This window comes from Colletotrichum chrysophilum, assembly GCF_026319265.1.
Source record: "Colletotrichum chrysophilum strain AFK26 chromosome Unknown scaffold_15, whole genome shotgun sequence".
In the NCBI taxonomy this organism is placed as follows: Eukaryota; Fungi; Ascomycota; class Sordariomycetes; order Glomerellales; family Glomerellaceae; genus Colletotrichum; species Colletotrichum chrysophilum.
This window is the reverse complement of record NW_026517302.1, coordinates 823-122,718: the sequence shown is the minus strand read 5'-3', so window position 1 is coordinate 122,718 and position 121,896 is coordinate 823. Positions and strand designations below refer to the sequence as shown.

The 121,896-nt window shown below is 53.9% G+C and overlaps 31 protein-coding genes across 31 annotated transcripts; 14 read left to right on the top strand and 17 right to left on the bottom strand.

Moving 5' to 3' along the window:
- Positions 1–9,241: 9,241 nt before the first annotated feature.
- On the top strand, positions 9,242–10,749 carry HAL4 (Pkinase-domain-containing protein; the record flags this gene model as incomplete). Its single annotated transcript, XM_053175775.1, has 2 exons — positions 9,242–10,567; positions 10,618–10,749. The coding sequence occupies 2 exons, from the start codon at positions 9,242–9,244 to the stop codon at positions 10,747–10,749; spliced, it is 1,458 nt and encodes a 485-aa protein (XP_053040204.1).
- A 4,153-nt stretch (positions 10,750–14,902) lies between these two features.
- On the bottom strand, positions 14,903–16,234 carry COL26b_002868 (uncharacterized protein; the record flags this gene model as incomplete). Its single annotated transcript, XM_053175774.1, has 2 exons — positions 14,903–15,974; positions 16,032–16,234. 2 exons carry the CDS (start codon positions 16,232–16,234, stop codon positions 14,903–14,905), a joined length of 1,275 nt encoding a protein of 424 aa, XP_053040203.1.
- Positions 16,235–25,457: 9,223 nt separating this feature from the next.
- RPC19 (RNA polymerase subunit AC19) lies at positions 25,458–26,039 on the top strand (the record flags this gene model as incomplete). Its single annotated transcript, XM_053175773.1, has 4 exons — positions 25,458–25,595; positions 25,655–25,746; positions 25,800–25,876; positions 25,930–26,039. The coding sequence occupies 4 exons, from the start codon at positions 25,458–25,460 to the stop codon at positions 26,037–26,039; spliced, it is 417 nt and encodes a 138-aa protein (XP_053040202.1).
- A 184-nt stretch (positions 26,040–26,223) lies between these two features.
- On the bottom strand, positions 26,224–26,959 carry COL26b_002866 (uncharacterized protein; the record flags this gene model as incomplete). Its single annotated transcript, XM_053175772.1, has 5 exons — positions 26,224–26,235; positions 26,327–26,437; positions 26,524–26,670; positions 26,795–26,856; positions 26,917–26,959. 5 exons carry the CDS (start codon positions 26,957–26,959, stop codon positions 26,224–26,226), a joined length of 375 nt encoding a protein of 124 aa, XP_053040201.1.
- Positions 26,960–27,349: 390 nt separating this feature from the next.
- COL26b_002865 (uncharacterized protein) lies at positions 27,350–27,848 on the top strand (the record flags this gene model as incomplete). The annotated part of the gene is made up of 2 exons (XM_053175771.1): positions 27,350–27,652; positions 27,705–27,848. The coding sequence occupies 2 exons, from the start codon at positions 27,350–27,352 to the stop codon at positions 27,846–27,848; spliced, it is 447 nt and encodes a 148-aa protein (XP_053040200.1).
- A 235-nt stretch (positions 27,849–28,083) lies between these two features.
- COL26b_002864 (uncharacterized protein) lies at positions 28,084–28,939 on the bottom strand (the record flags this gene model as incomplete). The annotated part of the gene is made up of 2 exons (XM_053175770.1): positions 28,084–28,536; positions 28,589–28,939. 2 exons carry the CDS (start codon positions 28,937–28,939, stop codon positions 28,084–28,086), a joined length of 804 nt encoding a protein of 267 aa, XP_053040199.1.
- A 1,272-nt stretch (positions 28,940–30,211) lies between these two features.
- On the top strand, positions 30,212–33,278 carry COL26b_002863 (uncharacterized protein; the record flags this gene model as incomplete). Its single annotated transcript, XM_053175769.1, has 4 exons — positions 30,212–30,249; positions 30,379–30,489; positions 30,543–31,411; positions 31,459–33,278. 4 exons carry the CDS (start codon positions 30,212–30,214, stop codon positions 33,276–33,278), a joined length of 2,838 nt encoding a protein of 945 aa, XP_053040198.1.
- A 533-nt stretch (positions 33,279–33,811) lies between these two features.
- COL26b_002862 (uncharacterized protein) lies at positions 33,812–35,075 on the bottom strand (the record flags this gene model as incomplete). The annotated part of the gene is made up of 3 exons (XM_053175768.1): positions 33,812–33,845; positions 33,921–34,875; positions 35,027–35,075. The coding sequence occupies 3 exons, from the start codon at positions 35,073–35,075 to the stop codon at positions 33,812–33,814; spliced, it is 1,038 nt and encodes a 345-aa protein (XP_053040197.1).
- Positions 35,076–36,004: 929 nt separating this feature from the next.
- Positions 36,005–37,114, bottom strand: RPL2 (60S ribosomal protein L2; the record flags this gene model as incomplete). Its single annotated transcript, XM_053175767.1, has 4 exons — positions 36,005–36,228; positions 36,315–36,783; positions 36,866–36,937; positions 37,103–37,114. 4 exons carry the CDS (start codon positions 37,112–37,114, stop codon positions 36,005–36,007), a joined length of 777 nt encoding a protein of 258 aa, XP_053040196.1.
- Positions 37,115–39,286: 2,172 nt separating this feature from the next.
- Positions 39,287–41,305, top strand: COL26b_002860 (uncharacterized protein; the record flags this gene model as incomplete). Its single annotated transcript, XM_053175766.1, has 5 exons — positions 39,287–39,529; positions 39,614–39,783; positions 39,841–39,970; positions 40,042–40,413; positions 40,472–41,305. 5 exons carry the CDS (start codon positions 39,287–39,289, stop codon positions 41,303–41,305), a joined length of 1,749 nt encoding a protein of 582 aa, XP_053040195.1.
- Positions 41,306–41,599: 294 nt separating this feature from the next.
- On the bottom strand, positions 41,600–42,161 carry COL26b_002859 (uncharacterized protein; the record flags this gene model as incomplete). Its single annotated transcript, XM_053175765.1, has 2 exons — positions 41,600–41,788; positions 41,841–42,161. 2 exons carry the CDS (start codon positions 42,159–42,161, stop codon positions 41,600–41,602), a joined length of 510 nt encoding a protein of 169 aa, XP_053040194.1.
- Positions 42,162–43,036: 875 nt separating this feature from the next.
- SU2 (Eukaryotic peptide chain release factor subunit 1) lies at positions 43,037–44,617 on the top strand (the record flags this gene model as incomplete). Its single annotated transcript, XM_053175764.1, has 5 exons — positions 43,037–43,072; positions 43,181–43,265; positions 43,324–43,373; positions 43,431–44,562; positions 44,613–44,617. 5 exons carry the CDS (start codon positions 43,037–43,039, stop codon positions 44,615–44,617), a joined length of 1,308 nt encoding a protein of 435 aa, XP_053040193.1.
- Positions 44,618–46,558: 1,941 nt separating this feature from the next.
- COL26b_002857 (uncharacterized protein) lies at positions 46,559–47,736 on the bottom strand (the record flags this gene model as incomplete). The annotated part of the gene is made up of 2 exons (XM_053175763.1): positions 46,559–47,565; positions 47,598–47,736. 2 exons carry the CDS (start codon positions 47,734–47,736, stop codon positions 46,559–46,561), a joined length of 1,146 nt encoding a protein of 381 aa, XP_053040192.1.
- Positions 47,737–49,608: 1,872 nt separating this feature from the next.
- On the bottom strand, positions 49,609–50,036 carry COL26b_002856 (uncharacterized protein; the record flags this gene model as incomplete). The annotated part of the gene is made up of 3 exons (XM_053175762.1): positions 49,609–49,822; positions 49,882–49,929; positions 50,011–50,036. 3 exons carry the CDS (start codon positions 50,034–50,036, stop codon positions 49,609–49,611), a joined length of 288 nt encoding a protein of 95 aa, XP_053040191.1.
- A 650-nt stretch (positions 50,037–50,686) lies between these two features.
- COL26b_002855 (uncharacterized protein) lies at positions 50,687–51,664 on the top strand (the record flags this gene model as incomplete). Its single annotated transcript, XM_053175761.1, has 4 exons — positions 50,687–50,866; positions 50,898–51,124; positions 51,191–51,309; positions 51,363–51,664. 4 exons carry the CDS (start codon positions 50,687–50,689, stop codon positions 51,662–51,664), a joined length of 828 nt encoding a protein of 275 aa, XP_053040190.1.
- Positions 51,665–53,976: 2,312 nt separating this feature from the next.
- On the bottom strand, positions 53,977–55,682 carry COL26b_002854 (uncharacterized protein; the record flags this gene model as incomplete). Its single annotated transcript, XM_053175760.1, has 5 exons — positions 53,977–54,355; positions 54,412–54,550; positions 54,602–55,267; positions 55,326–55,488; positions 55,545–55,682. The coding sequence occupies 5 exons, from the start codon at positions 55,680–55,682 to the stop codon at positions 53,977–53,979; spliced, it is 1,485 nt and encodes a 494-aa protein (XP_053040189.1).
- A 456-nt stretch (positions 55,683–56,138) lies between these two features.
- COL26b_002853 (uncharacterized protein) lies at positions 56,139–58,540 on the top strand (the record flags this gene model as incomplete). The annotated part of the gene is made up of 2 exons (XM_053175759.1): positions 56,139–56,186; positions 56,390–58,540. The coding sequence occupies 2 exons, from the start codon at positions 56,139–56,141 to the stop codon at positions 58,538–58,540; spliced, it is 2,199 nt and encodes a 732-aa protein (XP_053040188.1).
- A 238-nt stretch (positions 58,541–58,778) lies between these two features.
- On the bottom strand, positions 58,779–59,669 carry COL26b_002852 (uncharacterized protein; the record flags this gene model as incomplete). The annotated part of the gene is made up of 1 exon (XM_053175758.1): positions 58,779–59,669. The coding sequence occupies one exon, from the start codon at positions 59,667–59,669 to the stop codon at positions 58,779–58,781; it is 891 nt and encodes a 296-aa protein (XP_053040187.1).
- A 1,574-nt stretch (positions 59,670–61,243) lies between these two features.
- Positions 61,244–61,648, bottom strand: COL26b_002851 (uncharacterized protein; the record flags this gene model as incomplete). Its single annotated transcript, XM_053175757.1, is given in 3 exon segments — positions 61,244–61,249; positions 61,266–61,558; positions 61,609–61,648. 3 exon segments carry the CDS (start codon positions 61,646–61,648, stop codon positions 61,244–61,246), a joined length of 339 nt encoding a protein of 112 aa, XP_053040186.1.
- Positions 61,649–64,911: 3,263 nt separating this feature from the next.
- Positions 64,912–66,486, bottom strand: COL26b_002850 (uncharacterized protein; the record flags this gene model as incomplete). The annotated part of the gene is made up of 2 exons (XM_053175756.1): positions 64,912–66,369; positions 66,448–66,486. The coding sequence occupies 2 exons, from the start codon at positions 66,484–66,486 to the stop codon at positions 64,912–64,914; spliced, it is 1,497 nt and encodes a 498-aa protein (XP_053040185.1).
- A 688-nt stretch (positions 66,487–67,174) lies between these two features.
- Positions 67,175–68,597, top strand: COL26b_002849 (uncharacterized protein; the record flags this gene model as incomplete). Its single annotated transcript, XM_053175755.1, has 2 exons — positions 67,175–67,731; positions 67,784–68,597. The coding sequence occupies 2 exons, from the start codon at positions 67,175–67,177 to the stop codon at positions 68,595–68,597; spliced, it is 1,371 nt and encodes a 456-aa protein (XP_053040184.1).
- Positions 68,598–69,878: 1,281 nt separating this feature from the next.
- On the top strand, positions 69,879–70,832 carry COL26b_002848 (uncharacterized protein; the record flags this gene model as incomplete). The annotated part of the gene is made up of 3 exons (XM_053175754.1): positions 69,879–70,256; positions 70,337–70,473; positions 70,553–70,832. The coding sequence occupies 3 exons, from the start codon at positions 69,879–69,881 to the stop codon at positions 70,830–70,832; spliced, it is 795 nt and encodes a 264-aa protein (XP_053040183.1).
- Positions 70,833–71,556: 724 nt separating this feature from the next.
- Positions 71,557–72,823, bottom strand: COL26b_002847 (uncharacterized protein; the record flags this gene model as incomplete). The annotated part of the gene is made up of 2 exons (XM_053175753.1): positions 71,557–72,247; positions 72,315–72,823. 2 exons carry the CDS (start codon positions 72,821–72,823, stop codon positions 71,557–71,559), a joined length of 1,200 nt encoding a protein of 399 aa, XP_053040182.1.
- Positions 72,824–81,779: 8,956 nt separating this feature from the next.
- COL26b_002846 (uncharacterized protein) lies at positions 81,780–83,572 on the bottom strand (the record flags this gene model as incomplete). Its single annotated transcript, XM_053175752.1, has 4 exons — positions 81,780–82,079; positions 82,137–83,183; positions 83,242–83,316; positions 83,378–83,572. The coding sequence occupies 4 exons, from the start codon at positions 83,570–83,572 to the stop codon at positions 81,780–81,782; spliced, it is 1,617 nt and encodes a 538-aa protein (XP_053040181.1).
- Positions 83,573–85,136: 1,564 nt separating this feature from the next.
- COL26b_002845 (uncharacterized protein) lies at positions 85,137–88,343 on the bottom strand (the record flags this gene model as incomplete). The annotated part of the gene is made up of 1 exon (XM_053175751.1): positions 85,137–88,343. The coding sequence occupies one exon, from the start codon at positions 88,341–88,343 to the stop codon at positions 85,137–85,139; it is 3,207 nt and encodes a 1,068-aa protein (XP_053040180.1).
- Positions 88,344–89,059: 716 nt separating this feature from the next.
- Positions 89,060–90,115, bottom strand: COL26b_002844 (uncharacterized protein; the record flags this gene model as incomplete). The annotated part of the gene is made up of 1 exon (XM_053175750.1): positions 89,060–90,115. The coding sequence occupies one exon, from the start codon at positions 90,113–90,115 to the stop codon at positions 89,060–89,062; it is 1,056 nt and encodes a 351-aa protein (XP_053040179.1).
- Positions 90,116–90,415: 300 nt separating this feature from the next.
- Positions 90,416–91,510, bottom strand: CBR1 (NADH-cytochrome b5 reductase; the record flags this gene model as incomplete). Its single annotated transcript, XM_053175749.1, has 4 exons — positions 90,416–90,565; positions 90,619–91,162; positions 91,216–91,297; positions 91,357–91,510. The coding sequence occupies 4 exons, from the start codon at positions 91,508–91,510 to the stop codon at positions 90,416–90,418; spliced, it is 930 nt and encodes a 309-aa protein (XP_053040178.1).
- A 10,013-nt stretch (positions 91,511–101,523) lies between these two features.
- COL26b_002842 (uncharacterized protein) lies at positions 101,524–105,457 on the top strand (the record flags this gene model as incomplete). Its single annotated transcript, XM_053175748.1, has 5 exons — positions 101,524–102,695; positions 102,754–103,223; positions 103,272–103,556; positions 103,606–103,913; positions 103,967–105,457. The coding sequence occupies 5 exons, from the start codon at positions 101,524–101,526 to the stop codon at positions 105,455–105,457; spliced, it is 3,726 nt and encodes a 1,241-aa protein (XP_053040177.1).
- Positions 105,458–107,388: 1,931 nt separating this feature from the next.
- Positions 107,389–112,011, top strand: PAN1 (actin organization and endocytosis protein; the record flags this gene model as incomplete). Its single annotated transcript, XM_053175747.1, has 3 exons — positions 107,389–108,239; positions 108,297–110,801; positions 110,850–112,011. 3 exons carry the CDS (start codon positions 107,389–107,391, stop codon positions 112,009–112,011), a joined length of 4,518 nt encoding a protein of 1,505 aa, XP_053040176.1.
- Positions 112,012–112,892: 881 nt separating this feature from the next.
- Positions 112,893–114,115, top strand: COL26b_002840 (uncharacterized protein; the record flags this gene model as incomplete). Its single annotated transcript, XM_053175746.1, has 3 exons — positions 112,893–112,911; positions 113,125–113,281; positions 113,341–114,115. The coding sequence occupies 3 exons, from the start codon at positions 112,893–112,895 to the stop codon at positions 114,113–114,115; spliced, it is 951 nt and encodes a 316-aa protein (XP_053040175.1).
- Positions 114,116–114,799: 684 nt separating this feature from the next.
- On the top strand, positions 114,800–115,821 carry COL26b_002839 (uncharacterized protein; the record flags this gene model as incomplete). Its single annotated transcript, XM_053175745.1, has 3 exons — positions 114,800–115,136; positions 115,193–115,509; positions 115,756–115,821. The coding sequence occupies 3 exons, from the start codon at positions 114,800–114,802 to the stop codon at positions 115,819–115,821; spliced, it is 720 nt and encodes a 239-aa protein (XP_053040174.1).
- Positions 115,822–121,896: the final 6,075 nt, after the last annotated feature.

Sequence of the window (121,896 nt, the reverse complement as noted above, 5' to 3'; positions counted from 1 at the left end):
GCCAAGACGAACGCACACCTCTTGGACAACCCGACTGAGGCGGTGACATTGCGCTATAAGCCGTCCTCGTAGAGATATGATATGTATTGAATGCCTCCGTGCAATTAGTTTGGTAACGATAGACGGCAATAGCTCGGTTGTACTGTTTGTTGGTAGCTTTTGACCACGCATGCAAGGCGGGCTTCACAAATCGATCAGATATCCTCAGCAAACGTTAGAACCAGACGTCCGCGGATAGGATATGCGTGTATACGCCAATGAATATTATGCCACCAACAAGAAGAGTGAACAGCAGATAGGGGAGGAACGGTTGAAAAATGACGAGCATCGCCCATTTGAGCCATCACCAAGTCCAGTTTCATTGTCGAAGTCTGGCACTTAAGAATCACAACGGCAGGGCCTGCATCAATACATCGCAAGATGGCAAGACTCGGACCACGACCACAAGCGTGCTCGATGCCAGCAAAGATCGAAGTCAAACACATGGCCAAATTGCTTCAACGTTGACGGTCCAAGCAGACTTCGATATCAAAGTCTCGAAACGACGCAGTAGGGCCTTGGCAGCCCCAAAGTCGCCTCCAAAGACAGCATTCAAAGGAGCTATTGCCCACCACGAGCGCCTCACCCGTCGTAGTGCAGAATCGACTTGGCATCCCGTCTTGGCACGAACGCTTACAATCTCCAAGAACTCGTTGGAGAACTCTCTTCCGCACCGTTGAAGACACACATTGACCATCCTCACACTCGCTTGCACGCGGGTCAGACGTGGCACTCTAGCTCTGTAACGTTGAAGACAACCTCTTCACCCGAAAGATAACGACATAGCTGATAAGTGAGATAAAAGCTCAGGTTAACCCAAGACAGCTTGTGCCGACCAAGCTTTGGCCGAGCCGGAGAGCAAGGCCGTCTCCCGTTCGGTGACTGGCCTGTGAGAAGTGATAGGCTGTCGGCCACCTGGGACGGCCGAGGGAAGAATGCCAGTCAGCACGACGGAGGCAGACTCTCTGAGACAGGTCTGCATGATGGTTCTAGGCACGCATGCGAGTAGGCGCGCCAAGCAACAGCAGCGGCCGAGATCTCCTTTTACCAAGAAACCGTACGACGATTGTCGACGCGTCAAATATAGATGGCGGCGAAAGGACTATCGATATCGAACCAAAACGCACACGTCCAGAGCCGCCCGCAGCTTCACCGCTCGTTTATCCCGGTCAGGTCTGGGACCCTTTCGGCGGCGAGCGGCGAGCCCTAGACGAGCGACCATCCTGCCAAACGTCTGGACCGGGGAAAGAGCACGAGAGGATACGGAGCTGTACATAATCGCAGTAGGGCTGACTAGTGAGTTCCGATGAACACATCAGGTACCCGTGGGGTGCTGCGGGCACTAGGTAGGGGTCGACGCTGGCTACCGTATGTCCATGCATCGCGAAGTTGCACCAAACGTTGCAAATGGTCAGCGGCAGCCACGTGTGGAGAGCCGTTTGAGCCAATCCGCAGACGCAATAGACTATGCTGCACAGCAGTTTCCCAACGGAAAAAAATTACAGAGTGACTGGGGGCTCACGGGCGGCTTTTTGGTCAAGCCAAAGAAATTCAAGGTCGATATCTAGCCGTCGGCCAGGCATGTGCTTGCTAGGGTTCGGTTGGTTGTTCCGTGGGCAGCCGCAGACGGGAAGGGTGTAACTGACACTGGCGTACCCAGCACGCCAGATTGCTGGGAAGCGAACGAGCCACTGAGCTGCGAGCTTGTTTGCACGAGGGCCACCGAGACGGATGGCTTTTTTTGATATCGCATCACCGCCAATTTGTCCATCAACCACGGCGGGATGAACAAAGCATCTGCCCTAGGTGGTGCTGGCGTTTGTGACGTCGAAACATCCGGGATCCCTCGCTCGCACAGGAGGGACATCGGCATGAATAGGGATGGTTTCAATAGGGCCACATCCTACCCGAAGTCTGCATGTTCGCTCTCGCGTCAGTGGAGCGGCTTGAGCGGATGGACGATAATGCAAACCAACGAACGGGATGGGAGAGCAGACGAAGAGGAAACGGCGGCGAACAGGGCGGCGTCGCGTAATAGAATGAGCAATGACAAAAAACGAAAAGCTCTTGGCACCAATACGGGCGCATCCTGTGCACAACCTCTGGCACCCCGCGCACCTAGGCCCGAGATGGAGCGAGTTGCGGCCGGAGGACCTTCGGTTGAAGGTGGAATTCCATGTATTTCGGACGCTTCCCCCGGTTTTCAGTTCTCCGAGTGGACAGGGGCACCGGCAGGGCCAAGCATCTCTCAGGGTTGCGGCGCACCTGCCATTTGCAGGGCAGGCAATGGAATTACTGCTTGCGGACTTTCGGACAGACGGTGAGGGGCACCGTGTTCCATTGGCGTGAGGTTGGAGTTGTGAAGCCATGCCAAGCCCAGCCAGCCTGGAGCCGGACAGGAGGAGGAGCGGTTGGAGGCAGCGAGGTCCGCAATTAGGAGGCCGCCAGCTGCAGCTATCCCATGCTTTCTTGCCATTGTCCTGCAGACAGGTGCAGATACCCCAACCCAACCTCACACTTAGGGCCATCAGCGGCGGCGGCACCAGCAGCAGGAGGGTGTGCCGCAGGAAGCTCTGACCTCTTGGGGCCGTTTGACAGCTCGCAACTAGGCACAGCAGCTGTAGCTAGGAGGCGCACAAGAGAGCTCCCCGGCGCCAATCTGCTGATGCTCATCAGCAGGTGATCTGAGCCGGACGACACATGGGAGATGGGAGATGGGCATCAGAGGTGTGCGGAGCCCCAGTCGAAATTGAGAGTTGCGGAGCGAGCGAATAGGGAGCCTGGTCAGTTGCGCCAGACTCAAGAGGCACGCACACACACACATAATGTAGCGGGCGCCGCCGCATCGGAAAAAGCGTGTCGTGTCGACGAGTCGAGTTGATTTGCGTCAAGGAAAGAGGGGTTGAAAGACATGGATGGGAAATGCCTCATAGCGGAAAGCAACTGCAAGAGTGGAGTGGCATAGGCGTGTGTTTCTGATCTGGTGGCAGGATCATGTCTGTTGAGTCTGATGGACGTCGGCTCGCTCTGCAAGTTGCAGTCCACAACTGAGGCCAGGATATGTGAGGGGAAAGTACCGCCCTAGCGAAAACAAGCTGGACTATCGGCAGCAAACTGATGTGGCCGTACCGGCAATCTGGGACGGATGCTGGCATGTTCGTCTTGTGTTCCCATTGTCTCTGTCGGCCGCATGCCCGGCTAATACAGAGCGCGCGGGCGGGGCACCACTGCATGCAACTGAGGGATGGGATGGATGAACGACAGCCTGGTGGTGTAATCAATGAGTACTGCTTCGCCAAAGTACTTTGCTTCGCTGGACAACGAACATAGTGCATCCATGGCAGAAGGGCGTTGAGCTCGCAGCGAGTCTAGCGTCTGGCCAGAGGCTTCTTTGTCCGTGGCTGTTGCAGTCGAGTCATTATATTACTGCGGTGCAGCCTCCCGTGTTAGTCTGCATATGGCAGGGCCGGAATTGTTGACTTGGGGGGGTCGGCTCAGATGTCTCAAGTCCCCCGACGCAAGGCGGGAGCGATCGAGACACAGAGGCAGACGTCGGATGGGTGACGAGGTGTCTAACTTGGTTGGCGAGGCGCGGGTGGTGATGCCGTTGCGGAAGCCGGCGAGACGGCGCAAGTGGACAACTCGACAGCGGCGACAAGCACGGAGTCGTGATGTGCGAAACGGAAGACGATGAGCTCATTGCTGAGATGATGGCAGAGAAAGCAGGGAGCGGATGCCAAGAAACGTTGCACAAGTACATGGGGGCTCCATGGTTGCGTTGTCGGGCAGTTGAGACAATCCCGAATTTCTCCTAGTGTCGAGAGTCACACGACCTGGGATGAGGAGGTGATTACTGAAGCTGAGTGATGGATGGATGGGAGAGGATCTGAAATGCGGTGCAGGGCAGGGGCAAGGGCAGAAGGAAAAAGACGAGGTGCGTGGGATTGGACGATGAAGAAGCGTGTCTGTGCTGTGCTGTGTGCTGCGTGCAGCAGGAGGGGACAAGAGGGGACCTGACCTGAAGAGAATGGAAGCCCTCGCTCGACTCCATACAAAGACACAGCGCCTGCAGTCGAGTCGATAATTCGGAGGTTGCGCTGAGTGCGAGGCGGAAGAGCTGCTGCTGCTGCTGCTGGCACGGAATTGATCAAGATCCATCCAACCAGTGACAGATGGAAAGAAAGGCACAAGAAAGAAAAGAGGAGACTGACTCTGGTGACGGGGCCGATGAAGAATGGAGACAAGGAAGTCTCAAGGCTTGACCTGTGATTCGGTACCGCAAGCCGGCTTGGTATTTTGGACAGCAGGTGCGACCCCAACAGCGACAGCGGCAGCGGCAGCGACAGCGACGGCGAGGGCAGCTGCAAGTATTCGACGGGCAGCTGCAAACGTCATCGCCTTGCGCAAACACTGTGCGGGGGAAGGTGCGGCTAATACAGCTTGACAGTACGGCGCTTGCCGCGATACTGGGCGCCTGCAGGAAAGAAGACATCCCTCTCAGTCACAATTTGACCTCCAGATGCAGTTGCCAGTTCAGTTGGGGGTTTTTTTTGGAGGCAGGCACGACTGGGGAGGTACCTGCCCACTGCCCTACAAAGTTGCGACCCAGTTCTTTCCGTCCCAGAACTGGACCCGTACCCAGAACCCACGCCAGACCCAGACCCAGACCCCGCCAGACTCGGTAGGACTTTACCTTCCTTGACATGCAATTCTCTCCGGTTTTCGTTTGCTGGCCCGAGGTCATTCGCCTCTCTACCCTTTTTTTTTCCCTCGCGCTTTTTTTCGTTGACCAAATTTTTCAACCTCGCACAAAACCCCGATGGCCCGAAATGAGCCCGGGAGTCTTGAGGGGCGCGAGAGGGATAAAAAAATCACCAGAGACTGGCAGAGATCGCCCACAAATCCCAGCCCTCGGTGGCCAGTGGTTGGCAGCACCGCGAAACACACACGGAAACGCGAGAGAGAGCTGAAGGTGTTGTCTCTCTCATCTGGGCTGTACTCTGTCAGAAGCTACCTGCCACACCTGCCTGTCCAGCTGCCACAAGCCAAAAGCAAACGGCCGCACGCTCGCTGTTGGCTGTTGGCTGCTGTATGCTGTGCCACGCTATGAGGTCGTCCAAGACTTTTCCAAGCCCTGAAAAGACACACAGTCCGCAGGCAGGTCCTTGTGCACCTTGCGCGGCCTGCAGACCCTGTTCTTGGCTTTTTCTCAAACCAAAAGACTTTCCGCTGAAGGGCGACGATGGTGGACTGTGAACTGTGGGTGCCACGGCACGGCGCACCAGTAACCACGCACCAGCGACCAGCGGCATACCGGGCTGCCCCTCCATCGTTGATCGTTGGCCCGGCTCGCATCTGAAATCTCGCGCCTGGATGCAGCCAGCCAGCCCACTGCCGTTCGCGAAGCCGCTTTTCTCTTTGCAGATTCAGGCTTGGCTGTCCGATTCGATGCCGCAGCCCACTCTTTCTTGAGCACCAGCCCTGCCTGTCTGCTTTACCACCAGGTATTCGTCCATGTCATCGATCAAACCGCACGCCATCCTCCGACCATCCTGGCGAGAACAAGAAGCTTGATGTCCTTTGACACATGCCCCGATACCCCGGACACCTCATCACCGCTAATCATTGCTGTACCAGCCATTCTCTGCCGCGATTTGCCTGCCAGGTGCACTCAGGGCAGCGCGGGACAGGCCCGGGCAAGCACGGCAAAACCGCAAACCCCAACCTTTGACGCTGTCGACCTGTGATGCCAAGTGGCACGCACGCTACGTTCCTTCACTACAACGGGAAAATGATGGGCTGCATGTACGTGCTGGCTGGCTGACTTGCCTGCCGTTCCCGGGGCTTCCCCGAAACAGGCTCAAGGTGAGGAGGGCAAGAGGAATGATGGATGCAATTCTACGTAATGACACGACTACCATCGCCACATGCCGACGACATCCGCTGCTGCCACAGCCTTTCATTCTGGCAGGTTTTGAGCTGACCTTGCTCAGCGCGCCCAGCGGATGCTGCTGCTTATGTCATGGACGGAAGACTCGCTACCTCCACCAGAAAGCCTGTCGCAGGCCGCGGGCTCACCTCAACAATGGGCCGCGGGCATCACCGTGAACAAGTCTACGTAAGTTGCCCTGCGTTTTGAGTACTCAGGACGCGGAGTAAACACATTGAGACCGAGCCACCGACTCCATCGTGTGTGTCAGAGTGGTCGGCCGGAGGTATTGATTACATGGCGAGTACGGAAGACTGACAATCTCGAGAGTAATAATTCATCAAACCTAGGCAAAGACGGATACCTCTGTTAGGTAAGAGGTCGTGCAGGCCGGCGTGTACCTGGCCTGCCCCAGACCGAAATGCGCAACCCGTCTCCATCCAATGCCTTTCCGGCTCCCGACTCGCCAGTCGGCGGACTTTGTTGTCATTGAGGTGAGGGACCTGCGACTCCATCACCCCGTCTCTGTGCCTCGACTAGTCAGTCTGCGCTGGTGCGCTGCGCGTCTTGCAGGTCGTTTTCCTCTTGCCGCCTTTTTTCGTCCGTCATCCACGGGTGGCCCGAATGCATGTATCATGTATCGTTGAGCTATACGAAAAGCTGTCCAATATCCAGCGACCTCGCCCAACCGGCCATTCATTCTTCTTACCCTAACCTAACCTAACCTAACCTTATTGTTCTTGTCCCTCCCACGCTGGTCCACTCGTCTCAGGCCTGTAGCAGCAGCTACGTTATTGCTGCTGCATCTGGTGCCTGCTTCCCGCTCAGTATCCGCCCAGCGGCTGGGGGGTGACTGTGGTTCTGGGACTGGATGTTGCGTTGCGTTGCGATTGATGGCGGGCAGAGGGAAAAACAAACATTGAGTTTTGTCCATGTATCCGTACATGTCGAATACCTTTGGCAAGTTAAATTACACTGCCTCTATTCGGTTGACTCTGGCTCGTTTCCACCTTTGTCCGCGGCGGTACCTAATCACAGCTTTTTTCTCCTTTCAGATAGTCCCATCAGTCTTGGCTTTCTGCCCTTTCCCGCACCCCTGATCACTGCCTCGAATCCTTCAATCAGACTCCCCCATTCGTACGGAGGCTCCCCGACGAAGCGGGAAACGAATACGCCACGCTCGATAAAGAGGTAGCGACGGTCACAATACCAGCGACAGTACTTTGGCAGATTTTTCTATTGTACTTGTAGCATCCTTCCTCCAGCCACCACCGTGGTGGAAAATACCTCTACTGTCTCTTACACGCGGGTGCGGCATCTCGCAACGACCGCTTACAAGCGCATTTGGATGCCATCTCCCCACACCGAGGGCCGGCAAGGAGTGCGGCACCAATCAGCCGCCTTGTCTTTTCGTCAGTGACTACCCGGTATCCTTCCCAACCTCTGAGAACTCCCACAACCACGTCGTCATCCGCAACACACAACCTCTGGGGCACTTCACACAGGTCCCGTTTTCTTGCCTCGGGACATCGCACCCTGCAGATTCCGCGCCTCTTTGCCCTCGCAGCGTTCACTGGTCTGCTACCAACGCCTTCGCCGACCTTCCAGGAACTACAGAACACTAACTTGGTATATGACGAACAAACGGAACGAACCAAGGACCGACCAACGGCAACAATAGTCACACCGACCACACTTCTTCCACAGGCCCGTCTGCGGACTTCACTTCATCCATCCAACAAACCTGCCACCTCTCGTGGGGTTGCTGACATATCGAATCTCTGGCGGTGACCAAGCCTTTTCAGCCCTCCTCCCTGGAACACCTTATTGTTCCTGCCCCAGGTCTATCCCCTGGAAAGGTCACCTTTACCACATCAAGAGACCCGGACTACACCTTACGCTTCGCTTACACCGCCCGCCCGCGGCCTTTTTTCTCTCTTACCTCTTAGCAAAAGCGCAAAAGCTCCAAAAGCGGACACCACCATACCACGAGCAAAAGGGTCGCCATCGAGGGACACCAACCACAACAGGAGCTACCGCCCATCAGCTGGGAGCAATAGTGCGCGCACCACCAGGGCACCTCAGGTACCTGTGCCAGTACAGTCACCTCAGTCGACCTGTCCCAGGCCGGTGGAGGCAGCAGACCACACCTCACCTCTCCAGTTGCGCTGTGCAGTACGGATACACTGCGTTTCTCAACTGTACCGAGCCCCAGCCTGCAGGGCAATCCAATCTTCCTTTCGTTGCCCCACCACGCCCACTCGTCGGCCCTACCTACTTTACCTCAAAAGACGCTACACATCCTGTGCTACTTACACCACAGGCCACCCGCCGCCGTCGCAACCTGCCCGCCTGCTGATTTAATTTTTTTCTCGAATTTGTTTTTTTTATTTTTTATTTCTCGCTGTCGCAGTCGTCGACGCTCCCACCACCCTTGGGGCCTGCCCGCACCGCTGCACGCTGCACGCTGCCCACTACCACCACAACAGGACCACGCCAGACCGCTACTGGACCGCCCGCCGACGCTTCTGGGCCAGGCTCGCTCACTCTCCGACCGCTTCTCGACCCTTTTTTTTCCCTCTCTGCACCACTCCCCTCTCCATCTCCGTCTCCCTCCTGTCCTGCACTCGACCTCCCCCTACATAATAGCTTAATCCCTACACCCCGTCCCAACTCCTTCGTCTTATTACTTCTTCTCCCGACCTTCTTCCCTCAAACTCTGTACTCGACGGCAACCCCAATTCCCTCTGCCGGGACCAAATTAGAAAAAAGGGGGTTGAAACAGGTCTGCTATTTTGTCCGCCCTGCGAGTCACGTCTCTTTGGGCCCGAGCCCTCCCACTGCGCCGAGGCGTTCTTGACGCCACAGCGTGCCCTTGTCAGACCTGAGCCTCGAGTCTCGACGGCCCTCCCGAGTCGACTCGAGTCGCAAGACAGAAAGACTGTTGTCCCCTCCACCCCCCGCCAGCCAGTCTTCACCCTCCCGCATAACCCGCCAACGCTGCCTCTGCAACACCGCGCAGACCTGCGACCCGCGGTTTCTGCTGCTGCACCTACCCGCGGCTGACACCAACCGTCCGTCACCGATAGCCGGAACCAAAAAAGAGACAACAGAAAAAAAAAGACGGAGAGGCGAAAAACGACAAGTCGGTCGCATTCGCGTATATACCGGCTTCGTCCTCCCTTCGCGCCCACTTCAAACCTCGCTCGCCAACCTTCAACCACACCCCTGCTGCTGTTGCGCATGCCGCTCATGCCCTCAGCTTCTCCAGCAATGGCAAGCCCAACAACCGCTTCGGCGGCCAGCTCCAAACCTTCGTCCGTTAAGTCGGACGGCAAAAAATCGCCGCGTTTGACCCCGCAGAATGGCCAGCCCATTACCAACGGCAATTCTTCCCACGAGGCCCTGCCGAAACCTGCCGAAAAATCCTCCATGAAAGACAAACTTACGCGCATGTTCTCTACGAAAGACGTCACCAGAAACGCTATTGAGGTCCCTCATCGCCCGCGCGGTTCCAGCTTTAATGAGAGCACAAAACCCCAACCCCCCAGCAGGAAAGCATCAACAACCACCGCAGAAAGAGTTCCCGAAAAGCCCGCTTTCAAACCCGTCAAAACGCCCGCCAAAGATCTCCACCGATTCATGGTCAACCCAGAAGCGCAGGGTGGCCACGAGCACCACCTCAAGTCAAGTCGCAGGCAAGAGAAGCTCTCCGACATGTGGCGCACCCTCATCGGCAAGAAGCAGGACCAACCTGCTGAGAATGACCTCTCTCTTGTTTCAAACTGGGTAGATACCCTCAAGGCGGAGAAGGAAGACATGGCTGGTGATAAAAAGAACGGTCCGAATGCGACGACGACGCTGGTGGAGAAGTACGGAAAGTGCCAGGAGGTTGTAGGCCGTGGTGCCTTTGGAATCGTCAGGATATCCCACAAGAAGATTGAGAACGGCACAGAAAAGTTGTTCGCCGTCAAAGAGTTCCGTCGCCGGCCCGAGGAGACAGAAAAGAAGTACAGCAAGAGGCTGACTGCTGAATTCTGCATTTCCTCGTCGCTCCGACACCCCAACGTCATCCACACCCTCGACCTGCTCAAGGACGCCAAGGGAGACTACTGCGAGGTAATGGAGTTCTGTGCGGGCGGTGACCTGTACACCCTTGTCCTCTCGGCCGGCAAGCTGGAGGTGCAAGAGGCGGACTGCTACTTCAAGCAGATGATGCGTGGCGTCGAATACCTGCACGAGATGGGTGTCGCCCACCGCGATCTCAAGCCCGAGAACCTGCTGCTCACCACCCGTGGCGGCCTCAAGATCACGGATTTTGGCAATGGAGAATGCTTCCGCATGGCCTGGGAGACAGATCCCCACATGGTCTCTGGTCTCTGTGGCTCCGCCCCCTACATCGCTCCCGAAGAGTACACCGACAAGGAATTCGATGCCCGCGCCGTCGACGTCTGGGCCTGCGGTGTCATTTACATGGCGATGCGTACCGGCCGCCACCTCTGGCGCGTCGCTCGTAAGGACGAGGATGAGTTCTATGCTAGATACTTGGAGGGTCGTCGTGATGAGGAGGGGTACGGTCCCATTGAGTCTTTGCATAGAGTGAGTTTTATTTCCCTTTCGGTTTTTTGTCCCATCTAATGGTTCTCCAGGCGCGCTGCAGGAATGTGATCTACTCCATCCTGGATCCTAATCCGACCCGCCGCATCACGGCCTCACAGGTCCTCAAGTCCGAATGGGGCCGCGAGATCAAGCTGTGCAAGGCTGGTGAGGAAGGTCTCTGATCTACACTATTCGATTAAGTACTTCAATGTTTGGAGCCTTTCAACAACGCGGCGGAAAAACGGAAACGACCGGAAGACCAAACTGGTCCCACGATAGAGGATGCATCCGCACGAACAGGATGCACGACCGGCGGCCCTTTGAATTATCTATCAGCCTGCTTCGATTCACCCATTACACTTGTTTACCTGACGATTTACGACACCCCATGCGACCTCGTTATCGCGAGCATCGGCGTTTGGCGTTTTCCTCATCCTGCTTACGACACAACCTTCTGTTCAAACGTACATATGACACCCACACCCGTCTTCGGAACGGGCGATCGCAGAGCTATGCTACAGAGCCGGGTCTACACTCTTCTTGGGTCGACTGGGCCTAGCAGTCCCCAACCCCTACGGAATGAAGCCATAATGAGCGACGGGATTTGAGACGCACTGAAGGTGGGAACCGGCGGGCTTCGTGGATGGGGCAAGCCGGAGGGCCAGGGAGGGATGGATGAGATGGAAGGAACTGGGCAGGACGGACGCAGCGGCTTCTGCGTCTTTCCTCGGGCACTTTGGGGAGACTGCATGCTATGAGTGAGTTGTCGCTGGGCTCGCGCGCGGCAGGCGACTCTCTGGATATGACCTTGCGGTCTCCCCTTGACCTAATCCACTCGCCTTACTTCTGTAGTGAGTGGTTGTATTCTGAGCCAAAAGACCCAAAGAACAAAAATTTAATGAACAAGCAAAGAGGGGCGCGGCATGTGGGTGATCATTCTGTGACTGCTCGGTGTGTGTGCTCACCGAACTCTTTGCCATCAAATTTGCTACGGTCTTTGCGGTATGGCAGGCAAGTACCACTGGTCACAGCACAAGCTCGGGGGCGGTAACAGCACAGGTTGCTCCTCACAGGCATACAGAGGCAAGTATCGTCATCCGCTCACGTACGGGCTCCTAAATGAGCCGAGCGCCAGGGCAGAAAGGTTCTCTACGCGCGCCCACCTCTTCGTCCTGGAGGCATGACGCAGCGAAACCTTTTTCCTTATTTTCCGCCCTGGCATCTGACAGATGACGATTCCACGGGTGTGGAGGATAGACAATACGTCCACGGGAAGCAAGGTTTGACATTTCTGCCCTCTCCGGGCACCCGACGCGTCGTCCGGGAGGCAAGTCAAGACTTTGCTCGGGAGTCAGAAGTGCAATGCGGGACCCGCGCGACCTCCGTCCGTTGTCTGGCCGCACCGAGGCTTCCGGTTTGGTAGAGTCACCGCCTCGGCTTGGCAAACGGGCTCAGTCACCTCCATCTTCGTTCACTTGAGGCGGCGCCGTCTTGGCTGTCCATGTTGTTGAACTCTCTGGCCAGATCGTCTGAGAGGGAGAGTGTTCAGTTCACACAAGACAAGAAAGGCGCAGCAGGTTTCCGCCACGAGAGAACAGTGCCCTCTGCTTGGCACGTCTGGCGAAGACGAAGTTGTGTGTGGCATTTGCTAAGCTTGGCATCGCCTGACTGAGGGTTTTTCTTCATGCCCCAACATTGTCCTAGACATATGCACACACGCACACAGGCAGCTGTCCACGAGGACTGGGGTGCGTGTGCCTTGTTCGAAGGGTGGCGGCGGTCTGGATCCGAGTAGGTGTTATTCTCTGTTTCTCCCCGCAGCCACGATGGTGGTTGCCGCCATGAGGCGCGATTTTGGTGTCGGCCAGCACAGAACAGCACACCCACCAGAAATGCGCAGAATTCACACCGCCTCTCGTCGGTCGTCGCCAGCTCACCGAAGAGATCCTTCTAATCCCAGGAGGGGGGGGGACTGACTACACGAGATCCGGCAGCCTGGTAGACGGCGCGGCAACGCGGCACGCGGCACTAAACCTCTAGCACACCACACCTTGGATCGATCTCGGCCAGCGTCATCGACGGTGGCCGTTCCAGATGCACATATTGTCTCTGATTCCTTGCATTGCAGTAGAGGGGGAAAAACAAACGCTACTTGTCGAGTGCCCAACGTGGCGCAGCCTACCCCCTCCTACTTATCCCAAAGGTCACGAAAGCTTGCCCTTCCTTTGCTGTCGTGTCGTGGCTCCCTCTCTCTGCTCTACTTTAGTGCTGCAAAAGCCTAAAAGTCTTTGGGGATGCGATCCAACAGTGAAAGAAAGTCTAAAAAGATGCGCCAAAACACGCCGAGTGACCAGACCGAAACAGAACCGCAAGCCGATCGGCCCAGCCCAGCCAGCGTGCGTCCTGAAGAATGGAAACATGCCCTCCTCCCCCACTAACCCGCACACAGCCACACAGAAGACACGACAAAGGCAAGGGGAAGGGTGAACAAACACAACGAAAGCCGCCTGCACCTCCCGCATCCGCATCCGGGACCGGGGCTTCGGGGACGGAGACCTTAGGCCTCCGCCTTTCTGTCTGAAATACGTTCTAGTACAGCCCCAGAACAAAGGGAGGGGGATAGCCCCCGCGGGGTCCGAGACATACACCATCGGGGCGGAGGCGGGGTCCTACACCCCCGGCCGCCGCAGTCTGCGGTGCCGCATGGCCGCAGGGGTAAGGCATCATGGGGGCTTGCTTTTGCATATTCCCCCGGTGCGGGCCGAAGGGGAAAAAAGAAATGTGTGCGGGAAGGGGCCCGCGTGCATGGTGCCGAGCCGGCCTGGTCTCCGGTCTTTCGGGCCCGCTTGGTTACACCGGTGCGGCGGCCCGGTCGGTCGATGCCGGTGGTGGTCGACTGTCGCCGTCTTGGCTTACCTGCTCTGAGCTGTCCGGCTTGCATTGTGTCTTGCCTTGATGTAGTTTCGAACTGTTTGTAGTTGTAGTCGAAAGGTAAGTATGCCGCCGCCATGGACAAGTGACCGTATTATCGTCGTCGGCGACTTGGGCACACTCCCACCTGACGATATCTAGGCACCTTCGCAACATCCTTGGCTAGCATATCGGTAGACGTGTCTGTTCTCATGTTCAATATCCGATGAAGTCGGCACAGGTCGTTCTGAGCTGGCCCCCAAGATGGGCCCCCCACCTCGCCCGACGAAGCCACCCCCAACGATGATGATATGTTGCATGCCCCTCCCACATACGATCCCGCGTTGATACACTCTAGTTGATACCGGATGGTGGGCGTAACAGATGTGATGGCACCCTCGCTGGGCATCCAAATCTATTTCTTGCTGGGAATGGCGGGAACATCACGATAGCTTTTGCCTGAAGCCTCCAGGCTTAGGGTATCACAGAGTTATTTGCGTCCTTGTGCATCAGATGCATGAATGTGGGCAATGTCCGGCAACATCAGACAACAGTCCTCGTCGTTGTGTCTCCTCACTCACAATTTCACGTCAAGACGTAAATTTCACTGTGTGCAACAGATCAAAAACATAAACTGAACGGTAAGCCCAAAGGCTCTGTATATGCGTGCCAATTCTTCACTACCATTGCTCCGATATACATTGCCTAAGCCGGTAGAAACGCCGAGGTTGGCGGGCCGCAAAACGAAACAGACACACCGACACAATCGGCCCGCCTTCTTCCTCCTCCTCTCAGACGACCCCAAGATAATACATACAGAGACGGCTTCTCTCTCTCTGTTCGTGAATCTCGTGCCAGCCCGGTCATTTTCCCGTAAAATAAAAACACCCAGAAGGAAAACATGGACAAAGCAAATAAACGCCTCAAGGCGCGCCTCTTTGAATATCAGTGCGAGAATCGAACCCCTCCCAAGACGTGAACCTTCCCCTGTAGAATGGAATCATCCCTGAGCCGGTAAGCGCCAACCAACCAACCCCACCCCCACTTGCGCCCGCCGGCCGCGTGCAGCAAAAATCGTCCATCGCTTCCTCAGGCGAGGAACTGGAAGTCGTAATGATCGGTTTCGTTCGTTTTGTTGTGGAGAGACGTGTGCCGCGATGGTCTCTCGAGTAGTTACACAGACATTATATCCCTGACCCAAATCCCCCGCCGGCCGGAATTTTTTTCCTCTGATCCTGGTGTAAGGCGAGCAGCGAATAGCAACAATCAACGTGAAAAAGACTGCTCCGAACCAATGCAACGTTGTCGAAATCGAGTCGACGAAGGCGCGGGGCCGGGTCCCGCTGGTAAATAGTGGCCAAGGAGCATGCGCGTCAGGCTGCCCACTCCTTGGCTGAAGAGAATCGAATGTTCAAACACAAGCCTTTAGGAGTGGAACAGATCCCAGGCCCTCTCGCATATCCGCAGGAACTCCTCCCGCTTCTGCTTCTGGGTCTCAGGGCTGTCGCGGCCGGCACCGAAGGGGCCTCTCCTCTGAGCGGCGGGGCCGTGGCCCAGAGGGGGGCTGCCATCCTCGTACTCAGCGCGAGTACGGCGACGGCTGGCGCTGCGGCTGGGGTCTGCGGCTCTGCCGCCAGGGGCAGGGGACGGAGGAGTAGGGGGCTGGTGAGCACCGCCGTAGTGCACAATCTTGGGCAGCAGCTCGGGGCGGCCTCCGGCAATGTCGTGTTGCGCCTCCTCGGCGGACTTGTACTCTCTCGGGCGACCAGAAGTCGGGGGGTGCTGCATCTGCTGGGGTGGGTGCCCGGGCGAAGCCATGGGGCGCGCGCTCTGCTGCGGGTACAGGGAGTTGGGAGCGTTCTCGGGGTGGCCAGAAACCTGTCCGAAGACGTCGCTGATGGGAGGCAGACGGTTCTGCGTCTGGTTCGCGGGGACGTGGTGAATGTGGGAGGTGTTGGAAAGGGTGTTGGGCTGGTTCGCAATGTGGCGAGTCAGAGGAGCCGGGTGCTGGCGTCCGGTGAAGGAGTGTCCCAAGGGCGCAGACTGAATGACGCGCTCGTTGGCGAACGACTCGGCAGAGGGCGGCAGGATGGAAAGTTGTGCCTTGTTCCTGCGGGACAATCCCGGGGTCTTGGCGGCGAATTGCGACACGGGGTCCTTGCCAGCGGTATCGGGGCCGTCGCCCTTGGCCGACTGCTGCATCCTTTGCTCAATGATCATGCGCTGCTGATCTCTCACGCTCATACTTCGCTGGAGCTGCTCCTTCATAATCGGGTCCTGAGTAACGAAACCGGGCGAGAGGCAGGCCAAGCCGACCTCTTGGATGCCCAGGTTGTCCCGAGCGGTCATGGGCCTCGCAGTTTGAGGGGTGTTGGAGCCCGGGTGCGCGCCCTTGTTGGAGAGATCCAACTTACGGGGCCTGTGTCGAGTGTTCGGCAGGTCCGGGGAGTTGGGTTCCTTCTTAACGACGATCTTCGGCGGGCCGCCACCTCGAGAGCTGTGAAGAAATCCCGTTAGCTGGTTTCTACGACTCGCATGTAGAAAGATTACTCACGCGCTGGGAGGAGAAGACTTGGGAGCCTGGGCGGCGCCCCTGGGGCTGCCGCTACCTGAGCGATGCGCGGCAGCGTTCGGAGTGCCCTGAGGGGCGAGAGTCCTTTGAGCGGCAGGCGAAGAAGCTCCATGCTGGGCAGAGGGCGCAGGAGCGAGATCTGAAGGGAACGACGGTCTGTCGTGAGGGGCCGGAGAGGGAGCCATTGCAACTGCTGTGCTCATAGTTGCTGCGGGGTGTGAAGGTGGATGGTAGGAAATAGGGGGAAGAATCCGTTCGATGCGGAATGCTACTGTAGCACCCGTGTCACCGTTTGCCGTAGAGAGTGCAGTAGATGCCTCGCTCCGGTGAATGGATGCCCGAGGAAGCTTTGGAGTCGCTTCTCGTATTTGGGTGATTGCGAGAGGCCGCGATCGTGTACGCAGTGGGTTCTAATTGGCAATGTCGTCAAAGGTCGGGCGATTGAGATGCGCGATTCTCCCTTGCTCGCCGGTCCAGTTTTAATGGGTCGGGGTTCAGGAATCGTCGCGGCGACGAGTCTGGTGTGCTGGGATGCGCGACTGTTTAGGAGGCCGAGGGTTGGTGCCAAGGACAAGAAGGACTCGGTCTGGCGATGCTTGGTCGGCTGGGCCTTTGAATCGGAATCGGGGTGGGAGGGAATAAGAGGAGGGCCTTTGTCCCCTTTTCTTTTTCTCTCTCTCTGCGCGGATTGGTCGCTGCGATGGCACCAAAGCTCAAAGGCCGAAAGGCTGCGCTTGGAGGCTTGACGAAAGTGGCCGAGAGCGGGCTGGGATGAATTTAGGGTGCAAAAGTGGGTGCACTGGCGACGGTGGTGGTGTCGCTGCTGGTCGCCGTAAATTGTCGAAGCGCGGGCGCGTGGTTGGTCTGCTGATATCGTTCGTGGAACAAGCCGAGCAATTTAGAAGAAAAGACAGCAGCAAAGAATAAAAAAGCTGCTGCTGCTGCGTAGTAGAAGGTTCGGGACTGGTATGTACAGTGCCGATGGATGCCAAAATTACGAGTGCCTGGAGCAGGTGGTCGGCATGAATTGACTGATTGACAAACAGAGTACGGTCGAGAGAGTCGGCTTGTGTCAGGTGGTGTCAAGAGCAAGGGAGCGCGCTTCAGGCTCAATTCCTTCTCCTTTTTTTGGTGCTCTGTCAGAGAGGCGCTTGCTGGGTTTTTTTGGGGTGCGTTAGGGACGATCCAACTGAGTCGGTCGGTCGGGGGTATGTAGTATAATCCGTATTAATTAGGTCGCGCGTAAGAGAGACGGTTGACTGTATTCTTTTCTGGACTTTCTTTTCCGTTCGAGTCGCCAGGGACAAATTTCAGTGAAAGGAGAAGTTGTTTTGTTTGGAAATAGCGAGAGACTTCGTCTGCGACGTCGGGGTAAGAAAAGGTCAGGCGCGAGAGGTTTTGGGAGATGCCAGGAAGGGGGGTTAGGAGAGAAGAGAATGGTTAAGAAGGTTGAAAGGAAGCGCTGGACGAGACGAGGGTTACAAGAATGAGGAGGATGAGGGGAGGGGGGTGTTTAAAGGTGATGGAAGGGGGGGAGAAGGGGACCGGGGGGGAAGGATAGGTGTGTGGTGTGTGTGTGTGTGGTAAGGTAGAAGGGACGGACGCGGTGACAATTCAGTGACAAGTGAGTGTAAGGTATCGAGAGGCTGCGACACGATGGACGAGGATGTGTATGAGGGACCAGGGCAGCTGGGATGACCAGGGCCCTAGATTTTAGGACTGGGACTGGGGCTCTGGACCGGGACTGGGACTGGGACTGGAACCGGGCCTGGGACGTCGGATGGGCAAGGATAGACAGGAGGAGGCAGACAAGAGCATCAGGAGGAGCAGCATGAACATGGGGGAGATGGCGGGAGAGCGGGAGAGGGGTCCTTAGCTGACCTGACCTTTACGGATACAGGAAAGAGTTAACAGGTAGAAATCTGTACCTACTGCAGCAGAGTAGGTAGAGTGAATGCCAGATTTCTTATGAAAGGGGGACACGGGAGTGACACAATTATGGCCCAGCCGGCACACTTGACCCTTTTTGCGCAGGAAGAAACCACAGAACACCACAGGGTCTTCCCGGTGTGGATGCTGCAGCAGCGTACCTAGCCAAGATGCGATTGACTGGTTTGAATTCCATCCATGGCTGATTTAACGAAGGGGAGGGGTGGCGCATGCAACGTTTGAGGGGTGCAGAGAGGGAAATGCTGTCTTTTTTTGCAGTGCAGCTCTCAGTCATCCATCCATCGTTTACTACGCAGTACCATTCTTGCAGAGAAGACATCGTCACATCACTTTGAGCAGTACCTAAGGTAGGCAGACATACCACATCACCCCAGGCCACTGACAGAGGACAGAGGACAGAGGACAGAGGACAGAAGACGGAGCTCGTGAAGCAGCACGGCGTATCAGGCGCACCAGAAATAAGTGGCAGCCCACCTCAGGCGTCGGGTCAGAGGCCCCCGGTGCAGTTCGAGGTTGGTTGGTTCGCAGCGTGTAGCAGCAGTGGAGGTGCTACGGCGATAGCCTGCTTCATCCTCGCCTGTCAGTCCTTCAGACTGATGAGAAGACCATCAATCAGCACCAGGGGTGCGCTGCTGTATGGGCGAGCGGGGGCGCCGCTTAACCTCCGTAGGCTGTTTTACATTGATGTTACTTGCCAGAGCACCAAACCCTTCACTTCCCAGTCTTCGGATCGCCGGGCCCCTGTCTCTCTGTCTCTTGTCTCTGTCGCTGCCTCTGGTCTCTGGTCTCTGTCTCCGACTCCCACACAGCCCACACTTCCCCTTTGGGAAGCCCAACGACGGGATGACAGCAGTTGCCCTCGCACTAAACAGGTAGGTGCTCCAGGCAAGTGCTCCAGCAAGCTTTGCTTGCTTTCCATGCTTTCTATGCTTTCTATGCTGTCCATGCTGCTGGCTGACCCGTCGTCGAAACTTGAAGCTGCACCGCCATGATAGTGTGAGGTACTTACCATAGTACACACCTAGTTGAGGAGGAACCTCCTAATATCACACCAAGATGGGTGATATGTCCCTCCGGCCTCTTCTCCCCAATGCATCATGTATATGCTTCCATCTATGCTTCCTTCCCCTTGGCCTTGGGCAAGCAATCAAGGCACCTCTGCTTGCGTCATGCCCAATACAGACAGACTCAGGTTACCTGGTAATACATTACCGACTTGCAGCGTTGGTGCCCAGAGGCAGAGGCGGTGGTGCCTTGGGCCGTCCCACGGGTTGCAGCAAGAAAAGCACACTACTGTTTCTGATTGGGTTCGACAACCCCCATGCTGCCAGCCAAAGATGCGACACACGAGCCACCGCTCGCCCACTTGCCCAGTCCCGTCACCCTCCTTTTTCCCACCAGATTGTCAGGATTGACACAGATTGGCACCATGGATTGGCCATCCACAACACCGGACGACAATTCTCCTTGCTACAGACAAGACAACCTGGCTCTGCCTCTGCTCTGTCTATGCTCTGGAGAGAGGAAAGAGGTTGTGAGGCACAACCAACACCTCTGCCACCCATGTGCGTCCCTTCGTCCCGTGATTACCGCACTCTATCAAAGACAAGACTCAGGAACAAGCACTTCTTGCAACGCTCCTTCATCGTCATATCTAGATGCCGACAACCAACTTGGAGCAAGGGATTGCCGAGCACGCCACACACTCTTGATCCGATTAAGGTACGGATAACGGCGAGCGAAAAGACCAGACGGAAACACCAACGGCGGGGCTCATAAACTCTCGACTTTGTCTACGACAAACCCAACCCCTCAACCCCTCATCGTATCTATCCTGTATCTGCCTGATATGCGTCAAAGTACACTGCAGATACTCGCCGCCCATTTCGACTGCATGCTTCGGCAGAGTTGCCGCGGATTACGAATACAGAGGCATCCAAATGCCATCTTGCGGGTTGCGGGATTCTCATGGTGCGGCTGCAACCCTGTGGCATCGCGAGACGTGGCTTGGCCCGTCGTCGTCGTCGCCCTCGCCCTCGTCGTCCGAGTTGCGGATTGACTGACACCAGCTGAGAGCCAGGCAGTCCGCCCATCCTTCGCTGCGCAATAGCCCGCATTGCTTGCTTACAACAGTCGTATAAACAACGACCAGATACGCACTCGGTCCATCGCGATCCCATCTCTGCGACCCTCACTGACGTTCCTTACGTACTGCACGCGCACTTGCACTACGTAGCTCCCCTCAGCTCGACTAAACTTCTCACCAAGCCCTGGACGCTTGCTGGGATGCGGTGCCCCTCGTTCACATTGCTGCTCACCTTGTCTGAGAGCGCCCCCCGGCACTAACACGACTGAACAACCCGCACCTTGGAGCTGCCAGACCGGGCATGCCCTGCCAGCGGGGCAGACAGAACCGGGACTCGGTTGTTTCAACCTTTGCAGCATGGAAACGTCCATCGCTTTCACCGCCGTCCCATGCGGTACAGCGCAGAGGAGAGTTGAGATGGTTCCCGTTCTCGCTACGCCGAACAAACTGTGGGTTAAGAGCCAAGGTACCACATCAGGCGCTGGACGAAGCGAGCTCCACGAGGATATTGTCGTCATGCCGCTGTCGCCGAGGATAAAGCACCAAAGAAGGACTGGACGATATCGAGAAGCTCTCAACCTGCCACCGGACCCTGAGCACAGCCATACTAGAGCAGCCATAATGTACATTCAATTCAATCCAATACGGCCTGGCCGGATGGCCTGTGCCTGTGGCAGTGGCGGTGGATCACCGCCCAGCCCAGCGCGTCTAACACCCGACCTACGTTAACAAGTGGTGGTATTGGCACGCCTGCGCCTGCGCTGCGTGCGTCTGTCTGTCTGCGCTTGGTTCATGTGCCTGTGCCTGAGCAGTTCCATTCTCCTCCTAATAGTCCGTCTGCTATTAATTCCCTCCTTTCGCCTTCGCCGCGCGCCGCCATCATCGACGGAGACAGCCTGCGGGCCACATCAGGCCAGCTCGACGCTACCACGCTCCCAAGCTCCCAAGCTCGTGCAGCCTAGCGCAGTCCGGGCGCCAGTCCCCTTTTCTTTCTATCCCATCCGGCAGATTGAAGCAACCCAATGCAGCATCCAAAGGAATAAAAAAGTCAAAATGATTGGGGGCGACGGCGCCCGCGAGATGGAGGGCGATGGGAATGCTCCGTCTTGATTGGTGGCTCTACAACAAAGAGCCTATAGCACACATACGGGCAACGGCTGGATCGCATTCACCTGCATCCCTCATACATGGTTCCTTAGGCATGGAAGGTGTAGGTACTCGGAGGCCCCTGTGCGAATTTCCACGCCGGGCCAACACCATGGAAAACAAACGCATCTTGGCTCACCGTCGGAACCACGAACCGAATACTCAAAGAAGAGACAAAAGAACCACAGTGGAAGGGGCTCTCGATCCCCGATTAACGACGGATAAATGGCTTTCTGTTTCTCTGAATCCTTACGCCCCATGGGCTGAGGCGAGAAGCGAGTGAATCGATCCATTGCCAACCCGATAGCAGAGCCTTCAATTTCCCTCGACAGGTTCGGAATATTTTCACCAAACTTCAAACATTACTCTCACCGGCGAAATATAGTGTCTCCCCACCTTTTCCTCCTCCAGCATGCCCCCTCCACGTCCGCCCTCGACGACCCCCTGATCACATCTGACGGACCCAACAACTCCACATGGATGAATCTGCACAAGATAGATTACCCAATCGGCCGTCGACTTCCACCAGCGACTTGGTTCGTCTCTCTCCGTGCCGTGTCGCGGCTCAACAATGGGACTGAGAAGGAGCACTCTGTACGGATAGGAGCTCCAAGACATCGGTCAGCACGCCAACGCCGCTGTGTGTTCCCACACCTGTCGAGTTGTCCTTCCTCGATGCTGATTGCTTCTCTTTGCCGCGCTACGAAGATGCTTTTCCTTCTCGACGGTCCAACAATACGAAGCCAAACCATCCTGTGCCGCCATCGTATTCAATATCCCGTGCTCAGCACTGTCTTACCTCTCTCTCTCTCTCTCTCGCGTGGATTACCGACCGTGACAGCCGTCGCTGGCGATCGGTAGCCACTCATAGGGCGAGTGGCCACTGCTGAAACCCGCCCCTCATTCGATTGAATTGGCCTGACCTGACCTGACCTGAGCCGCCTGAAGGCTGGGCCTGACGAGATTAGTGCTGGGCCGGCTCACCTGTCGCTGGCATCCTCCGCACTTTACCACACTTGCTACGTTCAATTGCTCGCGGCTCTTCTGGGGCACGCAGGCAAGAACCAGACAGGCTCAGGAACAGGAATGGGCACAGGCACAGGCACAGAGGGGACAGGGGGGGAGGGGGGCACCTTCATCCATGACAGAGACGTCCCTGAAGATCCCGGCCTTATCCCACGACCGTTAAGCCGCAACCCCATGTCCCACCAGCCATGTCCCTCACAAGTCCATAAGAGGCTGAGTTGATTGAGGTGTGGCACTTTGTTCCGCACGAGCCAGCGGCGGCAGCACAGCAGCATGAACTTGATGAGCGAACCCAGGTCTCCAAGAGCAGATACGAGTCGGAGAGTTGCGACCTTCTCCACGCCTGTGTCGTCGTCACTCGTGCCGGAGCCACCTCCTGCGCCCATCGTCGACTGTCAAATTTCCCTTCATCCAATGCGTCCATGCTGGCTGTTGCCCATAGACACACACACACGCACATGCACACACGACAGCTTTGCAACTGTTCTGACAGAGGCTGGCATTTCATTAATCCATTGGCCTTCAGATGTCTTTCACCCGCAACGCTAGCTGCACCCGCACCCCTCTCGACGTCGACGCACACCACTCCACCCCCCAAAATCCCCACCACGGTTCCAGGTTCGTCGTCGACGTTACATCCCCTAAAAATTCTCTTCATCCTTTTCGGGACAACAGCCTTTTGCCCACTTGCAGCAAGTTTTCTGGGTACAGCACGCTAGGTACGGAGCATCTGCCCTGCCCGACCATGCTCTCTCCGCCCTACAACTTTCCACCATGCTACTACCTGCGTGAATAGGTACAGAGCTTCCCCCCCTCCCCAAAACCCTGTGCTGATGATGACTGTTCACGAGTTGCAGCCGCTGCACCTGCACAGACAGTTCGGTCCAAGGTTCTTAGTAGTTCGTAGGACACCCCTCTCTGCTTCTTCTCTGCTGCTGTTGCTGCTTCCCTTCCTCGGTTCGCTTTTGCCGCACCCCGTCTAATGGGCATAGCTCTCTCCATCCCATCTCTACCAAGAGCCCACAGACGACGCCCGTTGGCTCCTTCGTGAATCACCTGCAAACCATCCGTCAGTCTGCCCATGCGACTGGATAACTGTGGCCCTCCACTGGCTGAAAGTCCCCCCTCCCCTCCCCCAGGCCAGGGTTGCAGGTACGTACTCTTTCCCTCTCACACACACCACCCTCTGCTGGCCCGAACCCACTGGCTGGGCTTCGGTTTGAGGACGAAGGAAACGAGCCAATCATCTACGTCAAAACGTTTCGACTTGAAACAAGAGCGGCGCTCGGCGGCCAATCAGACCCTGTTTTCGACGTGACAGCGCAAGACGATCACGACAAGAAGTGTGAACATTTGTCCAAGTTGCGCTGCGTGGTTGGAAGCCACTGGATCCAGCTGTACAGAGGAAATCCGAACGTTGGCCGTCTGACGAGGAGGGGGAGGGGAGCAGACCGGGACAGGCGGGCGGGCGTTCTGTCTTCTCGGCTCGCCTGGGGTTAACTACCTACCGCGGAGCTCTCGTGTTGCTGTCCGGATCGTGAAAAAACAGCCATGTTGTTGCTATACCACACCGTTGTTTGTTTTGTTTCCTCTTTTGAAGGGGTTGGTTCACAGAAGGGGGGGGGTAGGGGAGGGGGTGATGGTTTCGGTCTGTGATCCAAGTATGATGTGCGGTATGATGCGTGTTATCCCATCTTCGCTTCCCGCGCCGCCTTTAAAGGCCTGGCTGTCTGGGCACGTCAACAAAAATAACGAAACCCACGAGGTTGAGAGCATGGTCCGTGGACGACGGGCCATGGCCCTGACAAGCACTTGGAGCCTGGAGCATTGTCTCACCGAACCAGTGGCCCGTAACCTGGCTGTCGGGAGACGGGCCCGGAGGAGGAGGGGTTAGAAGGGGGCCTTGCTACGGCTCTTTTTCTTCACGGCTGTCAGAATATCCGGCCGAGGACGACACGGTCTGTTACCGTCTGTTTTGTTTCTGATATCCTCGCTTGGCCACAGGATGAGGGATTTGAGAGTGGCTGGCGCATCGCGGGAATGGTCAGATGGCTTGTGAGATTCGACGACGACCCCGGTCTTACAAATCAGGTTTCTCGTCTGTTCTTTGACGTTTCTGCCTCGGAAGACGCAGAAAAGAAGGATTCTTCGAGCTTGGACCCGTCGCGGACGTTGGACGGTGACTCAACTCTCCCAGCATTGTCTACAACATGTCAAGGCGATGTAGCAACTGCAGTCACACGCGCAACAGTGTACTCCGCTCCGAACCTGCAGACGCGATAGGTTACCGACAGATGCAAGGTGATGGGAGAGATATGCTTGGCCCGTCACTTTGTAAGGACTTCTTTTCGGGCGCCACCTTCTCGGGAACAAGCAAAGAGCGCTATTGTTCTCGAAGATGACATATACCCTTCCAAGTCGCATTCTGGGCTTTGCTGCGAGTGCTTGCGGGTTCCGTCCAGTCAGATTCGTCCGCGCCTGTTGGTGTGCGGTGGTGCTGGTTGCGTTCCATTTCTTCATTGCTACGTTGGCTGTTTGCTTCTTTGCCTAGCTGCCGTCCCGCGGCCGCCCTTGCTGGCTGACATGTGGTTGTGCGCTTGTCGTCGTCAACTGCATGTTGCCGCGCGCCACCGTCTTTATTGATTTTCTCGGTGGGTGGGAGGTGTAGCAATGTGCATGGGCATGGGTATGGGCAAACCAACGGCGATTTTGGGACAAGCAGTCAGCGATATGTACGCTCGGCATTGGGCGACGACATTTGCCGCGCCGTTGGTTCATCTTTTGCGAGTGCGACAGAGACAGCCTCCGATGGTGTGTTGCATGTGCCGAGAAACATCTCCGCAACGTCTTCTTTATTGAATGCCTCAGTTGTGGCGCTTGGGCGACGGTGATGCTGGGCAGAGAGTTTCCCGATGTCACGCCGCCATTGCCCGAGCCTACAGTAGGAAGTGATTATGTAAGAATTTAACCCCTGCAGCTGGCACCAGCTGTAAAGGCTCAGTGCCTGCCATTGAGCTTATCAAATCGGCGCCGGGGCCGTTATCAGAAAATTTCGAGACTCGATGCAAGTCACGATCGAGTAACGACATAGTCGCGACGACCACGGATTGAAAAGCCCCACGCCCACAATTTTGACATCACGAATACCCGTGTCTCAGATTTTAAAGGACGTTCGACCTTGACGTGAAATTTCGCAAAAAATGCCCAGCAGAACAGAATCCGAGGACGTCGCCATGGACGAGGCGCCCCCCTCTCACCAGCCCGAGGAGAACGAGGCCTCTGAGGAGTCGCCTGAGCAGGAGGAGGAAGAGGAGGAGGAGCCCCAGCGCGTCAAGATTGTACGGTTCCTCTCTCGATGAGAAGAAATGAGAGTTGTTTATGCTGACGGTTGGTATAGCTCCCTGGTTCAACAGACAGCGCTGCCTCATTCGAGTTCATCGATGAGGGTCACACGCTCGGCAACGCGCTGAGATACATCATCATGAAGAAGTGAGCCAACCTTTCGGAGTTCTAATTGCCGCTCATCACTAACATACGAAAAGCCCCGACGTCGAGTTCTGTGCCTACGCCATCCCTCACCCCTCCGAGGCCAAGATGAACCTCAGAATTCAGACCTATGGTATGCTCTCTCGCCCCTTCAACACTACTGAAGCCAACTGACGTGTGCTGCAGACGGAACCGCCGTCGCCGCCCTCCAAAAGGGCCTCAAGGACCTGCAGGCCCTGAGTGACACTGTCGCGGAGGAGTTCATCCGCTCTAAGGAAGAGTTTGGACGTTCTTAGCTTTGCGAGACGGGACGAGATGTTTGCATGTCAAAACAGGCGTTTTAGGGGGTTTCCGTAAAAATCCAAGGTCATAGACAAAACGTTAATGAGCAATTGAAATGTTTTTTTTTCTTTCCCCGAGGGTCGGACTTTTGGATTGGTTTTTTATGTACACGAGCTCTAAGCCTCTCTTTCTTACCGCTCAGTTACGACCCTGGAGGAGATTGCATGTGGTCAGTACGGAATTGCGCAGCAGCTGTGTATATATATCTGATCCCAAGTGGGATGTCGCTTGGGAGACTCACCTCCAAGAACCCAGTCATGAAGTTGTTGGGCAACCGCTTGTCTCCTCTAAAGTTCTCCTCCTTGAAGTAGGACATGATGTGCGTGGTCTGCTTCCAGAAGTTCATCGTCTCCTGTTTGTCGTGTTGTCAGCCGTTGTTCCTCCCATCTCCCTCTCTGGCCCGGCTCGCCTCGACACAACGACGGAGGGGGCGCATACCTGGTATTCGGCGTGGCTCTTGAAGATCAGGACGTCGACGACGGGGAGCTTCTTGGCGAACCTGTGGCGCTCAAACTCCTCGCGTATCCGGGTGCGAAGGACGGAGACGGGAAGGGGGACGTTGTACATCGTCTGGATCTCGGGCGCCTGTTTCCAATCCCTCGCGGTTAGCCTCTCGTCACCTTCTCCCATGACCCCTCCATCCACCACTCAATCGGACAACCGACGGCCGGCTGTCTCGGATCGTCAGGAAACAGAGCGAAAAACATACAGCGCGAATCCATTCTCTGTAGGAAGCGAGGACCCGTCTCTTTGCGTCGTTCCAGTTGGCCGCTGTATGTCCGTCCTTGTCAGCAGCATTCTTCCGATGCGTCAATCGGGCTCAGGACGTACACTGCCGGGTCGTCTTGGCGAATTGGGTCGGTGTGATGGCCATGGTGGGCGCGCGCGGGGTGCTGGGTGAGGGATTCGGGTTCGTGATGGAGGCTTGCCCGCGGTCCGGCTATCTTGCACTGGCGGTTGGTCTTGCGGGAAGCACGCACAGCTCCAACGTTGGGAGCCGCCCAATCACGTGTGGGACTTAGTCAGCCCGGAGCTGTTGTCTGGCACGGCGGCGACGGCAGTGGGCTGATAAGGTAAGATAAGCTCGTTCCTACTTTGGCCCCACTATCGAATTAAACCTCCCGACTTCACTGTTCGTCATACTCCCGCGTCGCTGCACGTTGATCCTATCTCCCTCCGAAGGTCTCAGAGAACCGTAGAATACCGCGACGCGATCGACTTCGACACCGACCACATTATCTAGACGACACAGCCGCCGGACAAGATGCCTCCCATGCGTCACTCGTCGAAGCGCAAGCCGCCCCCAGAAGGCTTCAGCGACATTGAAGACCAGCTCCTCATCTTCCAAAACAAGATGAAGGACGCGCAGAACAAGCCGCCGCCGACGGGCCCGAAGCACCAGGCGCAGTGGGAGATCTTCCAGATTGCACACACGCGAAGCCGCTACGTGTACGATATGTACTACGAAAAGGAGGCCATTAGCAAGCAGCTGTACGAGTGGCTGCTCAAGAACGGGTACGCAGACGCGATGCTCATTGCCAAGTGGAAGAAGCAGGGCTACGAGAAGGTGAGTCGCAGTTCGGAGCTCCGTCGGGGTCCTGCTAACGTGTTGTCCTTAGCTTTGCTGCCTGCGCTGCGTCCAGACCAAGGAGACCAACTTCAACTCGACGTGCGTATGCAGAGTTCCCAAGGCCCAACTCAAGGGGGACCAGGAGGTGCAGTGCGTCAACTGCGGATGCCACGGCTGCGCTTCGAGTGATTAGAGAAGGGTTCGACACGTCTCATACTTGAAGAGGCCCCGTTCAGCATGGCGACACACATTCACATCATCGCGGGAGACAGGCGTTCGGCGTCATAGGAGGGTTGGTCCTGACCACGAGTACGAGACTCGGGGTCTCTTTATTTTGCTGCAAAGAGGTAGTGATCCTTTCAATTGACCGTTTTGGTATCATGATGGCCTGAACGCTAATCAAAGTAGTGCTATGCTTCGTGACGTGTTCATCGTTTTGCAAAACCTGCCCGTCCGCCGCCTCGCCCAAACCGTACGCTGTTCGGTACGAATTGCAGCGCCGACATGGCTCCTGCGAGGTCCTCCATCTCAGTGTCTGGACGTTCCGTCGGGTCTGGCAGTGGTGCTGCTGGCTGTGATGCTGCGGACGGGGTCTTGCCCTCATCTTCTGCCGGCGGCTTACGCCCTTCCTCCTTTTGCTTGCCGCCGCCCTGCGTCTCTAGGATGCTTGACTTCCGCTTCGACTCTTTCGTGTTGACGGCGCTGGATGACTTGCGTCGGTGATGGCCGCCTTCAACGAGTAGTGACCGCCGTCCGTCGATGCCCTCCTTGGTCACCGCAAAGAAGAAATTTTTTGGATACATGTGCTTGTCGATGAGATGCATTCGTCGCTTCTGCGGCGTCATGCACTTTCTCTCGCAGCCCTCAACGAAGCATGAATACTGGGATTTGTCAGCGGTCTCCTTGCAGCCCAGGGGGTAATAGTTGACTCACCGTGTGCTCTCCTCTCTCGCGTCGCACTGCAGCAAAAGAGTCATGACACTCCTCATGGTGAATGTTGAGTAGATGCTCCGACGGCAGATTTCTACCGCACTCTAAGCACCGGTTCGTGTGCGTCTTGACATAATGCGCCTCATAGTCGTCATAAGACTTGAAGGATACAGCCTCGCGGTGAGGCGGCAGGACACACTTCATGGCAAATTCCTGAAAAGTACCCTCGGCAGGCTCCAGCTCTGTGATCTTTGTTGCGCGGTCATCTGCATCAAGGGACCTAGGGGTGGTGCTCTTGTCGGTTGCGGAATCGGCGGCGGAGGGCTCCTCTTGGTCCTCTCGTGAGCGTTTCATCTTGAGTGCGGCGAGCAATGGGGAATTGTTTACTTGCAAGGCCGCCACAGAATCCCCCCTCCACACCAGGCTTGTACAATCTCTTGTGTGCTGAAATTAGAATTCGGGAGGAGCGGGCAGGAGCATGAGTGAGGCTCAGGCCCGGGTGTAGTCAGAAACCCAACTGAAAATGGCAACCTGCGCTACCTGAGGTATGGCGTAGCTGTGCAACAGTGTTTGGTGAGAGAGACACGGCAGACAATAGCTATGGACTCGGGTATGGAATGTTTTGGGCGGTGGAAGATCAAAGACCGGGGCAGCGGCGGTGGTAGTGGTGGTAGTGGTGGTGGTGGTGGTGGGGCACTGACGGTCAAAGACAACAAGCAGATCAGGTCAGTCAACAGCCAGGACTCATCATTCATCAATCCCATCCCATGTCGGGCAAAAGCATGGCAAGGCAAGGAAGGGCCATTGGCCACTGGGCGGGTTGCCAGGCCCAGGCTCAGACTCGGGCTTCCTTACCTTAACAAAGAGGCGGCAGCCATTGGTGCGCAACAGAGGCTGTGCAGATGTATCTCAGTTAAGGATGGCCTGGGCTCCCTTGGATGAGGATTGAGAGTTGGTAGGCCTTCAGCACGCAGAGGGACCCTGTGCACGGGCCACGTGCAGCTGTTGAGGGGCTCCATCCAAAATAACTGATCCCCAAGGTGGAAACACACTTTACCATAATATACCTTGAGGTTGTTCGCGTCCCTGTGTCTTCATTGAGACCCGACATCGCCGTCTCTTTTTTTCTTCCTCTTCCTGTGCCTTCCTCTATCTGATTGCACACGACCACCACCACTGTGTGTCCCAGTCCGAGTGCCTCTCCCCTCTTCCCTCTCTGAATGTTTGCTACTGAGTGGCACATCGCTCGTCGCTCCTTCCCTCCGAAACCTCCACCCAATGTTTTCTTACCCGACTTCTTCACCCAAAGAACGTGCCGCCACAAGCCCTCGATCCGACTCCCCGAGCCTGTCGTTGTTGTTGTTGTTGTTGTTGTTGTTGTTGTCGCCTCCTGCCTCTGCCTTGCCCTCGACTCTGCAAAGCGCCTGCCACCTCCCAAGTTATGGATCGCGCGCGCACTCAGGGATCGGTTTCGAGAGCGTGTGAGCACAGCACCTAGCTACGGGCTCCTTCTTTTTTGGCCTTGTCTTTGATTTTTGGATTCCCGGGGTTCCTCTACTCCAAACACCACAACACCATCGCAACAATACCCCTCTAGGCACAGGGCCTGATCCTGTGCTTTCCACCATGGCAGACCACACTGAGACAGCAAAGGATTGCTGGCAGTAAGTCTATCCATCCCCTTGTCCTCTTCCCCTCCATTGTTCCTGGGAGGGGGCGGACGTCTTGGGGCGCATCTGCCGGAGGCCCCGCGATCCTTCCCCTGCCTTCCAATGATGACTGACGATAATTAGCTATGCGCAAAAAGTCCGCAAGCAATTGCAGAAGGAGCTGGAGAAGCTCAAGAACGACTCCGAGGGAAACGAGCTTAAGCGATTCGAGGCTCTCGAAAACGTCATTGCCAGGTACGCACGGAGCCGTCTCTGCGATTGGAGAGGGTCTGCTAATTCGAACCCAGTCTCCGGCTCGCCTGCATCCAAACCATTTTTCATTCGTTCGAGTATGGAACCACCGAAAAGGTCGACAACAGCCTGTGGCAGGCGCACAGCCTCGTCAACTCCGAGTATCGCAAGGCCTCCCTCCGCCTGAAGGGCTCGCAGCACAATGTGCTCAAGCGCAAACTCGACAAGATGTACATGGCCTTTCTCAAGACGGCGCAAGGCTTCTACATTGCCTACATCCAGCGTCTGGCCGCCGTCTTCCCCGTGCCCGAGCTTCTGCGCATTGCCAAGGGCATCAAGGCCGAGAACCTCGTCGAGCAGAACCCGATCGCGAACGTCACGCCTGTCGTGCGCCAATGCATCCTCAAGTTCTGCCATGCGGCGCTCATCCACCTCGGCGACCTTTCCAGATACCGCACGCAGAATCGCCCCAAAGTCCCTTATGAGGCGGCTTTGGTCTACTATTCGCTCGCTCACGACATCATACCAACCTCGGGCTTCGCCCACCACCAGATGGGCATCATCTACCTGGATGAAAAGAAGCACCTGGACATCATATACCACTTCTACCGCGCCCTGGCTATCGAGGAGCCTCATCCCATGGCGACACAAAATCTCGAGGCCGAACTCAAGACCGTTCAGCAGCCGTCAACCCCAGCTCGTCGCGCTGGCCCCCCGGACCCGCAAGAGGCTTTCGTGCTCTGGTTCGTCCGTCTGCACTCCCATCTCTACAAGGGGGAGCCGTTCCCGCAGCACCAAGAGCTCGAAGATGAGGTGATCTCCCGACTGGAGATGGCCATCAAGGCGCCAAACACGCGGGAGATGCTGCGGAAGATGGTTCTACTTAATGTTGCGGCCTTTCATCATTCTAACAGAAAAATGACCAGTATGTTGTCCGTCTACTCTCGAGAACGGTTTGCTGACTTCGCCTAGATAAGTGGACTATCGCTGCCTCGCGATCCTCGCACTTCATCCTGCGTCTGAACGCCCGCTTCTTCTCGACGTTTTGCCGCCTTCTCAAGAAGGAGGTGGAAGACATCACTGAACGACAAGCAAAGGGCGAACAGACTTCCGCAGACGGTGCCAGCAAGGAGGCGGATAAGATCACGCCCCTGCTCGAAAATACCCTGCCCTTTGTTCGCCTCTACGCAGCTTGGCTCGTGGCCTGCCGCGTTGAGATTCTCAACGCCCAAGACCCTCTCGAGCCTTTCGTCAAGAACATGTACAAGGACTTCGCAAAGGCCCTGACTGTTCTGTGCGAGATGTATGGCAATGAAGATCTCAAACTGACGCCATATCTGCTTCCCGAGGACCAGGAATCCGTAGGACTACTTCCCCTCTACGGCTTGCAGCTGCCAGAGACCTGCCGCATTCACTACGAAGAGGGTACCCGAACGGTCAAGCCGCAGGCTATTCATTACGACGGCCAGCAACTCGATGCTCTTCACGAGGTATTCGCCAGAGTGTTGAACACGATCAAGTGCGGATTCTTCCTGGCCAATGACGACACCAACTTTCCCTTCTCATACGGCACGTCAACTAAGGGTCTTACGTTTACTTTCGAGGAGGACTACGTTGCCAACCCGACAGCCCAACCGCCCGCAAGACCAGCTGTCGAGGATAGCGCGCCTGCGCGGCCCCTGTCTGCTCCCAAGGAAGCGGCACGAACAAAGCATGTCCAAAAGGCGCCGTCCAAATCGGCACCAAAAATGCCGCCACCTAAGCCTACCCCGTCACGGACGCAACAACAGCAGCCCACGCCTGGCCGCAACAGCAACAAGACCCAGGGCCAGTCCGACTACGATTTCAGTTCCGATACCGATATGCTGAACATGGTCAACGACTTCCTGATGCCTCCTAGCGCCACCCATGCTTCCCCTGTCCAGAGTCCCGAAGACACCTCGTACGGAATGAACTCGGCAATGGCAAACGAGGTATTCGGTGTGCCCCCGACTAACAGTCCCCCCGCACTCGGATCCGCCACCGGGAAAACGTTCCCCAGCCTGCCATGGAACATGATTTACACACCAACACCACACACCAAGAATTCTGAGCTGACACCGCCAGACCGTGCTGCGCGAGACGCGGCTGCGAGGAGGTCCTTCGATGCCGGCGCATCTCCGAGAAATGTCCAGATCTCTAGCACAGGTCTCCTCGATGACCCCTTCGCGGATGGGCCAGACGGGCAGTACTTGCCACTGCAGCACCAGCAGCAACAGCAGCAACAACGACGCTACCCAGGTACACCTGACTTGAATGCTCACCAAGACCGTCTGTTGCAGGCCTTTGGCAAGCAGCCGACAGACACAAGATCTATGAGCCGTGATTTCTCGGGAGGCTACGGGCTTTGGAACAGTGCATACCCAGAGGTCAGCCCGAATGCACTCCAGCCGCGAGCGTCATCCGCTCATGTACGCTCACTGAGCGGAGCTCGGCCTCAGTATGCCCCTCAAAGCCCCAACGTGCCCCAGGCCGGAGAGAACTTTCCCTTGTCGTCAGACACTCAGTTCTCCAACAATAGCGGCATTTTTCAGAGCACTCCGTGCAACGGGATCGCGTATACTGCAACGACCGCATTTGGACGTGGTCCCATCGCCCACATGACGGAGGATCCCACTCACTACAAGAACCTGGTCAGACAAAACGGTGGTGCTGCTACTGACGGCTACACTGCGGGCTACAATGACATGATCCTACAGTCCGCTATGGCCGACGAGATGAGGCGCGCCTCTGGCCAGAACCTGCGTCGCTGAGGGGCACTGAGGGATATGACTTGCTACTGAAAACACACACCCAAACAAGCCCAGCCCACGACCGCTTTGCTGGTCGCGCGGCTGGCAGATGAGAACATCATCTTTGCTATTGCGATGTGAGCTTGATGTGAAGCCGCTCCGAGTGACGTGCAAGCTGACCATGCGCACAGGGAAGGACAACTCAAGGTGCCAGCCAATCGCCGGATAATCTTTGCTCTCACGAATTGCTTTTTGTCGGGCGGGTTTCACATGACAGGACGGGAGAGACTAGTCATGGGTTGTTCACCAGGCTGTTCTTGTGCAGCCAAATCGTTCCTTCATATTGTTTACTATTTCATGACCCAGGGCTCGGATCGTGGAAGATGTCAGGCCCAGATTGCGAGTTGATGCAAGTGCTATTGCCACTCATTTGATGCTCCCCCCGGGAGCCAACGCCGTTGTTGAAACCTTTTCCCTTTGACCCCCTCAACGCCAGACTGTCGAAATGGACGGATATGCTCTAGGCATTAGATGCAGGCTGCCATGCCTACAGTTTAAGCAGAGTAGGTCTGCTTGGGGAAGGGGTAGCTAGAAAACATTGTTAGCAAATGATCGAAAATATCACAAAAGGCGTGCCCATGTGAAAAAGAAGTGATGACTTACGAAGGACCAAGCTCCTGGATGCTGAGCTTAGCCAGCCACTGGCCCATGTCGATGGACTCGTCGAGAGACTTGCCGTCGACGATACCAGCCATGAGACCACCGGCGAAGGCGTCACCGGCACCGTTGGTGTCGTTGATCTGCTCCTTGGCAATAGGCTTGACGGGGTACTCCTTGACGGTGTCCTCGCCCTGGACGGCAACGAGGGTGGGCTCGGTGCCCTGGGTGACGATAGCGACGCGCTTGCGCTTCTCGTTCTTCTTGGGCAGGTTGGCGAGGGCCTTGGCGATCTCCTTGAGGTCGGTGGTGCCAAGGTTGTGAGCCTCAGCGTAGGCGGCGGCCTCGGTCTCGTTGCCGATGACGTAGTCCCAGTAGGGGGCGCTGGCGTCGAGGGGGTCCTTGAAGAACTGGCAGATGAAGGGGGCGGACAAGCTCACAGCGAAGATCTTGTTGTTCTTGGCGGCCTCCTCGGCGAGCTTCTGGATGGCCGGGGGGCAGACGGTGAAGTGGTAGCCACCAATGTAGTAGGCCTGGGCGCCCTCAACGAGGGCCCAGACGTCGGGGCGGGTGAGGTGCTCGAGGTCGTAGTGGTTGGCAGCGCCGAGGTCGGTGCACATGGAGCGGTCGTGGCCGGTGATGACAACGCCGCAGCGGCCGGTGGCGATCTTGGGGTCGACGCGGTACTCGACGCGCAGGCCGGCGGTCTTCACGGCATCGTGGAGGATGGCGGCGTACTTGTCGTCGCCGACACCGCCGAGGTAGACGACGGAGTTGGGGGGCAGGATGTACTGGGCACCGCGGGCGGTGTTCTGGGCGGCGCCACCGGCGATGAGCTTGGCGTCGTAGTTGTTGAGGAGGTCCTCGTAGATGCCGAGGTGCTTCTCTTCGGCGAGGATGGCGTCGTTGGCCTTGAGGCCGTACTTTTCGAGGAGGGCCTCGTTGCCAACTGCTTGGATATCTAGTGGTGGGGTGTTAGCCTTTTTTTTTCGGTCCGGTCCGTTTGGGGGGAGCTCGGTGTTAAGGGAGGAGGGGTAAGTTGGGTGTTGGTGAGGAGGGGCAGTTGCGCGGTTGCCCCTCGTTTTGAGAGATAGAAGCGTTGTAAATCTTACCAAGCAGAGGGTTCTCGAGGCAGAGAAGACGGAATTCCTTGGAGGCCATTTTGTTCAATTGAGGTATTCTGGGGTGTACGGAGGAGGTGTGGAAGAGACGGTGGGAGAAGGGGGAGCTCTTTTCAGAGATTTTGATTTTGGTGCTCCGGCGGCAAGTGCTGTAGCAGGTGATGGTGGGGTCAACAGCGTTGGACCTGTCGGAGGAGGTGGGGTGGTGGGAGAAACGTGCTTGAGGGCGGGCAGCTGAGCTCGCCGAAGGGAGGACGGTGGCAGGGATGGTGGGGCGAGTCGAAAAGGTTCTTGTCGCTGTTGCATCGATTGAGATTGCCGCGAGTCTGAGCTGGGGCACCAGCAGCCAGTGCTTGGTTAGACACCTGGCCGAGGCGGTGACGGACGACATTCTTTGGGTTGATTGGTCTGATCGGACGGATGTCAATTGATGGAGTTTGGTGATGGAATCTGGGGAACACCGGATTCACTGGTTTGGTGACACGGGTGGTGGTCGGTTTTTGTGCCCGGTCCCCCTAGAGTCAGATCATGCCACTTACGAGCTGATGATGAGAGCGGGAGCAGTCACGAGATGGCGCGGTTTCCTGTTCTGTAATATTTCAGATTGACGAACCCATGTTACCAGGGCATCTTGGTCTGTTGAAGAAAACCAGAAAGCTACGTAAAGGCAGCCGGCCTCTCCTCTCTTGACAAGTCCATAACCCCGTTTCGATTTTGATCAGCTCGTACGCACAAACTCCGGCCTCTCTCTTTTTTGGTCATCTTCACTCATCACATTCTTGGTCCCGCGAAGTACACGTGCCTCCCTCTTGACGGGGGGAATCATGGCGTGTTCATTCAATGCTCAAAATGCCTTTTTGTACTTGCCGACGAGCTACCAGGTGAACTGCCCTCGCGAGTACCCTCAAAAGATGCCAGCCGCGTAACACCAACCCAATGGAACCCTGAAATCCAGCCAGACTATGACATTTATTCCTTGGTCTTCTGGGTACCACGGAGGAGACCAGTACGTCTGGCAGCAATAAGACCGGCCTTCTGTCCCTGGGCGGCGTAGCGAGAGATGGTAGAGGCCTTTCCGATATGCTGGTGGTTACCACCACCGTGGGGATGGTCGACGGGGTTCATGGCAACACCACGAGTCTTGGGCCAGCTGTTGCGCTTGACAGCGAATTTGTGCTTGGCGCGGGAAGCCTCTGTAGGAGTTTGTTAGCGATTCCGTTCCCTCTCCCATACTGTTTCCCAAACTTCAAATTTCCAATGACCACGGGCAAAAACGTACTCAGGAGGGGCTTGTCGGTACGGCCACCACCGGCAACAATACCGATCATGCCACGGGCAGCAGAGTGGACGACCTTCTTGGCGCCGGAGGGGAGCTTGATGCGGGTCTTGCCCTCATCGGGGTTGTGGCCGACAACGGTGATGTAGTTGCCGGAGGTGCGGCCGAGAGTGCCACGGTCACCGATCTTGGTCTCGACGTTGGAGACGACGGTACCCTCAGGCATGGAGCCGAGGGGGAGGACGTTGCCGACGGTCAGCGCGGCCTTCTTGCCGGCGTAGATGAACTGGCCGGTGTACATGCCCTCGTTGGCGATGAAGGTCTCGGTGTGCTGCTTGAACTTGTAGGGGTCCCGGAAGACGACCTGGGCGAGAGGAGCACCACGACCGGGGTCGTGGATGATGTCCTTCACGACACCGCGGACGTAGCCGTGACGCTCGGCATAGTCGAGGTTACGGAACTGGGCGGGGGCCTATTTTTGCGAATCGTTAGGATTCTGAAAATTGTCGTGCGCTGCGGGCGCAATTATTCGGGAGCGGGAATTCGATGCTCACCTTGTTCAGGCGGGTGTTGGCCGTGAAGATGCTTCCACGGCCCTTCCTCTGGTTGCGGATCTGGAGGCGAGACTGTCAGCGATCATGGTTCCTCCCATCATGTTGTTCTTCCATCATCGAAAAAAGTTCGCGGGTTTCGGATCGACGAAATTCGGAAATGTGGCAGCGACAGCGAGCCGCAAGTCGAGAACCGTCTGTTCGCAATGATGGATGATCGTCAATAGAGTAATTACTTACAACGCGACCCATTTTGGCAGTCCTCTGGCGGTCGGAGGGCTAGGTGTTGTCGACGGTGGTGATGGTTGGGAATTTTTGCAACGAACTCCAGTGACAAGGTAATTTTGGGAAGCAGCTCTGGTGGGCGGAATTCGGGGCTCTCGCTAGAGCACGTGCCTGGTCACCTGATCTTCTGCAGAGGAAAAAAAAATCGAGCGGTGCCAAGTGAGAAGTGGAAGGAGCTCGGACGGCAAGAATCCAGGCTCCACGGTGAGTCGGCGCGCGGACCCACTCTGACATCCACCCCGCTTGCTGTTGGCCAGCCTTGACCCGTCGAACGGAACGCCTGCACCGCGTCACGATCTCCACACTTTTACCCTCACCTCCCGAACGTCCTCTTGACGGCCTCATTGGCCTACGTCCACGACACGGTCGACGGCGATGTGCACGACAGTCCCTTGCTCAGCTAATGTCGCGAATATGATGGTCATCAAAACACTCGGTGTTTAGTGCATCAACTCATGAGTGGTTTCTCTCTGCTCCTCTCATCCGTTTCGCTCCATTTGTGGCTGCAGTTGCTAAATGTCTTGTCAAGGTTGACGAAATCGACTTGGATTCGGCGTGTGTTCTGGGCGGGTACCGTCTAGAGACGCCTCGTGGATTTTGGGTGAGGTTACGCCCCAGGGTCAAGGGCGGCAAATGGTGTGGTCCAGCGATCAACGTCATCGGCATCACCCCTGAACAAGAGCATTTCACGCGTACCGGTATCGCGTCCATGTCTGGCCGGGCTTCATTTCGCATGCTCCAGGCCTTTTTCTGCGCGAATTGCTGTCAGAATCGTTGAGTACGGGATCAGCATGTACGGTTGCGAGCGATCGCCGTCGTGTCCGGCTGCCTCTAGTGAGGCGCCATTGGACAACCACTCGGGCTTCATCAACACCGCGGAATGAACGCCAGGAGCATGTTTCTGACAGCGGCCTCGCGGTCCCGCCGGTCCACGGGTGCCTCCAGCGTCATCAGCTGTCGGCAATACTGATAGACTCAAATGGGTGCTAGCGGACGACCGCGGACGCAGGGCTGCTTTTCGCAACATTTGCACTGCATTTGCATCGCGATAGCTTCAATTTTTTCGAGATTGGCGAGGTAGGCTCCCAGATGCAAAGTTGCGTGGGTGTACTGTCTGGGTGAACCGGTTTCGCTGCACGGTCATGTGACATGTGATCCAGACAGTGGACAGCGGGTACGGGGATTCCGCTGGAATGCACCATGGATCGCAGCAACCATCAATACTCGGCACCAAGTATCAGGCATCTTCTCATCGTGCGCGAATGGTTTAGGAGATGGTTGAAAAGACACGTGCAAAGTTGTTGTTATCATTTTGGCTCGGAGCCTCTACCGCAAGGTGTGGGGGCCGAACCCAAGGGTGAAGTCGACATCAGCGGAAAGTCGAGCAATCACCCACGGCGGGAATGTCATCAGTTTTGGCCGTTCGAGATGTGCAGGACACAATGGTTGGCAGCCCGCGTACTCTGCACATAGCGACTGCGTGCATCCAGACGGCAGGGGTATCACAACTAGCCGCCACTCCACTTGTGCACCACAGAGATTCATTTCCGGCCCAAGCAAGAGAGCACTATTCTACACTCGAGGAGGATGATATCGGATTTCACGGCCACGAAGAAATCGTAGGCAGGCGCGGTGTTGGGAAGAAGGTTTGTCTGGCCTAGGATGCTTACAGTGACCGTTGAGGTGGGGTACGGCCGAACTGACGTGGGTGCTCCAAGATCTTGAGGGCAAGGCCATTGAAGCATAATCCACCAGGTGCGCAAACAGGGCGAAGTGGACGGACGGCAACGGGCAGGTAGCATGAGGAAGAAAGCAGCAGATGGAGAAAAAAGCTCGCAGCCGTAACGAACTGTTGAGTCTTTGATACCTCACTGGTCTGCGTAACGGAGAAAGAACGTAGGTAGGCATATTAGAATTCAAATGACTCGGGCCTATCAGAGAGAGAACCAGGCCCGAAGAAGATGCGGCTCAAGCGTGACTTAATTAGACCGATGGTGGGCGTTCGAAACTTCCTCGCTCGACATACACCGTCGCGCCCCTACACCTCCACCCACCTTTAGTTCAACCACCACGACACCCACCCCCATCAATCTCCCAGAACCACACACAACAGCCATCACCAAAGAAAAAAAGTGCAAGATGGCCGACGACGATTCTTCCGACCTGTCGTCGTTGTCGTCGCTGTCGCCAGTGCCCTCCGACATCGAGTCTGACGCCGCTCCCGAGCCGGAGCCCAAGAAGGATGGCATCCTGAAGTTCTTCCCCAAGCTCGCCAAAGGCAAGAAGGCTTCTGTGGCCAAGAAGGAAGCTTCACCGCCCCCGCGCAAGAGGTCGCCCTCTCCGCCGCACGAGAACGCATTCGAGGACAATCAAGACATCGCAGTACGTCTGTTGTCGCGTCGAGTCGCGCAAAAAACGCGGTTATTCGCGTCCCCCACGTCATAGGGCCTGCTAACAAGCCTTCAGTTCCTCGTCATGTTCCGAAGCCGATTCAACGATGCCTTCCCCAAGTCCCTGGCCAACTTTGGCCCCCAAGAGCTCGAGCGCGACATCATTGATAACCCTCCTGGCGAACGAGTCGAGGCGTTCCTCTGTGGACTCCTGTTCTTGCTCCTCAACCGCAAACAGGATGTCAAGTACGTCAATGCGCCAGCTCCGACATGGTTCATACGGGTTGCTAATTGAATTGCTAGGGCTGGTCAATACTCGAAGGCTCTGGACGATGCCCTTTCCGCACACAAGGCGCAGTGGCCGCGGGAGTGGGAGGGCGTCAACCCGCTGTCGGGGGGCAACACTTTCCACACCCTCGCACCCACCCAGAGAGTACGTGCAGAAGCCCCAAATCCTCGATGCATGTCTTTCAACCCCTCGCAGCACGCTAACTAAGTCTCTAGCTCTCTCTACTCCGAGCGTTGGCCCTGTGGTCTCTCTCCGCGTCCGAGACCGTCAAGACGATCATCAACAAGTCCTACAAGGGAAACCGCCACGAAGACGACCTGAACCAACCACTCTCTGTCCAACCGTGGGGCTCTGATAGTGACAAGAGGCGCTACTTTTTGATTGAGGGTTTAGACGACACTGCATTCCGTGTGTACCGTGAGAGCAACCCCGCCGGCTTTAATCGCACGTGGTGGTCGGTCGCCGGGTCAATCGATGAGATCAAGGCCCTCGCTGAGAAGCTGGAGACCAAGGACGGCGGACCCAAGGCCAGGAAGCTTGCTGAGAAGATGATGGCTGCAATCCCTCGGTTCGAGGCCACTGAGGAGGTGAGTTTGACTACCTCGACACCCGGATGTCTCAGCGTGCATGTGCTAATTTTTGCAGAAACGCCGTCGCAGAGAGTATCGCCAGGCCCAGAAGGCTCGTTTCAAACGCCCAGAGCCGGGCTACTCATCCTATGAGGGCCGTACAAGAGGCAAGCGTATCAAGTACAACTACTCCGACGACGAAGACTTCCTTACGGATTCCTCATACAGGCGCTCTGCGCGCAACACGGGAACCACAACACCAGCAGAACCCGCCGGGCCCGTCACCACTGCCAGCGGTCGTCAGATCAAAGCCCCGACTCGCCTCAATGCAAGCAGTGCCGCTGGTAGCGTCAACGGTGACTCTGGAGATTCTCGGCAGCAATCGCCTGCTCTTGGAGCCGGTGGCAGGCCACGCAGAGCTGCCGCAGTCAACCACGGCACCAATGGATGGTCGTCGAGAGGCACCCGCGGCCGGGGACGTGTTTCGACTGACGAGGACGAGGACGATGCTAGTGAGCCTGACCTTGGTGATGACGAAGAGGACCACGTCCCGGATGAGAGCGAGGACGAAGAAGACGACATGGACGGAGACGAACAGATGCTCGATGACGACGATGTTATTGAAGAACCGAAGAAGAGCTTGATCGTCAAGCTATCAGTAAAGAAGTCGCCGACCTCGGCAAAGACGGCCATGATTACTCCTGGGCCGGAGGATGAGGCCGCCAGCAATGGCCAGATGGATGAGATTATTGCGAAGCCCAGGGAGAAGACGCCGGAGCCTGTCATCAATGTTGCCACCAACAAGCAACCCTTGAGCCCTGCGGCACCGAAGACTTCTCTGGCTTTTAGAGGAAGCCCAGACAAGCCGCAATCTCTGCCGCAGGCCGTCGACGTCGGCCACCGAGAGTAGGCCTCTCCTGGGACCGATCTTCACGACTTTGGAGGCGTTTAGGGAAAACATACCAGATGGCGTACGGTTCATTGAACGGCACAACGGAATGAATGGGCGATTTTTTGTACGAGCAAATGCTCTGCCATAGACAGTACTACGGCCAGTACTGAGGTTATTTGACGCATTCTTTGATGCGACGGTACCCAAACGGTACCCGGTTTGCAGAGGGGTCTCTGCTTTAGTTTAGTTTAGTTGTACAGATACCATATCATTCGTGTCCTCTTTTTCATCCTAGTGTCCCCATGCGTCTATTCACAACTCCTTCCTCAGCCTCCATGTGTCTCGTTTTGGGGGCGGCAGCTTCCAGTTGTTCACGCCGTACCACCACCTGCGTACCCTCGCGCCGATGGAGCCGCCGTGGACCTGTGCGTTCTTGTTCCAATGGTGCCAGCCGATCAAGAACAAGTTGTAGACGACTCCTTGCGCCAAAGGCATCATGACCTGTGCTGTGTCAGTCCTGGAGCTGACTCGCAGACATCTGCAAGCCACCAACCTGGTCTCTCACTGTAATCCACGCTACCCTTCCCCAGGTATCCGCCTTGGAGATGCTGTGCAGGTAGCTCTGCTCGAATCGGAGGTCGGGCATGGGCGGAAGCTTTGCTGACCGCGGCTTGGGGTCCAGCACACTGTAGGGGATGTCGTCGTCGAGCTCGTCATCGTCGAGGTCATCGTGCGACGAGACGGGTTCTAATGTCACCGGCTCCTTCTCCGAAGCGGCTGTGGTGGGGTTGAGATCGTGATCTGGGGACGGGGCACGGTTAATGTGCGCTGTCTGTATCGTCTCGGCGATCTGAATGGGCACGTTGGCGGCCATTGTGGGCTGTGCGGCGTTTGTCTGGGGCGGTGTTGATGATGGCGATGGCCCGGCTGTGAGCTCGGAGTAGCTACTCTTAGGTGGTGACGGAACTGTAGGAGGTCGCGATAGAGTTGGTCCGTTAGTTGCATGGCTAGCGTGAATGCATCAGGACGATGAGTAGTATCCGTTTAGATGCATGGGCTCTTCGCCAGCTGAGGTCATGGCCTTTTCCCAACCTTCCACTTAAGGTAGCGGCAGAGATCGAGTGGGGCTGGATGGGCAACTACAGGTACGAAGGGAGTAACAGGTGCACACATGGCTTTGTCTCAAACCTCTGCAGTCTGCGCCTGTGCCTCTGTGGTGTTTGCTGACTCTATCCATGGGGACAAGCTGTGCCCGTTGACTCATTTCTCGCGACATCCGATGAAATGCGAAACTCAGCTGGGCAAATCCGAAGATTTTATCTTGCGTACCTTACCTTGCCTGACCAAACTTCGGTTTGTTTGAGTGAACCATGGGGGCGGCTCCAGCAATGACGACGGTACGTGCGGGCTGCGGGAGAACCTGGAAGGGTGCAGCAGCCCAGCTGGTGCGCTGTAACTGGACGTCCCCAGTGGCTGAATGGCTAGGCACCCAGTACCACTATGACTCGCTTGCGGTTTAGCGCCCTAGGACGGGATTGGGTGTGTCCCCAGTCAGGCCCAATCCTTGTGCGGTGACAGCACAAAAAATCGACCTACATACGTGGAGCATCAAGTTTTCTTTCCTCGCAACACCGCATCGCATCGCACGCATCGGGAGAACCGCGCGACGACGACGACAAACCCCTCACCGTCACGCGACCGCGTACCCTTCATTTTGTTTTCGAGTTCGTTAATTTCCCCGACCTCAAGATGGCGGACGCTCAGAAGGACGAGGCCGAGAAGAACGTGAGTAGTCATTTTGCACAATTTAACGGAGCCCCTCCTTTTGCCCCGCGTTCCAAGACTGTGTGCAGTGTGCAGGCCAGGCTGACTGATGCGTTTGTTGCCATACAGATCGAGATATGGAAGGTGAAGAAGCTCATCAAGCGCCTCGAGGCCGCTCGTGGTAACGGCACATCCATGATCTCCCTCATCATCCGTACGTCCTTCCGCCGTGATGCCGCCGCCGCGACCCCATTTGACTGACCCCACCACAGCTCCCAAGGATCAGATCTCGCGTGCCGCCAAGATGTTGGCTGAAGAATACGTACGTCTCGTCCCTCTCATGCCGAGTGCGAACGACTGCTGACACTATCGCGCCCAGGGTACTGCCTCAAACATCAAGTCCAGAGTCAACAGACAGTCCGTCCTTTCGGCCATTACCTCCACCCAGCAGCGTCTCAAGCTGTACAACAAGGTCCCCCCCAACGGCCTGGTCGTCTACTGTGGTGAAATTTTGACCTCGGAAGGCAAGGAAAGGAAGGTCAACATCGATTTCGAGCCCTTCAAGCCCATCAACACCTCCCTCTACCTGTGTGACAACAAGTTCCACACCGAGGCCTTGGCCGAGCTGCTCGAGTCTGACCAGAGATTCGGTTTCATCATCATGGACGGTAACGGAGCCCTATTCGGTACTCTTTCCGGAAACACCAGAGACATTGTCCACAAGTTCTCGGTCGATCTCCCCAAGAAGCACGGCCGTGGTGGTCAGTCCGCCCTGCGTTTCGCCCGTCTCCGTGAGGAAAAGCGCCACAACTATGTCCGCAAGGTTGCCGAGTTGGCCGTCCAGAACTTCATCACCAACGACAAGGTCAACGTCGCCGGTCTGATTCTGGCTGGTTCTGCCGATTTCAAGAACGACCTTAACGCCTCCGACATGTTCGACGGCCGTCTGGCTTCCAAGGTTATCAAGGTTGTTGACGTCTCCTACGGCGGTGAGAACGGCTTCAACCAGGCTATCGAGCTGTCCTCCGAGACCCTCGGTAACGTCAAGTTCATCCAGGAAAAGAAGCTTATTGGAAAGTACTTTGAGGAGATCAGCCAGGACACTGGCCGCGTCTGCTACGGTATTGAAGATACCCTGAAGGCTCTGGAGCTCGGCGCCGTCGAGACCCTGATTGTTTTCGAGAACCTGGAGATCACCCGCTGGAAGCTCAAGGATAGCCAAAACGCCGAGCACATTCTGCACACCACCAAGCAGCAGGAGGCCTCCGGCCGTGATGCCTTCTTGGACAAGGAGACCGGCCAGGAGATGGAAGTTGTCTCCCAGGAGTCTTTCCTTGAGTGGATTGCGGAGCACTACAAGGATTTCGGTACCAACCTCGAGTTCGTCTCGGACCGTTCCACGGAAGGAAACCAGTTCGTCAAGGGATTCGGTGGTATCGGTGGTATCCTCCGATACAAGGTGAACTTTGAGCAGTTGGCTGATATCGACGACGATGATGAATACTATGACGGTATGCTCCTCGAGATGATACCTCGCACAACAGTGGCTGACGTTTTACAGATTGACCTTCCGAATCCCTCGAGATTGAGGGATCGACTCAAGCATCGTCTCTAACGCATAACAGCGAAGAGGAGTCCGCGCGCGCGGCGCCGCAGCCCGCCAACGCGCCGGCCCGCGCGCCCGTGGCCGCTCATCGGCTCTTCGCGGAAAGAAGCCCGACGAGCCCGGCTACCCTCACGCACCAAGTGGCGCGCCCGAGCCCGCTTCGGTCTGTTATGAAGGCCTCTTGAGTTGAGAACTAGTCTACAGGTACGTTGATGAATGATACATAGGTGGGGGGTGTGACTGACAACTCGCAGATACTCCTCTAGTAGGTAGAGGACAATTCAAAGCGGTCGGGAGGCGGCCGCTTGTTTGCGACTAGATAGAATGAAGTCAATATATTGCGTAGTCACTCCTTGAACATTGTGCCTTAAATTTGAAAAGTGAAATATAGGAAGCGGTTGCTTGTTCCCATGTGGGGCGAATTACTCCAGCCGAACCTTGAATGACGAACCGTCTTGTAAATGGGCACGGTGATCATGCCCGGTCTGAATGGTTCCTATTGGTTTCTATTTTGCGAGCCTCGCTGTACATTGAACCCTACTTGAGCCATCTTCAGCAGCTCTGTGATGAGGGCACTGTCAGATATGCAATTATCACATATACGCTGAATACTTGCATAACCACGTCAATTTCCTGGCTTCCTTAATCTACCTTGTGTAAGTCTCATCAACAGCCAATATGAGGCCGTTCATCCACCGGCTTCATGCCTTCAATCGAAACATCTCAACACATCATGCCACCCCTTCATTGGAAGCGGGCATCGCTCAAATCCTGCACAAGAGCAAAGACGTACCAGACCACCTCTCCCCGACCTCTTCACATTTGCTAAACCTCCTGTTCTCTGACATATTCGCTGCGTCCTCAAAAACATCTCCCCGGGAGTACCCTCATGATGCGAAGTCCGCGTCATTCCTCCCGCAGGGCCACCACCTCGCTTATTTCCCACTCCAGTCCCCGCCCTCGGGGCTGATGCCAGACGGCACAGACCCAGACCACTGCCCCGGCGCGCCCTTCACCCGCCGTCTCTGGGCAGGGGGCGAGGTCAGGTTTCGCGAAAGCTGGGAGGACGAGCTGCGTCTGGATGGCAGACGCGTCGCCTGTGTCGAGAGCGTGGAGGACGTCCGGCCTGAGAAGGGCCGGGTGTGGGTTGAGCTGTGGCGGCGGTACGGCGCTGCTGCTGCGGCGGGTAAGGGCCCTGCGATTGAGGAAAGAAGGACTCTTGCCTTTTTGCCCGATGTAGATATGCCGTCCTCTCCCAGGAGAGGTTTGAAACGTACGTTTGGGCGTCAGTGATGGAAGTGAGTGGGATGTTAACCAGAGACAGCGCCGCATCAGCCGACATATTCTCTCACCATCACGCCTTCGCAGAACCTCCTGACGAACTTTAGCGCGTTGACGTATAACGCTCACGCGATCCATCTTGATCCGGCGTGGGCTAGGCAGGAGGGCCATCCGGCGACACTGGTCCATGGACCGTTGACCCTGGCTCTCGTGCTTGCCTTTTTTAACCAGAAAGGCCAGCGGGTAAGATGGTATGGGTATCGAAACCTGGCACCACTTTATTGCGGCCGGGAGATGACAGTTTGTTTGAGGAGGAAGGAGGACGGTGAAGAGAAGAAGTGGGATGTTTGGATTCAGGATGCTGAAGGAGGAATGGCCGTGAAGGGCACAGCTACGACTATTCATGGCTAAACAGCTGTTCGAATTGGGGCTGATTAGGTCAGTCAGCTACGCCTTAGTCCAGGTCTTTGAACGATCCAGGCGGAACAATTCCATTCAATGAGGAGCTCTTTTGCTGTCATTGGTAAACAGAAGTATAACACACAACCACGAACAGAAGAAAACGTTCCCGACAGAATACTCTAAACAAGCCACTGCATGTTCACCAGTTCAGGAACCATTCAGCCGCCAGCGACCGTCTCCTCCTCCCAGGCGGGAAAAGCAGGAGCGTCCCCTCCAGAACACTTGTACACGACATCCTGGCTCTGCTGGGTGTTGAATCCAAGAATGACATCCCCCGTGCTGTTCTTGACCTCCAGTCTGAGACCTCCAGGCCCGTTTCTGTTGTCCCAGTAGACACGCAAAGGAATGTATGCCGACTCAGTGAACACGAAAGTGTCGACGAGCCTGGACTGCCCCGGCTCCGCATAGAGTCCATACACGTCGCTGTTGCCAGCGGCGAACGAACCCGACTTGGCATTGTTGCCGAACCACAGAAGCAGGTCATCGTCCGGCTCGTTGGCGAAGACGGTGTAGACTCCGGGCGTGACGTTGATATAGCCACGGTGCTGGACGATGCCGCACGTCGAGGTTGTTCCTGCCGGGCCCTGGGTTCCGTAGAGTCTCAGAGGGCTGAAGGCTTCATCCCAGTCGTGGGAGAACCCGATGCTTGGGGTCACGCCGGTGAGAACCGGGGTTCTGCCCCCTATGAGGCGGTTGAGGTCAAAATTGCGCGGTCTGTTGCTCCGGACTCTGATGTAGTTCTGGCACAGATCCGAGTTAAAGTCAATGGAGTAAAGAGCATACTCGAGGCCCGGGGTGCACGTGGGTGTGCTGGCGCTGGAAGAGGTGGTCGTGGTCGAGCTGAAAGTCGGGCTCGGCGGCTCCGGAGTAGAGGAAACCGGGCTGTCCGAGATGGTCGAGCTGGGAGACGCAGACGAGGTCGACGAAGGCCCAGGCCTCACGACTGTGATCGTGGTTGCCTTGACGCCTTCGAAGCACTGGCAAGCGGACCAGTACGCGGTAACGTCGGGGCACGACGAGGCGTAAGCAGGCTTCGTGCCTGTGATCACAGGAGCGGAAGCCTGGCGGGGACCATGGACATTGCTCTTGGCGGCAGAAGGCGCGGCGCCAGCCCTAATGTACAGAGTAAGCAAGTGCTCGTGAAGCTTAGGCTGGGGGTCACGGACTCTGTCACAGTGGTGGTGACGAAAGCCGCACAGAGCGACGATCTTGAGGACAAAGACGGGTCCTTTCGAGCAGTACCAACGACTTGGCGGCCGCAGTTGTTGTTACAGATCGATGCCGCTGTCAATGAGGGGAGCGCCAGGGCGATCTGGAGAAGAACATTGTGCTTCATCTTGAGATGAGAAGAATGGTAGTGGTAAGAGTCTGAAGATGTTGGATGATGAAGAGACTTGTTGTAAAGCGATCGATGACCAGACTATTTATACCTTATTTCCAGCTTCATTCAACTACATGCGTGGCTCATCACGATACTATTTCGCGACGCTCACCAGTTGACCAAACATCGTTAACGCTTGTCGAACTAATTTCCACCCACCAGCTGGGGTCGAACATGGCGACATGGAACCGGAGATCCCGGTGTGGTATTTTGTAGAGATCTGGATGTAAGGTTACCCCATATATCGACATTTCCGAGACAGATTCTGGGGAGTTTACGCTCAAGTTCACCCCTGCGCAAGCCACCCAAACCGCCGCTCTGGAGCTTCCTCCCTTGCTGAACGCCATCGCATGCCGATGACCAAACACGGCCCAGACGACTGGGTGGGTGTCAATTCAGCTTCGAAGCGAGGTGATGTTTTTGGTTGGCTAGTGTCCGAACATGTGGTAGACAAGAAGTAATGCTGAACGAATTGACTCTGTCGGAGGTGCCAGAGACTCAGTGGCTGCAAGGAGGAATGGAAGGAAGGCTGAGTTGCAGTCAACCGCGTTTTCTCACTACAACAGGACGATTCGCGAAATCCAAAAGAATGAATACGACGTGGGTGAGATCTATCGCTTGCTTGTAGCGTCCTAGGTTTGGCCAACTGAAATCTCCCTTGACTGCTGGGATTATGTCCACGAACAGGCGATTCTGTTCTGTCGGGGTACCACCACTTAGATCATCGAGGATTTGACAGCCTTCATCTGGGGTTCATCCATTTTCCCTGCCCAGAAGCAAAATTAGTCGACATGAAGGATGTGGAAATATTACGAGATGTCACTTCGTCGTGATGACCTTGCTAAGTATGTTTCCCTCTATTCGCCATCCTTTGGGATCTGATACTGGTTGCCAAATGCGCATATGGACTTTCAGCACATAACAACTTTATTTGCTATAGTCAAACCTCTATGTATATGTCACAGCTTTCCGTTGTTTCCCTGCCTTCTAAACAGCTCCCTTAACTCGCGACCATAATCGTTTCCATTGGGGAGTCTCTGTATCGTGTGGATGTGATACTTCGCAGGCTCTTCATTGGTAAGAAACACGCCAGAGTGATGATCGAACTCGAACAACGCCACAGGGCTCTGGATTCGATAGTAAAAGGGGTCAGCTGGGCCGAAGTGGCCGATCCAGGCGAAATAAGTCTCCGATAGGTATGCTCGTATGTGCTCCAGCCTGTGCTTGAGCGGTTCAGGCGGCAGGAGTACCAAAAAGTCAGAGACAATCGACATGAGCAACTCTTGCTGCTCCGTTGTCATTTCGGTGACTAGCACGCCCTCGTATGCAATGATCCTGTTGTCGTGAAAAGCGCCAGCCAAATGTCTCTAGTCAATCAAGTCAGCAGAAGGCCAGATGTTCAGCGTCAATGAGCATGGTTACCTGATCAGCTGGGTGCCATCGATCTTCCGACATGGCTGGATCATGCATTTTGGAGTACACTTGGGCTTTCTGCTGTATCTCTGGGGACAGAGACTGCATAAGGCGCAATCCAAGCTGGCTCTCATTCGCACAGAGAGTCAAGCCCTTGTCGGGGCCGTCGTCAATGATCTGGGAACATGTCAGCCGACTCAACTTCAATAATCCATTCTGAGAACTGACGCTTGGCTCGGCGCCAATGAAAACAGGACCTATCGCCATCTGTTCTCCAGCGATAAACACATTGAGAGCGAGGTGGTGGCCGTACAACATGAACGCCCATGGCGCCGTCTCAGAAGGCTCGCCGAATATTGTGAAGCTTGGTACGGACAGTCAGTCAGACTTTTCTGAAAAAGACGATGGACTCGCTCACAAGTAGCTGTGCTCATTCAATATGGCTTCCTTGCCACAAATCTCCCCAAGAAACTTGTTGGTCTTCATAGCACCCTGAACTTTGGCGAAGCCGCTTTCACTCAAAGATTGCTTGAGAATTTTCATGACGGCGTCGACCTTGACCTTGTCAATGTGTTCGAGCCGCAGACCGCACTTGAATATGACTATTTCTGGATTGATCCACTTTCTCCTGTTATCTTCAGTTTGAGCATGACTCTCGAGATCTGAATCAAGACTTGCCCAACTCACCACTCTTCAGAATCCAGGTCTCTCACTGCGGCCTCCTTCTCACCAGGGCTGAGGAGTCGTATGAAATCATGAGCTGCTTTCACCTTAAGACAGGTCAGTATATGAAATCTTTCGTCACTGGTGACGAACCATTTGCTTCGTGGGTGCTCCCTCATTCTGGAGTTTGTACAGTCCATCCCTTTTCTGACCATCGGTCGTGATTCCATGGAATGGAGTGTCGAGGTTTGAAGAACGGCTGCCCCATATCGCCTTGAATCTCTCGTTCTTCACGATGGCCTCCGAGTACTTGTAAGGGTCGCTGGTGTCGATGCCGTCGAACCGAGCCCAATCTGAGACACATTGTTAGTCCGATCTGCTCGCAAATCTCGCACATCTCCCGACTTTCCTTTTGGGGGCACAAATCGATGATAGTCGAACGCGCGGGTCTCTTCCTCAGACTGAGCCATCTTGAATGAGAAACAAAACAGCTTTCCGAGAATCCCGCATCGAAGGGGCCTTTGAGGGGTAGATGTGACAAGCCGATGTTGCAACAGAAAGTAACGCACACACGTAGTCAGCGAACCGGATTCGTCCCATCAACCCCAACTCCCCGAACCCCGTCTCCTTGGAAATAGGAGTTAATTGCGAAGTCGCTCCCTTTTTTATACAAATCCGGTCAAGCTCCCCGCTCGGAGCTCCGACAAAGACACTCGTCCATATCTCAGTTGAAAGTCATTTTTCTAGAAGAAACACACGCAATTATGTCGTCGTTTTGCACCGCTGTTTCTCTCCCACATACACCTTCATCGAAAGGTCCGCCTACAGCATGGCCGTCACAGAGTCCAATGGAGCAGGCGCAAAGTACGCGAACGTCAACCTGACCCCTGACGCTACGCCTTATGACTCTGTTCTCTTTCAAGATATTGTGCGACAGCTCGAAGAAGTCGAAAATGGCCAGATTCGCGAAGTTGCGCCCGCAATAGTTGCGAGTACTGCTCTGTCCTCAGTGAACAACGACCTAGACTAACCATCACCAGGGCTCTATGCTTTGCGCTCAGCATCGAGGGGACTCGCTGCCGAAGCTCTTTCGCGATGTTACTACAGACAAGGACGACGAAGAAGTCAAAGCTTTGTTCGCAACCTTCAGAACTGCCCTCACCCTGATCTGGCCATTCATCGGCTTGCCTCAGTGTGTCCCAGCCAGCTTGGGCTTGGTTGGGGAGATGCGAGAACGTGACATCTTCATGACCGACCAGATGGACAGGTAAGACCTGAATGCACTTCATGTGGCCAAGCGATGGTAAAACTAACAAGAGCCGATTCGGTTCAGACCTTTTCTGTCCGAGGCCAACTGGCATCAAAAGGGGCTGGAGACTAGGAAGACCATTTACCGCACCGCGGCGAATTCAGAAGTCATGAATATGATGGGTGGTTTTTTCCCTGAGCTGAGTGAGTATCCCTACTCGACCAGGCTGTGACCGCACACTCACACTTCCAACCAGCATACATGACCCACGCGGTCGTCTTTGGGTTCGTGATCGGGGGCTCTGAGAAGACGCAAGGCCTCCCGCTCTGCGAGACCATCATTGCTGGTGCAGTGGCCGCGCTGGGGGCTACGAGGCAGACAAAGACTCACTTCAAAGGTGCCATGGGCTTGGGCATCTCGGCGGCGGCGGTTCAGGCCGTCTGGCAGGCCGCAGAACAGGTGGCAGAATGGAATGGCGGCAAACTTCCCGCGCAGATTGACGTTGCGGCATTGGCGGATGAGGTTGGGATGAGGCTCGAGAGCCGAGGCAGAATGTAGACAACCTGTGCAGACAGAGGCTTCTCGAAGAGCACTTCCTCCCCACAGAGGTAGCACTTGAAAGCTTGAGATACTCGGTGCCCCGAGACGAGAGCGTATGGTGGAGATGCCATTAAACGAGTTTAGTTGACGCCATTTGCTAAATTTCTGAGGGTTGGCGCCGCGGACAAGTCATTAGGTTCTAAGGTCTCGCGTTTTGAACCGGTTCGTGTTTCTGCCAGACATCAGATGGCACGTGTAATTTAACAGACAAGGGCATATTTATGGCCATCCAGAAACGATTCAGGACTTCATATTCCTCAATCAATCAGGGACTGACAGGTCGGTACTGGGAATGGTGGAGTTTCCCGTCTTAATGTTGACCCCTTTTGTCTTTCGCTTGGGCAGAGGCTGAAATGCGATACTAGAGCCGCATTGAGAGAACTTGGTTTGTGTTGCATGCCTGGAGTAGTAGCTGCTTCCTGGAGCATTTAACATGTTTCCCCTTCCTCCTCCCCTTCCTCCTCCCCTCCCCTCTCGAACCGGCTCCTGCCTTACCTACAACACACTCCCCAAGCAGTACATCCTTCCTTCCACAAGGCCTGGATATGGTATTTAAGGAGAAATGTTGGGGAAATCTTCAACACAGTACGAGTCGTCCCAATGATGTAAAACAGGGGATCTTGAGTGGGCTGCTGCTCACAGAGGGCTGAGGGTTACAAATGGTCGACTGAGGGACACATTCACATGACTCTTTGAAATATAAGCGGGGGTTATTTTTTGCTCCTTTGAAAACCAGACTGGCAAGAATAAAATCGCGCGCCTCGCCACATAATTTGTGTGTACTTGGTTTTGGGATGCATCATTTGGCCGCTGAGGCAAAACAAGTTGAAGTATTCGCATCAGGTGATAATTGAACACTGTCGTTCGCGATTTGCCCATTTTCTTGGTCGAACCAACTAGACCAACGATTCTCGCACGGTGGGAGTCTCTACTCATGGACGTTGTGGAAGGTCGAGGCAAGAGTTGGTCCTGCCCTGTGAGGGTCTTGTCGGGTTCGGGACGATCCTCCGGGGAAGGCCTGCTCAAGTAAGGTAGGTAGGTTCTCGTGGGTAAGCGCCTTCTACTCTCTCCCTAGCCACCTCCTCTTGAGATTCTTCCACGTTTGAGCCGCAAAGATCTATTGATGGAATAGGCACTGCTATCAAGCCTAACCAATAGTGACGAACTACGTCTGGAGGGATTTCAACAGAGAAGGGCTTTTTTCTCCATGGGATAACCCTGATAACAGATCAGGAGAACTCAGATATGCAATCCGAGGAGTCTTACAATTCTTCCCTCGAGGGAGAAACAGCTCCGTGATTGTCTTCTCATAACTGTTCCCGCATGCTTTTCATCACTGCCCCCGTAGGTCTAAACCCACCGTGGAACAGACGTGGAGCGACGGAGCTTGCTTTATAGTACAAGCAGGGACCTTCCGAGGCATCCCTCAAGCAGGGTCAGCAGCATCACCTGCACACCTGCCTCCCGTCGCAGGCAGAGTTGACCGTGCCTTTAGATTGTCAAAACGTGTCGAAAGATTCCAACACAGTCTCAATGGTGATCCATCCATTGTAACCCCTGAGCCAGTAGCTATGCTACAATGTGCTAAGACCATAGTAAATTGAGGGAGGAAGAGATTCCTCAAGGGGCGGGCGGAGTTCTTCGTTTTATACATTTCGAACCTCCCCCTCTTTTTGCAAGCTTTCCTACCTTGAGTGATACTCATGCTAAGGGTACCAAAACTTTCGCCGCATTTACCTCTATGGCTACTTGAATTTTTCAACGTGACTTCCACGTGCATTTGGGTGCGTAACAGGTTTTCCGGGTACATACATGGGGAGGCCCCAACTGAGACCTTAAAAATAGCCGCACACCAGAGCTCGAGAGCCGCATCAAGCAACCGCCTTCGATCAAGAGAGCACGGGATATGGTTGTGTCACTGGACTTCAATCTATTTCGAGGTGCAGAAGGAACTCAGTCGGCTGTAATGGTGAGTTTGAAAGCTTAAAGAGGTCAACACGGAGTGGTGTGCCATGCTAGCAACACAAGAGGCAACAAGGTCAAAACGACCTTTGCCTCGTATTCATCGAACTCTAGCACAAAAATTGCCAGAAGAAACACCTTCTTTAGTCCAGATGAGCATCTCCACAGACACATTCGGCAATGCGCGACAAATCACCATGCAGCCTGGCCGTTTACGTCTCGAGTGGAAGAATGTCAGAACGATAAGGCAAAGTCGCATAGAGATATTACGTTTAATTATCATTATTCTAAAGGAGTATTGTCTAAGCTCAATTCTTAACCTCGCTAAACTCACGCGCAGTCCTGCTGCTGCGCGCCAGGCGGTCACCGTATCTGATGAAGATGAAGGGAATCACGCCCATGGCCAGCGCGATAAAACCCAATACCGAAGGCGCCCAGTGCACCCCGAGATTGGTGTACATGCTGTTGGCTGCCAGGGGCAGTGTGATGGCTCCGATGGATCGCGTCATGCTGGCGGCTGCATGTGCCGACGCAGAGTACTGGCGGAAGACGTCCGTCAAATAGTTGATCATGCCCATGAAAAGGAGTTGGAATCCGCAGCCAAAGAAGATGCCGCTCAGCATTGGGATGATTGGAGACGTTGACGGCCATACGGTCCAACCGAGCCAGAAGAGGGAGATGACCATTCTGAGAGCCGAGTCAGCTATTTGGCCGAGAGGCTTACAATGACTCAAGGTACTTACAGGGGAGAGGCAAAGCATGCGAGAGGCAGTCTGCGATAGATTTCGTTCTTCGTCCACTCCGCGCCAGCCTTGCTCTGACGATCATGGTACCAAGTGAAGGCACCGAAGAAAAAAAGCGAGATGATTACACCAACGGCCTCTGTGTTGAAATTGTCAGATGAGTTGGATGGGGGAGTACGGTTGAACTTACGAGGAATGAAGGCCAAACCGGCCATCGCGGGAGAAAGCCCATAGAACCCTTGGAAAATGACGGGATATGCTTGGAACATAAGGTAAAAGACAGAGTATGCCAACGCAAGGTATGCAGAGGTGCAAAACAGGATCGGCTCGGTCACAAGGAGCGTCACTGGGCGAAGGAAAATCTTTTGGACGTCAAACGGCTTCAGCTCAAGTTGCTGCCTGTTCTCGTCATCTACACCTTGCTTCTTGATCGTCTTCTTGACGGCCTTGTTGTGGAGAACCGGCGCATATGTTTCCGGCAGGGTGAGAACTAGAGGCAAACCCAGCGCAGCGATCATTCCAGCAATCCAAAACGGCCAACGCCACGACATTGGTGATGAGAACCCCGAGATGATGGGTCCAATCAGGGGTCCAATGGTCGTCACACTCATGTAGAGAGCCATGGCGTTGCCTCGGACGGAGGCGTCATCAAAGATGTCGGCATAGAGCCCGCCGAGGACACTTGTGGGTGCAGCGGCGTTGATGCCGCAGAGCAAGCGGAAGACCAGAAGCGCTGCGTAGTTGGGAGCCCCTGAGCAAGCGAGCATGAAGATGAGGTAGCCGAGGAACGTTCCAATGAGGACTGGACGGCGACCGATATATTCGCTGAGAGGAGCGAAGACAAGAGGACCAATGACTATTGGGAAATGTCAGAATTGAGACGCATTACAGAGTGCCGCCTAAGCATAGCATACCGTAGCCCACCATGAAGAGTGAGTTGAGGAGGATGAGATGAACGCGGTTGGTTACACCAAATTCGGCGCTAATGGCGTTGAGAGCGCCTGAGGGCATCGATGAGCCCAAGTTTCCGTTGAATGTACATGTGAATCCGGCAATGACAATGTGCAATTTTCTCATCTGGGACGTGTCAGGGCTGGCACTCGCGTCGCATGCAGATTGGGAACTTGGCGTACCGGCGAGAATTTTGTCGCATCAACTACTTGGTGTTTCTCCCACGAGGGATCGTCAGAGACGTTTCCCTGGTCCTCAACGTCGATAGCTGGCTGGTTGTCCTGGACAAACCCTCCAAAGCGCTCGGTGTCTGAACCCATGTTCACGGTTGATGTGGGCTGAGAGTTCACTCAGAATTCAACGAGAAATGTCTTTTTGAACTTGGCCTGACACCAGAGCACCACCGCCAGACTCGACAACAGGAGCGATTGCCCTTTTGTATTCTCATTTTACGTACTCTGTGTTTCATTGACCGCTTGAAAAATTTCTCGAACTATTACAATTCTTTTCATGTGGCTCAAAGGCAGTTTCGTGTAGTAATATGGGCCACTTGGACGCAGGGAAACGGTGCAAGTCCATTGGCTCCTTTCGCCGAGTGTCTCGAGTCGGGCATCGACTGGTTGACAAAGCGGGTCAAGTCTCTCCAGATCATTGGCCAATTCCGCCGAGCACATGAAAACCGACCAAAAAACAAACTTCCGAGCCCTGCTCGGTTTTTTCCTCCTTCATCCACAATTGGGGCGACACAACCCAACTCCCGACTCATACCAGTCGAGATGCTCCCGCAACCCGACGTTAACCTTCCAACCTTTGTGGCCTTCTCGGTAATAGGGCCCCTCATCTCGTCAATCCATCGGTAATGGTGACAGCAGGGCGTGCTGTTGGGCGCAGGGCGCATCAAAGCCCGATGTCGAAAAGATCGAGAACCAGTATGGAACCCGATCTCGGCTCTTGACTATGTTTGTGTTGAGCCAGATCCTCTGCTAACTATGCCGCAGACGGAAGAGCATGTCTGACATGTCACCAGAGGAAAGTCAAGTGCGATATCCTCGAAAAGGGCGCTCCTTGCTCAAAGTGCCAGGCGAACAACATTTCCGACTGTCAGATTTATGAGAAGAAGAGAACCCGGCTGTCGGCTCGCACTGCCCAGAGCTCCAACGTGCCAATCCAACCACGATCAGTCGGCTCCCAGTCCGTGACGGCGCCTGCAACACCCATCCCGGCGAGATCCAGTCCCTGGGATGATGTCGCCGCTTCCGTTCCGCGGCCAAGCTCAGCATGCGATGCAACCGCTCAGGCCGACCGCGCCGGCGACGAAGATGCCACGCGCAACATGGCCGACTTTCTAAATAGGCAAGAAGTCGAGTTTCCAGAGATCACACGCTGTGGCCGCCTATTTTTCATCGGCACCGAGTTCTCCAACCTCCACTATCTGGTGCGGCAGCGCTCGAGACGGCCAGACCAGAGCGTACTGCATTTTGGAAGCCAGCCGCTGGCCCCAAAGGTACCGTCAGTACCGGCCGAGGTCCTCGAGCTACCGCCAAAGGCCTTGGCTGATGAACTGGTCAAGGCATACTTTGCCCATGTCAACCGTGGCTTGCCCATCATTGACGAAGAAGACTTCATGAGGATTTACAATGGGACGGAGGGCAGCGGCCACGTCCCTCGATGCAGGCCACATTGCAGACCATTGTCCTTGTTGTTGCTCAATGCCGTCTTCCTCGTCGGGGCACGCGTGCTCGAAACGGGAAGAGAAGAGATCAAGTCCCTCCGGTCCGTATTCTTCAGAAGGACCAAGGCTCTCTTTGACTGCCGTTTTGAGCAACATCGCGAGGTTTACTTGCAGGCCTCGCTCCTCCTGACCTGGAAGTGCGACGACCTCGAAGACATTGTTTCCAACACTTGGCATTGGGTAGGTGTCGCGACGCGGACGGCATTTGGCATGGGCATGCATCGAGATGCGACACCCTCTAGTCTGAACGCCATGGATAAACGGCTGTGGATTCGGCTGTGGTGGATTCTCTTTCAGTTCGACGTAATAGGATCTACATCCTACGGCCGGCCTCAAGCCATGCAAGTTGCTATTCCACACGCTCCAGATCTCTTACTTATGCTGACGGCCGATGATGACATTAGAAACCTTGACGAGTCAGACGTGCCGCCACTAGAAGAGCAACATTTCGAGGGCATATTGAACGCAGAACACGACTTCACCATCCAGCACACACGCCTCTGCCTCATTTTCTCCAAAGCAATGCGAAAGAGGGTCGCCCTCCGATCCACCGCCGCAGACCGAGCCGCCGCAACCGCAGAAGCGGATGCTGCGCTGGCAGACTTGATAACACATCTTCCCGAAAAACTCCAAAACTCCAAATCTGACCCCAACCCATGGCAGGCAATGTTTCATCTCACGTATAATAACTTCCTGATTCTGCTTCACCGGCCTTCTCCCAGGCAAGACCCAGAGAGCCCCCCGTCTACATCAGACACCGACCTTAGCATATGTTGCGACGCAGCCATCACAATCTGCTCCATTTTCGAGTCCATGCGGAATAGGAACTTATTGGCTAAGCTCTGGATACCAAGCATCCATGTGCTCTTTACCGCTCTAGTGCATGTATCAGATCAGATGCACTCCTCTAACCCGCTCATCGTGGCCAAGTCCAAACGCCTCTTTGACTCGCTGATAGCAACGTTGCATGCCCTCAAGGACCAGTGGTTGTACGCGCAGAGTCTCTTGGCGCTGTTTGAGGGGCGGAATGTAGCAGGACCCAGGCGGAATCGACTCCAGGCCGCAGAGTCTTCTGGGGACGGTGATCCTCTCCGTCACGGTGGTGGCTCCGGTATGGCTCAACCCCAAGACAACATCGGAATTACAAATGGTGTTCTCAACGGCTCGATTGCAGGCTTGCCAGTCAGCAGCCAATCTGGACAACCCGTACCGGCCTACTTGGCGCCCATCAATCTTGATCCGGCTGACCCAAGGCGCCTTGGGGTTCACCAACAAGATGCCGTTGTCGGGGACGTTGCTGCGAACAATCACATTTATGGCACGAGCTTTGTCGGAGATGATCTAGGCCTTGCTGGTGATGCTGATGACATGGACATGCTACAGGTGCCTTCGGCGTTGGAGTTGCTTCTCGCAGGCGTTGGCAATGATTTTGGCTTCCATTACTGATTCCGAGCTCAAGTGCTCGCCCCCATGCCCTTGTTTAGAAAACGTGCGACGACCCTATCAAAGCTTCAGCAGGTCTCACCCTCCATGCCTCTTTTTGGCAGAAATCTGCTGTACCCGATAGTGATGCTCAGCTTGACCTCAATACACACACAATTCAAATTCAGTTCATGGATCGGGTTAACCGAAAAGCTCTGGTCGTCTTGAGGGGAATTTGTTCATTTCTCTAAAGGATCTATGTCTAAGTTCTCTCGCCGTCTAGTCGAGACAATAGCTCACTTTTGGGAGCTTCATCAGCCCACGTCCTTCTCGGCAACTCAAAAGTAGACGACACACGGCCATACGACATGCCTCCCAGCTGGGCAATAGGCCTCAACTTGTCCAGTTCAATGTGGCTGGCATCGACATTCGTCGCATCTTCCTGCACCCAGAACCGCGACGCCTTGATCAACACCATACCGGCCACACTCTTCCCCTCCCCATCCGAGTGGTCACTGAACTCCTTGATATCAACGACCTTCCCCTCGATGGACAAAACAGACTCCCGCACGCGGGAGGGCCGCACCGTCGTCGAGGGCGCTTCATGCAGACCCGAGATGTCCCACTCCGACACCCCGTACGGGGCGTCGAGCGACGTCGCGTTGACGGCCTCGATCATGGTCTCGGACACCGTGTTGATGACGCACTCGCCCGAGTCCTTGAGGTTGCGGTACGTGTCCTTGGACCGGCCGGCCCTCGCCGAGAAGCCGACCACGAACATGGGCGGGTCGTGGTCGATGACCTGGAAGTAGCTGAACGGGGCGAGGTTCTTCGTCGTGCCGTCGCCGGAGACGGTGCTGATGAACCCGACCGGCCGCGGCGCGATGCCGGAGATGAGCAGACGGTAGTTGTTGATGGCCGGCCTGTCCGCGGCGTAAGGATCGATTTCGAGGTGGTTCTTGGGCGTGGATCCCGGGACTCCATCGCCGTACTGCCAGTTGGGGTTCGGGTGCTTGGTGACTTGTATCGGGGTATTGGACTTGTCGAAATCAGGTCGGTTTGCTTGTCTCTTATCGAAGTCGTGAATCTTTTCTACTATTTGGCTGCTCGGGACTGGTGGCGCCGGAGTCGCCGCTGCTGCGGAGGAAGTCATCCTGACGAGTGAAATTGGTGCCGCCTGAAATGACCCGGGTCGAGAGAAACGCGAGCTTGTCATTGTTAGTGTCGGTCCTCAACAAGCACATAGAATGAGACACACCTCTGGATAACGCACCGTGCCACAGATCTTGCAATCATTGTTAAGCTTGGCAATTTTTTCAGCAAATCTTCAGCGAGCTCACTGCGAATCAAGTTTCTCACGACGTAGTGATTTCGAAAAAATTTAACTGCACTTAATCCGGACGCAATCATCAGGTGAGAGCGAGAAGCTCGACGAGATCACGCAAAGTCGGCTGCGCGATCCCGACGGGTGTGGGGCCGGAAAGTGCCCCCCGACGCGAGCCCGGGGGACCATGTCCCGGAACTTCACCCGAAGCTGTACTTATCTTCAGGGTGTTTGCCGACTGTGGTTATCAGACTGAACGCATTCTGAGATCTACTGTCCGGAAGTTCAAACTTATGGACTTGGTTGGAGATACGCTCGTGTAAAACCCAACTCGACTCCCCCGAACGGGCTTGTTTTTTGACATGCCTATGTCGGATTGACGAAGCAAAAAAAAAAAAAAAAAAAAAAAAAAAAGAAAGGGAAAATCAAGAGAAAGGGAGTCATCCGAACATCCGAACTACAAAAAGGATCTGTAGGAGGTTAGCATGCTACAGGGCTGAAAGGGGGTCAGCCTTAACCACTGCGGCATACACACTCAACAAGCGATCGGAGCCTCGTGACAGAACAGGTGAGGAAACTGCCCTATTCACCCTCAGCGTGGGGTGAGACGCCTAAAGAGCCTTAAGAAGAAAGGTGACATAAATGTCCCACAATCGCTCACCTTCACTTTAGCAATCGGATAAGGGACGGTAAGTGAATTCAGGACCTGGATTAGTTAAAATAATGAAGTCAGAGGGTGCGGTGTTCTTCAGCCCAACGACCTCATGCCGTGGGGATTTTCTTAGATTGCCTAAGATTATCTAGTGCTTGCAATCTTGACTTTTAACTCCAGGCAAATATGGCTGTATATAAATACGACAGGCAGAGACTACTGAATCACCTAGGCTTGCTGATCTGGCGATGCCCGTTGATCACCGCTTCCGCAAACGTTCCTCGCGTCCCAGCTTTCTCTACCGTAATCAGCGATTGAATTGTTCCTCCCCTTGGTGACGAGATCGCTTCCCTCACCGAAGCAGTCTGCTCTCCGTTCTCCAACACCGTCACCAGATCTTGTAATCCTTGAATCACTAACTCTCTGGCTTCAGACCTCTTGAGCCCCCCGGCAACAGCACCATCCAAGAGGCCATCTAGAGGCACCGAGATAGTGGCGATGCTGGCCGCAACTAGCATGGAACCGATGTTTATCAAGTCAGGCGGCAAGACCCTCGACTTTCCAACGCGTGCGAAAATAGATTCCAAAACGTTTGTTTCCTGATCTGGCAGGTTGTCGGGAACTTCCAACACTGTCATCGACTGCCGATAGCGACACGCAACGGTGGGAAGAGCACGGGTGAAATGTATGCATCTCTTGCTCTCCTTTTCAACGTCATTCGACAATGCCAGCTCGTTGAGCTCTTTGACCGTCAGCCCTGCGAGCATGCTGACTACCAGCTTTCCCTCGAGCGCATCCAGGAAGCCCGGGGTTTCGAATACCCCCGCAGCCATGTATGGTTTGAAGCCGAGTATGACGATGCCTGCTTCTTCAGCAGCCTTCACCGGCTCGCCGTGGATGACTTTGACGCGGCCGGCGTCCTCTCCCAGTGCCTCGGAAAACATACCGGCCGATCTCGAAGTCTTTGTACACGCAATGAAACGGAATCCGTCTGGCTTTGGTACTTCTGAATTAGGCGATACGCATGAATCGAGAAGCCCGCGGAGTAGAGCAGAGCCCATGGAGCCTGTCGTACATTCGTCAGCATTCTATCAGTTGAGGTGATGAGTGGCATACCACAGCCGATGATGGCGATAGTCTGCTTCTCTGTTGCCATGGCGGATTGCTGCGTGTCGTGACTCTGAGGACTGTCCGGAGGCTTGCGTTTGACGTTTTGAACGCATTAGAATCGCCATTATTCCAAAAATCTAGTTGGTTTTAGCTGTCGGGTCGCAGCGTTTCTCCCGACACCCTCGGTAATTATTGACGAGGACCCGCAGGGATCAACTTCCGCCAGCGCCTCCTCCGAATCCGCAGTCCATCGCTGCCAAGAAGTCGGGCATGTCCAACTGATCGGCCCAATCGAGTAACGCATTGGAGGAAGGTTCGAGGCAATCCATCGCGGTAAAGTCCCTGTCCGGCTCATCGACGTACTCCGGCACCGGCCACTGGGTGTCGTCTCCGGGATGCAACCCGGATGGATCGGAGGGCCCAGAGTAGCGAGGTGTAATCGATTCCAACGTCCTCGCTAGCTGCTGAAGCTCTTGTTGACGCAGCGGTGCGACTACACTGCCATTATCGACCATATGCTGGAGTATGTGGTTGATGTCGTCCCGCCACCCGTTGTCGGGAAGCAGAGAAGGGCTTACAACCCGGAGGAGATGAAGTAGAAATGCCGAAGAGTACGCATCCTCCAAGTCGAAAGGCATGAAGGATTCTGAAATCGCTCTGGTCAGCTAACATGTTCTCGCGTAGATCAGACACGTAAGAACTACCTAGCAGGTCCCCTTCACTAAGCACAAACAGGGTCCGAAGAGTTGTACGCGCCGAGTCAACACAGGACCGCAGAATCGACGACATGGGCGGCCGCAGTTCTAGGCTCTCGAACTGTTCGGAGTTTGCGCGCTCTAGATGCAAGTGAAGAGCACACATGACCAGAGGCCTGGTTGTCAATACGACACACTGTGAGTCTCTTCGTCAGCTGCGAAGGGCCCTGGTGTCGATACAATGATCCAAGATTATACATACGTGGTGATACGAAAGCATCAACCTCGAGACTGTTCGAGATGCTCTTGGAATCTGCCCGTCAAAGTGCGCGTTCAAAAGATCATGGAGCTCCGTTGAAATCTGCGCCAGTGTGCGAAGATTTGACTGAATGTGTTTGACAAGAGAGCCGTCGAACTCGTGACCAACACCATACACAGCTACAAAACGTCAGTATTCTTTTGCTTCTCAGTTCGAATCTTTGATGGGCTCACTCGTGAGAATCGTCGCCATCAACCGTGACAAGCGCACGTGTAGAGACATGCTCAGAGCCTCCAGAGAGTTGCTAGTCAGGCACGGAAGCTTGGCGGTGATCTGCTGGTTATGGATGCCGGCGGTGCCACCCATAAGCGCAGAGAACTCGGAATCGATAATGTGAGTAACCCAGAAGATGAGATTGTATCGGCGTGAGAGTTCGGGTCCAAAGATGTGTTCCGGCATATGGCGGTGCATACCTATACACACACAAAGGCGCGACGCCTGCCCAATCTGCGAATACGATCAGTCGTCTTGAGTGAGGATCTGGCAACTTGGAAGCTTACATATTGGAACGCCGCGACTCTCAGATCGATGGATTGCAGATAGACGGCTGCTAGCACAAGAACCTGCACCGAAAGCAACGAGTCCCCGCCCAAGTCGCCTTGCCTAGGCAGCAGCGTCATTGCTCTTTCTGCAAACGCGTGGCCCGGTGGCTTCCCACGAGCGCATCTCCTCCGAAGCACAAACGCTTTTCCGAACGCCAGGATGAGAAGGTGCTGGGCGTACCAGAGCCGACAAGAGGCCGCCTTACGTGCCGGGTTTTCGTACAACTCATCGAGGTTTTTGAGGTAAATGCTTTCGTCTACCAAATGGTTTAGCAGGCCAAAATATGACTTGGCTGCGTAAAACAACGACTTTGAAAAGTCGATGGAAGGCAAGTCGGACACGACTGGGACGTCGCCGCGCTGGGTGGAATGCCATTCCATCTCGCAGGCTTTACCATCGGTGTTGAAGGGGTCGAGTGTGCTTTCGGTCCCTGGCGACATCGTTCTGCCTAATAGTCCAAGAACCCTGCGACAGAACGCCCAAGATGAGGACGGCGCCATGTACCCTGCAGGGAGAATCAATTGACAGTCGGGCTTTGAGGAGGCGCGATGGTTGCAGGGGTTCACTTACAGAATCGTCCTTCTGCAGGGCGGAATGGAGGGTCATGCTCTTCAGGGCGACTCTTCTTGAGTAATGACTGGATTTCATCGTGATCTGTTGAATCATCATCGTCCACAGGTCTGCCCAAGGATGATGCAGCGGTGCCGACTGAAAGGGGTCTGTCGCCAGGTGCATTTGTTGAGTTTGTCTCCGCTTGATCTAAGATGTTCCTCATCTCAGCAATTCGATCGAATAAAGATAGAGCATTGCAAATACTTTGATCAGTGATGCCAGATTCTCCGCGGTTCCTGCTTGATTGGATCGTCTCCTCTCGGATTATGCTGGCTCCTACGGTCCTCAATCGTCTGGCGTTATTTCGCCGGTCCAAAGTCGGCAAGATTTCCCTCTCGATTGTCCCATCTTCAATATCAGTTGATGATGGCCTTGGGGTGATTTCTTCAGGTGAACCACGCTCCCCTCTCGTCAACTGGCGGGATTGTTGGAGTTCCAACAGATAACTGCAGCACAGGGAACAAGACACGAGGTCAGCACAAAGATGAACTCCGAGAGACCAGGAAAATTGAGTCTACTGGCGGACCTCTCAGGGATGAGAACTCGTTTAATTCCCGGCGCATATACACATGTTTCGCTCTGACGCTCACACCGAGCGCATGGCTGCCGGCCGGAGCATTTGACTTTCATTGACCGACATCTCTCACAACTAAGGTATGTCTGTCAGCTCGGGTCAGACCTGTATCCGAGACACGTACGCTCTGGAGCATTTCTTGGTGACGCGATGATCATTCCGTGGAGTCGACATGGTCTGTAAGCCTGAAGCGTGGTCAGGACGGTGTTGTGTCGGAGGCACGATCCCGACGTCTTATGTAGCGAACGGGGCAGGCCGCTTTCGGAGGCCGGCACGACGACCCTCGGGACCGGGGGCCCGATATGCGGGAGGCCCCACGATAGCTCCTTATCTACAAACGCGGGGTGGCGGGGTCAACATCCTAGCTGCATCACCATGCGACGCAGTGATCTCGTAATGCGCTACATTTGGGTCGTCTACGCGACAGAGACATGGCACTTGAAGACGAAAATAGCAGGTAATAGCGGTGGCTGCCGACGACAACCCAAAGCATTCAGACATCACCAATTGTTCTGCTGAGATTGTCCAAGAAACTCAATTGACTGGCTGCGCTAGTTCACGAACTGTCAAGCATCATTCGACGGGTACTGCACCCTCTCCAAAGGAACAAAATCCTCCTTGATAGACCTCACGCTTGTAAAACGCTGCAGGTGCGCCATGGTGCCGGTCTTGTCGTTCGTGCCAGAGTCACGGCTTCCGCCGAATGGCTGTTGAGCCACCAGCGAGCCGGTGCACTTGCTATTGATATACAGCATTCCCGCAGCATGCTTCAGTGCAGTCTGCGCCTCTCTGGACGCGTAGGGATCCTTGGCAAAGATGCTGCCGGTGAGGCCATAACGGGACGTTGTATCCAGGGTCTTCAGCGTCTGCTCCCACTCCTCATCGGGATAAACGTACACGCCTAGGATGGGACCGAACAGCTCGCGAGACATGATATCATGCCGCGGGTTGGACGTCTTGTACACGGTCGGGTGAACAAAGAACCCCTCAGCTTTGGAAGCCTTACCGCCCGCGACGAGCTCCAGCTCCGGGTCCGTCTTGGCATCCTCAATTACCTTGGCGAGCTTGTCGAATGAGCGCTCGTGGATGACTGGCGTGATGAAGTTGGTAAAGTCCTCCACATCCCCCACTTTGAGCTGTGCGATCTGCTCTTCCAGGTGACGGCGGAACTCGGGCCAGACAGACTCAGGTACGTACGCTCTTGACAGCGCGGAGCACTTTTGTCCCTGGTATTCGAACGCCGCGCGAACTGCGTGAAATGCAGCGCTCTTGACGTCGGCAGAGGGGTGGAGGATGGTCCAGTTCTTCCCCCCGGTCTCTCCAACGACGCGAGGGTAAGAGTTGTAAGTGCCCCTGCCGACGTGGTCGCCAATCTTCTTCTGGATGCCTTTGAAGACCTGAGTTGAACCGATGAAGCTCAGACCCGCGAATTCGGGTCGTTTGAGAATGGTGTCCGTCACCTCCTCCGCGTCTCCAGGAAGTAGCTGTACCACGTCCTTGGGCAGACCGGCTTCCAGAAGGATTTGGTGGAGAAGATAGGCGGAATGTAGGGCAGAATCCGAAGGTTTCCAAATCACAACGTTTCCGAGCAGCGCAGAGGGCCCGATGAGCGTGGCTCCGAGGGCAGTGAAGTTGAACGGAGCAATGGCGTAGACGAAGCCCTCCAAAGGCCGGTACTCTAGCTTGTTCCACTGCCCTGACGGGTGAACCTTTGGCTGCTGGGAGAAGAGGGACCAGGCCTCCTGGATATAGTAACGGAAGAAGTCGACAGTCTCAGTAGGCGCCTCGATTTCTGCCTGCCACACGTTCTTGCCTTGACCTATCATCGTTGACGCAACGATTTCCAGGCGGTATTTGCCGGCAATGAGCTCCGACGCTCGCAGGAAGATGGCCGCGCGATCTTCAAACGGGAGAGCCTCCCAGGCTGGCTTGGCTTTGAGAGCAGCATCCACAGCGGCGTTGACTTGCTCCGAGTCTGCAATGGCGTATTCGGCGACTGCTTCGCGATGCTTGGAGGGGTTTAGCTGCCGGCGTGTTGAATGCGAGTTCACCTGTCTGGGTCAGTCGTCTGTCCTGCACATGGAAGCGAGATTGCGTCTCACCTTGACGCCGTTGATGGTTATCGGGACTTTAACCGGCATCTGGCTTTTCAACTTTCGCAGTGATTCCAGGAGACGAGCCCTCTCTGGGGAGCCTTTGGCGTATTCCAACTACAAACCCATAGGTTAGATCGATCACTCCCTTTCCTCAAGTAGCATGGAAGACGCACCATCGGTTCATTCTCAAATTTGGGAGGGTGAAGAAGGCTCAGAGACCTCCTGCTAAAACCCAGGGGGTGAGTGCGTGAGGTGCACACTCGCGACACAGGACGTCCATAGCTCTGGGAGGTGCAAAAGGTCCTCATACTTGCCATTTTGGAACTAAGTGAGTGTTGGAGCACAGAATCAATCTCTGTGCGCGGTCGCTCCTTGGCTTTTCAATGCGATAAGCTGGGCCCAGATGGTCGAGGGCTCGGGAACGCCATCCCGACCCCCATTCTCGCGGCCCCCTCAGCCGCCGATATCCGGTAGATAGCACAGAGGATCACGGGGTAATGCAAGATGGTCTCACATGACGATGAGAAGAAATGAGGGGTAGCCATGGCAAGATAAGATGTCGGGATGGTATCCCGGGCATAGGAGTTGATAGCGAGTGTAGTGTACGTAACTCAAAAGATGATGAGCAAAGTTCCGGATGTCGTTGTTTATCAGATAGGTTTCGCCCAGAGTAATGCGCAAAAGAGTACGATTAGACAAACATTCATACTGTCCCCCAACCACTCCGTCCAACATGCCCCTTGTTACTGTTGCTACAAGGCCAAACGTCAAGGCCGCCAGTATCCTTGGCGTACGCTTCTCCAGTCATGTCCAGTTAGTCAAGCAGAACAATTGGAACACTGAGAAGAAGCTGCCAACAGCACTCTCTCGACTACCAACAAAAACGCTCCTTAGATCATTGCTCCTGACTTCCTTGATGCGCAGGGGCTGGATCTCACGTCCCTCTCTGGCTGCACTCGACTATATCACCAAGTCAAAGAATACGCTCCTTAACCCCGACAAGAACCCTGCCCTGAACAAGCTGCTGCGCTGGACCATCTATAATCACTTTGCGGCAGGCACATGCCACCAGGAAGTCGTTCGATCTGCCGCGGAGACCAAGAGCATCGGATATCATGGAGTCATCATGGGCTACGCCAAGGAGTTTGTGCTTGAAAACCCATCTGTCTCACAGTCCGTCGAGGTCGACAATGGGTACCGCCAATGCCACTACCGGGTGGTGGAGGATTGGAAGCAGGGTACGTTGGAAACCCTCCGCATGATTCAACCTGGAGACTTTCTCGCCGTCAAGTAAGCTTCCTTTCATAGACCTACAAGACTGCATCGCTTACTCTATGAATAGAATCACAGGAGCAGGCGCCATAGCTATCGATGCCATGATGACGCGGAAGCCGATGCCCACAGTCATCGCTGATGCCATGGACGAGATCTGCCTGGAAACGCAACGACAAGGATCCAAACTTTGGATCGATGCTGAGCAGCAAGCCCTGCAGCCCGCCCTGGACAATTGGACAATCGACCTCATGAGGAAGCACAACAAAAGCGGCCAGGCATTGGTATACAACACCATCCAGGCCTACTTGAAAGGCTCAAAGGCAAACACCCATCGCCACATTCAGCTTGCCGCCGAGGAGGGCTGGACCGTCGGCGTCAAGCTGGTTCGTGGTGCCTACATTGAGCACGAGGACCGCTCATTGATTCATGACACGAAAGAAGAGACGGACCGGTCGTATGACCTCATCGCGGATATCTTCATTGCGCAGAAAATGCCGGATGATGCAGCTCACCTGCAGTTTCCGTCCTCGGCCTTGTTCGTGGCGACGCACAACGGTGCCAGTGCCAACAAGGCGCTGGCGGCGTACCACGAGAGACTCGAAGCCGGGCTTCCCACAGTAGGCAAGCTGGACTGTGGCCAGATTACTGGCATGGCAGACGAACTCAGTTGCCAGCTGCTGCAGACCCTAGAGCAGCGGCCGAGGGGGGTGAAAGACGCGAGTTCGTCTCCTGGGGTTTTCAAATATCTGATTTGGGGGTCGGTTTCCGAGTGTCTTGGGTATCTACACCGTAGGGCTATCGAGAATCGGGACGGGGTTGAGCGTACGCAGCACATGGTTGCAGCGCTCAAGAGGGAGCTGCGCCGGCGAGTACTCGGCTAAGGCTGCCTGGTTGAAGAAGTCAGTTATACTTCTGCACATGGAAATGATATGAAGTTTTACCGCCATGGTGAAAATGAAAAAGCAATGGACCCAAAAATGATAATAAACCCACGGTACGGGATTCGAACCCGTAATCCTCTGGCATGTTCACGTACGACGTGAGGGGACCAGAGTCGCTACCCGGTGCGTCACCGCGGCTTGTTGATTTGTTGGAGGTTCAGAGTGAGGATTGGAAACAAAGAGACGGCAGTTTGTTGCGAGCTTGATTGTGGGCTTGGTTGGGGAAGGCGCGAGGAAAGAAGGTGGTTGAAACGTAGCTCGTTCCTTCCTTCTTTCCCTAAGGTATGATCCCACACACCACCAAGAAATAAGACGACACGTGGACCAACTAATGTAATCGAATGCGGATGAAAGGACTCAGCTGCTTACCTAGTTTTGTGACTGCTTGTTAGCAAGGAACGAGACGGAGGACGTTGATGTTTCCCAAGGAAGCAGGAGGAAGCTTCTCACCTGGCCATGGCATCGCTGCTGATGAACGTTCAAAAAGAGCTTTCCCTCCAATCTGATGGGTATCATTTGAATATTTCCAGCCCCTCTTCACGGCAAATAAGATGCTCATTCCGCAAAGACATTTACAAAATCGCACTTATGAACAAGTAGAAATATGGTCCCCTGCTAGAGACAGCAAACTCGTGCCGTGAAATCTGTTCCTGCTCTACACACTTGATAACGCATCGTGGCACGTTCGTATCGTGCTTGAAAAATATCAAAGTCTGCTATTGCACCACGCATGTCGTCGGAGCATAACCCACGACGAGAAAACCCCCGAAGCTTGGCTTCCATCATCAACGCTGCTGCATGGCCAACCCCGGAGCCGATCTGACCCTGCAGTGAGGCCCGCAGACAGAGTATCATCCATTGGACGCGCCGCCGGCCGCATGGATGGGGAGACCGATGAAGACCTTGCCACGAAACAACGGGCAGGTTGCACGGAGAGCCAAGCGTGTCCGCAGCCCAGACAGAGCTGGCGTCGAATTGACTTTGTGGAAACTCGGCCGAGCGCACCGGACCCCAGCACCACTCTAGCGGGGGTACCCGGCGCCATCCCCCCGCCAAGACCTGCACGCGAGAGCCTCCGTCACCTGTGCTTTCGCGCCGGAGCCCCCACCACCAACAGACGCGTCCCGGGACAGCCGCCAACCTAACCTTCCACCGTCAACCGCAAAATCGCAATCGCATCCCGACGACTACACATCCTCTTCCCCCGCCTCACCAGCGAAAATGTCCGCCCCAGATAACTCACAACCACAACCACCGCCCGACAACGAAGCGCAGCAGCAACCCGAGCAGCAGCAGCAGCAGCAGATCAAAACATCACAGTCGCAAGAAGACCAACAGCAGCAACAGCAGATCCAAGATCAAGACCAACAACAGCAGCCGCCCGCCTCCCCGCCCCTGCCGCAGAAACACACCGCCGTCACCCCGGGCGTGCGCGCGGGCTACTTCATAAAGACGTACGACCGCGCCCTCCAAAAGACGCTCGAGACAGTCCGCTACGACAACTTCGCGTCCTGCTTCCCGACCATCGCCGCCCACGCGCCAAACACCCTGCGCAACGTGCAGAAGCAGATGGTCGACTACCTCGAGGAGCGTTGCAACGTGCGTCTGCTTCTTCTCTGCTCCCATTGAGGATGTATTCCCAGAGGGAAACCAACTGCTGACGGTCTATAATCCTGCAGAAAGATTTCCAATCGATCCTCGGCGACCGCGACGTTGTCAAGAAGCTCAACGAGCTGGAGAGCCTAGTCAGCGACGCCGAGAGGAGGCGGCAGGAAAGCAACAACAATGCCGGCGACGACGCCGAAGAACCAATCCCGTACGCGCCACCCCTAACCTCCTTCCTTTACAGCTCACTGGCCCAATTCACAAGTTACTGACACCAAAGCTTTGCCCAGACCGCACCTGCTGCCCCCTGACGACGTGATCACAGCTCACCTTGCCCCGCGGCTTGCATCACAACAATCACACCTGAACGCGCGCCTGCAGAACACCCAGGCGTCCAACGAGTCCCTCTTCGCCGCGATACAGTCCCAGCGCGCCGAGATCGAGGCCCTGCTGGCGCAACTGGAGGGCCACGTTGCCGACATTGACGGTGCGAACGCCATGTTGGGGGACGTGGCGCCCGAGTTGGCGTCGGAGGCGCGGGATGCCGAGGCGCAGATGTCGGGGATGTGAAGGGGGGAGGGAGGCTCCATCGCTGGGTCTTGGCGTTGATAGGGGTCAACGACTACGTTGCAATCGCGATACCAATTTGCATTCGGAGGGCGTGTGTGTCAAATAGGCGGCGTGGAGATGAAGTTATGATCATACCCAGGGTTCAGGCGTTTACGGTAGGCCACAGGCTCATGTCACTATTCGGCAGAGTCGACATCACCAAACGAAAAAAAGAGACAGATTAAGTTTCATTGTGTCCATTGTCAGCCATGTCGCAGTAAACTATATACAACCACTGCGTAGCCCCGAATATTGACGGGAGCTCTGGCCCCAACCGTTCACACACAGCTATGCTCGCAAAGGCCTCGCAATGCCGACGCTCAGTATGCGCAATAGACAAGTAAAGGAAATGGAGCGACGGTGTGTCCCGCCGCCTGCAACGCCGCCCAATGATGAACATGCACGGCCAGTAATGCTCCCTCGCCCGCCATGATGACAAAGGAGATGGAAGAGGAAATGGGTAAAGAGAAAACAAGCCATCCGAATGCTGATGCCGCGCCGTACCGCCCCGAGTTTTGTTTTGGCCGCCAGACCTTTGCCCTGGTAGTGGGTAAAAGAAAAACCGTTTCGTTCGAATCTTGCGATTCTTCCTCGTTTCAATGTAAAGAGAAGGCCCCGTGTGAAGGGGATGGGGTATGGATATATGTGCAGTAGAGTGGGTATATGAGGGGAAACGTTGGCAAGGCTAGATCCTCCTGTTTTCGGTGTGGATGACTTGCCACGGTCCGAAGAAGTCGATCTCGCCGTACGCTGGTGGAAGCACCCGGATCATCCGACCCGTCGCCCAGTCCACGAACCACTGCTTTCCTTTGCTGATGATGTAATTTGATTTGCGCGGGCTCTTGAACAAGAGCACCGAGTAGCAAAGCTTGGCATAGAGCAGATCGTGGGCGGAGGTCCACTGGTGTTCGGGCGACCACTTTCCAGTGTCGGGGTCGATGGCTTCATTGGGATACGACGTCGTCGACAACCGACTGCTGATGGGCTCGTTGTTCCGGGCGTATGACGGACCGACGGTCGACTGCGTGTCTGCCGCGATGCTGTCGAGGGTGTTGAGAACATCGAGAACAGGCTCGTTTGACGACGCCGGGAACGGATCGGGCTCGTTCGAGGCCACCTGGCGCAGGATAGGACTGATGGGCCGTGGCGTGGGTACCGGGTAGTGATTCGTCTGTGCCGGTGTCTGACCACGGAACCAGCGGATACGTTGGATGCGGGGGATGCTCTGGTCGCGGGGATAGTCGCGCTCGTCGATGGGTGCCGCGACGTCGATGGCAGCGAACAATGCCTCCAGCCACTTGACAAAGGTGGTCAGCTCTATACATGAGAGCAGGAACTGATCCGTCTCGGCCCTGACACGGATGGTATATCGACGTCTGGGTGGCAGTCAGTTTCTTGGCAAGTCTTGGCATCAAAATGAGGCTGAGAATAGAGGTAACCTACTTCTTGTAATCGGCAGCAATGCCCACGTCGGCGTGCTGGAGACTGTAAGTCCTGTCGAGCGAGGACTTCTTGACCCACGGCGGGTTGTCTGGCGAGATTGTCGGCCCGTCCCTCGACCTGCCCCATCCCCAATCCTTCTTCACGTTGTAGAAATTCAAGGCGGTGCCGCGCAGCTGCACAAAGGTGGTGTGCCAATTCCTGTCTTCGGCCCTCTTTGTGGTGTTTTCCACCTCCATCTTCTTCACCCATACCCCCTCTAACTCAATGTCGCACGAGTACTCGGGCAGCTTCTCCTGGACCCCATAGTCGGCGACGGCGCTGCCGGCAAGGGGACGTCTTAGGCCGGACTCCCTCTCGTAGGGAGGTGGTTGAGATGGTCGTCTTAAAGGGGAAGTCATGACTTCCTGGTAGAAATAGTCCTCCTCCATCGATAGTCGCCGCCGGAGAGGCGGCGGCTGGGCAGCGGTAGTAGATGGTCCATTTCCGCGGTCTTCACTGCGGGGATCCATGGGGTGGGCGAGGTTTTATATGACAGGAGGACTGTTGTGAGCCGGCGACAGGCGAGTCGTGTCAGGCCAGGACCACCATGCGGCGGGTGGCAGCGGAGGCAGAGGCCCGTTCCCGTGCGTCTGTCTCGGACGGGTTCCCTTGCGACGGGGGATTTCACGAGATGTGCTTGGCCCTGGGGTTATGCCGACCCGCAAATGTTCATGGTGAGGGCCTTTTGTCGGCGGCTCTTTTCCAAGGGACGCACGGTGCAGAGTAACGTAAAACAAATGCAAAAGGGCCTGGAGCGAGGACCGGTAGATGAGATGAGATCGAGGGGAGTGGGTAAAACAAAGTCAGGTACGTATGTATGGATGGCGGATGGAGACGTAGTGTAGTGTGTGAGAGAAGGATGGAGACGTGGAACGGGGTTGTGGAAGGACTGGAGCCCGCGCGCGGTGTGGTGTGTGGATTCTCGGTTCAGTCCACGAGAGAGAGAGGAGTGTGAGATGAAGATGTGCCTGCCGGGTTTGTTACTCTAGCGAGAAGCGAGAGCAGCGGTGGCGATGATGAGCGACAGGTCTAAGAGCGCCTCTTCCAACGACCGGGCGTCCAACCGTTCGTGCCTTGGCTGAGGTAGGAGAAGAAGCCACTTGAGCAGAAGGGGAGAAGACTGAGAGAGGGACAGAGAGTTGGGTTGAAAAGTCAAGGTTGCAATGGGCTGGCGGGAGGAGTGAAGCGGAGCGGGAGGCGTCGAGTCATCGAGTGGTGCCGGGCGCAAAAGAAGAGCCGCTTAACAAGGTTGGACTGAATAGGAAGCCCGATGAAGGGAGGAGTAGTAGTAGCAGGAGCAGCAGCAGGCCAGCAGCAGGCGCAGAGGCAGAGGCAGAGGCAGAGCAAGCGCAGGACAGCCGGATATGAGGGAAGCGGTTCCCGTGCAGGGCCGACGACGCGTGAGAGAATGGAGACGAAGTCCGGGCCCGTCCAACGAAGGCAGCCAGTCTGTGGTCGAGGACAAGGGCCGCAAGGGGGGACTTGGCTCTGGGGGCGGATCTCATGCGCATCGGACGTCGGGTCAGACCAGGGACAGGGCTTGTTGAAGAGCAGCGGGTGGAACGTCGTAGAGTTGCTGGCAGGAACGGCGTGATATGGAGAAAGAATAGAGTAACAGAAACCCGCCGTGCGTAAGGGTTAGGTACGAATAGGTACGGTGCGGTCCTGTGTGGTGTGTGATCCAACGTCCTGGGGTCGGCCGAAAGAGTTGTGCAGTAGCACTCGCCGTAGTCCTCCTAGTTAATAGGTGGTGGTCCAGAGACAGAGACAGAGGATGATGGATGGATGGGTGGATGAGACCTCGATCGAAGCAAGGGCGTGCAGAGAGGCGTGAGCCGAGTGAAACAACAGTTCAACCGCGGCAAGGTACGAAGTACCTTACAACGAATACTGAATGTCGTCGACGATGGGAGGAGGGAAAAGCCAGAAGGGCATGCGCTCCAGACGGGATTCGTTGGAAAAGCGTGGGAGGCGCGGTTCGAGCTGGATGCAATGCGATAGAATGGATGCGAAGACGAGGGAGGCGCGCTACAATCGGGCCCTGTCGGAATTTTTGCTAGTATTAGGTGATTGATATCCGTGGAGCGTACGTAGCTTGGGGACGAATGAATGAAGGATAGGTGTGGTGAAGGGAGGGAAGAGGAGAGATGGAGGCTCGGATTCTGACCGGGCGGGAGGCGTCGGTGTATCGATAGCTTAGCGATCCATCAACCGTGGGAGACCAGGGACGTTGGCCATGCTTATCCCAAAAGGGGCCTTTTTTTGCGCTTGGGCGGGTTCGCGGAGTTTTGTACTGTGTCGTACGGAGTATCCGTATTGTAAGGTAGGTTGTCAATGAAGAGTAAACCTAAAGTTCCATGGGAATTGGAGGCCGTGGTTGGATGAACGGTTGGTCCAAGACAGGATGCGAACACGACGAGACAGGACAGGCTGGGCTGAGAGCGACGAGTTCCGGTCGTCTGGCTTGCCCAGCGATAGTGGATGAACCAGCGACGGCGACAGCACGCACACTCCCACACACACCACGACACTCAGGTTCAGGCGGGCAGGCAAAACGGGGGTGTCACGGATGCGGCAGGCTGACATGGAATTAACAAGGGAAAGGGCCGTCAACAAGCAATTGGCATTGGCAAGGCAAGGTAGGGTAGGGCGGCGTCGGTGCCGATGATCGTCAAGACGAACCCTCGGCGCCCACTGGAAGCGCGAGTAATTCTCGGGCTCTCACTGGTTAGAGAAGACTTTAGCAGAGGAGAAGAAAAAAGAAAAAAAAGGCCCTCCTCTCCGTGGACAAGCCTGCCAGCAGGAAACAGAAACAGCAGAGCAGCGCCGAGTGGACCGAGGCCTTTTGCAGAGCGTCCTAACCCGAGTTGGTAGGTGAAAGGGTGCAGCGACCGGGGTGGCGCGGGTTCAGAGGTACTTTTTGTTGGACCAGCAGCTGGTGATGCTACCTTTACTTTGCCGTCCGTCTCGGTCTCCCACTGCGGCAGGGCAAAGGTACCTTTGTGAGGGCCGTATGCCAGGTGTGGACTGGATCGAAATACGCCGTCACCTCACCTGCTGGCAACTGGATTAGTGCTTTATAGCCCAATCCAAGGCAATCCAAGGTACGTCGCACTTCATAAGGTCCCTTAGTAAAAGGTATGGATGGATGGTAGCACGGTTAGCCGACGGGCTAGAGGGGTAATAACCCGGAGAAGAAAGACTCGATTCCAGGCTGTAAGTGGACGGCCATGTCTCATGAACATTGACAACCTCTGTATATGTGATGCAAGGCCAGGCCTACCTTGATTGTAGTTGAGGTTGTTGTCGGTCAGGTCCATGCTGAAAGACTCTACTCATGTACTAGACTCTACAGAGTGGTGTACCTGCCTTAGGTAGTGTTGATGACTGGCCGTGAATTGTTTGAAGCAGAAGCAGACGAGAGGTCAGGTGGATGGATGGATGAAAGCCCTCAAGATGAGAATGGCACCAATTACGGCATCACGGCACAGAAAAGGCGGGGGGTCTAGGCCCCCGGCGTGGCCCCTCCACTGTGCCTATGCCTATGCCTGTGCCTGTGCCTGTGCCTTGGCTCTCGAGTCGGACCTGGCCCGACAAAAAGTCATTGTCTCTGTCCATTGTTGCATTCTCTCTAGCCTCTCAACATGGTCTCATGTCATGTCAAGTATAGCAGGTGGTATTCAAATAGTTTCTCCGTATGCCACAACAACTGCCTAGAACACAACTCGGCCGCGGCCGTAATTGCTGTCGACAACTGCAACTTTACTCGCAACCAACCAGCAGCCCGGGCTGCCTTGCGAGAATAGTACGCGTCATTCAATTTACCCGCAACCTCAGATTAAACGTTCGGGAACACAGACAATGCCTGTTTGTTCGCACAGGCGCTGCGCTGCGCTGCCTTGCTCCATGACAGTGGAAGCGTCCGAGACTCCGTGAGTAAACGTTTCTCCGTATTATACACCTGCTGCTTGGATGACAGAACCTGGCCGTCGGGATCTGCTGGAACGTACCTATCGAGAAAGGCACCTTACTTACTCTGTAGTACCTACCCTAAGGAAGGTACTGCGTACCTAGGTAAGGTAAGTAAGCGGGCAGTCGCCATGCCCGACAACGAGGCCAACACCAAGACCAAACAGGTCAGATATCCGCCGCCGTGCCCGTACCAACACAATTCCTCATTTGCAAACCCCGGTCTCTCCTATCCATTCCGCCAACTTGCCGCGCAATCAAGCATTTCCTAACCATCCATGTCGCCATGCCTTTTCCCTCGTCCTCGGTGGCCTAAGCTGAGGCACGCCGTAGACGCCAGCCGGTCCCGAGCTGCCTGCCACCACTGCCCTCCGTCCCTCTCCGCCCGCCCTCGTCCTCGCTGGGCTTTGCTACCTCGGAGATCTCTTGGCTCTGCACTGCAAGTCATTGGTGGAGGGGGGGAAGCTACGGCGTGCCGTCACAACGGGAGCAAGGCCAAGCACAATGCACATGGCGATCCCGTCCCCAAGTGGCTTGGGCACAATAATCGGCCGAGAGGCCATTCTGCCCGCTACTCGACCTTCTGCTGAAACGAGACAACCAACGGCGTATGCCTAGGGGTGGAAAAAAGCCAAGAGACACACCCATCCAAGACATTCTTCTTTTCCTCCTACGGATGGAAGCGACGCCGGGCCTGGACACTCTCTTTCTCTCTGCCCGCAGCTCGCTCACTGGCACACGGCATCTGTAGGTATGTTCGTTGACGACAAGAAACAGAAACAGACGTGCATAAACGAAACGGGAATTGGCAACGCTACGACCAGCGGCTCGTCCGAACCATCTGTCACCCTTTCGCACTCACACACACGCACATGAGCTCGCCCTCTTCGCTTAGGCGTCTGTCTTGGGCTCAGAGTCTGTCTGTTGGACACCGATAATTGGCAAACTTCCAAACGATCTTTTGCGAGCGGAGCCACCTCAGCCCTCCCCTTTACCACGCTAATTAAGGTACGACCCCATGTCAACCAACTGATAGCGGTCAGCCAGCCAGCCATCAGCAACAGCCTCCAGCTGCTGTCCCTCACCATTCGTGCCAGCCGTACGCAGTACTCTGTGAGATCTTACAGAACCCATGGCGCAGCAAATCGGACTTTTGCTAGACCCCTTCACAATGGCGTCGCCAGTCCCGTTTCATCCAAAGTCTGCCGTTCAAGCTCGACGCCTCGTTTCGTTCGGTTCGTGCTCTCCAGCTCACTCAAATCACTCTGCTGGTCTCGTCGTCTTGCCGCGTCGGAGCACTCTCCGCGGCATCCGGGCTGTTAGATTCTGTCCCGTCACGGCGTCAACCACTTTACCCCCGTCAATCAATCACGCCATGCCTGCCAGGGCAAGGACCATCCAGTCCCCTCCGATACCCCAGAAAACTTTCCTTCGGGTGCTCTTCGGCGCAGCGCGCTGGGCGTCAGCCAGAGTGCAAATCCAAATGCTTAACGCCGCCCGCTGATCAGCAATCATCTCTCAGCATAAGCTTGTCTTATTAGGCCCGCGGAACTGCCGAGTGTCGCAGTGGATAGCACACTACGGATGCCTGGCTGGCCATCGATGGCGGTCTTGGTGGTTGTTCATGGCACCAGGCTCGTGTCCAGCGTACGACGCACACCCGCCCCAAAACCCGGTTGCCCGTTTGTGTTTCTAGCGGCGTCGCCCAATCTCTTGGAACTTTCTTGGAAAGCTTGAGTGGACGCCATTCCCGCACCACAGCTGCCGCCCTGTCCTCCAGCTAGCTGCCGCTGAAAGTTCGCCCTGCCCTGCTCCCAGGTGCGCCGAGCCGAGCCTGTCCAAACGACAACGGGCACCCAAAAGCTTCCGCTCCTGCTGATGAGTTGACGTTCGTTCGCAATGGCAACTTCCGTCAGAAACAGGCAATCTTCCAGAAACATGCGGCAGTGATGATCCGTTGAGCCATCAAAGCACATCCCGCCTCAGAAGAGCAAAGTCGAGGAAAATCACCACAAAACTTCCGTTCACTAGCCGTGCCAACAGCCGCTGATCGATGATAGTCGCCGGCAGTTCCTTATCTGCACCTGAACATCATCATCATGCCCCGTCTGCGATATGATCATCGGTCAGCGCGACTGTTTGCGTCTTGTCCCGAGCTTTCGCACTTCCAACCCCCTCCCGAGTACCACCACACCCAGGCCTGTCCAAATCCTCCTCCAGCCCACTCACACCTCACGTTATGCCACCTGCTTTTTCAACAAGGTACAAATCATCGACGGCCATGTGCTAATAGACCTAGAAGACGCGCGGGAAAAGGATACAACCCAACCATTAACCATTTCTCTCTTTGCTAACCTATGGCACCCAAGCAAACGGGGGGCTCACGGCTCAAACGGCATCTTGCGAACGGTTGTCAATCAAGATCCAGGTACCCAGCCGCTTAGACCCGACGGTACCACCATCTCAATCAAGAAGGTCGCAGAGAAAAAAAAAATGGATGCAGAGAAAAGAAAACCACACGGCACACTACAGGGCTCGCAACAATACCCGAGCCGAGAACGCCGACAGAAGGACGGGGAAAGACGATTACTATGCTTGCTACCTGGCTTTACGGGTGCTTACACAGCCTCACCGGCTGGGCGACGTGCCCCATCCGCCCCAAGTGGGCTCATCCCCTTCATTGACGCGACCAGCAAACCTTTGCCAAGTTGCCTGACGTTGCGCATTGGAACGATCCCGGGATGGAGTCGATCAAAAAGTTCCCCAGCCTTTCCCCAGTCGGTTCAGCCAAGACCTCCAAAAAGACCCCAAGAGCCAAGACTTTTACGAGGTGTCACAACCTCCAATTGTTCCAATTGCTGCTCCTGCTTTCCAACATTGGCTGGCCGCTGGCGATCCGAAAACAACCTTGAGGGGTGAAATAGAAATAAACGAGGCTCCGCTCTCGTCCTGTGCACGTTGCGTCGCTGGCTGCTTTCACTTGATCGACCATTCGACTCTTGATTCTGTGCCTGCTTGCCTGCTTGCCTGCTTGTACGCTTGCCTCGGGCCCCGTCTGAAGTCTCAGGCGCTTCTTCCCCCTGAGTGAGCCGTTATTACGTACGACATGACTGGCGTAGGAGGAAATTCTATACGACTGGTGGAGTCAACCTCTGCGCATAGCTACGGCCTACGCTCAGCTCCAGCGCTTGGCGATGTGTTCCAAGCTTCAAGACGATGGGGGCCGCGGCCTGAAGACGAACTTTTGAAATTTTCACCCTCGCCGGGTTCCTTTGTTAAAACTTATTGGCATGCAGGCGTGGCACGACCATCGCGAGCCATTCATGGGACCACATGTCCTGTCGTGTCTTCTCTACGCGTTCACTTGTGACCGTCCCCCATGGAGTCGCAAGTAGGTAAGTAGGTCGCAGCAGCTATGGAACCGGCGTGCGGCTCGAGGAGCCACATCGCGGGCATCAAGCATTGGCAAAAAGCATTGACCTCCCCAAGGATACGGGGTTGTCAAAAGTTCCAGCAAGGAAGGTCCACGAGGCATAGGAGACGCTCTCTCGAACGATGTGCTTTCCTGATCTGATTTGTCTTCAACGGCATGGGGGGCTACGCAAAAGTTCGTCGGTGTACAGACGGCCTGGGCCTGTTTTCCGTACACCATTGACTATTCTTGCAAGTCATGATCGCAAGATGTGGGCTGGTGGGTTTAAGCGTTCATGATCGTGACCGCAAAGTTGAAGTCGCGTATCAACGAGACTCTTGAAAGCTGTCCGTCAAGACTCGGCTTTTCTTCTTTCCAATCCTCCTCTCCTTAGAGCCTGTTTGATGGTCTTTGTCACACTACTATATGGCTATGATGCTCTCTATAGCTTCTAGGACCAGTATCGGCTAGCCCTGAATGGTTTCCTGCAATGTTGATTGTGGCCAAGACAGGCAAGCAGCAAGATCGTGTCATGGTTCACGTTCTGCAACGACGCTCCCGAAAACCCCAACATCAACCTATGGTCCTAGGCATATGTTCACGATGATATGAATAGCAAGGAACGTGAAGGAGCTCCAGAGGCTCGATCATGCATTGAGTGATAGAGAGAGAGAGAGAGAGAGAGAGTCCACGTTGTGTTGAATGGGTTGCTATGATGTATCCACGTTATGCCACCTCACCGCATTCCATCGTTTCTCTGCCAAAACTCAAACATAAACTCGTCCCAGGCGCTGAGAACTCGTCGTCATTAACACCACCCGTTTCGTATGAGTCTGGGTGTCTTGTTCTACCCAGTACCCTCAGAAAGATCACAGCATCATGGTTTGAAATATCACGGCCCATGACATATATTGCCTCCTCCATTCTAGGCGTCTGCGCAACGAAATCCTTTCTAGACACATCCTATCATCTGCAGCATCTGACCTTTATGAAGAAGGTCGCATCGCGGCCCAAGATCAAATCTTGTTGTGCTCTGGGCAGGTGACAAAAAGGTTTCTACTACTCAAAAGGTCATGAACCACAACTCTCCGGAGGCTTGTCATGATGCCTAACCCCTCGTCCCCGCGGCCGCTTCCGTTCGCCAAAAGTTCCCACGCCTTGGCAGGTTGCAGTAACTACGGGGCCTACAGATTCACATTGCTTTGCCAGGGTGTGCCAAGTCAAGGCGCTCGTCACGATAGCATCAGGCAACCGGAGCAAGGGTATTACTAATTGTCGTCTGTTCTCATTAAAAGAACCGTCACAGGACGGATCCTTTGGTTGTTGTTGTGTGTGTGGTCTTGGTATGGTACAGCATCATCACCCAATGCCCGGCCTACTTCCCCTTTCCTGTCCTATCCATGTCCTTTCCTCCTCCCCTCTCTCTCAAAGGCATAGCAAAAAAAAGGGACGCCAAAACTTTTTGTTGTTCATGCTTCCCCCCTTTCCCCTGTCCCATTCTCCCAGAGTTACCCCTTCCCACTTTGCCAAATATACAGGTTCTCTGCGTCACTACTCAACCCGAGGGCTGAGTTGTAAAGAGAGAAGCGTCGTTGCGCGCCATGGCTGTCCACAAAAAATACGGACATATGCCACGAGCGCACCAGATGCAAATGCTAGAAACGCGTACGGCATAACAAAAACATAAGAAATATTGGTGTACAGGAAACGGTGTGAGAAATCCACGCCCTTGCCCTGTGAACTCCTTGCAAAAGAAAAGAAGTGGGATGTAACTTTTCTCTTCCCTTTCTCGTCGGTATCGTTCCGATAGTCGTGAGAGCACTAGTGTCATGGTAAGACTGATAATGAGGATGTTGGTGTGAGGGTGATGTGTGTCGTAGTTGATTGGAGGTGGTTGACCTCCATCATCGGCATAAGGTTGTAATGGAGCAAGTATTTGCTTCGTGTTCGTCGGCATTGTCAGTCGGTAGCCGCGATGAGGCTCTCGAAGGTATAAAGCATCTCAGCCGCCGCCGACCACGTTCCGAGCTTAGTGAGGGTCAGATTTAAGCAGTGGCCTGGGAAGCTCCACGGCCACGGACGCTGCCGCGGCCACGAGCCTGGCCTCCGGTGAAGTTTCCACGGGCGTTGCCCTGGCTGCCGGAGCGGTTGCCCTCGAAGCCACCACGGCCACGGCCGCTGGTGGCGTTGCCGCGACCACCTGCAGAGTAGTTGGCGCCACCGTAGGCGGTAGCCTTGGGGCGGCGGGGCTCGACAACGATGTTCTCGCCGTTGACGATGTGGGGGTTGGCAGCAGCGGCAGCCTGGTAGCCGGCAGGGGTGGCGAACTCCACGAAGGCGCAGTTCTGGTTGTTCGTTAGTAACAAGCTTTCGCCGACAAGATGCAACGATTTTATACACACCTTCTGACGGTTGATGTCGAAGTAAGTCAGCTCACCGTGGTTGTTCAAGGCCGCACGCAGGTCCTCCGCCTTGACCTTGTCGGTGACGTACTTGACGTAACCCAACGTACCGTTGTCGGCGGGAGCCTGGGAGATGGACTGAGGGCGGTTCTGGCGCTTGGAGTCGGCGCCGACGGACTGCCACTCGGCAGAGGGAGAGGACTCCTTCGCGGCGGGCGCCTCGGGCTCCTTAGCGGCGGGGGCAGCGGCGGGCTCCTTCGTGGCGGGGGCGGCGGCAGCAGCAGGAGCAGGGGCGGGAGCCTTGGCCTGAGCAGGAGCAGGAGGAGTGGCAGTCTTGGGGAGAGGAACGGCGGCCTTCGGCCCGACGGCAGCAGCGGCACGGCTGGCCCAAGACATGGGCTTCATGGGGACGGGAGCGGGAGCGGGAGCAGGCTTCTCGGCCTCAGCAGCGGGCGGCTTGCTGGGCGCCGCGACAGGGGTAGGTGAGGGGTCGGCGGGCTTCTCGGGCATCTTGATATCCTCCTCAGCAATCTCCTTCGCGGTGACCTCAGGGTCGACGGTGGGCTCCTCGACCTTGGTCTCGGGGGCCTTGACAGGCTCGGGGGCAGGGGCCTCGACATCGCCGTTGGAGGAAGCGGCATCCTGGGGAACCGCGACCTCCTCCAGTCTCTTGTCGACGACGCTGGGGTCAATGGCGGGAGCGGGAGCCTCCTCAGGGGTCTGCTCGACGACGGGCTCCTCAGGCTTAGCAGCCTCGACAACCTCCTCAGCCGCGGCCTGCTCCTCGGGCTGGGCCTCGGCCTCAGCGACGGCCTCCTCCTCGTCCTCGTCGTTGATGTACCTCAGGATGTCGTTGACGACGAAGTAGCCGGACGGTTGAGGGGCAAGGACGAAGGTCTGAACAAACTTCTTGGGCTCCGCGGACTTGATGGAGCTCTCACCGATGACCTGGATGACGATGTTGTCGAAGGAGGCTTGGGAGTCGACGTTCGTGATTCGGACCTTGCTGTTCTGGAAGTCGAGGGACTTGATTCTCTCCTGGATAGCCTGTGGAAGAAAGTCAGTAGCCGATCATCACGTGGTGGGCGTGGGATAAGTGACGTACTTGTCTGCCGACGGAAACATTCGCGACCTCAGCCTCCATTCCGTAAACGAATTGGGAGCGCTTTCCATAGAACAGCTGCAAGTGAAAAGAGTTAGCATTGCGGTTCCGTCGCAAGCGCGGTTGATGGAGTGCCTACGTGAAGCTTATCCGGGTTCTTGCTCAGAGTGGTGTAGTACTGCTCTACGAAGTACCAGCCAACCTCATCCTTGCTAAGGTTGTTGTTGTTACCGGCCGATGCGGCGGCATCGTTCGTAGCGGTGGGGCCTGGAGATGTTTGTTCGACAGCGTCCTTGAACTGGTCCGGATAGGTGTAGTTACCGTTGGTTGCCATGATTGCTTTATGTGTGTGTGAATCTAGTTTTGACGGCGCAATCGGACCGGAGGAGAGGTGGTCGACGGAGATTATGGTGGGAGGACAGCAGGCGCGAGGGCGAGGCTCGAAGGTTCTGCGGGGCTGCTCGCTTGTTTGCGGGGAGGTCGTTCGCAACGGAATGGCGGATAAGAAAAGACCTGTTTGTTGGTTGACGAGATGTTAGATGTGTGCGGATGGACGGCGCCAATGGTAGGAAGAGGAGATGACGATGGCTCGACAGGAAGGAGCTGAGGGGGGCCAGAGAGGTGGTGGGATAGTGGTGTTCGGCGTACCTCTAATGCGACGGGTCGTAAAGGAAACGCTCAGAACTGACTCGAAGAGAGGTGATGACGGAAACGAGGAGGCCCGGAAAAAGGGTTTTGACGATGGTGCGAGGGGCGGGCTGGAGCGAAGAATCGAGACGCGTGACGGACAGGAAAGCGAAGAGCGGAGATAACGTAGATGGGCGACGTGTGGATGGATGATGGGTAGGAGGGAAGAGGGAAGAAAAAATGAATGTGTACCGTTCGGGACAACCTGGGATAAAACCTAGTTCAGAGAGTGGGTTTTTCGTGTGTGTCTCTGTTTTGAGGTGGGAAATATCTCTCGTCGTCGGGGAGGGTGAGGGGCGACTTAAAGCGGAGTCGTGGTGGAAGAAGTTGCCGTTGAGGTGGAAAGTGGAGGTTTTATATTTTGCTTCGTTTGCGAAGTGTCGTGAGGAAGGAACAGCTTTTTTTGGTGGCCTTCCGACTGGACCAGGCGCAACAGGTAGAGATCTCTTGAGTTGGTTGGCGCAGGGCAAGCCGCAGGCAAGAAAAAAAAAACACACGCACACACAATTGCAGGCAGATCACGGCGTGCCCTGTGCTCTCAGGGCCACCGGCGTGGACCGGCCTAGTCTGCCTTTAGCACCGCGGCACCTCACCTCAGGGCCTGCACCGGTTTGCCTTGGAGCTGGATGGCCCGTCCAAGTGGGGCTGACGTGCACTGATCCCGATACTTTGGGAAGCTTGCTGGCTACCTGGACACCAGGCAACATTTTGCTGCTGCATCATGTAGTCGGTCGTCCATCGAGGTAGCGGGTTGGAAGAAACCTTAGATAAGCAGCGTAGCACGCAAACCGAGCTCTTGGCTGAGCTCCCCAGCTTCGCCAGGAAGTATGCCATCATCATCCAAAAGCAGCCGACAACTGCCATTGAGCCATGTCTTGGCCGTCTACATGGCTGCAACTTCGCAATCCGCATCTTGGCTTTCTTCTCCCTGCACGTCACTCCTTTTCTGCCATCCTCTGCTGCCTACCAGCTCGCCTCGCTGCTGGACACTCAGCTGCTGGGGTGTTGTTACAAGGTACCGAGGTAAGGCAGGGAGACGGGGCTAAGCAGCAAGTCAGACGCCAAAGCGGACTTCATCCTTTGTTCTAATTACATCCTCCTGCGACACGCTGCCTTCATCTTCCAAAGTGTTTGTCTATGCCTATGCAATCGTAGTAATACAATGGTGTTTTCTTTCTTGATTCCACTCCAAGCTTGACTCTACCCACATTTTAATCGGTCCATCCAAAAACCTCACTCACGGCTAGGGTGTTGGACCTGACACCGATAAGCGTGATGACGAGCGCAACGAGATCAATGATGAGAAGAAGTGTTGACGCCATCATGAAGCGAGGGCTGAACACTCTGTACAGCATGAGATGTCTCCTGAGCCAGCCGGCCCACATCATTGTCGCCAGAGACTCGACCGCGAAGTAGGCAATGAAGATACCCAGAGCCCGGCTGACGCTCTCAAGGATGCCCTTCCTCTTGGGACCGACCTTCCAGAGCACGATGAGAGGAACAGCGACGACAGCGATGATCTGGCCGCCGAAAGTGTTCAGGGCGACGATGATAGGGGACCAGGGGTATCGGATAGAGAACAGTGGAATGAAAGCGCTGTCCCACTGGATGCTGCTGAGGGCAGCCTGGTGACCCGTCCTGAAGAAGCCGTAGTTGCCGAGGACGCCCAACATGACGGGGCCAATGGCCTCCGTCGTAAGGTTGTTCAGGTCGAGGATCTCAACGAGAGCCATGATTTGCCAGAACAATAGTGCCAGAGCACCACCTCCCATGGGCTTGGAGAGTAGGATGCAGGCCCCTACGATGTTCATAGGGAGGAGAAGGTATCTGGCACCGTTGGTGTTGCCGTAGCCGAGGACCGTGATCTGAGTGTTGCCGTTCTTGCCAGGCGTCGTGAGAATGGAAACCAAGGGCGGTGCCCACACAAACGCAGTGGTTCCAGCGACAAACACCAAAGCGAGAATGACTTGGGCGAGGTACACTCCTGCCGTCTTGATAGCCTGAGCAGGCAAGCCGGGGATCCATTCGTTGTTGTCAGCGGCATCGAGTACCCAGTAGGCAGCCGACATGAACAGGCCGATGCGGTAGACGTAACCAATCCAAGCAGGCGCAAGTCCCTCCCAAGACCTAGAGGGTAGGAGAAATGACTTGATGATGGAGGGCAGGATGAGAGCAACAGCAAAGGGGATAACCAACTGCCAAGTGGCCGAGGTTGACGACGTCGCCGAGGCGTAGTACGTAGAAGTGCAGTACGGCATCTGCTCCTCTCGGCAAAGCTTCGAGAAGGACGCGACTCTGCCCAGGACGACGAAAACAACAGAGTGGTAGATTGCCATCGTGCGCTCCCTCATGGTAGGCACCGAGAACGCGGCCATAACGTTCGCCACGCCAAAGGTGGTGATGAAGAAGAGAAGGATTGAGTCTTCCCAAATGGTGTAAGAGTTCGAGGCAAAGCCAATCGACTGGCTGACAGTGAAGGTCGCCGCAAGCCAGCCCCAGACATTGTTAGGCATGAGGTTCAAGACGGTCTTGCCAAGGCCTGACAGCGAGAAGAGGACACCGATGGCACTTGTGAAAGCAGCACCTGCGATGGCGTAGATGAGGTCGTCGGGCGTGGTGAAGATGGAGTAGACAGTTCCAGCTAGGGCACCGGGAACGGCGCCGAGAATGGCAGTGAGGACGATTTTCTTGTGGGCAGTCTTGTACGATGCGGCGGAGTCGGGCTTGACTCCCTGAAGCTCCAGCTTCTTCTCTGCCAAGTCGAGCTCGAGATCGTCGAGGACGGCGAAATCCTCCTCGTCGTCGCGGGAGGCGTAGACCAGGAGGGTTACGACGCCAGCAGCCATCACAACGATACCGGTGACCATCTTGGGCACATCGAAGCGGGCCCAAAGGTCCTTGCAGATTCGCAGAGTCTCCTCCTGGAACATGTTGAAAAAGCCGTATGCCTCTTGGTAAGACTTCCACTGCCAGGAGCGATCGGCCTTCTTCCAGAGCTGTGACACCTGGCTCGCGGTAGCACTCTTGGTCTGGTCAATGCCACGAGCGGCGAAGTACGAGTCTTGGTAACGCTGGATTCCGGCAGCCGTCATCCGGGACACAGCCGCAAGGTTGTTCCAGTTGTTGCCTTTCCTGCCAGCGAATGCCTCCTCGATGGGGCCTCCCAGGTTGTTATACGGGATGGGAATGCCCATGAGGAGCGCCAGGGTCGGTACGAGGTCGATCTGGTTGACTGGCCTAATCTTCGCCGTGCTGGGTGGCTCTTTGAACTCGGGCTTGGTGCGGCCAAAGAACGGGCGCTTGGAGTACATCCACAGCGTCGCTTCGACCTCATCGTCGCTCTCTCCACCGTGGTCGCCCTTGCTATCCATACCGTGGTCTCCCATGACGACGAGGAGGGTGTCATCGTCGATCTCGGCAGCAAGCTGGCGGATGAAAGTATCCATCTGCTGGAGCTTGGCTGTCATCGCCGGGTGGTTCGGTCCGTATCGGTGTCCCGCATGGTCAACGCCCAGCAAGTGGCCAATGAGAAAATCCCACTTGCCCTTCTCCTCCTTCTTGAGGAGAGGGAAGAGGTGGTCAATCACGCCGTTGTCAACCGTGTGCAGGTCCCAAACGTTGAAGCTGTCGTAAGCCTTGCTTACATTCGCCTCGAAGTAGCCAGGGAACAGCGACAGCCAAGTGTCGTCTCCAAGGTGCACAATCTTTTTATCAGCGTCCTTCAACTGCATAAGCAGATTGTCCTCGTCGATAGCGTTGCCACCGAAGCTGCTGCCAATGTCGATGAATGTCGGAAGTGTGCCGGTGGTCAGGCCCTTCAGCCGCTGGAGTGTTGCTGTCGGCGGGTCGGCGATGAAGGGCCGCAGGAGAGCGTTCTCGGGGGACTTGACCGCCGTCTCATGCAAGAAGGGGAATGCATTGTGAAACGGGGCGTTGTCGTCTACAGGCACCGTAAAGTCGTATCGCAGCGCGTCGATGAGAATAACGACCGTCTTGTCAAATGACTTTGGGTGCCAGCAACCGCCCTCGACAGTCCCCTGGCCCTTCCAGCTCGACACCAGGTCCAGAGGCGGCGCCGTGCAGTTGGACTTCTCGTCCAGCACCAGCCGCGTCAAGAGGAAGCCGCTCGTGAAGAAGATGATGCCGACGGCGTGTAGCAGCAGCATCCAGGTCCAGAAGCCAACGGTCCACCACCACCTGCGCTCGTACACGTCCTTGCGCCGGGCCTCAAAGACCTCCCGCTGCTTCTCCAGCAACGCCAACCTCTCCTTCTCGGCCTGTATCTCCTCAGGCGTCCGACTTGCCTCCTCGAGCTCCTTCTGCTTCTTTGCTCGGGCGTATTGCTCGGCGATCGCCTTGTAATCGGCGGCCGGCGGTCCGGCCGCTTTCGATTTCGGAGTCTTTTGTTGCTGGGGCATCGTGGGACAGGTTCGGATGAACTCGGCTGATTGGTTGGTGTACAAATAGAAAAGGGAAAAAGGAAAAGAAAAGGGATGCGAATCAAGGTTGGCACTCGCTGGCCATTGGACTACGGGAAGCTGGAGCAGCCCCGGTTGGAAGCGTTGTTGTATGCTGCTTGTTGACGCGCAGCTTGGGGGAGAGGTGTCGACTTGCTGAAGAGCTCAAAATTCCAGGTGCATTATGTTCCGGGCGGCCGCACCGGCAGTGACGCGGGTCCAGCTTTGGTGGGGCGGACGGCGTTCCTCAGGGACCAAGGATCTTGCACCTCGGCGACGAACCAGTGAGAGGCCCCGGATTGAAGGTCATCAAGGTGCGGCACTCCCGTTACACTACAGCGCACGATAGCTTCTCCAGTCGATGTCAAGCGATTTCGAATTTAATTTGGGAATGGGAATTGATCAATCATTTTCTATCTCACCATACATCGGCTGTGAGAAAAGCAAGAGAAATCCCAGGTGGTTTTGGTGGTTCTGTGTGTTACTGATAAGCTCAGGTGAGGCCAATTCGTCGCATAGTCATGCTTTTCTAGGCTGCAAAGGCCAACACCCAACGTGGCCGAGGGATACGGGATGCGTGTAATGAACTGAGGACGTGATCCGCCCCCTTTCAAGATGTGCGTGGTTGTGTGTCTATGCTTGCACAATGAATTACTAGGAGGCCTCTTGGGCATGGTTCACCGCCTGGAGTCGCGATGCCTGTGACTGTGATAATCACGATCCCTATCCCTCTCCCGGTCTCTGTCCCGATGCGAGTAACGATCTCTGTCCCCGCGATCCCTTTCTCTGTCCCGGTCTCGCTCGTCCCTGTAGCTCTCTCCCCTCCGCTCCTTGCGCTCGGTACGTCGCTTCTCCTCGTCTCGACGGTACTCGTCCAGTCTCGGCCGGCTACTCTTCTTCTTCCCGCCGTGGTTCCACTGGCCCAGATCCTCCGCGCCTTCTAGCTTCTTCGCGCCGAGGCCGAGCTGATTCTGGCGCCTCTCCGTCGGCCTCTTCTTATTTGGGCCCCGCATTTTGCCATCCCATCCCATACCGCGCAGCAGTGCCGCGCCAAACTCTCCGTCGGGAATCGCATCGTAGTCTGCGAGCGTCGAATCCTCGCCCACATGTTTCAGATCAGCGAGGTATGCGTCTTCCTCGGTCGCCTCAATGACCATCCCCTCCTCGGGCCGCTTCTTCCCCAGAAGAGCGTCCATTGCATCGTCGTCTGCTGTTCTCGGGGCCTGTTTGACTTGCGCCTCCTCAGACCGCCTGTCGTCTTCCTCGCGCCGTCGAGAATCGTTCTCAGTCGCCTCCTCGCTGGTCTTGCGCTTCTTGACGGTCAGGCCCCATTGTATCTCCTTGTCCGCGTCTGCCGGTTCCGTCTCAGCATCCTGCTTGCTTTCGCGCTGTGCTTGCGCCTCGGCTGGCAGCAGATTCTTCCCGCCTCTTCGCCCGCGCAGCTCGTCCTTCCAGTTACGGTTGCTCTGGCTCTTGATGACCAACTCGCGAGGCCTCTTCTCCTTCTTCTCCCTCTCGCCCCCGAATTCTGTGATGGCCTCGTGCCGCCCGCGGTGGTCGCGCTCGCCGTCCGAATCCGAGTCGAAGCCGTGGTTCAGCGCATTCGTACGCGATCTCTTGCCCAGTGATGACGGAGGTTCTGGCCGTGAGGATTTCTTGTTGTTTTGGGATTTCGAGGCTGACGAGCCGCCGAAGCTGATCGCGATCCTTGGCGCCTTTGAGCTGTCGGACATGGTTGCTGGCAGCGGGTGGCCGGATCTTTTTTGGGCCTTTCTGGAGTGGGTTGTTGGTGTTGAAGGCTGGTTCACAAAAGCGCACTGGCTCAGGTTCAACTTTCTCGGGAGGTACGTCAACATGCAGTGATGCGGGTCGGTGTCTTATGTAAGGTGGGGCCCTTTTTACAGCAGATCATCTACAACGACACAGGACAGCTCTATCTAGTGTCATGCCACTACTCGTTACGCCTCCTCTACTTCTTTAACCATGTAACGCTACATTCCTCGCAATGATTTTGTAATTTTTGGTCAGCCTGCTTAGAAGGCAAAGACCTGGTCCTCGAGCTTGCTGACGGGGCGAGCCTTCTTGAAACCTAGGCTCTCCGTAGCCTTCTTGAGACCGCTGACCATGGGCGGGGGGCCGCAGAGCAGGATCTTGACGTCGTCGGCCGGCTTGGGCAGGAGCTCCTATGATGCTTATTAGTTCTGCCGGTGGCATCAGACACGGCAAGGCAACTTACGGTGATCATGTCGGCGGTGACGTAGCCAACACCACCGGTCCAGCCCTGAGGGGGCTTGTCCAGAACGTAGTGCACGCGGAAGCCGCTGTCCTCCTTGGCGAGAGCATCGAGGTCCTCCTTGAGGAGAATGTCCTGGGGCGTGACGTTGGCGAAGATGAGGTCGATCTGGGTCTTGTCACCTGCGGCACGGCCACGAATGACGGCACGGATGATCTGGAGCATGGGGGTGATACCGGTACCTCCGGCGATCATGCCAAAGTGACGGACCATGTTTGGGGTGTAGACGAAGGCACCCTTGGGACCCTTGACCTTGAGCGTCTGGCCAACCTTGAGAGAGGCCATGTGCTTGGAGATGTTGCCGGTGGGGTAGGACTTGATCAGGAGGTCAAAGTAGCCGGGCTGGTGGTCGCCAGAGATGGGGGTGTAGGAGCGCACGATCTCCTTGGAGGTGCCATCGGGCTGGGGGCAGTTGGCGCCGATGGAGATGTGCTGGCCGATAGGAAGGCCAAGAACACTCTTCTCGGAGGGGAGGCCGAAGCGGTAGCTAAGAAAGCTGTTAACTACATGGCCCAGCTCCGGGCGATTGCGGCGACTTACATGGCAGTGTTGTGGGAGAGGATGGTCTTCTCCTTGAGCTCAAAGTCTTGGAAGGCATCCGGCTTGAGGACCTTCTTGATTTCTGCGCGGGGTAGGGTCAGCGAGGCAATTCCGAGCAGCTCCGAGAGGGCCCGAACGTACGCATAGAGTTGAACTTCCACGCAGCGAGCGCAAGCGTCAGGGGAATGGCGTAAATGAGCCATTCGCTCTTGACAATCGTCACCCCAAGGACGAGAAGTCCGGCGGGGATGTAGATGTTGTCGAAGTAGGCACGGGAGGTCAGCGAGTCGGCCATCTTGAAGTCGGCGGCGGTTCCGGGAGCTGTCGGCTCCACAGGAGGTGTACGGGGAAGCTAGCTCGGGGGGGGCCTCGATCTGATCTGGAGAAGAAAAGGACACAGTCAGTTTCACATGTCTTTGGGCCTCGGGCAAGGTCGAGGGCGTGCACTGACTGAGAGGACAGCTGCGGTGACAGAGCTGTCGCAGTCAATTGAGTGAAAGGGGGACGCGGAGCGGAAGGTAGTCAGGGTGTGCGAGCGTGCAACCAGATATCGTAAGATCGCGATGTGGGACAGCCCCTCCACCAATTTTCTGTTGAGTTGCCGAGTTTCTGCCAGCCCTCCAACGGCGGGCGGTCAAGCCTTTTTCGCAGCGATTGCGAGCGTCGGCGGTGCGGAGGCCGGAGACGGGACGCGACTTTGAACCGGATTTGGCAAAATAATCCGACCACTTTGCAGTGGCCGCCCCCGATCTCGGGTTCGCGAAACCTTGAGATGCGTCAGTGGCTTGCAGCTTCGGTACCGCAAAAATACGTGGCTGTGCAAGCTATGCGAGTGGCTTGGCTTGAGGACTTCAGCCACACCCAACGCGACGCCACATTACCCCAGGTCAGAGGCGCGATCAACATGAAGATCAACACGGCTGGCAGAACCGAGGACGCCGAGCTGCAGGAGCTCTGCCTCTCTTAATCCATCGTCGTACTCGCCTCGATGCTAATCGCATATGATATTAGGCACATCCGAGGTTCAGCATTCATGACATCATAATCATGTTCTGCAATCCCTTGCGAATCACCGCTCCAAAGAAGCCAGTACGAGAGCCAATGTCTGCGCATTGCACGATAATTCCCGGGCAAACCAACGACCGTCCCTGTTCAACTGTGGCATGATTGCTGATTTCCACTGAGCCCCAGGCCGCAGGGCAGATTGCGGAGAGTCTCGGCACACCCGCCGAATGGTGAAATCAGATATGTCAAGCTGCTGCATGCAAGTTGGCTGGCGCAGGGGACGGCGGCGTCAGAGTTCCGCGAGGCTGCGACTGAAGCCTCCAAAGTCGAGCTGTCAACTGCATTTCGAAAGTCGAGAAAAGTCAATTGCACATGGAGGCTGCCTTGCTAATGTCCTGCCCGGACCCGAGGATCCGGTCCGTTCGAGCTACCATTGAAGGAGTACAGTAGCTCGTTGGCATTAGCCCGGCGCGAGTCGCCAGTCGACTAGGTGTCGATCGATTGAAAGCGCACTCATCGAGCCGTGACATCACCATGGCTGTTGACGCGACAGTGACACGAAAGTCGGAACCCGTCCCTAGCGGCAAGCAGCTAGGCATTCTAGTGACGGACGCTGGCAGCACGGAAGCATAAGAGGATTCAGGCAGGAATGCTGCTGCTATAGGTATGCAAGACATACCGCGTGGGTTGTTGGTGAGGGATTCGTACGAGACGGGGGAGTCGGCCGGAAACATAGCTTGGAACCGACAAGCGTTCCACGCGTAGGAGTGTGGTGGCATTCTGCAACGGATCCAACCAATGACACCTTTTGTTCCCAGTGAAGAGCATCTGTCGACGACTTGGACTGGAAACGGGGTAAAATAAACTCGGTTTGAGGTAGGACGGCACCGTCGTACGGGCAAGACAACGAGTCGAGCTGCGTGGGATTAATAGGTCTTGGCCGATAGCGGTTGTTGAATGAGACCGGCCGAACAGACGAGCGGTGCCGGATGTCTACGGCAGCCTGCAGGGCTCACTAGGTTAAAATTCAGAAATTACCTAATACAGATAAACCCTAAGGCTATAGCTATATTACTATATAAACCTAAGTCAGCTATAAACAATTAAATATAGATATAGATTTAGGCGTATAGCTAAGTAAGTATATATATTAAATATTCTATACTTTTATATAATTTTATATAAGATTATATAGATCTATTATATTTTATCTACAGCTATATTAATATATAGAGCATTAACAACTACTACATAGTATACTATAATACTATAAATTATAATATATATTGCTACTACACTATAAGTAGTTATAACATAGTTATAATACTAAAATTTAACTTATAGTATACTATATATTATAACTATATATAGTAGTAGTATACTATGAATACTATGAATGATACTACTATAATATAAAGAAAATACTTATATATATTATATTTAATATATAATAATAACTTAATATAAAAAGTAACTATAGTTAATATTTTCTCTCTAATTTAATCTAATTTATATTTAATCTCTTCTTATAAATCTAAGTTTTCTTAAGAATCTAATATATAAGTATTAATATTTTCTATATTTTCTCTTTTTCTACCTTTTTCTATAACTCCTTCTAACTCTTCTATATATAGCTTTTCTTCTTCTATATTTATATTAAACAGATTATTATAATTTTTAAGTTTAATACTTATATTTTCTATAATATTAATTTTCTAGCTTTTTAGTAGTACTAACTACTTTTTAGTATTATTTTTTAAATTAGTATACTTTTAGTAATAATATTACTAAATTAGTTAAAATTGTTAACACAGGTATAAGCGTATTCAGGGGCGTGGTATATACGCCTATATAGTATAGGGTTATAGATGGGCTTATGTTATAATGAAATGTAATAATCCTAAGCTTTTATAAGCATTCAATCGTATAAAGAATAATAAAGGAAGTGATGTATTATAATGACTCTTGTTGTTGTTGTTTCCAGGTTGCATCCTCTAGTATGCAAAAGTGAGGGGAAAGATAATCTGAAACGTAACCTACTAAACTGCTAATTACATAAGGTGCTTACGTAACTATACGTATTACATAATCAATATTATAGTTATAAGTTGTAATAAATATAGTATTTTTATATAAGGTTTTATACCTTAAATGTTATTAGTTTATTTTATATAGAATATTAAAGTAAGTTAAGCGTTATTATTATTCTTATATTATTATTATTATTATAAAAGAATGTTATATGTTAACAGATATAAGTAAATAAGTTTACTTCTTATTAGAAGTAATAAATAGCTTTAAGATCTTATTAATATCTAATAATGGTATTAGTAATTATATAGATAATATTAAAATGATAATATTAAAATAAAACAAAACTTATTAAAGCTAATCTTATTATACTTTTTATAATAAATATAAGTATATTACTAATAAACTATATAGTATTAAGTAAAGTATTATATAATATTAAGATAAATATATATTTAGTATATATAACTTTAATTACTTTTTTATAAGTAGAATTAAAAGTAATAAAAGCTGTATACTTTTAGTTAAGCTTATTAGCATAAGTATAAGCGTATTTAGAGGCGTAATATATATACCTATATAGTATAAAGTTATAAATATATTATAATAATTCTTAGTGTTATAGTTAGCAGGTTATATTATTTAGTAGGGAAAAGTGAGGGGAAAAATAACCTAAAATATAACCTACTAAACTGCTAATTATATAAGGTGCTTATATAACTATATATATTATATAATTAATATTATAGTTATAAGTTATAATAAATAGAGTATTTTATATAAGGTTTTATACTTTAAACTTTATTAGTTTATTTCATATAGAATATTAAAGTAAGTTAAGCGTTATTATTATTCCTGTATTATTATTATTATTATAAAAGAATATTATATATTTATAAAGCTTAAGTATAATAATAAGAGCTTTAGTAAACTAATTAAAATGACAATTTCTCTTTAGTAATAAAACTAAGTAGTAGTCTATATAGAATTTTTATATTACTTTTTATACTTTTTATCCCTTAGTTAGTAGGTAATTATCTTAATTAGTTTACTTTAATAAAAAGCTTCAGCTTTAAGAGAGATAGTAAATTAAGTAATACTATACTTTTCTTTATACTTTTTAGAGTACTTATAAGTTTTTAAAGTATCTTTTCTTTAAACTTTTAGCTTAGCTTAATTAAAAAGCTAGATATTAAAAAAGATCTATTTATTTAGTAATAAAGGTAACTTATTAAATTATTTAGTAATAGTAAAATACTAAAGTAACCTCTTAGCTTAAGCTTTAAAAGCTCTTACTGAAAGGTTTTAGCTACTTAAAGACTCTTTTAGTAATAAGTTACTTTTAGCTTATTAATTAGAAGTATATAATATATATAGTTTAATTAGAATAATATAGAAAGTATTAAGTTAGTTAATTAATAGTAATAATAATAATAATTATACCTACTTAATCTTAAAGGATAATAATAGTACTAATTAGAGATAATAGACAATAATAGAAATAGTAGATAGTAATACTAATTAGAAAGTATAAAGTAATAACACTAATACTAAATACCTACTATAGATAAAACTAATAATAGTAACACCTCCTCACTTATCTTAAAGTTAAACTTCTATATTATTCTAGTAACTATATAGAAATTAGTAAAATAATATTCAAGAATAAAAGACATATAGCTTAATATAAACTAAAAGAGTATCTAAAAGGATTATTATTATATATATAGCTTCTATATAAGTTTATATATAAAGATAAAATAGTATATTCTAAAAAGAAACTATTCTTTCTTATAACTAATATACATTTCTATATTAAAATACTTAATTTTATATATTTAAATTAAAATTAAAGCATAATTCTAAGCTTACTTTATATTAAGAATCTTATATATATATTAATTAGTTTTGTTATACTTAAAATAAAAAATAACAAAGTTTAATATTTATATATAAGTTAATAATATATATATATAAAACTATATAGAAATATATTACTTTCAGATCTTTAGTATTAAGGATATATTTAATAAAATAGTTATTTATATTTTTAATTATACTTATAAAAAACTTAATAAAATATAAAATAAAAGTAGAACTATATACTTATATATAAAATAGTATAAAGTTAAGAAAGCAAAGAAAAAACTTATTCTCTTCAAAGTATTTTATAAGAGGGGGTAGAAGTTATATACTTTTAATTTTAGCTAAAATAAGCTTATATATAAAGTTTATATTAAAGTTAAAACTACCATCCTGTATATAGATATTAATAAACTTATCTAAGTTAATAATAAGCTAACTATTCTTATTAATAGAGGAGTTATTAAAAGGAGCTATTTTATATAAATATATATAAAAGATATAAAAGTATTATTATATAAAGATTTATATAAATTTAAGTAGAAATATAATAGGGGGTGAGAGTTTATATTAAAGATCTATTAAAATAATATATATTATTATTTAAATTAAAATTGAATTTAATTAATAATAACAAGTATAAGATTATATAAAAATCTATATAAATAAAGCAAACTTATTAATTTAGAATAAGTAAAAAAAAGAAGTTAGAAGTATACTTTAATAAAATATTTAAGATAAAGTATATAAGCTAACTACCCTTAATATATAAGCTAACTACTCTTACTACTATTAGTTAATTAGAAGCCTTAATAAAGTAGAAACCCTCACTAAACTCAATATTTACTAGCCCTCCTACCCACACTAGTGTAGCCCTATACGCCTCAGCAATTTTGACCTAGTGAGCCCTGCAGGCTGCCGTAATGTCCCCGCCTTTGGCGCCATGTCAGGTCGTTCAATGCGCCCGTCGGGATTGGGAACGGGGGGGCCGTGCCTGTGGTGGAAGGGGGAAACGTGCCAGAGATGCGGTGCCTCTGAACTCAGTACGGCTACACTTGTACGCTTGGTTGTCGCGAACAGAACACGGAGTGTCATTCGTACGAGATGGTGAATCCCATGCCGCACTATTGTCGAGAGCGAGTCGTGTCTTCGTGCGCGTGCATATGGCTCTTATCTCCTATGTCCCCTTGATCTGCAGCTAGAGAGAGACCCTGAGAACCCTGAGGAGTTGGGACCAAGGTAAGTCGGATGGATATTTGATGGATAACTCGTGCCGCGTCCAGGGCAGCTAACGCGCACAAGTCCGGCTCATTTCCAGAAACACCGGGGCACTCTTTTGATTAAATGCGCTTGGCTGAGGCGGACGAGCGAGCGACGCGACGCGGCCTGGAGGATGGAATTGCGCTCTCAACTCGAGGCGAGAGCTCCTTGCGAGGAGAGGATTTGGCGAGCGAGTGGCGCATAATTGTGCGGCAGTGGCTTTTCCCATCAATGATCCCTGGTCCTGTCGGCGATCAGAGACAAGTCACAATCTTGTCAAGTTGCCTCCCAGTCCACAGTGAAGCGAACCCCCCAAATTCCTCATCCTCCTCCCCCGTGCCCCCCAAATTTGGCCGATGCGGGTTGGTTTCACATTTTTCTCGTAGGCTTCGTTGTTCAGACGATCGCGTTGCCGCTGGGCATCCCATTCCTTGGACTTGGGAAATTGGGGGTTCGCTGTGCGCATCCTTGGTGTTCCGCAGAGGGACGTGTTACCGTACCCTTTTTTTCTTGCCCTTCCCACGCTCACGGTTTTACATGTCTGAGCCAAGTTGGAACCGGTCTCATGGCATGATGACATTTGACGTTGACGTTTGGCAGCCACACCGATAGCTCCGGCTGACTGATGTCTTGTGTGTCTTGTGTCTGTCGTCGGTTGTTGTGCCGACATTCTTGTCTCTCGTGCTCGTTCTCGGTACGGCGGCATGCGGCATATCACTGCACTGGAAAAAGCGCCCTTGACTTCTTGGAGACTCTTGCATCTGTATGAGCACAGAAATGGTCGGTCGGTGCGTGCTGCAAGCCGTGGACAAATGAAGGGTCCCCCAAGACCCCTCCTCGTATCCGTATAAAACGGGGCTGACAGGCGGCCCGGGCAAAGAGGGCATGGGATTTTGTGAGCGTCTGCCTTCTTACATCTCACTCCCTGGCATTAAAAGTCTATTCAGAGACACGAGATCTCGGTGCTCGCGGCTGTTGTCAACTGAGAAATCGCCGAGCGTACGTAGACCAAGATTCAACGCAGGGCGCGGATGAGGCCGTAGCCGGGACTCTCGGCGGCTGAGAGAAGGAAGGAATGGGACAGATGCAAAAGAGGATATAGAATACATGTTAGTCCGTACATAGTCGTCAAAATTGAGGCAATCTTGGAGACGTCGAGGTTGGCCGGGGCCTCCCCCATTTCGCCAGATATTGAAAGTGGCTTGAAACGACCCTTATTTTCGGACAGACCGGGCTCTTAGTTTCTCCACGGGGGCCCGGGAGGCTCAAAAGTCGGCGAAAAGCAACACTCGGTAATGTCATGGAAGAAAGAAGAATGAAAGTAGCGAGAGGAAAATGAAAGTAGGGTGGGGGATCCCTCGCTATCAAATCAATCGGTGATCGCGATGGAGAGTGAAAATCAGAGGTGAAGGACGAAGGGGCCTTCCAAGAGCGACCACGGCAGGGCCTGGCGCTAGTGCGGGCAGTGGTCTGCAGCAGGGAATTGGAGCTACCGAGCCAGTCAGAGCGATAGGAAGCTGTCCGCGGCATCCATTCTGGCAGTGGCACTAACACCCCAGCGGAAGGAAGAAGGATGCGCGGCATGGACGGCGAAGCAGGAAGAAGCAGAAGACTGCCGAGAAGACTGGGAGCAGCATGAGATGAGACTCGGTAGATTTGTGAATTTACATGTACTTGGATAAACGAGCATGACGCTATCAGACGGAATCCACACCACAGCGGCCTCGAGCCATTATCCACTGTCGGTGGACTGGCATCGAGGATTGCACAGACACTCGGTGCCGTGATTGAGCAGGTGTTTTTGGAGGCTGAATGCTGTGCTGTGTTGTACTGTGCTGTGTTGTGTCGACTGCCGTGTCAGGATTACTATGCGGTATGGGTGCCGTACAGACTGACTATGACCTAGTTTGCAAGTAGACACGAGGCACAGCCATAGCACGAGTTGCGTACGCAGCTGAGTCTTGCATGTCGTCGACCTGTAGCGTAGCAACAACCCACGTCGCTGGCGCGGCATTGGTGCTGGAGCTGCCATGCTTGTGGGTTTTCTAGTGGAAATGCTTGGCTGGGAGTGGGAATTGGGGGACGGCGATGGAAGATGCTAGCGCAAGTCCATCCAGTCCAGCATCGCAGGCTGCAGACAGTGAGGCGACGCGCCATATCCAGCGGGTGTCGATGACATGGAAGATATGCAGAGAATCAGAGCTGGAGGCCACAATTGACCCAGGTGGTCCACATCCCTTGGCGGCCATGATCCACGCAAAACGTGCATAATGGTGGGCGACAACGGGTGTTTGGTACGTGTTTCTCACCTTCTGGTAGGTAAGACAGACGGCGGGTTCAGAGAAATCACGATATATTAAAGAAATGGACAGAATGGGAGACGGGTAGCGAAAGACTAAGCGTACAATCTACTTGAAGTACATTACATGCATGCCTAGTACAAAAGCACAAACGAAACAGAGCGCTGAGTGAGCCCCAGTATATCCGTCGTCCCTTCAGCTGCCGTGGAAACCAGATATCCATGTCCATCTGAAAGACGAGGGGGCGGGATTCCGCAAAGACAGATGGGAAAGACCATGTCCGCCCCCTCGGGCATCTCCTTTGCATGGTGTACGATGGGCGGGCTTGACGCGGCGGCACCAAGTAATTACCTACCTTCTCTGTAGTACTGCGGTAAACACTTCGTCCAATTCCACGACTGCAAGCCCAAGGCTAAGTGCAATACTACTAACTGCTGCATAGGATGTACTATGTAGTAAGTGCAAGTGAAAGTGCATGTGTCCCATCCAACACCAACACCAACACCAGGAACCCCGCGCAGGTCTCATTGGGCCACCTGCTTTCGGGACAAAAACAGGATGTGCATCGATAACATCATAGCTGCATCAAGCCTGGCCTGTAACCTTCTCAATCCCATGCCCGCTATCCACTGCCACCCTGTCCCCTGCCATGCCGTGCCAGGCCATGCTCCTTGCACACTGGACTGAGGTGCCCTTCCCTGCCCTAGGTTGCCTTTGCCTGCACTCACCTCAGTGACCTGTCCCAGTCTTCGCCGCCCACTGCACTGCTGCCCTCCACCTCCCTCTCCACCCCCAAAAAAACAACAGCTGCTGGGTGTAGCCTGTCATCCCTTTTGCTGGTTGCTTTCTGCCCGGCGAACACCATCTTGATCCCGTCATTGATCATTCCCATACCAACCTGAACTATCCTGACCCTGCCTAACCCAACCTGCCCTGCCTTTTACCTTTCATATCGTCTGCCTCTGCCTTTCTTCTCACATTGCCTCATCTCACTTCCTCACCACTTTTTACCTTACCTTAACCTTCTTGGCTGGCCCTGCAATACCTAGTGTGTACTGCGTAGTCCCCTACCTTTGGTACACACGCAATCCCTTCCGGGCTTTTTTTGTCTGATCTGATCTGATCTCATTGTCACCCTCACCTAACCCGACTCGCCGCGCGCGCGTGTGTCTGTCTCGCTCCTCCCAACTCCGGTCTGGCAGCACCACGAGGTCTTGGTCTCGGTCTCATTCTCTGGTCTACACTACACTACCTCGACAGAACTGACGTCCGCACGCACCCACCCAATCATCCGAATTTACACACCAGACGCCCCTCCGTTGCTACCCTCCTTCACGCATATTCCCTTGTCTTCCAAGCAAGCTAGCTAGCTCGTCGGACCTCTACTGCACTCCGACCCTCTCCAAACGGCTATTCCTTGCTCACCTCCATCCACTCAGGCACAAGTCCTGACGGGAAGATAGACATCTGAGAGACCCTTATTACCACCCCTCCGCCATCCACACTTCCTTTTGTACCCTCTTCTTGCCCCCTCCTCTCTTCTTGATACCTCTCCTGCTGTCCTCGATCTCGAATTTTACCTCTCTTCTCTTATCCAGCAACCCTTCGCTTCCCTGTCTCGTTGACAGAGACACCACCGCTTCCTCCCCCGCCCACGTCTGCTGTCGATTTGTATAAGCGCCCGAACACGCCAATTGACCTCGACGACCTGCGTGCTTGACGACGTTACATGGCCCGATAAGTCCATACTCGACCTTCACGGCCTCGTAGGCCTGGCCAGGCCGAGCTTTTCAACAACGACGGTGGAATAGACGGGGCTCGGTCCCTTTTGATTTGCTGCACGCCAACTATGTCAACCAGAGAATCTGTCGCCAGCCGACAGTCAGTACTGCCTACCATTCAGACGACACATCATGGCGACTCCAAGAGCCCGAGCAAGTCGGAAATGCGCAGCGTGTCGACGCCGTCGCTGGGAGGAAAACGGCGCAGTTTCTTAGCAAAGACCTTCAGGAAGGTCAGCAGCAGCGCATCCTCGACAGACCTTGCCTCAATGGCCGAATCCCCCAGCACCAGCTCGAATGCGCAAACCCGCCGAGTGCTTCACAAGAACAACGGATCCGGCGGCTCAAATTCCTCGTCCATTTTCTATCGCCTGAACCGCAGAGCGTCAAAGGACTCGTCTGCAAGCTCACACATGTCGGAGGAGACGCCGACGTTTCTCAGCCCGAACCCGCCGTCTAATCCCGTTATTACAATCCTCAAACATGGAGCACTCAAGACCGACGCCAGGTTGTGGAAGTCCCGCGCCGAGTACATCGTCTTGACCGAAACTCACCTCGTCAAGTTTAACAGCGCCGAAGCGGCGAGAGCTAACTTTAACGAGCTGGCACCGCCCTCGGGGCGTCTCAAGCGATCGTCGACGTCGTCTACATTGAGTACAGATGGTTCATCGGGTGACGGCCGCGTTGAGATTCCGCTGTGCAAAATTGTCAACATCTTCAACGAGGAGGGTGTGAGTCCTCATTTTGGGCTGGACGTGTGGTGGTCAGAAACTTCGCCCATGGTATCGTGGGCATGCACGAAGTTGTTCTTTGGCCTGCCCGCAGAGCGCGAAGATTGGATGAACGAGATACGCCGCGCTATCCGTGAATCCGTGGGTTCGACCGTTGTGCCCAAAGGGATTGTTGCTCCCAATGTCCAGTCCGCCATCCACCAAATCGTTGCCAAAGAAGAGCCCTCTTGCCGCGGGCTGCCTCTGGATATTTTCCCAGTGGTTCAGCGCACAACCCTCCTCAGTTCCAAGGCCGACAACCCTGAGACCTCCAAGAAGTTTCGTGACGGATCATCCCATTACCTGCTCCTTGGCCAGAACAAGTGCTATTTCGTCCGAGTAGCGAGGACTTCAGTTTACAAGGCACCGCAAGATATTGAGATCAACACCGTAGTCTTTGGTCTTACGTCCCTGGTCCGTTTGAAAGCCACCATGAGCCACCATGAAGAGCGATTTGTCCTTGGATTCCGGTATGTGCTCGGTCTCGCAACTGCCCAATGTGATCTATGACGAACTAACATGCAACAGCCTGCCCTGTGAGGCCGAGAAGCGGCTTGAGTTGGCCAGTCGCTGGTACAGAGAAATCGTCATGACATTCATGAAGGCGGACCGCGCAGTAAAGCCCGCCTGGCCTCAGCATATGCAACGGGACATTTTCGACATTAGGGGCCTCACAGCCCAGCTTCTGCTGCCCTCAGGGCAGGATTTCGGTGGCCTCAAGAGAACTCTTGAGGCTTATTGCGCAACGTTCCGCTGCCCACCTCCGGAGTGGACTGTGAACTGGAAGTGCGAACGCCGAGAGCACTGCCCCGAGTTCCGCCTGCTCCCTTCCAAGGACGGCGGATACACCCCGCTACAACTGCTGGCCGTGTTCAAGTCCCTCCGATACAATGACTATTTCAAGGCACTTTCCTTCCGTGACGTTGACTTGGCACCCCTCTGCGGCCTGACAGATCACCCAGGATTCGAAGAGTCAATAGCAGATGTTTCTCGGGATGGTGAGTCACCACGCACACTCCAGAAGACTCCCGCACTAACTTTCTCAGGTCTCGTGATCGATGGCGTACACAAGGCCATCATCAAGTCTGCCCCTCTTCTGTCTCAGGAAATCCACGCGGTTGCCTTCACGTCTGGATCAATACGCAAGATTGATCTCACAAACGTTTTGGCATCACAGAACATTGTTGGCGTGTCGCGCACTCGAGCCGGATCCAAGAAGGAGCCCGAGGTCGTCCGTCCCATTCTGTTGCTCCTGAGAACTGGCAGCAGCCATTGTGACACCCTTTTGGTGGGAGGGAATCCTCTCACCGCCGCTGAGGTTACTGATCTTGGTAAGCGACTCGTCTGAACGGGGCCTGTGCATAGCTGACCATAGTGTAGTCGACGTCTTGCACATTCCCGACATCCTGAGAGAGCTGGACATTTCCAGATGCAACCTGGACGAGAGAAGCCTGGAAGAAATCTGGGACGCACTCCCTTCTCAAGGATACAGGCTGGAAGCACTGAACACCTCTCGAAACATTGGCCATGTTGACCATATGGTTGTCAAGAGCAGCTTATCCCACTTCGCCTGTCTCCGCAAGCTCAGCGTTGCCGGCAACTGCCTAAGCCAGTTCACAGATCCCATCTTCTTCGAGGAAACAATCATGAGCTGGTGTCTGGAGGAGCTGGACCTCTCAAACATGCACGTAAGTTTGTCCAGCATCACAAGAATTCGTTGATAAAAGCTCACACTTCGTAGCTGAACAATGCCACCCTGGACATCCTAGCGGGCTACCTGCTCTCGCAGGAATCTGCTTACCTACGTAGGCTCGATCTCAACGGCTGCGGCCTGTCCGGTTCGCAAATCGCCCTTCTCTTCCGCAGCATGGGCCAGGGCAGAGAGATCGTATGCTCTATCAACGGCAACTACATTGAAAACGGCATGGAGGACTTGTCATCTGCGATCGCATACAACTTTGGACCCACGTCGTTATTCATGGACATGATTGAGTTCCGGGATGAGGAAAACTATATCACGATCATCAAGTCGCTCTCGGTCAACAGGTCAATCCGACTGCTGAGTTTGGTCGGCACGTCGACCCCTGGACAAGTCAGCGAGGAGACTTGTCAGGCAGTCTCGGACTTCTTCGCCACCAACGAATCAATCCAGTACCTCGACTTGTCCGGATTTTCGGCCAAGTTGGATGAAGGTCAACTCGGACTAGGCTTCTCTCGCGCCCTCTCGGGTCTCGCCAGCAACAAGACGCTGCTACACCTCCGAATCCGCAACCAAAAGCTCAACATGAACATTGGAGACTTGGCAGAGGCAATTCACATGAACCAGACCCTGCGCACGCTTGACGTGCAAGAGAACAGCTTCAACTTGTCAAACCTGTCTCACATGGTGAGAAGTCTCGAACAGAACACGTCCATCCAGGAGTTCTGCCCGTTTTCCAAGACCGAGCTGAACCGCGCCATCAAGTCGAGCGTTCAAAACGTCGGCATGCCGACCGGGCCCCAGGCAGTCAAAAATCGTCGCGCTTCCAAGGTGCTCTCAAAGGCCACCTTTGAGAGCTTCGCCATGGAGATGGACCGGAACAACGCCCTGATGCAGAACCTCAAGGAGGAATGGACCACCAAGTCGGCGCAGATTGACAGGATCCTCGAGAGGAATCGCACCCTGGCATACGAGGTCGAGATGGCTCGTCTGCAGTGGGAGATGCCGGAGGACCCCGAGCTGGAGTGGATCGCCTACGATCTCAGCATCATCTTTGGCGGACTCGCCGCCAAGGTCATGAAGAAGCGCCCCGCGCCCAACCCCATGGACACCCCGGGCTTCCGCGGAAGCATGCTGGCGGCGGGATACCGCGGCAGCATGATGTTCGGCACCAGCACTCCGCCGATGGAGCAGTGGGAAGACTACAGCCTGAAGGCCGCGCCGCACCACGTATCCTCCGAGGAGGTTATGGACAGCCCCGCGACGGAACACGCCAGTGGCTCCTCCGCCCTGCCGACACCCCCCGAATGGGCTCCCAGCGAAAGTCCTGCCAAAGAGTACGCCATGTCTTCCAGCCTGCCGAGCACGCATAGCGACCCCCGCATCATGGAGGAAGGCATCGGCGACTTTGATCTCGACACACTCAAGTACATGATTCAACACGGATTCAACCTCGACGAACCGACGCAAGCGCAGCCCCAAGACGTCGGCAGGAGGCCGGGGACTTCCGTGTCTACCACGAGACTCGACTGAACAAGAAAGTAAAACGAATCAAATCACACGCAAAAAAAACATGAAAGAAACGCAGAAAAGGAAACGAAAAAACGAAACACGGGGATGGTGATCGGAACCCTTCATAATTTTTATTTTTTGAACACAAGCTCTCTATCTTAGACATCAAGCGACGGCAACCGATTTTTTCTTTGTTTATTCGGGGGCTATCTTATGGTCAACATGGCGTTTCAAAGAGACACTCTTATCATCATCATTATTATTACCGAGGGATTGATACCCAGACTCGCTGGAAGTATTGGATGCGTTGGGAATAACATTGCTTTGGCGTTTAAAGGTCCGCTCGCTTGGAAAGAACAACGCCCTTGGTTATGGGGGCAATAGTTTATAGGATGCTGTCCGAGGTGGTGTTTGGATTGATAGTTAGGGCTCTCCTGTGTAATACATAATTCGTGAGAGGCATCCTGCGATTGGTGTTCAGCATGACCTTTGAGTGATTCGTGAGTGGCTTTGCGTGGCATGTCGACGTGGGAAGGTGCCTTGGTTGTTGAAGTCTGGAATATCACCATTCATTCTGCTTACAAACAGAGCAAAGTCTCATCATGTCATTCAATCTCAACCTCAACGTCAACACGCAGCTTCGGACAGCTGCATGCACGGCGGCTCGACAGCCGGGCCCCACTCGGAGCCGAACGTGGTTGACCAATACCCGCGCTGGCGCCGTGGGGGCGGCATGCTCGGTGCATGTCGGATGTGTCAGATTGGCGCTGTGCTCGAGGCTGAGAGGTTTCACTCCGCAACGGACCGCCCGTTATTGCTCGAATCCCTGGTAATATGTAAAGCGCAGGCGGCACGAGCATGCCGATGCCTCTTGTGCTTTGCCGCCATCTCCCTGCGGCAGGCAGCCGACGTGTCCAGACTCTTATGCCGCAGGTGCGGGGAGCCGGAGACGGTATGAACATAATATGGGGCAATATCACGGTGTTAAGTCGCCATGTGTTAAAGCAAGCACAAGGTTGGCCCTCTCCGTCTGGGTTGTGGACGACTCTAGTGCGCAAAGGTGTGCAGCCTCTCGGTCACGGGGTCTGCAGTGATGCGGCGATGTCCACCAGAGCAGCACCTTGAATTGTGGACTTATGGAGATATGCCGCTCGCACATCGTCATTGCGTGCAGTCAGGGCGCCCGAGTGGCACCTCAGGTGCATGGAGCGCGGCTGCGGGTGGTTGGTGGTCAGGTTGACCTGGTTGTCGCTCTGTGCATTGGCGTGGGCGTGAGTAAGAACCTGCCCACGCAGAGTTTAGGAAGTGCTTCTGTTTTGTTCATCACTGGAGAGGTCCTGAATATGATGATATAAGAACAAGCTCCAGCATATGAGAGCTCAATTGCGTATCCTCGGCCGTTTGCGAATCAAAAAGGGTGAACAAAGGTAAGATGAGTCTCCGCTAGAGGCATATGCAAAGTCTTGATGCAATTGGCCGTCCCAGTCCATGCGGCCTCACGTAATGTTCTGCAAGAGAAGACCCACCACCTGTTCCAAGCCACATTGGGACATTGGGCAGGACGGGCCACTGATCCCTGCTCAGCCTACTGCCAGGTTCCAACTGGCAACCAACCACTTTGGCACTCTACGGGCCCCCGTCCAAGCCGCTGGCCGCACTTTCCTACCTACTGAAACCTAACCTCCGTGTCAAGCTGGACACTTGTGAGAGCTTCGTCATCAGCGTTGCCATCACGTCCAGCGACAACGTCTTTCTTCTCCACACACCAGCGTCCCCTCTTCGCATTCACCACGTAAAATTGCATTCATCACATCACTCCCCATCGACGGAGTCCCTCTCGATCGCAACCATTTGTGTCGCCGTCTAATTCATCGCCAGTCCGCGTCGGTTGCTCCTAATCGCCGTCAGGAGTAAGTCCTCCGAGCCCGACCTCGTCGGCCCAACCGCCCGCCATGTATTCGAACTCGAACGCTTTCCTGGGCGGCAACAGCCAGCGTCCCGGCGCGCAGCAATATGGAAGCTCCTTCGGCATGGGAGGCCAGCAGCCGGGACAGCAGCAGCAGCAACCGAGTCCGTTTGCTCCTCAGCCCACGGGTTTCGGCCAGGCGCCGCTCCAGCAGCAATACACCGGCTACCCGGGCATGGCACAGCAGCAGCAGCCTCAGCCCACGGGCTTCGGCCAAGGTCTCCAACCTCAGCCGACCGGCTTTGGTCAGGGGCTTCAACCTCAGCAGACTGGCTTCGGCCAGCCCCAGCCGCAGCAGAGCTTCCAGACCGGCGCGCCGCCGATGCCCTCGATCCCCCCGCAGTTCCAGTCTCAGTTCCAGCAGCAGCAACAGCAGCAACAACAACAACCCCAGCAGACTGGATTCCCCGGTGCCCAGCAGCAGCAGCAGCCTCAACAGATGGGCTTCCCCCAGCCGCAGCAACCTCAGCAGACCGGCTTCCCGGGACTGCAACAGCCTCAGCAGACCGGCTTTCCCCAGGCTCAGCAGCAACAGCCGCAGCAGACTTCGGCGCCGTCTCCGGCTCCTATCAAGCCGCAGGCCACGGGCTTCAGTCAGATGGCTGCGTCTTTCCAGACCGGAGGCACACCAAAGCCTGCGGGCAGACGTCCAAAGTCGTCCTCCAGCAAGATCCCCAACATCCGGCTGTCTTTCATCACTGCCCAGGACCAGTCTAAATTCGAGACGCTCTTCAAGTCCGCGGTTGGCGATGGCTCAGAGACCGTCATGTCCGGAGACAAGGCGAGAGACCTGTTGTTGAGATCGCGACTGGACGGTGATTCTCTCTCACACATTTGGTAAGTTGGACTCTAGCGCGTGTTCTCCCAGCAAGCACTGACGAACCCCCCTCTCAGGACTCTGGCCGATACGACTCGATCCGGACAACTGCACTTCCCTGAGTTTGCCCTGGCGATGTACCTGTGCAACCTGAAGCTTACCGGAAAGTCGCTGCCTTCCTCGCTGCCCGACAACATCAAGAACGAAGTTTCTAGCATGGTGGACATCATCAGCTTCAACATTGCCGAGGATGCAGGCCGCGCTACTCCCGGAAGCACGAACACGGGCAGGTCGAGCACGGAACCTACGATTCATCAGCCCCAGCCTCAGGCCTCCAACTCCCAGCTGTTGCAGGCGCAGATGACTGGATTCCCTGGGCAACAGCAGCCTCAACCGACTGGCTTTGGGCAGCTGCAGGCCCAGCAGACTGGTTTCCCCGGCATGAACCCCCAACCAACCGGATACACGGGTCCTCGCCCACCAATGCCGCCGATGCCGACTGGCTATGGCAACAGCTTGACCCCTGGCGGAGGACCGATGGCTGCGCCCCTGAATGCCCAGCCAACTGGCAGACCCGGCCAGTGGGGTCTGGTCAACACGCCCGCAACTGGCCTGCCAAACATTGATCTCCTCCAGGCTCGAATGATGCCTCAGTCGGGCCGGGAGGCGGGCAATTACACCACCCAGGGCCTCCAGGGCAATGCGGTCATTCCCTGGGCCATCACCAAGGATGAGAAGCAGCGTTATGATGCCCTTTTCAAGGCGTGGGACGGTCTCCACAAGGGCTTCATCGGCGGTGACCAAGCTATTGAGATCTTTGGCCAGAGTGGTCTGGAGAAGCCGGACCTCGAGCGCGTCTGGACTCTGGCAGATAATGGCAACAAGGGTCGCTTGAACCTGGACGAGTTTGCGGTCGCTATGCATTTGATCTACCGTAAGCTCAACGGCTACCCACTGCCTAACCAGCTGCCGCCTGAGCTTGTCCCTCCCTCTACGAGAAACATCAACGAGTCCATCGGCACCATCAGGTCCATGCTGAGCCAGGAGTCCGAGTTTCGCAACAAGTCCGGCGCTGCTCTCCTGCCCCAGAAGACTGGAGTCAGCTACATGAAAAGCCACTCGCTCAGAGGCACGCCCGGCGGCCACAACAACGGCCGCAAGGATGCGACGGTGTTCAAGAACAACGACGATCAGGTCGGCTACAAGTCTTCCGCTCGCCGTCGTGTCGGCAACAACTCGCCGCGGCCCGAGTCCCCTGCCCCTTCGTCTGCCTATGACGACTTGAGTCTCGACCAGCTCAGAAAGAAGATCCGAGAGAAGGAGGTGCTCATTGACGCGATGGACTTTGCTGACGAGAAGAGTCTGGAGGAAGATGATATGCTTGACAGGCGCGACCGTCGCGAGGCCGAAGAGCTGTACCGCCGTATTCGCCGTGTCCAGGACGACATCGATTCGCATCCCGACGCCGCTCTCGCCTCGGGAGACTCAGATGCCGAGAGACGTGCTCTCAAGCGCCAGCTCCAGACTCTCCAAGACAAGGTCCCTGAGCTGGCTTCGGCGGTGCGCAAGACGGAGAAGGCTATTGCGGACGCCAGGCTCGAGCTCTTCAGGCTCAAGGACGCCAAGGCTCACCCCAACAGCGCTGCTCCCATCGTCGGAACCGGACCTGGCGGTGCTGTCACGGAGTCTGACAGACTCAAGGCTAGGGCTAAGGCTATGATGCAGCAGCGCACGGCCGCCCTGACCGGTAAGAAGGTCGAGTCCAGCTTCGACGACGAGGGTCCCAAGCGCCTCGAGGAGGAGAACTTCAAGATCAAGACCGAGAAGGAGAACAACGAGAGCATGGTCAGGGATGTTGAGGACTCTGTGCGTGACTTTGCCCGCGGCATTGAAGATAACCTGAAAGAAGGTAATGCGACCGCCACCAACGAGCACGAGAAGCGCCGCTGGTATGATGCTCTCGGTGTCGAGGACGAGGTCAGAGACTTCATCTTTGATCTCCAGCGATCTAGCCGTGCCGCGCGTGTCCGGGCTCAAGACAAGCGTACTACGTCTAGATCACCCGCCGCGGCTGCCCGCGCTGAGCCTGCACCGTCAGCTCGCCACGACAGCCCCGCCCCTCCCTCTCGTACTGCCACCCCCTCGAGCGCCGGTGGAGGCTCGTACTCGTCCTACAAGACCCCCGAAGAGCGTGCGGCCTTCATCAAGCAACAGGCTGAGCAGCGCATGGCTGAGAGACTTGCCGCTTTGGGCATTAAGGCTCCCAGTAAGCCTGGTGAGACGGCTGCCCAGAGAATGGAGCGTGAAAGAGCCGAACGTGCTGCTAAGCTGCGCCAGGCCGAGGAGGAGGATGAGCGCCGCGAAGCTGAGCGCCAGGCACGCCTTGCGGAAGAAACGGGTGCCCCGGCACCAGCCTCAACCGGCGGCAAGAAGCCTCCCCCACCGCCGTCTAGAAAGGGCGCCAAGAACGATGGTGCCGACGTTGCGCGCAAGGCCGAGGAGGAGCAAGCTGCTAAGCATGCTGAGGAGGAGCGTCTCGCGAGGGAACATGATGAGCAGCAGCGTGCCACTCAGGAGATGGAGTAAGTCCCATCAGTAACTATTCAGAACCAAAGACTAACTTTGCACAGGGCCAACGCTAGAGAGGCAGAGAATGACGTCGAGAAGGAGCGTTCCGCTACCGAGGCTCGCCTCAAGGCTCTTGAGGAGCAGGTTAAGGCCGGCAAGCTTAAGAAGGAAGAGGAGAAGCGCAAGAAGAAGGCTGCGATGGCCGAGGCCAAGGAGAAGGAGTCTAAGCTTGCTGCCCAAAGAGCCGAGATCGAAGCTGCTCGTCAGCGCGAGCTGGAGCTCCAGCGGCAGCTCGAGGCATTGAACGACGATGACAGCTCTTCTGATGATGAGGATGGCCCGTCTCAGATCACCCCACAGGCGTCGACCCCTACTCAGGGTGGCAGCCAGATCAGCAGCCAAGAGCTGGAGAAGGAGTCGTCGCCGCCATCCGTGCCGACTGTGGTCACCAGCCCGCCTACCGAGAACGAGAGCCGCAACCCGTACTTCCGCATGCTCTCTCACTCTTCTGAGTCAACATCAGGCCCCAGCGAGCAGGCAGCGCCAGCTGCCGCTCCCCCGGCGCCGCCTCAGCCCGAGGTGTCGACCAACCCCTTCCACCGCATGACCCAGGAGAGCAAGGCTACGCCGGCAGCTCCCGCTCCCGCACCTCCCTCCGGACCCTTTTCCCGCAAGCGTCCTGACGATGACGACGACGGTTGGGGCACGGACAAGGACGAGGACGAAGATTCCGATGACGATGATCGCCCGGGCGGCAGTAGCGCTGCGGCACTGGCTTCCATTCTCTTCGGCACCATGGGACCTCCCCGACCTTTGTCGGCCGCCGGTGACAAGCCGTCGTCCAACCCCGTCAGCCCGGCGATCGGTAGCGGCCCCACGTCTCCCCCGCCTCCTCCCCCTGTGCCCAGTTCTGGCGCTCCTCCTGCTCCTCCTCCTCCACCTCCGGCCCCGGCCCCCGAGGCCCCGTCGGCACCGCCGCCGCCACCCATGCCTTCCATGGACGCACCGGGCGCCCCTCCTCCTCCCCCGCCTCCGCCAGGCATAGGAGCCCCGCCACCACCCCCTCCCCCTCCTCCTGCGGGCGATGCCCCCTCTGGCCCCCCGGCAGGTGGCGGTGGTCGTCCGTCCGGTTTCCTGAGCGAGATCCAGATGGGCAGGTCTCTCAAGAAGACGGAGACGCGGGACAAGAGCGGTGCCGCGACTGCAGGCCGTGTTTTGGATTAAGTCAAGGCCCTATAGAGGCTTGACAAGTGTCGAAGGTAGAACTGCGTAGTCTACGGAGTAGGTTAGGACGTAGATTTTATTCTAGCCGGCGGTTTGCGGAAATTGCGCTACATTCTCAGATCGGCTGTTCCATATAGTAATGCCTGAATCACATGTTTCTAATACGTATGAAGTGTCTGCATCTAGGTGATACGTGCATCGCGGAGACTCGCAGTGTCTTCATTTGATAATACATTATCGTCCTTGGAGCAATGTCACCTGCTTGTGCTCGTACTCGTAAATGGCGGTATCAGTGAAGGCACTCGCTAAACAATGCTGCATCAAGCCGGCCTGTTAGAGTGTCAGCACACGCCCACCACTCTGCGAGTTTACGGCGCATTCGGGCCCGAGGACACGGACGACGTGTGCAGAGTAAAGGGTGCAGAGGGGCGTAGATTCATCCACAATAGTAGGAAATTAATCAACCTGCCCAACAGGTCTTCTCAGTCTCGATAGACCTAATAGAAAATGGACATGCTCTGATCAGGCTTCCGTCTTTTACCTTGGCGTCTGTAGACTCCTACTGGGGTTAGCTTGGAATGATGGTTCGCGCTGACAGGGCTGCGAATCCCGTTTCTTGGCATTTTTGTTTTCCTATTTGGGTAAGGCGTCTTGCTGTGTAAGTGACGACGATGTGGGCATTTTGGTTAACATGGCGGTGCGGTACGGGAGGATGATGTCTCCCTGCTGGTTGGGTCTTGCGTATAATAGAAGTGCTCTTCTCTCTGTCCATCACACGCAGTATCTGTGTTTGTCTGTACAATCGGGTTTAACAAAAGGGCGCTTACCTCCTCATCACCTGAACGACCTGTTAGAGAACTCAACACCATACGTGCTTGAACATGGCAGCTGGAGACCCAAGTATGATTACTGACGGCTTTCTTCCAACGTATCATTTCTAACTGGACCCTCAGTCTTATACAACCTGTACGTGTACGCACCAAACCAATGGGCTCCCATCATCTTCATCGCCTTATACGGTATCTCGGCCGTCTTTCATATTTGGCAATGCTAGTAAGTACGCCCTCGTTTCCAGAGAATCACCTCTGACGCATCCTCTTAGCCGCTATAAAGCGTTCAAGTTGATCGGTTTACACCCCGTCTGCGCCGTCCTCTTCACAGCGGGCTACTCCCTCCGTGAGTACGGAGCATATCACTACCTCTACAGCGAAACCACCAAGACGCCCCTGATGGTCTTTGTATTCAGCCAAGTCTTTATCTACGTCTGTCCGTGAGTAAATCGAGATCTCCAGTTGTTTTGGCAGCATTCTTTAACACCTTGTCTTCCAGGCCCCTCCTCGAACTCGCAAACTACCACGTCCTCGGCCGTATCTTCTACTACGTCCCCCACTGCGCACCTCTCCCTCCGTCCAAAGTCCTGACTACATTCGGCGGCCTCATGGCCGTTGTCGAGGTCCTCAACGCCCTCGGTGTGGCCCTCTCTTCCAACCCCTCCTCGACGCCCGAGAAGCAGGCGCTCGGCAGCCACCTCACGCTCGCCGCGCTCGGCATCCAGCTCGTCCTCATCGTCATCTTCATCTGCCTCGCGGCCCTCTTCCACTTCCGCGTCGCCAAGTTCAAGATCCGGTCCAAAAACGTAACAACAATGCTGTCCACACTGTACGCGAGCATGTGTCTGATCTTCGTCCGGTGCGTGTACCGCCTGGTCGAGCACACGGGCAGCACGAAAGTCGACCTCGACGACATGGAGGCACTGCGCGGGCTGAGCCCCATCCTGCGGTACGAGGTCTACTTTTACGTGTTCGAGGCGAGCCTGATGCTTGTCAACTCGCTGGTCTGGAACGTGTGGCATCCCGGGCGGTTCTTGCCGCGCGGCCATCATGTGTACCTCGCGCGGGACGGCGTCGAGGTCGTGGGGGAGAAGGATGTCGACGCGAGGTCTCTGTGGGCCAAAACGGCCAACGTCCTCACCTTTGGTATCTTTTTCCGCAGAAAGAGGACCGTTCGGGGGGAGGGTGTGAAGTTGAGGGATCGTTCGCCGAGCTCGGTTGGTCGGGGCGAGCAGAGCTCTTCGCTTTTGCCAGCACCCGCTCAAGCGAAGTGATGCAGTTGCTCGTACTTGATGTTTGGGTTGTGTGTGCGTTAAAGATTTTATGGAAGTGACTGCCATTTGGGCTTGGCTTCTGCCGCGACGAGTTTTTGGAGTTTGGGGCTACATTACAAGTTTGGGAGGCTTCCTTCTGCTGCCTTTTCTGGGTCCCTCGCGTAGTTAGATAGAAGGGGCTTACCGGGCTCTTCCCCTCCTGTGATACAGTTCATTTAGATTTAAGAGATTGCGATAATAAGACCAGTGTGCCGGGAAAGATTGAAGCCGTTTATGAGATGGAGAAAAATGTTATGTTCCTTGTGATCGAGCAAGACCCAAATGTCGTTTTCAGTGATGATTAGAAATCTCGCTCTTTTGAGATTGCCATCGTTTCTGACGTCAATATATATATGTTCTTCTTTAAATCGAAGCAGAAGCAAAGAAAGCCACCAGCGAAACAAAGTCTATCGAGTCCATAAAATGAACGGCACAGTTTTTGGTGCCAAGCGAACGTCCGTCGCTGACATCCTTCTGGAAAGGGGCTCAGCTCGAACCCGGCAATGTGATTGGTCTGACCCAGAAGAACTAGGAGCTGTCGTCAGCTTGGAGACCAAGCCTGGATATTTCGTCACCAACAAAGTCTCGTTCCTGTCGAGGCAGTATCGCTCGAACAAGTTCGACCCTGCTCCAAACACACTCGTGATGGAGGATAGTCGCAGACGCAAACGCCACTGCTGGGAGTGTCGTCGCCGGTGTCTCGTATGCGACTTCACAGAGCCGGCGTGCAGACGGTGCTCGGCCGCCGGTGTCGAGTGTCCCGGGTACGGCGACGTCAAGCCAATGAGACTCGAGTGGCTCGCACCTGGGAGAGTCATTTCGAGGGGCCGCAGGAGGAAGGGTAAGCGTCAGTCGGACGGGGAGAAGGGATACCAGGTCAACAATGTCGCGAGCCGAAGTCAGGTCCTGGAGAGGACCAGCTACGTGCCTTGGATCGAGATGAAGACCGACGTCTGCGCCTTGCCTCAAGCCGCCGAGTATTGTGAGCCGTCCACTCGAGACGTCTCTCTCGCGAGCCCGGACTGACTTTCATCGCAGTCAACTCGTGCATCTACCAAGACCTGGTCCCGATCCACCAGTTTGGGCAAAACCCGCACATCTACCCTCTCACGGAAAGGCACCTCCGCGTGGGGGCAAGGGCACCAGAGTACTTGCAGTTCGGCATGGTCTGCATGACGTTGAGCCACCGACTCAACCGGACGCGGAGCGACATACAGTCCAGAAAAGTCTTGTCCGAGAGGTTCTACATCCACTGGGGTCTCGCAGTCCGCTCGTTGACCGAGCATCTCAACGCGCAAGATGAGCAGACGAGCGACATGGTGATTGCGGGCATACTAACCATTCTGCTTGCCGATGTAAGTCCTCCATTCCTCCATCAAAAGAAGAAAGGCACCAGCAGTCATCACAGGTCCAGAACGGCAATTCTCTGAACTGGCGCTGCCACATGGAAGGCGTCCACAGAATCATCTCTCTCCGAGGGGGCTTCCGCGCAGTGGCTGGGTCGAGGAGGCTGGAGCCGCTGTTGCTTGTCCTCTGGTCGTACGTCGCTTGCCATCCGAGACCCCATCGTGCAAGATGCTGACCCGCCCCCCTTCGCACAGCGTCGCCGTGACTGGGAACACAACATGCCCGGCGTCAGACCTTACCATGACAGGGCTCCAGCTTGACGCTCTGGATCTTGTCGTCGATCAATACGCTATGTCGTCGTCGTCATTCCAAATGTGCCCGTTGTCGCTGTATGGGGAGCTGATTAGGATCAACCATCTCCGATCACGAGCTTCGAGGTGCGGGTCCGAAAACCATGCCCAGGAGGCACACGAGATGCTAGAGCGCATTCATGATTTTTCGCCTGAAGAATGGGCCAAATGTAAACCTCAACTTACGCCATCGTCTATGGCAGACTGGGTGGTCTTAGGGGCAATCTACAAAGCCGCCGTGGCTTTGTATTGCGTCCTCTCGCTGCAGAGCCTCTGCGTTCTCGAAACAACGACGCTGCTCAGGAATATCTGCGCAACACATGGCCAGATCCTAAAGAGCCACCTGAAGGAAGCTATACAGTCTCCCAAGATGGAGCGGTTCCTGCTTTGGCCAATGGTCCTGCTCGGGGTTGAGGCTGTACACGGCGACGCGGCGGTGCGTCGTTTTGTTTCGGGGCAGCTGCCAGAGCTGAGCTGTAGTCTCGGGACCCATGTACCCTTGACGGCGAAGCACGTCTTGGAGAGGTTCTGGGCGTCTGGGGAGACGAGGTGGGATGCTTGTTTCGACAGGCCGTACGCTTTCACGGCTCAGCTCGCTGTTGACACAAGCCGGCTGTCGCTCTATGATGAAGAGTGAAGAGGGTGGAAGTTACAAATATCCAGTAGGCAGGATTCAGGCTATATGAGAGTGACAGCAGATGAAGTTGCCCCTCGCAGTGGGGTTTGTAAACAGCAAGACAGGGACATGATATCAGAGGGGCTATGCCGACAACATGCCAGCGTAAACATGCCAGCATAAGCACTTTGCCCTCCAAGCTACAGGGCCGAGACCTCACGAAGCTGAGCATCGGAAAACAACAAGCTATGCCCTGGGTCAGAACTCACGATGTCCGCCCGTCCAAATCAACCATCCGTGCCGCCAGCGCGGCATGTCAACATGCGACTCATCGTGACTGTGCCCAAAAGCTTTCGGCCACAGGAACAACAAGATGGACGTCAGCTATGTCAGCAGCCCATAGCAAAGACAGTGCTTCCCGCAGACATTGCATCCGTCCCGCCTTCTCTCGAGTGACAAACCAGACGTGCGTTCATCGCCATCTCAGACCGTTCCCCTCTCTCATTTGAACTACATTCAAAAGAATATCACTATCAAGCCATTTGGTGTACGTCTCAAAGGACAAGACCCCGAAACCCATTGTCCTAACCCCCGCCGCCACCGGCTATCCGAAATCCCATGCGTTCAAAGCTCGAGATTACGTACATCCACGCAGGCCCATCCAAACACTAGCGAACCCCCCTCAGCACGTTTTCCCTCTTCTTTATCTCAGAGTCTTGGCACGGAGGGGAGGGAGGGAGGTGCGGTCTCAGTCCGTCGTGTCAAACAAAGGAACTCGAGCTGGGTTGGATCAGCGCTTGCTACCCGTGTGGCGCAGAATAGAAAAAAGCTATTTCTAGGGCGGTTCTACTCAGGCGGCGGCGGCCTTTTGCCTTTCGATCGACGGGGTCCAGGACGAGAGAGCTCGGGAGCGCGGACTCTCTCTGGGCTTCGACGACGTAACGAGCGCGCAGAATAAGGGCACACGGAACAAAATCCGGTGGTTGGAGGGGGAAGTAGTGCTGCTTCATCACCTGCGAGGGGGAGGAGAGGGAAAGAAAGGAAGCTGGTGATCGGACCTCTAGTTGGGGCCGCCCACGCGCGCGCGGGGTTGCGGATGGCGGATGGCGTCTTGCTTTTTTTCTTTTCTTGTCTACGCTACACATTACGATCGGATCTTTCTTAGCGCCGGTTTCTGGAAGTGAGGGGTGTGCCGTGTGTGTTAGGGTTCTCTGGAGATCTTTTTTGGAAGCATCAATGCAAAGCAAGGAGACGAGAGTTTCGTACGATGCTGCTGTTGAAATGCTGATGATGCAAAAACACGCGCCTGGGGACGTGTTGGAGGTGTCGTGTGTTTATTGACACGTCGTTGCGGGATCAGTGCCTGATGACATAATGCGCGCATCAGAGCCCGTCTACTGCTGCATGTGTCAACGTTTGCGTGCGATTTCTTGCATGATTCCGTGGTCTCATGTGGTTCACGGCAAGGCGAGTTGAAAGTGTCAGGCTAATGTAGGCGCGAGGTCAGTAGCCATGTAGCTAACGGTAGATGCATCTGTGATATGGAGGAGGCGAAAGCTGCTGCGGATACGCAGGGCACATCAACCACACAGGACTTTCCGGGGCTCGAGAGAGGCGGATGTTGGAGAAACTAGGCTGATTCTACGGTTGCAGTCGGCTAGGAGCTTGGGGAACAGGCGACATGAAGAAGGATACGGGGGTGGATCTACGGGATAGATATGCAGAGCACAGAAGATTGACTGCCCGGGTGTATTCGTACAATGTATCCTTCCAGACAGAGGGACTTTTAGAGTCATGTAAGTCCCTGGGGGAGGATCTGTATGTACGACACGTTGAGAAGGGGACGTGCTTTTTCTCCTCCCGTGGGACTCGCTGCTGCATGGGACCTGGACCCGGCGGTGCTGTCACGGTCAGAGGAAACGACACCACTCTATATCGACTTGAAACAGATGCACAGGGACGATCGTTCAACCCAGGCGAGGTGGGATGCAAGAGCTGAAGCTGGCTGTACTACCTTTACAAGCTCCAGATTCAAGCTTACCTAGCTCCAGTTCTTGTCGAGCTTCTATTCGGGGCCACAATCAGGCGGTGGGAATAGGAAGTTGGCCGCCGTTTGGTCAGGTCGGCCTGTTTGGAAGTGTGCGCGTTCGGTCCTCCGAGTCTGTGTGGTTGCAGCTTGGGAGGGCCGAAAGGGTCCGGGGTGGCGGTCCTTGGAAAAGAGGCGCCGAATTCTCGAATGAAGGGAGACACTTTTTTGGACCTTCTTCTTCTTTTTTCGTCCTCTTTCGTTTGGTGCGCTCTCTAGCTCCAACAATGGGGTTCCCTTCAGGGCAAACCGAGGCCTTTTGCTTCTGAGCTATTGAGAGAAGGCCGCAGTGAGGGGCAGAGAAGGAGGCTGAGTGGGATAAGCTGAATGGCGCAAGAGGGCCTGGTCAATGGGCCGGAGATCGGATGATGGACTCCATGTTTGCTTATTCTGAATGGGTCCTGATATATCATTAGCAGACAAAAGCCTGGAGGCGAATGCCGGGTCCCAGTCCAGCCCTTTCGTACGTAAAACACAAAATCCAAGGCAAAAGAAACGAATTCAAGGACTTGGGATGAAAGAAACAGTTGAGGGTCCTCCGGACGGACTATGCGTTGTCCATTATTGGGGAGCACAGCAATGGGAACGGTGGATGAGATCTGAGCGTGCCAACTTTGGCCGTCAATGCTTCTGGGATGTCGAGGATCACAGACTCGACGACGGATCGGATGGCCGGACGGACGACGAACAATGCCCTGACGTTCTTTTTACATAGTGTGGTGCCCAATGCTTGCGGCTTGCTCGCCTTGCCTTGCCTGCCTTGGCATTCCTGAAGAGACAGCTTGTCGGGTTTGTCTGATGATACGGGACCGTCGCATCGCATGGGCGCAGATGGAGCCGTTTAATGGGAGTGAGTTGATAAGGTAAGGCAGGCCTGGTCCTCTGTGCATGTGGTCTGGGACTGTGCGCTAAGATGCCGGCGTGCACTAAGGCGTGGACAGGAGTGACGGCCCTCTGGGACCGTGAGAGGACGGTTGAATGGGTTGGGAGCAGGGTGGTAAAATTAGTATGTAGTATTTAGTATTTTTTTTAGTTAGTATTAGTTTAAAATACTAAAGTATGGTTTTTTGCATACTAATTTAGTATTAGTATATTTTAGTACGATTTTTTTTTGCTTAGTATACTAAACTGATATTAATACTAACTAAAATACTAAAAATACTAAAACTATATAAATAAATCTATGTTAATTTATATAGTTATTACATAGCTTAATAACTGATTTAGAGGTACTTAATAAGTTAATTTAGAGGTATTTATAATATCTTAGGTATTAAAAAGTAGTTAAAGATATTTAAAAAGAATTAATAAATATTATGAAAGACTATATTTTACTATCTATAAGAGAAAAAAAAAATTTAAAAAATTTTAAATCCCCCTAATTTTTTAAATATAGAAAGTATATATTTAAGACGTATAAACCTTTATAGGTTTAAGTATATAAATTTTAAAAGAAACTAAAAGATTTAAACTTTTTTTACTATATATCTTTATAACTAGCTATATTAGTATAAAAAGCTTTAAAGTTTTTATAGTCTAAGCGTTATTAGTTATGTAATCTAAGTATTCTAGCTATATTTTAAGCTTAAATTACTCTTTAAGACCTTAAGAGATTTATTTATAAAAGAAGAGCTTTCCCTCTTAGATATCTCTCTTATTTTTAACCTTATATATATATATATATTAATTAATATCTATTTTTACCCTTCTATAAGAATATTATATTTAAAATATAGAAAACTAATAAAATTAACTTCTAGTATTATATTACGCTTCTTTTTACTTTATATTATAATAAGGCCTTTTTTATTAATTTCCTTATTTGTTTTTTAGTTATTATAAGTTATAATATAGCTAAAAAAAAACCCTTATAAAGGCTTTTAAAATAAATAATATTTTATAAATAACTATATATTACTATAAAAATGCTTTTAAAGGGAATTATATTTAATAACTTATATTAAAATTAAAATAATATTAGTAATAAATATATAGTTATATTAATAAAGGCTTATATAATAAGCTATATTAAAACAGCTTAAAGTATATTTATTCTTTATTAAGTAAAGGTTTTAAGCTAAAAGTATAGAGATATGCTTAAGAAATCAGTATAAAGATATAGAGAATTATATATTTTAAATACCTAATTTAAATAACTAGTTTCTGTTAACACAGGTATAAGCGTATTCAGGGGCGTGGTATATACGCCTATATAGTATAAGGTTATAGATAGGCTTATATTATAATAAAAGGTGATAATTTTAAGCATTTATAGGCATTTAATTATATAGATAATAATAAGACAAGTGATGTATTATAATGATTCTTATTAATATAGTTAGTAGCTTATATCCTCTAGTAGGGAAAAGTAAGTGAAAAGATAACTTAAAACGTAATCTAATAAACTGCTAATTATATAAAGTACTTATATAACTGTATATATTATATAATTAATATTATAGTTATAAGTTATAATAAATAGAGTATTTTTATATAAGGTTTTATACCTTAAACTTTATTAGTTTATTTTATATAGAATATTAAAGTAAGTTGAGTATTATTATTATACTTATATTATTATTATTATTGTAAAAGAATGTTATATATTGATAAAAGATACTTAAGATTCTTACTTTACTATACTTAATACCTCTACTCTTATTATTATTAATATTAGTACTAAATATAAGGATTCTAAATATAATAAAAAATCTTATATTTTAGGCCTTAGTAATAATAATAAGACTTATATGTTTTAAAATAATCTTTTTACTTATACTCTTTTATTTATTAATTATTCTTATAAGAGAAAAATACTAGTTATTTATACTATATAAGTAAATTATATATATATATATATATATATATCTATTTATTAGTTACTAATATTATATAAGTATAGAAAAGAATAAAAACCTAAAATGAAGAATTTTAAAGCTTTGATTTTATTAAATACTATTAAAAACACTACCTTACTATTATTTATAATAGAAAATCAGAAAAAACCGTTTGAAAACGTGAAGTATTATATTATATTATTCTTTATATTATATACTAATACAATATAGAATCTTTAATAATAAGTACTATGTAATGAGCTTTTATAGCTTTAAAAGCTAGAAAATAATAACATTCTAGTACTATAACTAATTTTATAGAAGAAGAGTATATTTAAAAGTATTGAATTTTCTAATAGAGAATAGTCTCTCTTTTAGAGTTATTAATTCTCTTTCTTTTTAAGAATTATTATCTTATTATAATAAATATGCTATTATATATATATATAATATACTAATTATGATATAGATTAAATATTATAGTAAATTAATAAAAAATCTAAGAC